General features: G+C 34.1%; 12 protein-coding genes and 2 pseudogenes across 31 annotated transcripts; 8 read left to right on the forward strand and 6 right to left on the reverse strand.

The window, feature by feature from the left end:
• Positions 1–897: 897 nt before the first annotated feature.
• Positions 898–3,938, forward strand: LOC111312491 (E3 ubiquitin-protein ligase WAV3-like). Its single transcript, XM_022912798.2, has 2 exons — positions 898–1,681; positions 1,782–3,938. Exons 1-2 carry the CDS (start codon positions 1,319–1,321, stop codon positions 3,708–3,710), a joined length of 2,292 nt encoding a protein of 763 aa, XP_022768533.1. The 5' UTR covers positions 898–1,318; the 3' UTR covers positions 3,711–3,938.
• Positions 3,939–7,008: 3,070 nt separating this feature from the next.
• LOC111312492 (glutamyl-tRNA reductase 1, chloroplastic-like) lies at positions 7,009–10,322 on the reverse strand. Its single transcript, XM_022912799.2, has 3 exons — positions 9,594–10,322; positions 8,626–8,867; positions 7,009–8,504 (listed from the first exon to the last, which is right to left on the reverse strand). Exons 1-3 carry the CDS (start codon positions 9,874–9,876, stop codon positions 7,374–7,376), a joined length of 1,656 nt encoding a protein of 551 aa, XP_022768534.1. The 5' UTR covers positions 9,877–10,322; the 3' UTR covers positions 7,009–7,373.
• A 4,675-nt stretch (positions 10,323–14,997) lies between these two features.
• On the forward strand, positions 14,998–19,886 carry LOC111312493 (phosphoenolpyruvate carboxykinase (ATP)-like). Of its 2 annotated transcripts, XM_089766473.1 has the most exons (13): positions 14,998–15,128; positions 15,323–15,568; positions 15,668–15,840; positions 16,033–16,186; positions 16,298–16,382; positions 17,466–17,566; positions 17,784–18,082; positions 18,170–18,343; positions 18,425–18,490; positions 18,738–18,916; positions 19,030–19,199; positions 19,301–19,469; positions 19,584–19,886. In XM_089766473.1, exons 2-13 carry the CDS (start codon positions 15,333–15,335, stop codon positions 19,725–19,727), a joined length of 1,950 nt encoding a protein of 649 aa, XP_089622599.1. In that variant the 5' UTR covers positions 14,998–15,128; positions 15,323–15,332; the 3' UTR covers positions 19,728–19,886. The 2 variants fall into 2 exon arrangements, with proteins under 2 accessions (XP_089622599.1, XP_022768535.1); XM_022912800.2 differs by lacking the exon at positions 14,998–15,128 and having other exon boundaries at positions 15,252–15,568.
• Positions 19,887–20,309: 423 nt separating this feature from the next.
• On the forward strand, positions 20,310–30,350 carry LOC111310810 (putative disease resistance protein RGA3; annotated as a pseudogene).
• Positions 30,351–36,884: 6,534 nt separating this feature from the next.
• On the forward strand, positions 36,885–38,047 carry LOC149520566 (uncharacterized). The gene is made up of 4 exons (XM_089747209.1): positions 36,885–37,177; positions 37,222–37,456; positions 37,547–37,639; positions 37,739–38,047. The coding sequence occupies exons 1-4, from the start codon at positions 36,885–36,887 to the stop codon at positions 38,045–38,047; spliced, it is 930 nt and encodes a 309-aa protein (XP_089603335.1).
• Positions 38,048–39,158: 1,111 nt separating this feature from the next.
• On the reverse strand, positions 39,159–46,825 carry LOC111312495 (ubiquitin-fold modifier-conjugating enzyme 1-like). 7 transcript variants are annotated; one of them, XR_016345601.1, is made up of 4 exons: positions 46,057–46,825; positions 45,912–45,973; positions 45,362–45,517; positions 39,159–39,460 (listed from the first exon to the last, which is right to left on the reverse strand). XR_016345601.1 is itself a non-coding variant. In XM_089766494.1 (3 exons), exons 1-3 carry the CDS (start codon positions 46,291–46,293, stop codon positions 45,028–45,030), a joined length of 267 nt encoding a protein of 88 aa, XP_089622620.1. In that variant the 5' UTR covers positions 46,294–46,825; the 3' UTR covers positions 44,730–45,027. The 7 variants fall into 7 exon arrangements, 2 of the variants coding, with proteins under 2 accessions (XP_089622620.1, XP_089622612.1); XR_016345602.1 differs by lacking the exon at positions 39,159–39,460 and adding an exon at positions 44,730–45,044 and having other exon boundaries at positions 45,334–45,517; XR_002692893.2 differs by lacking the exon at positions 39,159–39,460 and adding an exon at positions 44,730–45,044 and having other exon boundaries at positions 45,362–45,759; positions 46,057–46,824.
• Positions 39,914–44,003, forward strand: LOC111312494 (putative disease resistance protein RGA3). Its single transcript, XM_022912801.2, has one exon. It carries the CDS (start codon positions 40,232–40,234, stop codon positions 43,769–43,771), a length of 3,540 nt encoding a protein of 1,179 aa, XP_022768536.2. The 5' UTR covers positions 39,914–40,231; the 3' UTR covers positions 43,772–44,003.
• LOC149520567 (uncharacterized) lies at positions 46,471–48,447 on the reverse strand. Its single transcript, XM_089747284.1, has 7 exons — positions 48,182–48,447; positions 47,997–48,116; positions 47,565–47,934; positions 47,372–47,434; positions 46,922–47,272; positions 46,688–46,820; positions 46,471–46,595 (listed from the first exon to the last, which is right to left on the reverse strand). The coding sequence occupies exons 1-7, from the start codon at positions 48,445–48,447 to the stop codon at positions 46,471–46,473; spliced, it is 1,428 nt and encodes a 475-aa protein (XP_089603410.1).
• A 36,963-nt stretch (positions 48,448–85,410) lies between these two features.
• On the forward strand, positions 85,411–89,820 carry LOC111312498 (disease resistance protein RGA2-like; annotated as a pseudogene).
• Positions 89,821–91,423: 1,603 nt separating this feature from the next.
• LOC111312497 (disease resistance protein RGA2-like) lies at positions 91,424–95,526 on the forward strand. 2 transcript variants are annotated; one of them, XM_089766503.1, is made up of 3 exons: positions 91,440–91,930; positions 92,408–95,126; positions 95,226–95,526. In XM_089766503.1, exons 1-2 carry the CDS (start codon positions 91,634–91,636, stop codon positions 95,123–95,125), a joined length of 3,015 nt encoding a protein of 1,004 aa, XP_089622629.1. In that variant the 5' UTR covers positions 91,440–91,633; the 3' UTR covers position 95,126; positions 95,226–95,526. The 2 variants fall into 2 exon arrangements, with proteins under 2 accessions (XP_022768539.1, XP_089622629.1); XM_022912804.2 differs by having other exon boundaries at positions 91,424–95,126.
• Positions 95,527–96,319: 793 nt separating this feature from the next.
• LOC111312499 (uncharacterized) lies at positions 96,320–114,812 on the forward strand. 11 transcript variants are annotated; one of them, XR_016345622.1, is made up of 27 exons: positions 96,320–96,675; positions 96,998–97,157; positions 97,535–97,627; positions 98,979–99,078; positions 99,270–99,441; positions 104,342–104,516; positions 104,891–105,019; positions 105,149–105,748; positions 105,863–106,477; positions 107,546–107,614; positions 108,290–108,403; positions 108,483–108,728; positions 109,029–109,076; positions 109,194–109,340; positions 109,774–109,935; positions 110,023–110,085; positions 110,776–110,886; positions 110,996–111,079; positions 111,154–111,201; positions 111,416–111,490; positions 112,297–112,392; positions 112,659–112,739; positions 112,826–112,897; positions 113,267–113,369; positions 113,500–113,583; positions 113,702–113,805; positions 114,172–114,600. XR_016345622.1 is itself a non-coding variant. In XM_022912806.2 (27 exons), exons 1-27 carry the CDS (start codon positions 96,470–96,472, stop codon positions 114,281–114,283), a joined length of 4,011 nt encoding a protein of 1,336 aa, XP_022768541.1. In that variant the 5' UTR covers positions 96,320–96,469; the 3' UTR covers positions 114,284–114,812. The 11 variants fall into 11 exon arrangements, 9 of the variants coding, with proteins under 9 accessions (XP_022768541.1, XP_022768543.1, XP_022768544.1 ...); XR_016345627.1 differs by having other exon boundaries at positions 97,544–97,627; positions 112,504–112,739; positions 113,325–113,369; XM_022912806.2 differs by having other exon boundaries at positions 113,325–113,369; positions 114,172–114,812.
• A 6,316-nt stretch (positions 114,813–121,128) lies between these two features.
• LOC111312501 (putative beta-1,4-xylosyltransferase IRX9H) lies at positions 121,129–124,133 on the reverse strand. The gene is made up of 4 exons (XM_022912824.2): positions 123,139–124,133; positions 122,114–122,363; positions 121,787–122,003; positions 121,129–121,504 (listed from the first exon to the last, which is right to left on the reverse strand). The coding sequence occupies exons 1-3, from the start codon at positions 123,900–123,902 to the stop codon at positions 121,833–121,835; spliced, it is 1,185 nt and encodes a 394-aa protein (XP_022768559.1). The 5' UTR covers positions 123,903–124,133; the 3' UTR covers positions 121,129–121,504; positions 121,787–121,832.
• Positions 124,134–124,405: 272 nt separating this feature from the next.
• Positions 124,406–127,644, reverse strand: LOC111311322 (soluble inorganic pyrophosphatase 6, chloroplastic-like). 2 transcript variants are annotated; one of them, XM_089766233.1, is made up of 5 exons: positions 127,472–127,644; positions 127,154–127,283; positions 126,787–126,887; positions 126,050–126,148; positions 124,406–125,624 (listed from the first exon to the last, which is right to left on the reverse strand). In XM_089766233.1, exons 2-5 carry the CDS (start codon positions 127,194–127,196, stop codon positions 125,532–125,534), a joined length of 336 nt encoding a protein of 111 aa, XP_089622359.1. In that variant the 5' UTR covers positions 127,197–127,283; positions 127,472–127,644; the 3' UTR covers positions 124,406–125,531. The 2 variants fall into 2 exon arrangements, with proteins under 2 accessions (XP_089622359.1, XP_089622362.1); XM_089766236.1 differs by lacking the exon at positions 127,472–127,644 and adding an exon at positions 126,537–126,684 and having other exon boundaries at positions 127,154–127,191.
• A 10,819-nt stretch (positions 127,645–138,463) lies between these two features.
• On the reverse strand, positions 138,464–140,563 carry LOC111279089 (protein DETOXIFICATION 48-like). The gene is made up of 2 exons (XM_022865984.2): positions 140,269–140,563; positions 138,464–140,166 (listed from the first exon to the last, which is right to left on the reverse strand). Exons 1-2 carry the CDS (start codon positions 140,398–140,400, stop codon positions 138,613–138,615), a joined length of 1,686 nt encoding a protein of 561 aa, XP_022721719.1. The 5' UTR covers positions 140,401–140,563; the 3' UTR covers positions 138,464–138,612.
• Positions 140,564–142,449: the final 1,886 nt, after the last annotated feature.

The following is a 142,449-nucleotide window of genomic DNA, read 5'->3' on the forward strand; positions in this document are numbered from 1 at the left end:
AATTGGGAAGTGAATCGGTGAATCCCATATGGTCGAGACACCCAAGCTCCCAGTAGGCCAAGGTCGTGGTCTCCAAACTACTGACACCCACCGCTTCCCTACAAAATGACCACACATGTGGGTGTCTATGTGGGTGTCTGAGCCACCCACGGCCCCTACCCTCCCCCTCCCCTCTTTTCTGACTCCTCTTTCATTTGCTATTTAATTGTTTCATTTTCCACAGTGATACGGTAATTAATATTCAAAGATTTGCCATTGGCATAAAGGCTGCTTTTTGACATCGAAGTCCATAATTTTTACTACCAAGATTTATGCAGTCTAGCCTGACATTCTAGGTTCCTACTAAAAGACATCGACATTTAAAAAAACCCTTTGTTCAACGACGATGTGGTAGTGGGTTGATATCATCATCATCATCATAACTCAATGACTCAACCTGATCAACGGCTAAGATTAGTAGAATAAAAGGCCTAATCAAAAGTATGATGAGATGCATAACATGCAGATAGGATAAAATATATCACCTAACACCTACCGTATAAGAATCATGCATGTCTGACAGAGAACAACCATTTTCAACTCACTCGTGAGAGACGAGAGTGAAAGCAAGTACTCTACAAACACACTGTGATCCGAGATGCACGCATCGAACCGGCGCGTGAAGATAGGGATACACAAGGTGCATGGAGCATGAAACGCATGGACGGATGATTCAGGTTTTTTATCAGGTCGGTGGGGATAACTTCGTGGAGACAGGACAGTAGGAGAGGAGAGGCCGATCGTTGACCTGTAAAGTAAAAACTTCAACCAACACGTGCCGGTTAAACAGGTTAAAATTTCAATTAAATTCGCATTTCCAATGAATATAAATGTTCAGTGGAAGTAAAGCTTCCCTCTGGATTTCGCAAGTAGAAAAAAAGGGCAAAGAAAGAGAGAGAGAAAGAGAAAAACAGCAGTAGATCTCAAGCCTTTTTAGTTGCAGAGATCTTTTTGGGGTTATCGGTATAGAAATTAGAAAAAAAAAAAAAAAGGGGAAGAGGAGGTAGCGAAATCCCACTAGTTTGTCTCTTTTCTTTTCTTTTTTTTTTTTCGCATTTGATCCCATGCTCGTATCGTTAAGCTTTGATCTTAACCTTTTGTCTTCTGTCGAAACCTTAGATCGATCAAAACAAAAACCCTCTTTTTCTTTTTCTTTTTCTTCATCTCATCGAAAAAGATAAACAAAGGTGGATTTAGATAGAGAGTGTGTTTGTTACTTGCGTTGTTGGTTCTTTGAAGCTTAAAGTCTTTATTTTTTCTTTTGGGGTGACACTGAAAAATGGGTACTGGTTGGAGAAGAGCTTTTTGCACTACAATCCCCAGAGAACCTGAAACCACTGTTTTAGACAAGCAACATCAGCAAAGTCCAAGTCCCAGCCCCAGAAGTTGTGCCAAGTTAAGCTTCTTTTCTAGTGGAAGTAACCCTTCTACTCCTCGTTTTCAATCTCAACCAGTTTCTAGCCCCAGCATCCGTTGCCGCACTACTGTTGAACTATCTTCCACAAACGAAAGCCCCCCTCTCCAATGCAAAACAACCCCTAAAACAGCCACTAAAATTCCTAAACCAATTCTCTCCTCAAATCCTTCCTCTCCTCGTTCTCCTCTCAAGCTCTCACTTTTCCGCAACAGCTTCAAGTTCAGAGTAAGTAATAACACAATTCTGAATTCTAACATTCAAAATGTAGCTAAATTTGGAATCTTTTGTTGGCTTTTAGACTAAAGATATTTTTTTTATTTGGCAGAGTAGTTGTGGAATCTGTTTGAACAGCGTGAAGACAGGTCAAGGAACAGCTATTTACACAGCAGAATGTGCACATGCCTTTCATTTTCCATGCATAGTTGATCATGTTCGTAAACATGATTCCCTCGTTTGCCCTGTTTGTAATAGCACCTGGAAAGATGTCCCTCTTCTCTCCATTCACAAGAACCCAACTCCTCCTGAAAATGACACTGTTCTAATAGAAAACACCACCCCCAGAATTGAAGAGAAAAAAATCATTGAATCTTATTCACCCAGAATTGTTAACCAGCAAGAACCCAAACCCAAACCCAAATCCAAATCCAAACCGTCTGATTTAAGATCCTACGATGATGATGAGCCATTGCTATCCCCAACCGCCGGTGGCCGTTTCAATCCCATTCCAGAAGCTGATGAAAACATTGAAGAAGAAGATGAAGTCGAGGAGTTCCAAGGATTCTTCGTTAATCCGAACCATTCATCAGCCGTCAAATCCGTTGAAGTACTCCCATTCAATAGCCCTGATTGGGGGAATGTCCAGGTCAGGCTATCAACCGAAACGGCGGTCGTTTCAGTGGGCCGTGGATACGAAACTTACGCCGTGGCTTTAAAAATCAAGGCCCCACCACCTCCCCCTGCAAAAATACAAGCTGCTTCGAGGAATAGCAATACGGCAACGCATTGGGACCCTTCCCATCGTGCGCCTATCGATTTGGTTACTGTTCTTGATGTGAGCGGAAGCATGACCGGTTGTAAACTCCAGATGTTGAAACGCGCCATGCGTTTAGTCATTTCCTCGCTCGGCTCTACTGATAGGCTTTCTATCGTGGCCTTCTCGGCTTGTCCAAAACGGTTATTGCCTTTGCGGAGAATGACGGCTCAGGGACAAAGAGCTGCTAGGCGCATTATTGACCGGCTCGTCTGCGGTCATGGGACAAGCGTTGGCGATGCGTTGAGGAAAGCTACGAAAGTGCTTGAGGATCGAAGGGAGAGAAATCCGGTAGCTAGCATTATGTTGTTATCCGACGGCCAGAACGAGAGAGTCCAGTCTAATGCTACAATTCAACGGCATCATTCAAGCCATGTGTCGTCTACTCGTTTTGCTCACATTGAAATTCCGGTTCACGCGTTCGGGTTTGGGCAAAGTGGCGGTTACAGTCATGAGCCGGCTGAGGATGCGTTTACTAAATGTGTTGGTGGGTTGTTAAGCGTTGTGGTCCAAGATTTGAGGATCCAGCTCAGCTTCGCATCTGGCTCAGCTCCAGCTGAAATCACAGCTGTTTATTCATGTAATGGAAAGCCTACTGTTTTAACTTCCGGTTCGGTGCGGCTTGGCGACTTGTACGCCGAGGAAGAAAGGGAATTACTCGTGGAGCTGAAAGTGCCGACATGGGCGGTTGGGTCCCACCACGTGATGTGTGTTCGCTGCCTTTACAAGGACCCCGCTTCGCAAGAAGTTGTATACGGCAGAGATCAGGCGCTTCTCATGCCTCCTCCTCACGCCGTTCGATCATCAGCTCCCAGAATCGAACGGTTGAGATTCTTTTTCATCACGACTCGAGCCGTCGCTGAGGCCAGGAGGTTGATCGAGTGCGGTAACGACTTGACAAGCGCGCACAATTTGTTGGCCTCAGCGCGAGCTTTGTTGATGCAGTCGAATTCGTTATCAGCTGAGGAGTACGTGAGAGAGTTAGAAGCTGAGTTGGCTGAATTGCATTGGAGGAAACAGAAGATGATGGAAATCCAACGGCGGAGGGTGAACGAAAGGGAGAGAGAAAGGGAGGCGATGATGGTGGCGATCGATGAGAATGGGGAGCCACTTACGCCGTCATCGGCTTGGAGAGCTGCTGAGAAATTGGCTAAAGTAGCCATCATGAAGAAGTCGTTGAATCGTGTCAGCAATTTACACGGTTTCGAAAATGCTAGGTTTTAGTGTTTTTGTTTTTTTTTTAATTTTACTTTTTATATAAAAATGGAGAAAAATGAAGGGACCAGTATTGTTATGTTGAATTAAAATCCCCATTTTCTACTGTGCAGGAAAGAAAAGGAAAAGTTTGTATTTTAATTTTAGGGATTTCACATGTTTCGTCATCTTCATCATCCTACAATATTGTAAATGCTAGTGTAATTGGGTTTTTTACAACTTTTTTATCGCTTTTTATATTTGGCAAGTGGGATTTTAATGCTTTTATTTTTTTTATTCACGTTAAACATTATAATGTTATCCTTTTGGTGGGTTTCAGAGATGTTAAAGGTCAAGTTAAAAAAAAAAAAAAACAACAAGATGGTGCGGAATGATTGGGGTAGCTAGGCCTAGGACTCGTAAATGATAATGATGAATGAATCATTTTCGTGTTATTATATTCTCTTTGTTTATTGCTATTATTTTGCTTTTGAATTCTTGAATTATAATAACAACTAGACCTTTTTCTTTTTATAGACTTATGACATAGAAGATGCGTTTCTCCTTCAGCCCCACATTTCTGTATCAAACTATATAGCACATTGAAATGAAAATTTGTGTGAAAAAATGAAACATGTGAGCAAATTATATGAATTTTCCACCAGTGAGTATCCTTCTGAATAAACTCAAGACATCTATTGATGATTTAGACTAGAGCAATCGTTTGATAGGGTATTATATTCCTAATTTCCTGTGTAAAAAAAAAAATCCAATACCAACCAAGTTTAATTTATGAAAATATTTGCCTGAATACTGAAGGAAGGGTGGGATCAGGGATGGTTATGGCAGTAAGTTAGCTACAGTCCAATCAGTCACAATCTCCCGCCGTGGGTTCTTCTGTCCTTGATTGTGGCATTGAGGCATGGTGATTTTGAGTTCTTCTTCTCTCTCGTAGTAAGATGTTTACAGCTCTCTTATCCGTACTTGAAACAGGCTACCCTCTGTCTGGTTCACGGCCCAGTGCATGGCCCCCACGGATGATAGATCTGAAACTCCAACAAAACTCTTATAAGAAGCCGACGGTGGGGATTTGGCTGCCAACAGACCAGACACAGCAACGGCACAGATGTATATCATAATCTGACACTTACTGGGGTCCACTCCTCAAGCTTTTCCTTCCCTTGGTTGGCTTTAGTAAAATAGCAGTACTCAGTTCAGATAACTCTACAGTTAAAAAGAGTTTTTACCAGTTATCCAGACGCGGGCAACCGAGGGAAGGGATTTGGCTTTTGCTTTGGGATTATGGTTGTCACTTGTAATTCTAAAAAGTACATTTGGTGTGTTTCAAGAGAATTGTGATTTTGTTGAATTCTAGAACTAAGAAAAATGGGTTGGTTTTTCATTTTTTTCCGTGAGGATGTTAGGGACTGAGAAAAAGCTTATTTGAAGGCAAACTAATGTTTAAGATGCAGCTTTGGGTGCTTAGCTGTGAATGGAGACCCCTTGAAAGAATTGTAGTGTACTTTGCAAGTAGTGTTGTTCAATGGGAGCTGACTCTTTCAAACATTTTGGGGAATTTTGGAGAGGGGGAAAGAGTAGGGACCCAAAAGGATTTTCTTGTTTTTGTCGGGGCCCCTTTGCAACTCTCCAATTTCCTAAAGATTCTTGCAAGAAAGATCCAAACTCCTAATTTGATAGATTTAACAGCGCAAGGACCTTTTTTTTCTGAAACTGGCCATCTATTTTCCAAATCAAAAGCTTGTGTCAAGGATTTACATTTTACAACCTAGCATGAATTTTGAACTGAAGTTGGCATTATATAAGTTTCAAACTGATCTATGGCATTCATTGAATATTTTAAATCCCAATGCCATATCAATCACAATTTGCCATAGCTTGCAAGTATCTTTAGCTGCGCAATTAGTGTTATTAGCCAACTAATGACATAATATAATTCTAATCTTGTTCAAAGGCATAAAAACATCATGGACCCAAGTTGCAGTTTATAATGACGGACAGGGCAACCAGTGGTTACGAAAACCTGCACGTCTTCTCATTTTCACTCGGTTGTCCTTGGATTCCTAGACATAGCCAAAAAAAAAAAAACATGGCCCTTTTGTAACACCTCTATCATCATTATTGTTGGATAATGAAGAACGCTGCTAGGGAATTTTAACCACAATTGTGTAATCTCTTACCTGATATTTATTGAGCCATTTGGTTTTCATGGTCCGTAGTGTGTTTGGGTTAATGTACATTATACAGTCGGGATTCCTATGGAGTCTTACTGTTGTCAATGTGGCTCCTAATGCTAACAATTGCAGCCATGATCAGACAACTTAGCTAACAAGGGACAACCTTACTTTTACGTGTCTTCTTCCCTTTGGTTTTTAAAGAAAAAAGAAGTTTGGAGGGTAGGGAAGTCACAGCAAATTAGATTTGTTACGTTGGAACTAATAGTACAATCTGTAGGAAATTCCTTGGTCACGAAATTGTCTGCCACGGAGGCACCTGTTTGCACCTGACCCTCCTTACAATGTTCATTTGTCCTGTGGTGCATTCATGTAGTAACCGAGCACTCGACTTTTCTCAAAGTGGTTGAATACTCTCGGTCTTGGACTGCTCCTCTAGCAGGTACTCTTATGTCTATCCTCCATAACAAAGACAGGCCTTCAACAGTTCAATAAAAACTATTTCAGCAGAATCTCCGATAAAGTCCTAAACAAGAAATTAGAGCTGGATGCTGTTCAATCCTCCATGCTGGCTAGTTTTTCGTCTCATCTATTACTCTTGAGAAAAAGCAGTTCGATATAGGCTTCACGGAACTCAATATTTTTACCCGATACCACCATAAATAGATTTCTTTGCTAGAAATGAGAACTTGAAAATCACTAATTTATTTTTTCGTTCACTTGTACTTTTGTTGCATAGTTGATCTGTAATCCCATTTTTTTAGCGAGTTCTTACTTTGAATGAATAAAACACACCACATTTATCCAAAAAGAAAAAGACTAATGAGCCTTTTTTCGATAACACATGGTAGAGTTTGAGGTAGCTTTCCAAAAAGCCCATAGGCAGAAATTCTTTGTATACAATATGCATTAAGCCTTTTCTCATTTGGGTTTTTAATATTTCACCAATTTGGCTATTATTCCCTGGCAATCACACTTGTACTTTTGGCATTGACGACTGTGATACTTAAATCTCCACAAACAACAGCCAACTTGTGAAGCCATTTATGCCAGAACCAAAGTGAACAATTATCCAACAAAAATTTGATATTGCCAGTTTTCACTTAACAAAAATAATGAAAATCCCAATACATACATTTACGAAAAATTCCAGCTCTATATTAAAATAAGCGGCAAATTAATTACAGTGATTAATATTGTTCCCATAGATATCATAAATTCTACCGATGAATCGATATACAAATCAAGCTTGCCTCATACTGCACGCTACAAAGCCGAAAAACCACTAACAAACAAGCTGTAGGAACGTGAAGCCAAATGAGAATCAAGCAAAGTTGTCTTACACCAATTAATGAATTGAAAGATGCCCCATAAGGACCTCAAATTGATCAGTTACTCGATTACAGCAGACCAACACCAGTGACAATGTGAGGAAGGTTTCCTCTTATTTGATTGTGAGGAAGTGTAATTGATTGTAATGTGAGATATTCCTTATTGATGATTACTTTTGGCTTTGTTCTACCTTGGCTCGAATTTTCTGTTCAAAAAGAGATATATCTGACTCAAGGCCGAACATTCTGTTAAGCGCATGCATATTCTCAAGGGTCTCGTTCAGAGTTCGACTATCACTACCATCACATCTCAGGTGCTGCATTGGACCATGTAGAAGTTTATTCACAATACCACGGCTGAGATCATCCACAGCCCTCCTTGTTTTCTTTGGGATATCATCACCCATCTTTGATAAGCATTTCTCTAACTCTGCAACTCTAATTCTCTCTGCGTAGGCTCTCAGCTTCTTGATGGTAGGAACAGTTTCCAGTGAATCCCTCCATGCTTCAAACTGTTTTGATTCCTCAGCAATAATGGCCTGAGCTTCCATTGCTTTTCGTAGTCGGTCCTCTTTATTAGCAGCTACAACCTCCTTCAGGTCATCAACATTGTAAACCCGTGTACCTTCAACATCTCTGACACATGATCCCACATTCCGTGGAACAGAGATATCAATGAAGAGCCTCAAACTGCCAACTTCAGAACTGACAAGAGGGAGATCCTTGACATGCTCTTTCAAAAACAATGGGGTTTCTGATGCTGTACTAGTAAAGACCACATCAGCTTCAGCTGCACAAGCCAGCATTTCTGTAAGGGGTTTGTAAATAATCTCAACACCTTTCATCTCCTCATGGATTGCAGCAACTTTCTCCTCACTTCTGTTAACAACCACCATCTTGGTGCAACCTTTCGCTACCAAGTGCTTGATCACAAGCTTTCCCATCTTCCCTGCTCCAATAACCAACATTCGAGCAGTAGCATGCGAGGACTCAGGAAGCTTCATCAAAGCCAGTTCAACAGCAGCAGAGCTAACAGAAACAGCCCCAGCAGCAATGTTAGTCTCTGTTCTAACCCGCTTCCCAACAGTAATTGCATGCTTGAATAGCCCACCAATATTCCTTCCAAAGCCAACAACACCTTGCCCAACTTTGACAGCCTGTTTAACTTGTGCAAGAATTTGGCCTTCTCCAAGAACAAGAGAGTCAAGACCAGCAGATACTTCAAAGAGATGCTTTGTAGCATCCTTGTTGTACAACAAAAATCGGTGCTCGCAAATCTCTGAAACTGGGATGCCACTAGTCTGCAACAAAATTGTTGTTAGTTAAACAATTACTGCCAGATTTAAAGTTATCATATAAAATTGAGAAGCTAATTTTATAGAGGTAAATATCACAAACTATAGAGCCCAAAGAGTAATGTACCTTTGACATCCATTCAGTTACTTCTTTGACTCCACGATGCTGGGATAGAGCCACAACATATATTTCCATCCTGTTGCAGGTGCTAAGAACAGCAGCCTCTTCTATATGATTCAAACCACATAACTCGCCAATGACTCGTGGCCATTCTGCTTCTGGAATGGCAAGTTTCTCACGCATCTCCACAGGTGCAGTGTGAACACTAAGCCCTATGACCACAATGCTGCTCCTTTCCTTTGTATATCCTGGCATGGACCAATCACAAGATTTTCAGTAAAACAATTGTACAGGAAAATTAACATGCATATTATGCTAAAAGGGTATCATATCTAAATATTTGATGCTTAAAATTTAGAAGTTTCCAGGTATTAAAGGCATGAAATTATGCCGATTTAACCGAGCTCACAATGTAGGGAACCATATGCAAGCTACAATCATTTTTAGGAGTCCGGTCATGGAAACACTTTCCTTCGTCTTCAAAACTTCAGGAACTAGCTATTATTTACACAGTAAGATAATAAAATTCCAAGATACATATTAAGGAATAGTTTCTACATTGAAGGCATAGCTCAAAGTTTGATTTCCCATTCAATCAGCAAACAAAAGCAAAAGTAAGCAATTGTATGCATCGAGGTAGAAAATACACCCACAATTCTTTTGCAATAATATTTTTATTCATCTCATACAGAATAAACCTATACAAACAGACCAAACACAAGAATCTAATACTTTATTCTGTGGGTTTCTTGATCTCAATTAACATTCCTAGTCAATTGTTGCTCTAAAGATTATGAACTAGTCAAATAGTTATGCTTCAAAAATTGAAACTTTTCAGTCAAATCACATTATGGAGCGCATTAATCAAATAACAATTTACAATCAAACCCAAAACTGAAAAACAAAAAATTCAGCCAAAGCAATTGAAGGAGAAAAAAAGAGAAAAATTTAGCAGAAATTAAAGATAAACGTACTGTCAGCTGCGGATGTCTTGAGCTGTTCAAGAGCAGAGAGTGCAGAAGCCTTAGATGGATCGATTTTTTCACTTTCCAAAGCGACGTTGGATTGAGCAACATCACATCTAACTCCTCCACTCCTCTGAACCATACCCTTCCTTCCACGATTAGGCTTGGAAAAGGCCTTCATTTGCTGCTGACAAGGAAAATAAACCCGTAAAGAAGAACCCGAAGACGATGAACAAGATTTGACCAACAAACTCTCCAATTTAGCACCAGAAAAAATCGAAGAAACCGCCATGGTTTTTGAAAAAATAAAAAGTTTGAAAAAATAAAAAGCTCACGATCTAAAACTCCCCCCAAAAAATAACAACCCAAAAACCCAACTTAAAGGGAGAAATAGAGCGTGAGCTTCAATGGGTATTTTTTTTTTCCTAGAAAAAGAAGGGAAAGGCGTGTGGTTTGCTTAAGTATTGTTTTTGGTTTTAAAAAAAAGAGGCGGAGGAGAGGAAAAGGAAAGAGTCCGGGCCTCAGAGTCGGGTGGATTTTGTTTACTGGCATGAAATAATTGACCGATCAAATCAACTTCTGCGTTTGGGAAAGAAAGATAAGAAAATGTGGGAAATATGAGTTACTACCAATAAATTGGGGGATTGGGGAAGGGCCTAGGAGAGAAACAGAGAGGATTTGTGATTTTGTTTTCTCGAGTCTGATTGGCTGATGGAACACACGTTTTATCCAGACTCCTTTTGCTTTTGCCTTCATGCTTTTATAGGTTCCCTCACTGGCTGGCCTAAGGCTACTACTTGTTTGGACAGCAAGAATTTAATTTCCATTTTGAATTTTCATTTTTTTTTGAAGAGAGAGGTTTAGGGATTGCAATCTGTTGAGCCATGGGTTTTAGATTGACTGTTTATCAAGCAATAATATAGTTTAATATACCATATTCATTTGAGGGAATAAATCACATTTTAACATTGGAATGTAAATGTATATGATATGTTTCAATAGGGCATGAATACATGTATACTTAAATAATGTATTTATTACTTTTGCTTTATCTCAAGATTTTCATTAATTAATGTTTGTAACAAAGTATGTCAATAATTATATAATTTATTGATAGAATGTTAAATTTTTAATTTTAATTATTATATACAAATTAAATTAAATGGGTTTTGATGCTGTAAACAAACTATTTAAGCATACTTCCTAAATTTTTTTAGCTTGGACAGGCTTGTGAATTTTCATGTATCGGTCTGATGAAGACAAAAGTTTATTAATGACATGAAATTCCTGTACTAAAATCAAAGGTGAGTATCAAAGCATTATTGTTCATTTTGATTCTTCTACTCTGTCTACATTTATATTCTTATGATCTGTCTAATGCTAACTATAGATTGGCAGCGTCACATCGTAGGCCGCTCGTGGCCATTGGATGATAAGTAGGGAAATAAGGGCCTGCTCTTTTCCTTTTTTCTTTTACAGAAGTGTAGATGAGATAGATACGATGAGAAATTAAGAGATAAGATGTGGGAAGTTGGGTTGCGGCCATGTGTGATGGAGATTGGGTTTCTAAGATTTCAGGTTCACTGGTCGCCACAACTTTTCTTACAATTCCTGGTCTGCACAACTATGCTTACTTTTCAAGATGTGGAGCAGCTTTGCTTGGTTCTGTAATAACAATAATTACTGTTAAACTGTCTTGCTTTGCGTACCGTTGAGCAACTTGATGATAAGTCCTCCCATGACAAAGAGGGATGGCTAATTAAGGAGGACAAAAATTATCACTTTCAATAAATTTTATTGAATTAGTACAACGATATATATTTCAAAAGTAATTAAAAAAATTAAAACATATATATGATAATATTAATCTCATTGTGAATTTAAAAAATTATATTATTTGTGTAAAAACAATTTTTTAAAATACTTATATCACATAATAATTATAATTTTTATCAATACGATATTTATGAGATATATATGTATTTCAATAAATTAATATATATTTTAAAATATTATACGAAAAGTTTCACATTATATTAATAAATTTAGATAAATTTTTTTAAAAATGTATAACATTCGTTTCGACTGTTTCTTTGATTTTAAGTTACTTTTAAGTTAAGATGAAATATTAAAATGCTTTCGAATATTTCATTTCGTAATTTGATAGAAACAATAAGAATTACGTTAAAAAAAAATAAAGAAAAAAATTTGGCATTTGGGCAAGTTGCACAATTCTCCAACCGACTTGGGGCAAATTGTTTCACAGCTCTAGCCTCTAGGAGTGATAGAGTTGTCTATCTAATTTCATTATCTTCTAGCATATCTAAATGATCTAATCCGACAATCTTGCCTTGTTGCCAAAGGAAATGCCTACATATAATATAATTAATTAACTTTAATTTGCAAATATTTTCAAAATTTCTCTTAAATCCATGGGACAAGTACCTGCAATATTGTGTTTTACAAAAGCAATAACAGATGTCCAATTAATAGTCAGACTCGTGCTTAATGGTCTTAGAAATAATTTGCTTAGTGTGAAGATTAGGGTTTTCCAACTAGCTAGGGAAGCTTTAGCTTGAAATGTTTCTTTGTTTTCATTTTAGTACATGATTGTAGTGCATTCCAAGAATCCTGCACAAGTTGTCGCTCATAGATTTTTGAGCTGTGGCTTGGCAACACCGTTCAAGAAATTACTCTGATTTGTTAAAACAAATTAACCATCTTTTCGTCCTGAATCATATACTAATCTTTTAAGAACTTTTCCAAAAGCTTGGAGCACTGCAACCAACAAAACTAGGAGACATATTTACTAGGAAAATGTGTAAAAATTTCAATGAAGTTAGTAAGAACAGGTTAAACTTGGCACTAATGAGTTTCCACCTGGAGGCAGTAGGATCTTTGTATCTGATTCTTCCCCCAGCAAGCTGGCCAGTTCGTGGAATGATCAAATTCTTTAATATTATCAGTACTTTATCAGCATTCAGCTGCATACTTGAACCAAAAGCAAAAATGATCAATGATATATATATATATATGTATATATATATATATATATATGTGGAACTAGCTAGCTAGGAGGGAGGCTGCTGTTATAAATAACTGGTTAGATTACGTTTGCATGATCCTGAACGAGTGTCAAACAATTATATCGATGAAAACTAATGTACTCAATCAGTTACTACGTTTACTTTGCTGGTTTAAGATTTTCCAAGTGGTTTTGGTCTTATATAAGATACAGAAGAAAATATCTTTCATATCAAAGAAACCTGAGTGGGGGCAAGGCGAGTTGGAACAGTACATTAATCACCAAACCAGGAGAAATTAGACCAATTATTAATCAAATTCAACAATCTTGACGTGATGTCAAAGCTACTGGGCACGGCCTATATGTGATTATAAATAAGGTGCTCGTGCTGCTTTTGCTTTATTATGAAAAAAGATGCAAAAATCTGTGTAAAAGAGATCAATCCAAAGCAGCTGTTTTTAATCCCTGGGTTAGTGAGAGTCTAAGTCATATAATAAAATTGGGTGCGCTTGGCTGGGTGTTCAAGCAAACTATGTTATCTACCAATTACACCCAACCTAAGTTAGGATTAGACAGGGTAGAAGCCTAAGTTCAGCTGTGTCCAACAAGAAATATAGAACAACAGCTGGCCCATGCGAGCCCCCAATTCTTTTCGGTTTCTTACTGTTTTTTCCACAATAAAAAGGGAACAAAATGAACTGTTCGGATTTCATACGGTTAAGCGGCGCATGATAAAAAAATAACAATAATAATTTAAAATTAAAAATTTTTATATATAAATTTAATAAAAATAAAAATTTCATATTTCATATTTGACATATTTATAAAATTTATTATATGAATATTGTTATATTTTATACGTATTTAATAAAAATAATAAAAAATATAAATTACCATATCTAAACAATAATATCTTTGACTGTAACCGGTTGATAAAATTAGCATCATGATCATGATCATAATTGTTGTTGTTATTATTATTATTATTATTATTATATAAAATGTTTACGCTACTAAGTTGAAAAGGGAACAACAATTGTGTGTATCCAACGTGGTGTTGCTTAGGCTATCCCCATATTTTAATATGGTCTATCTTTGAAAGGAGAAAAGAAAAATCAGAAAACCACAAAGACAAGGTAGATTATTACATATAAGATTATTATAGAAATTAATAAATCATTGAAGAGTTCATTGTAGACAATTACCTTCTATTTTTTGTGATTTCGTTTCTTTATACCTACAAATCAATAGGTAATCGTTTCTTTTACTATAGTGAAAATCAAATATATAATTATTAATTTACTTTGTAATGAGTTGAGAGTATAATATATTTATTTCATAGGATTATTATTATTTTTTTTTGGAAGAGCCAACAGATAAAAATTATCAAATGTAAAATTGCATATGGTTTGATTGCTTACCTATAAAACTTCCCACTAATAATTTGTTTTTTTTAATATTTAAAATTATCAAAATTTAAATTTTAATCACCGTAATTAAAAATTTAACATTTCATAAATAAATAATGCAACTGTGGACAGCAACTTATCAATTGCATAAGCATGACAAACTTAATTTCATTTGAGAATGACAGTACTAATTTTATAAAACGGTTAGAATGGGAAAAACTTGGTTTTCAATGGGTAATTAGTAAACTAACTTTATATGTGAAAGTGAAATAATGCAGAAAAAAATAACCTCAGAATCGGTCAAAAAAACTCATTTCAGATTCATAAGATCCCCTTATTCACGCATGGCTTGTGATTAAATTAAATCAGTCACATGTGATGACATTGAAAAATAAATATATACTAAAGGTTTTATAACTTTTTTAGACCTCAACTAATCCAAATTTGCTACAATTTCAGTAAAACGAGAATTTAGCAATGAAAATTTAAGAAATTTTGATGAAATAACATGTTATGTAGGATAGGGTTTCAAAAAATAAATAAAACCCGAAACAAAATTGCAGGTATCAATAAAACTTTATATTATTCGTGCCTGCTGATACAGCAATATGCTCGGGCAAACCGAAAACGTGTGCTGGTTTCATGGCAGAATAAAATCCAAAACAAAATTGCCTAACAGTCGCGTGAAATGTTGATTAAATGTTGATTCTTAATTTTAATGTTAATGGTTTAAATTCTAAAAAATTTAAATAAAAAAGTCTTCATATTATTTTTGTATGCTGAGACTAGTTATATGCTCTGGCGAACCGAAAACGTGTGCCGGTTGCGTGACAGATTCAATCAATAATCTAATACCGTTTTGTCTTGGATGAGATTTTTGGAAATTTCCTCTTCCAACCATGGTTAAATCAACCAAGCTTTCAAATTTCCTGCTCTGCTGAAGCCTTTATATATGGAAGTTGTCCATTGCCTTTGAACTAACATCTTCCAAGCTTTCTTAGGTGGCACTAATTGGATGGTCGATTCCAACACTTCTTAATCATTTCTCTTTGATATCCTCTCTTTTCTTCGTCGTCCTTATCCTGATTTCGAGCTGAAATTAAGGATCTGGTTCGTTCTCTTTCTTGATTTGTATACGTAATTCTTTTTCTCATTTTGCATAAATGGTTATCATCTTTGCATGGTTCGTTTGGAAGGGTCTTAATAAATGCGCGCTGTCACTTAGTTTCCCTTGTTAAAGTTTTAAAGATTGATATATGATAATTCCTGATCATCCGGCTTGTTGTTTATCATATGTACTGTAGAGAACATATTATGGCCAACAATAGAGTTGGACAAAACGGGCTTGCCAAAATCCAAACGCAAAAGAAGGAAGCTGATGTTTGCCACGATGACAGTGCAGCTCCTGTTAAAGCTCAGACGATCGACGAGCTTCATTCTCTTCAGAAGAAGAAATCTGCTCCCAATACACCCCTTAAAGATACTCAGGGTGTTTTTGCTAACAACATCACTGAAATAGAACGCCAAAAGCAGCAGCTACAATCGATCAGGTACAAAGAAATGAATCGTTCTAAGCCTCTAATTTTGGTTGAATAGGCGCACTAATATGATTTGTTTTGGCTTAATTTTGCTGGAAAATCATGGAACAGTGCTTCATTGGCATCCCTGACGCGAGAGACTGGTCCAAAGGTGGTGAAAGGTGATCCTGCGAGGAAGCTTGAGACTCCCAAGGAGGCCCATGTTCACCATTTTAGTCCGACGATCGGTGTTAGTGATAGCGCCCTCAAGTTTATTCACGTCCTTTATAATCTTTCTCCTGCTGGTATACATATTTTTCTTTCCTTAATTGGTTTTTTTGTTATATTTTCAAGTTTCAACTATGCCTTTAGGGGCTTTATCCATCCAGAAAAGTCCCAAAATGTGCCAATATCATTTTCTGTTTTAGAAATCAGTGATCTGAATTTTACGAAAGATTGGGATATCTTAACCGGATCTTTTCTTGAATATGGCACAGAACTTTACGAGCAAGCTATTAAATATGAGAAAGGGTCATTCATAACTGCAACCGGTGCTTTAGCCACACTTTCTGGGGCAAAGACAGGTCGATCACCCAGAGACAAACGTGTAGTCAAGGACGAAACCACAGAGGATGAACTTTGGTGGGGAAAGTAAGTTGGTTAATCGGCCACTGCCAATCTCAGTATCTGATCACCTTCTCAACGATAAACCCTTTATCATTTTCTTAATTTAGTTTCACAGTAATCTATATTCCTTGACAGGGGCTCGCCCAACATCGAAATGGACGAGCATACCTTTATGGTGAACAGAGAAAGAGCTGTCGATTACTTGAATTCCTTGGACAAGGTATTGGTAGTTATGTACACTTACACGTAATATCCGGCTTTAATTATAGGAATCTGATTCAAGACTTATTCTATATTTGATCAAGTTGTCGGTTGCTTACTGCTTTAACTAGTCCTACTTGCACTTCATTCTCCAACATGCCAAAGCAACTGGATTTCATTGAATAATATAATCCGTTCATGGGGAAGACGTGTTAACGGCTGGCAAAGAGCCCAGTCAAGCATATAGTATAATGATTAACCCATTCACTTATTCAATGCTACTTTTTTGACCCAAAAATATTCCCCTAATTTAATTATAAACCAGGTGGGATTCTTATCCATTCCCAAATCGAAGGATTTGAATCTCATTTTATGTACCTATTTTGATGATGATGGTTGTTTGCCTAATGCCACTTTGACTAATTCCAGCAAGGAGGCTAATGTAACTTTGTCCTAAGTGGACTTAGTAACCAGTCCTTATCTTTTCATGGACACGAGACAACCGCGTTTCATATTTTTTTTCCTTTTTCTTGTCCTGATATGAGTTGAATCTGTCCTGTCTTAAACCCTCCAATACTTGGTATGATTTTGTATGGTTCCTTTACCTCTCTGTTGTGAACTTTCCATGGTTTCTGAGTCCCTTATTGGAACTAGAATGCCATATTCGACATCAATAGTTTATTTGGAACGATTAATATAGGATCCATCTCTCTCCATGTTCTGTTAGGGGAGAAAACATTTTAGAGAGTTGACAATACAGCCTAACAGAAGCCAAAGATTGAACAGGGAACTCTGTTTTATTTGTTACCCCAAGATAGATGAGAGCTTTAATTTTCTAGTGGATTTTACCCAACAGAAGACATGACCAGACACAATTACCTTGGATAATCCTTTTGTTTGATTCATAGGCAGTTTTGGGTATTATGTTCAAAAATATTGTTTTGCTGAGAACCTATTAAATACTAGGCGAAAATGATCACAGAACTTCCATAATCTCATGATTATTTGTCATTGAAATTCTAATAATTTTTATGTTCCATAAAGTATATCAATGAGAATATACACTGAAGAAAAGCAGTGATGCTGGTAATCTGTATTACAGGTCTTTGTGAATGATCAGTTCCTCAATTGGGACCCAAAACACAGAATCAAAGTTCGTATCATATCTGCCAGAGCTTATCATTCCTTGTTCATGCACAACATGTAAGTAATGAATAAAAAAATACTTACCACGAAATTTTTGTTCATTCCACAACTAGATATAATATATAGCTGATTTTATCTGCTTGAAAATTTTCAACTTAAACTAAATTTAGTAGGAAAAAAAGGGAAATTGTAAGTTTAATAGTATAAAGCAATAAACAAAAGGCGCAATGATATTGTTCAAGTAGCGAACATATGATAATTGGGTGGGTTGCAGGTGCATCCGCCCCACTCCAGAAGAGCTGGAGGATTTTGGTACTCCAGATTTCACCATATACAATGCTGGGCAGTTCCCATGTAACCGTTACACCCATTACATGACTTCTTCTACTAGCATAGACCTCAACCTTGCTAGAAGAGAGATGGTCATTCTTGGCACACAGTACGCTGGGGAAATGAAGAAAGGTTTATTCAGTGTAATGCACTATCTCATGCCAAAGCGTCAAATCCTCTCCCTTCACTCCGGATGCAACATGGGGAAGGATGGCGATGTAGCCCTTTTCTTCGGATTATCAGGTATAGTGTTGTTGAGCCATCACTGGAAATTGGAGAATGTATTTCTGTTCTGTATGTCCTAAATGATTTTCCTACCTTTTGATATAGGTACAGGGAAGACAACTCTGTCCACTGATCATAACAGGTATTTAATTGGAGATGATGAGCATTGCTGGAGTGAGAATGGTGTCTCAAATATAGAAGGCGGTTGCTATGCTAAGTGCATTGATTTGTCAAAAGTGAAGGAGCCTGATATTTGGAATGCCATCAAGTTTGGGACTGGTAAAAGTCTGATTCATCTTCATTTCCTACTAGAAATCTCTATCTATTGAAATATTTAACTTGACTGCTTGTGTTCCCCAGTGTTAGAGAATGTGGTGTTTGAGGAGCATACTCGAGAAGTGGATCACTCAGATAAATCTGTCACAGGTAAAGCAGAATCAGTGAATTTGAGTGATTACTGTTCAAATTTTAGGAGGATAATGTCCTGATAAATCCCTTGAAACTGATGGCATGAAGGAATGAATTTTTCTGTCATTTGTATACCTTCAATTTTCATATGATACATCATTCGATGAGTTTTTTCAAGTGTCTAAACTCTAAAAGAAAATTATATAAATATAGATTTGAAATTGTCTGGTGCCACTTACTGATCTGATGAGGCAATTGGTTGCAGAGAACACTAGGGCAGCCTATCCTATTGAGTATATCCCCAATGCTAAGATACCATGTGTTGGTCCTCATCCAAAGAATGTCATCCTTCTGGCTTGTGATGCATTTGGTGTGCTTCCTCCCGTGAGCAAGCTGAGCCTGGCACAAACCATGTATCACTTCATCAGTGGCTACACAGCTCTGGTACTTTAAGAAATCTTCGGCATTTTTTTTTTCAGATATACCCAATAGATATGCATCGTTGTAAACTCAACTTAGCATTAATCATTGCAACAAATTTCTTTATCATAAAACAGGTTGCTGGGACAGAGGAAGGTGTGAAGGAGCCACAGGCCACATTTTCAGCCTGCTTTGGTGCGGCATTTATAATGCTGCACCCGACCAAGTATGCTGCAATGTTAGCAGAAAAGATGCAAAAGCATGGGGCTACAGGGTGGCTTGTTAACACTGGCTGGTCAGGAGGAAGGTATACATGTAACTATACTGTAAAACATGAAATCTAGTTCGTGCATTTAAATTTGAGTGATATTAATTTTTGGTTTATTATGTTCTTTCCTTTCTGGGCAGCTATGGGTCAGGCGGTCGTATTAAGTTAGCATACACAAGAAGGATCATCGATGCCATTCACTCAGGAAGCCTTTTGGAGGCAAACTACAAAAAGACTGACGTATTTGGTCTAGAAATTCCAACTGAGATCGACGGTGTCCCTTCTGAAATCCTGGACCCTGTGAACACCGTAAGTTGGCTTTCTCTTCTTCGTTTCGCCACTGTTCTTGACTTGCATCTTTTTAATCTTTCTAGTCTTTAGTTTACAGTAGTCTGAAGTTTTATTTATTCAATTGAATTGCAGTGGCCAAACAAGATGGCCTACAAGGATACCCTACTGAAGTTGGCTGGTTTGTTCAAGAAAAACTTCGAGGGATTCATGAATTATAAGATAGGAAAAGACAGCAAGCTGACGGAAGAGATCCTCGCAGCTGGTCCTATCTTTTGAGCAGCCATCTGCTTTGAGATTGGTGGAGAGATGGTTTAATGTAAAAGAAATAATTGAGACAAGTAGGATATGCTTGTCAATCCAATGTATTTCTATTTCCTTGTTGTCATGGACTTTTCTCCTACGTTAAAAATTTTCTTATGAATTGGAGTTTTAAGATTTGGTTTTGGGTTTGGTTAGATAATTTTGTATCTCTGAGATTTATTAAGTTTTGAATGAGATAAAGTCATTCAAGTTAAGACTTTCCAAATTATAAATATTTAGATATATGTAATAAATTTTTAGGTCTCATGTTTGTTGTTTGGTAAATTAAATAAATTTAATATTGAAAAATTAAAAATTAAAAATTTAATTTTAAAAAATTTCAATATTAAATTTATAATTAAAAATTATTTGGTATGCTATTTAAACAATATTTAATAAAATTTTTTATAATTTTTTATGAAAAAATAGATATGATTTTGTAATTATTTTACAAAAATTATTAAAAAGTAAATAATAAAATTTTTTAATTTCATAAATAATATTAACAGATAAAATATATCTCTTAAAATATACTTAAAAATAAAAAAATTAATTAAAAAAATAAAACAAATGCCATCTTAATAACCTTATTTTTACAAATAAAATTTCAATGTCATATTAAATAATGACTCTTGTTTTAACATGATAAAAATTAAAAAAGTAAAATAAATTTATTTTTTTATATTTTTCGGGTAAAAAACTGTTTTTTTAAGGGTTTAGTGAAGCCGACAGATGTCAAAGAGCACTTATCCTAAACAATTGTATATTGCCTTGACTCATCGGCCATCTCCCTCCCATACATTAACTGGATAGCCCATTCTTCTGTTCTGTCTGCACTGGCTTCTGCTCTTGTCCTGGACAATCAGCTTGACCGATAGCTAACAGTTCGAAATCTGAGGGCAGCCCTTGAATTTGCAGCAACTTTGGTTACTGAACCCCACGTTAGCAATGGAAGTGGCTTCCTTAATTGTGTCTCCTCTTTTACAGGTGATCTATGAGAAATTGGCTTCTTATCTCAGCACTGTGGAAACTCCCAAAGACCAGAAGAGGAATATAAAGAAGTTACAAGACAAGTTGCTAATCATTCAAGCTGTAATCGAAGATGCAGAAGAGAGACAACTGAAGGATAAGAAGGTGAAGATTTGGCTTTCAAAGCTTAGGGATGCTGCTTATGATGCAGATGATCTATTGGATAAAATCACCACTCAAGTTTTGCGGAAACAGTTGGTGAAAAAAAGGTTGGTGATGGACGATGGATTCTACAGCAGGCTCAGAAGAATTCCGGCATCGATATATGAAGAAACGAAAAGGCTGGTTCGGATCACTTCTTTCACTCTTCAATCAATCTTAATTAGCTTTGAAAAGTCACGAAAGCTGGCAGGGATTCTTGAAAGATTGGACGATATAGCAACTGAGATGTCTACCTTCCAATTCAAGGAAGTTGTAACTTATAAAAGATCAGATACTAGAGAGAAAAGGGAGACTGGACCTTACCGTTGCGCTTGAAACAATAATCATAACAATACAGAAGTAATAGACAATAATCAATAATAAAAAATATAGAAAAAATAAAGCACACTAAAATTTAAGTGAAAAACCTTTCAGTGTAGAAAAAAAAATCACGGATCACCAAAAAAATCTTCACTATCAAATAATAGGTATATAAAGTTCTTCTCTAGTTAAAACTAGAGTTAATCAACAACTAGAAAAACAATTAGAGAAATCTCACCAAATAAGTGACTCAATAAACACACCATGGATTTATTCATAGAAAGCTTCAAACCCGATCTTCACCGTTCAGAATGTATAACTTTGAATTATAAACCTCCTGATAAGGTTTCAACTCAATCGAACCACGGATCGACTTTCGTTCAACCAACTCTCTCTTCTTCTTTTTCTCTTTATTTTTTTTTGGCTTTTCTTCTTTCTCTACTTGGTTTTCGACACCCACTTAAAACAACCCCACCTCTTTTTTATTAAGTGGCTAGGGTTCTGTGTTAAATGAAAGATCAAGGCCCATGACCTTTACTTGGTCCAAAATCACTTACATGAGGTTGGACCCCATTTTTCTAACAATCTCTCCCTTTAGCCCCATTAGGAGGAGATTCATCACTATAACAGTTTCATTTAGAACTTACCTTGGCCAGGGAACTGCAAAGCTTAAGCTTTTTCCTGGAAAGTATCTTAGTCAACATATCTGTTACATTTTTATCAGTATGGATTTTTTTCAATAGCATCTGCTGTTCTTCAATCACTGAACGTAATCAATGATATCTAACATTAATGTGCTTTGTTCTAACATGATACATGGTATTCTTACTCAAATCTAAAGCACTTTTGCTATCATAAAATATCACATACTCTTTCTGTTTCAACCCTAATTCAAGAATAAAACGTTTTATCCAAAATATTTTTTTACATGCTTCGGTTGCTGCAATATACTCAGCCTCTGTAGTTGACAAAGCAACACACTTCTATAACTTAGATTGTCAAGATACAGCTTCTCCTACAAAAGTGAACAATATCCTGAAGTAGATTTTTTACCATCAAGATCGCTTGCCATGTCAGCATCTGTAAACCCTTCTAGAACTGATTGTGAAACTTCATAAGTCAAGCACATTTTTGAGGTACCCCTTAAATATCTAAAAATCCATTTCACTGCTTCTCAGTGAACCTTTCCCGAATTAGAAAGAAATCTGCTAACTAAACCAACTGCATGAGCAATGTCAGGCCTTGTACAAACCATAAGATACATTAAAGAATCGACTGCAGAAGAATAAGGAATACTAGACATAGCTAGTTGCTCTTCCTTAGACACTGGACAAGATTTCTTACTTAGATGAAAATGGTTGGCAAGTGGACTGCTAACTAATTTAACATGTTGCATGTTGAATCTACTAAGCACTTGTTCAACATACTTTCTCTATGACAACCATAGCTTTTCAGCTCTCCTATCACATATAATGTCCATACCAAGAATCTGCTTTACTAGACCTAAATCTTTCATATCAAAGAACTTAGACAATTATTCTTTCAACCTGCAAACCATACTAGCATATTGTCCTACAATCAACATATCATCAACATATAATAATAGGATAATGAAGTTACCATTAGGGAATTGTTTAACATATACACAAGAATCCGTTGCTATTCTTTTATAGCTATAACTCACCATAAAAAAATCAAACTTTTTATACCATTATCGCAGAGCTTGTTTCAAGCTATACAAGCTTTTTTTCAATTTGTAAACTAAGTGCTCTTTCCCTTTCACTTCAAAACCCTCTGGCTGATTCATATAAATGTCTTCCTGTAAATCACCATGCAAAAATACAGTTTTAACATCAAGTTGCTCAAGCTTAAGATTCAAACTAGCTGTTAATCCCAGTACCACTCGAATAGAACTCATCTTTACAACTGGAGTAAAAATTTTATCAAAATCGATACCTGATTTCTGAGAAAATTTTTTTACTATCAATCGAGCTTTGTACCTCACTAGTTTGTCATCATCATTTTTCAACTTGAACACCCATTTATTTTTTAATAGCCTCTTCCTTGTTGAAAGTTTAATAAGATCATAAGTACCATTCTTTCGCAATGACTCCATCTCTTCTTTCATTACTTTTAACTAGTGCTCTCTATCCGGAGTAGTCTATACATCTTGGAAGCTTTTTGGCTCCCCTTCACTAGTAACTAAAATAAAATCTGAAGTTGGATACCTAGTAGATGGCTTACGCTCTCTAGTAGATCTCTTGGGCTGAGACTCTACATCACTTGATGTCGAAGGTAGCTCCCCCTACTCAACACTCTCAGGTAGAGAGGATTGCTCCCCCTGTTCAAAACTAATTGCATCTGGCTCATTACCAACTGTGGTTGGCTCATTCATATCCTCAAGTTCTGTTTCTTGCTCATTTTCATCATCTATGGCTCTTTCCTGTGAAATTTTTATCGGTGTTGAAAATCACACTTAACAGTAACCCATGTAGTCTTCTCATTTTTTTCAAGGTCTGCTATGATTTTTTTTTCATCAAAGATCACATCTCTGCTTCTGACTGTCTTTCTCTTTGCTAGATCTCATACCCTGTAGCCAAATTTCTCATCACTATATCCTACAAACACACAATGTGTGGCTTTACTATCAAGCTTTAATCTCTACTCTTTTGACACATGCTTGAATGCTTTACACCAAAAAATTTTCAAGTGAGAGTATGAAGTATCTTTCTCTGTCCACACTCTTTTTGGAATGTCAAAGCCCAAAAAAATTGATGGTGATCTGTTAAATAAATAACAAGCCGTGTTAACTGTTTCACCCCATAATGGCTTTGGTAATTTTGCCATCCTCAACATACATCTGACTTTTTTTACAATGGTACGATTCATTCTTTAAGCTATACCATTATGCTGTGGTGTTTCAGGTTCTGTCATCTCATGCCTGATCCCATGCTTTTAACAATACTCTTCAAAGCCTTTAGATGTGTATTCCCCACTATTATCAGTTTGAATACACTTCAAGGGTAATCTTGTCATCCTTTCAACTATGGTATGAAATTTTTAAAAATACTACAGTACCTGACTTTTGTATTTCAACATATACGCCCAAGTCTTACGTGAAGTATCATCAATAAAATATCTGCTACCACCTAATAACTCAACCTTAATGGGATCACATACGTCAAAATAAATTGATTCCAATCTTTTTTTTTCTTTGAGAACTTTTATGAAAAGAAACTTTATGATGCTTACCAAACAAACAATAATCATATGAATCGAGAGACATACCTTTGGTCAAGGGAATAAAAGACTGCCTTGCCAAAACCTGTAACCCCTTTTCACTCATGTGTGCCAGCCTCCTGTGCCACAAGTTTGCTGAAGCATCATTTTTAACGATATTTACTTGGTTACCGTTCAATTACATCCATGTCTTATACATTGTGCAGCATAGTTTTCTCCTTGCAACTATCATAGATCCTTTGAGAAGCTTCCACTATCCATTCTTTTATCTGCTTTCATATCCCTCCTTATCAAAGATATTAATAGTAAGCAAGTTCATTCTCATATCTGAAATGTGTTTGACATCCTTCAAAGTCAACATGCAGCTTGTACTAGTTTGTATAATAATATCACAAATCCCAAAAATCTGTGACACACTCTTGTTTCTCATCTTGGTACAACCAAAGTCTCCTGCTTTGTAAGTTGTAAACAACTCTTTCTTAGGAATACAATGACATGCCGTTCCTGTGTCAACTATCCACTTAATGTCGGGATCACTAACATGATTACAATCACTATGTGTACAAATTAAAGTAACTGAATCACTATCTGAATTCACTGCTGTAACATTGCCATTATCTGAACTCTTACATTTATCATCTTTTCACTTTTGCTTCAAGATTTTATAGTTTCGTTTTATATGACCTGCTTTACCACAATAAAAACACTTCACTTTACCTCTAGACTTGGATCTATGTTTAGACTTACCATGATTTTTTGAGTCATGATCTCTGTCGATGTTTCTACCCCTGTTCTCTGTGACCAGAGCTAATTCTCAGGGTCTACATTTTTTCGCCTTGCTTCTTCATTAAGCATACTATCTTTTACCATCTCCAATATCACCTAATCAGGAGATGAATTAAGAACAATCACAACTAGAGTATTTCAGCTGCCTGATAATGAACCTAAAAGAAATAACGCATTCATTTCATCATCCATCTTAAGCTCCATAATAGTCATCCGATTAAATATATCTTAAAAATCACTCAAGTGCTCTGTAACAGATCATCCATCCATGTACTGTAAAGTTGCAAGTTTTTTAACAAGCATAACTTTATTCATACATGTTTTTCTCTCATACAATGCTGCCAATTTTTCTCAAATAATATGAGCATCTGACTTCTGTGCTACATGATGGAACACGCTGATATCAACATATTTTTTTATTATAGCCAGCGTCTTTCTACCTAGCTTCTTCTAGCTTTCATCTTTCATCTTTCATATCTGCTGGTTTAGTCGAATCACCCAATATTGGCTCATACAAATTATTACAGTATAGATGATCCTCCATCATAGGCTTCCAAATTAAATAATTCGATGCTGTCAATTTTATCATGAAACCTGTATCACCCTTCATTATCTTAAATAAAATTTACTTTTATCTTGGGTTACTTTTGTGTCGATGTCTCAAAATAACCCTCGCTCTGATACCACTTGTTGCGCTTGAAGTAATAATCACAATAATACAGAAGCAATAGACAACAATCAATAATAAAAAACTCAAAAAAAATAAAGCACATCAAGATTTACGTGAAAACCCTCAAGTGTAGAGGAAAAAAACTACGGACCACCAGAAAAATCTTCACTATCAAATAATAGGTATATAAAGTTCTTCTCTAGGTAAAACTATAGCTAATCAACAACTAGAGAAACAATTAGAGAAATCTCACCAAATAAGTGACTCAACAAATACACCATAGATTTGTTCTTAGAGAGCTTCAAAGTCGATCTTCACCATTCAGAATATAGAACTCTGAATCATAAACCTCTTGACAAGGTTTCAACTCAATCGGACCATGAATCGACTTTTGTTCAACAAATTCTCTCTTCTCCTTTTTCTCTCTGTTTTTTTTTAACTTTTCTTCTTTCTCTACTTAGTTTTCTACACCCACTTAAAACAACCCCACCTATTTTTTATTAAGTAGTTGGGGTTTCGTGTAAAATGAAAGATCAAGGCCCATGATCTTTACTTGGTCTAAAACCACTTACATAAGGCTGGACCCATTTTCTTAACACTTACGTGGTTGAATCAGAAGTTTATGGTCGAAAAGAAGACGTGAAGAAGATTGTTGATTTGTTATAATCGTCTGATGCTGCTACTTGGGTGATTCCAATAGTTGGTATTGAGGGAATTGGGAAGACGACGCTTGCTCAGTTAGTTTACAATGATCAGAGTCTAGATGGACATTTTGATATGAAGATTTGGGTTTCTTTATATGGCAATTTCAGCACGAAGAAGCTTCTTGGTGAAATTTTGGAGTGTGTGACTAAGCATAGGTGTGAATCCTCCCAGATGGGTGTTTTGCAATCCCAACTCCGAGACTCATTATGCGGAAAGAGATATCTACTTGTACTGGATGATGTGTGGAATGATGATCATGAAGAGTGGGATAAAGTGCGGAGCGTGTTAAGATGTGGAGCAGAAGGAAGCAAAATTAGAGTCACCACCAGGAGTGAAAAAGTTGCTTCTGTAACGAGTACTGCTCCTCCGCACCATTTGGAAGCCCTAACCAAAGATGATTGTTGGACCTTGTTCAAGCAGCAAGCCTTTGCATATGGTGAAGAAGATGCCTTCTCAAACCTATTGCCTATTGGTCAGCAGATTATAGACAAGTGCCACGGTGTGCCTTTAGCAGCTAAAGTTCTTGGTGGCTTGTTACGGTCCAAAAGAGAGGAAGATGAATGGTTACGTGTGCAAGAAAGTGATCTGTGGAACCTTGATGCTGGTGAGAACAGAATATTATCTGTCCTGAGGTTGAGTTTCAATGACTTGCCATCACATTTAAAGCGATGCTTTGCATATTGTGCCATATTTCCTAGAAATTATCATTTAAGTAAGGAAAAGTTAATCCAACAGTGGATTGCAGGCGGCTTAGTTCAATTATCTGCAGGTGACGACCTTAACATGCTTGAGCAAATTGGCAATGAGTGCTTTAACAATTTACTGAAGGTCTTTTTTCCAACTCGCAAGCAGTAGCAGTGTGGTAGAATTTAAAGTTCCTAATTTGATTTATGATCTTGCAAAAATATGTAGCTGGGAATGAGTTCTTGACAATATCAAACAGTTATCAAGCACAAGTAGTTGCTGATGGTGATCTTGCACAAACTCGACATGCATTGGTTGACAGTAATAACAGGTCCAATCTGCTGCCAGGAGCCTTGTACAAAGCACATAAATTGTGTACCCTCAGCCTCTTGGCTTCTGTAGATACATCAATGGAAGCTCTAAGAAACCTAGTTTTGAGTTTTAGGCACCTTAAAATTTTGAATTTGAGCGGAAGTGGCATCAAAAGGATGCACAGATCCATCGGTGATTTGATATATTTGAGATATCTTGACCCCTTAAATACTCCTCTCGAAACATTACCAGAGACAATTGGTCATCTGTGCAATTTGCAAACGCTTGACCTCTCAAACACTCATCTCCAAACATTACCGGGGACAATTGGTCGTCTGTGCAATTTGCAAACACTTGACCTTTCAGGATGCACTTATCTGCCATGTTTACCCACAGAAATAACAGAGTTAGTAAAGCAGATACATTTAAACATAAAGGATTGTGCAAGGCTTACTTGGCTCCCTTATCGTATTTTCCATCTATAGAGGCTTCAGACTTTACCATATTTATTGCTTGGCCAGATATTGGTAATCTCTGTAAACTAAATCTTCGAGGTGAGTTGAAAATTAAGCACCTTGAGAATGTTACTTATGTCCCTAGAGGATCGGAGGGGTATTTCAGGGACCAAAGTTTTTCAGGCTATCTGGAACATATGCAACTTCACACATTGGGACTATTTTGGGGGGATGGTGATGCAGGTAAGTTCAATCAAAACACATCAAGACAAACCAGACAAAGTGCAGCTGTATCTGAGCGTTTGATGGAAAGCCTTCAGCCAAACCATAATATAAGAAGTTTGTCAATAAATGGATATTCACGACGCCAATTCCCTCTCTGGATGAGTTCGGATGCAATCAGCAATTTGACAGAGCTCAAGTTAGTCAATTGCAAAAGTTGTCAAACTCTCCCTAAGCTTGGCCAACTTCCATTCCTTAAGTGTCTCAACATCCAAGGGATGGACAATGTGGTGAAAATCGATGATGAGTTCTCTGGTGGAGGAATGAGGCCGTTTCCATCATTGAATGAACTAACCTTTCGAGACTTTCCTGAACTAAGAACTTGGGAAAGCATGGGTTCAACAGAAGCTTTCCCTTGCATCAAGAGACTATCCATCATTAAATGTCCGTTCTTAAAAACGATGCCATGGTTTCCAACTCTTCAACGCTTAATGGTGCAAAACTGTGATCCATTGCTACTTAGATCAGCAGCAGAGCTAAGAACACTTGTGACTCTTGTTATTGACTCCTTTCGGGAGTTATCTTTCATACCGAAAGTACTGCCAGCAAACTGTTTGCTTCTTACGTCTTTGACAGTTATCTCTTGTCCCAACCTTCAAACATTGCCTGCTAATTTGGGGAAAATCACTGCTCTGAAGTCATTGAAAATTGGTTGGTGTGAGATGCTGGCCAGTTTGCCTCATGGATTAGAAAATCTCATCTCTCTAGAGAATTTGGATATTATTGAATGTCCTAGTCTAATTACACTGCCAGAGCAAAGCTTAGAAAAATTGAGCTCGCTCCGATCACTCTCTATTGAAAACTGTCATGGCTTGACTTGTTTGCCAACGGGAATGCAACATGCCATGGCCCTTGAGCGCCTAACAATTATGTATTGTTCGAATCTGGCTTCTCTACCGGATGGTCTGCAAAATCTCTTGGCACTTAAGAGCTTGACCATTTTAAGTTGCCCAGAATTAGCATCCCTGCCAGAAGGGGTTCAGCATATGAAGATGCTACAAAATCTGGAAATTCGTAGCTGTCCAAAACTCATGGCTCTGCCAAAGGTAAACAACCTTGTTTCATTACGATCTTTGGCAATTTCAGACTCTCAAAATATAAAGTCTCTACCGGAAGGCATCCAGCAGCTCGGTGAACTTCAACACCTTTCCATTCAAGACTGTCCTGAACTTGAAAAACGATGCAAGAGAGGGGAAGGTGAGGATTGGCAGAAGATATCTCACATCCCATATGTTTATATAGGAACATCAATACTTCAAAACAGACTGGACACTGCAGCCAGCTCCTCAAGTTCATAGGTATGACTCTTTCTCGTTAGTTCTTTTGATTTTAGCTATAAACAAATCCCTGATGGTTAGAAGTTTAATTAGATTTGGATTTTGGATTTAGTTCATTCACTTTATTCATTTTATGGTTCTCCATAATTGATTTTTGGTTGTGCTTGTATCCTCCTCCTGTTATTGATTCACCTGATTTTGGTAAATTAAGGATCCCGGTGAAATTAACTATTCTAAATTGTATCATTTAAGCCAAAGGCAGTGGTAACTGGTGGAATTGGGTTATTTGTAAAATTTTTCATAATGCAAAATCAGAACCATAAAATTGCTCCTCGCAAGTAACTCCTTGCCCTGTTCTTATTGCAGGTAACACTAGGGTGGCAAAAAGATATAGTAGTATCTATTTCGCATGTCAAACATTTCCATCTGATCTGCTTCTGTGATTTACTTCAAAATGAACATACAAAGGAGCAGGCTAAATTTAATAGTCTCACCGATTTCGGTTCCATCAGGTTTCCTAGTTTGCTTGGCATTCTATTGCTTTAAGGTCAGCTGCATCTAATTTGTGGGAACAAGTTCTAGTTGCTGTATTGCATAAGGAGATATCTCACATCCCATGTCTTATTACAATGATCTGTTTGCGGAGACCAGGTTTGCTAGTTTGCTGGCCATTCATGTGCTTCAAGGTCAACTTTAATCTAGGTCTATGTGCGGGTTCTTATTGCAACACTGTTAATAGTCTGTGAGCGGAAACAATTTCCAATTCTTATAATTGTATAAGTAATTTATTGAAATAAAAATGACTGTTAACAGTTGTTTTTTTAAATGTGTGACAATGAATTATTGATGTAAAGCTTGTAAAGTTCTCCCTTTTTTTTTATTCAGCCTGGTGCAAATTTTGAGTAGTTTTTAACTGACGAAGGTTTAGCACCATGCATTATAAATGACCAAATCTGTGTTTGTGCCTCTTTGAAAACAACTAAGTTACTGCATTTTTCTTGTACTAAGGAATGCTTATAGCATTAACAAAATTTAGCCACGGAGCCAAAAGGCCACTAGAAAAGAGAGAGCATTTAAAATTCTGGTCTCATGTACATCTGCTGCGGTAATTGCAATAGGACCATAATCCCCCAGGAGATGGTGGACCTGGGATTTGATCCAAGGAGTTAAACTTAGACACAAGACTTTGCATGCAATCTTAACAAATGTACTAAAAAGTAATATTAGATCCTATTTGCATTTCAAAAGTAAGAAGTCAAGAAGTTTCAACAATATCTATCTTTTACCATAGGACATAAAAATTTGACACTTCCAAGAGAAATCCTGTAAATTGTATAATTATGCCCAAGTTTATTTCTGAAACTCAGGATACACCTTTAACATCAGAAAATACTAGAACTCATTTTATGAGGCTGCGTCATCCTTATGCTTGATCATACCAGAATCCACAAGAATGGGAATCTCTGCAGCAAGCCATGGAGCAAGACCCAAACAAAGTGCATGTGCTATACCAGACCTAGGACTGCACGACAAGATCAGAGAAGAAAGAACTATTGAGCAACAATTAAGTAGAAACAATAAGAAAAAGTGCGGAAGTCAAAAGGATTATGACACCAACTATCCTTGGACTGTGGCTGAATTCTAGTTAATCCAAAAGGTTGAGCAATGAAATCCTTGAATTTCCATTTCTCATTCCACATACACTGGAATTTTTTAAAATGGCTGCCTGACATCAATGTTGCATAATACTAACCCATTAAAATCTCTCCTTCAACACTTACTGGTCATGGCTCGATCAGCATTGCCTTCTATGTCTTCCTCTAGCTTTCCATCTAAGTTCAGCTACTATTTCCTCCACCATTTTAATCCAACTCAACCTAGTTTGCTGCTATCCATTAGGTTGCATTACCAAGAACTATTACTGTTAAGAGTGCATTTGTCCCGAAATTTGGTGGGTATTTATTTCTCAAGTTTTGATTAAAGGTAATTCGATTTTGGAGGAAAATACCAAATTTCTAACAATATCTAAAATTTTGAAATAAAAAATCCATCTCTCTTTGTAATATTCAAGATCTCAGAGAAAAATTACTTTATTTTTAAATTTAACTTAAATAAAAAATTTATCATATATCCATTGCCTTTTTGAAAAATAAGTTTAAAACTCAATTTTATTTTATTTTTTTTGGTTTTAAATATGCCTTATTTTTAATTCAATTTTAATATATAATAATTAAAATATTTCTTCTTTAAAATGCCTTAATTGATATCAATTAATGTGTTTTCTTTGAACAAATACCTTGTTTGATATTTTTTTCAAAATCTTTACAGAAATATCAAATAAGATATCTTTTCTTTAAAACACTTTAATTGGTTATTGATATTATTTTTTGAATCTTTATAAAAGTACCAAATGAAACATTTTTTTAAAATTTTTTTTAATTGATATCAATTAAAACATTTTTTTTCACGCCTTGATTAATATCAATTAAGACAGTTTTCTGAACAAACGTTTATTGACCATTCAAATGAACGTTTTCTTTTCACAAATGTCTTGTTTGATAAACTATATTTTAAAATCTTTACAAATTCAAATACATTATTTCCTTTGAATAAATGTTTTATTTGATTTTTTTTCAACATATTTATAAAAGCAAATAAAATGTTCATCTTTTTCAAACGTCATAATTGATTTTATTTTTTATATTTTAACACAATAATTATGACTTTATGTTTAGTTAAAACGTTGTAATTGGATATATTAAATAAAAATTAAATCAAGCCTTTATTTTATTTTGCTGCTAAATGCATCATTTATGGTTTGAATTTTTTTTGGTTAAAATAAAATAAAAGGTTGCCTCAAAAAGATTATGATAATCATACATTAATTAATAAATCAAAATTTCTTCTAATTAAACGAGTGAATTTAATTACGAAATATTTTAAAAATCAAATAAAACTTCATATGTATGAGTATCATACTTTTATTTGAAATTTAAAATTTTACAACTAAATATCCTTTAATTATTTACCAGCATTGGGCAAACGTTGAAGGAGGAGAACCAAACTTTTGACAAGACTAATGATTTGTTCATTCAACAATGTAAATTGAAATGATGATTATTATACTTCAAATGGAATTTTTCCATTTTGAGAGAATCATCTAGAGATGGAAACCAGCACTGCGCTCTCTAGAGAGGAGGCTGAAGAACTGCAACGCAGCATCAAGAGAATCAAGGATTCTCAGGGAAAGGAAATTAATAGCAAAGCCTACAGAAGGACCGCCCAAAAGTAAGTTCATTTCTTACAGGGACTCTTTACTTGGAGCTTCATATGAAGGGTATGAACAACTTCTATCTTCACAGGAAGAGGAAAGTATGGAAACTAACACTAAAACAGAGGATGAAATCCCAAACTAGGAAGGGATGAAGACCAGAATGTAGTTAATGTCACTCACACTAAGGAAGAAAAGGCTAGAATTAGAGAAAAATGGGAAATATCGCTGATTGTTAAAAGTGTTTGGAAGAAAGGTAGGATACCAGTTCCTGGTCTTCAAATTGAACCAACTCTGGAAAACTCAAGGTAAGTTCCTCACTATTGATCTTGGTAACAACTACTTCCTGATAAAATTTTATAAGTCCAAGTGATTACATTATGTCATTAAAAAAGGCCCTTGGTTTGTGGGTGGACATTTTTTGGCAATCCGAAAATGGACACCTAACTTCAGAGCATTTCAAGCTTCCTTTTCCTCAGTTGCTGTCTGGACTAGACTCCCTGCGCTCCCCATTGAATACTATGACACAAGTATTCTAACCAAAATAGGGAGAAGTATTGGGGGTTTACTTAGAGTTGACAGCCATACTCTAGCAAAAGAAATAGGCAAGTTTTGCTAGACCATGCATATAGGTGAATCTTGACAAGCATCAAAAAAATTCATCAATGTGGAAAGAAAAAAGCAGGCCATCATTTATGAAGGTATTGGTCTGCTATGTTTTAATTGCGAGAATATAGGACACAGTAAAGGCTTTTGCCCAAAAATTCCATCAATCCCAGCTCCAATTACTGATCACCATGGTGAAGCTATGGAGGATGCCAAAGCATCTAGGAAAGAAACTTCACAAAATCCACAAAACGACAAAGAGAATAACCAAGATGGCTATGGAACTTGGACGCTGAATTGCTGATCAAAAGGAGAAAAGCAAAACAAAAACAACTATTTTTAAATGCAACACCCTCAGAAAGGCAGGAGAGGGAACAAGGTTTCACAAGAAAGGAAAAAGGCTATAATGGACACTTGGGACAAGACAGCGATAAAGGACGAAAGCCTGAATGAGAAACAGAAGGGCAAGCTGCCAATGTCAGTTTCACAACGGGGAATGAAAGCAAAATAAGAAAGACCGAATTAAATATGGCCCAAAAAGGAGAAAATTCAAAATGCATGGTCTTTCCCATGCTAGATGTTGCTACGGGCACATCAAAAAATAACCCAGAAAACAGTGGCTCCATTTCCATGCAAGTTATGTACCCGCATTTAAGTCCCATGCAGGTTGAAAGGACCTCACATGAACAGAAGAGCAGGGGTCTTGATAATAGGAAATAACTGGGTCTTCGTTCCTCAGCACAGTCTATACCAGTTGAGAACCTTCTTACAGAACCTAAGGAAAAGCATAATGATTTCATCGTGGAACTAGAGTCGCGTCCAAAAATCGAAATTCAGGGGACTCAACGTAAGTTAAAGAATGAAGATTTCCATGAACAGGATGTTGAGAAGGGAAAGAATGCAACATGCCAAATGAAGAGCGTCCCCCCAGGTTTCCTCAACATCTCCTTTGGCCTATTTGGGAGAGAACCACGACCCTTTAAGACAAGTCCTAAGCGAGATAGGGGTGAGGAAAGATTTCGACGGTCTATTTCTCCCACAGAAAGGAGGTTCAATGCAAGGAATGAAAGAAGTGGAGGAACACACTCCCAAAAGGTTGTGGATCACCTCTTCACTGTTGATCACCCTACCTCTAGTGATACCTGCTCTATATTCCAACCTTTCCTATGCCGAATGGAACCAACCCGCACCCACCCTGAGGACTTTAAACCCCCATCAAGCCATATAATGGATTTTGGAAATGCCAGTGACCCCACTAGCAGAGAAAAACTTAGAGATTCACATTAAAAACATGCAGCTCACGGCTTTGAAACCTCTAGTGGATCAGAACACATATCAGTTCAAGATATATGTGATCTCATTGATGGTACAAGGAGTGGAAACCCTACTCCACAAAATGAAAGTCATACCGAAAGTGGGGCAGAGTGTTGGAGCAGAATGGAACAGTGAATTGTTCGAGGTTCGAGAGATAGCCCAAGACTCCCTCTCTCTTTGATCCTATGTCTTTAGTTGTGTGGAACTGTTGCGGGTAATCATGATAATCATGGAGACAAGGGTAAAAGAAGGAGATGTTCGTCACATCATTGATAGGCTCCTGTTTGATGCGTAGAAGGACACCGAAACCATTGGGTACCATGGTGGCTTTTGGATGTTGTGGCGCTCGAATCTAGTTACGATTTAAGAGATTTGCCATATTAAGCAGGAAATCCACGTTCCTGTCGAGGTGCACCCTACAAATCATCTTTGATTTTTATCAGCAATTTATACTAGTCCTACGTATAAAGAAATAAAGATTTTATGGGAAACCCTTAAAACTGTTGCGACCAAGCATGATCTTCCATGGCTTGTTGTGAGGGACTTTAACGGGGCAGACTAGTAAACTGCAATAGGCTACAAAAGTTGCATGATTGTTTAAATGCTTGTAATCTCGCAGCTTGGGCTATAAAGGTGCAAAATTCACCAGGTCAAACTTGAGGAATATTAGACACTTGATTCAAGAAAGAATCGATTACGCTTTTACAAACCCTGCTTGGAGGCTGTTGTACCCTGAAGTGGACGTCCTACACCTCGAAAGAATTCGATTTGATCACGCCCCAATTCTTATCTCCTTAAAGGGGAGAAGGCCAACAATTGAAAACTAGCCTTCTAAATTTCAGAGGATGTGGATTGATCATCCAGACTTTAATAACGTTGTGACGACTCACTGGGGTCTAAACAATTTATCTCTTGCTTAAATTGTCCAAGCCTTCACTAACAAGCTCGAGTTATTGAATAAGAAAACTTTCGGCCATATCTTGAAGAAGAAAAGGAGACCTAAGGCAAGCTTAAGGGGGATCGAGAGAACACTGGAGGACAGACCAAATGATTTTTTGCTTGCACTCCAGAAAACACTAATGAGAGAATACCAGGAAATCCTCAAGCATAAGAAACTGCTTTAGGCCATGAAATCAAGGGTTGAATGGTTGGTGGATGGGGAAAGGAACATGAACTTTTGAACGACGACACAGAAATGGAATAGGGGGCTATTTGACTCCAACGAGACGTGGATTACAAAGAAAGAGGACCTCAACCAGCTTATTATGGACCATTTCGGGACTCTTTTCTCAACCGTTAAGGTGTGCGAAAACTTATCCATAAATCTTGATGATTTAAATGGAATGCATTGACAAAACAAAAAAGGCAAAGTTTGCAGGCCCAAGGTACTGAAGTTGACGTGAAAATGGCTCTCTGGTCCTTAAAACCTTTTAAGGCACCAGGGCCTAATGGGATACACCGCTTTTTCTACCAAAAGTTTTGAGAAGACGTTAAAGCGAAGATCAACACATCATGCATGGAGGCTTTCGATAATGGAAAGTTGTAGAAACATCTGAATGATACTATAATTACCTTAATTCTGAAGAATCAAGCTCCTAATACTGTAAATCACTTTCGGCCTATGAGCTTGCTCAACACCATGTACAAAATAATGATGAAATTAGGGTTCAAAGGTTGAGACCCTTACTGGACAAACTGATCTAGTTGCTCTAAGGCAGCTTTATACGGGGGAGATAGGCCATTGACAATGTGATCATTATGCAGGAAACAATCCATTCTCTGAAAACAAAGAAAGGGAAACAGGAAAATATGATTCTTAAACTCTATTTGGAGAAGGCTTATGACCGATTAGAGTGGGGTTTTATAAAAAAAGTTCTGACCTACTTCATATTCCCAGAGAAATGGATATCTCTGATCATGGACTGCATTACATCTTCCAGCATAGCCATTGTGGTTAATGTGGAGAAACTCTTATAATTCAAACCCTCTAGAGGCATTCGACAAGGGGATCCTTTATCCCTTTCAATTTTTATTTTATGCATGGAATACCCCAGTTTGATGATTCAAGAAGTGTGCGAGGACAAGAAGTGGCATCCGATAAAGGTCTCAACGCAAGGACGCATATTATTTGTGGATGATGTTATTCTATTCGCAAGAGCAGATAAAAAGTCAACAGGCACAATCAAAAGGGTGTTGGACAAATTTAGTGAGGAATCTGGACAAAAAGTGAACACTAGGAAGTTCTGTATACTCTTTTCCAAGAACACCAAAACTAAGACGAAGGGCTGGATCACCGTCACCTTGGATATTGAAAGCATAGAGGAGCTTGACAAGTATTTGCGTTTCCCCATGCATAATTAAAAAAGGCCAAAAGCAGGACTTCAACTTTATTCTTGAGAAGGTCAAAAGTAAGCTTATGGGTTGGAAACCAAGTTGTTATCCCCAGCTGGCTGTACGGTACTCATACAGTCCACTACATCAGCTGTCCCTACTTCATGAAATGTAGAGCCCTTCCTAGTTACACTTGTCGTGAGTTGGATAAGATCAGTCAAAATTTTCTATGGGGAAGGGGAGAAGATAGCAGAAAACTTCACAAACTAAAATGGAGTGAAGTGACTAAGCCTAAGAAGGAGGGTGGTGGTCTTGGATTAAAAAGGAGCAAACCTTGAAACCAGACATAACTCACCTAAACTTTGTTGGAGGATGATACATTAGCAAGAAAATCTCTCGGTGAAAGTCCTGGCGAACAAATATCTTTTCAAGAAAAACCCCCAAACAACTCCAACTCTTCAATTGTATGAAAATCCATGAAGAAAAGTCATGCTTTCATTGAAAAAAGGATAATGTGGGTGATCAATGATGAAGCCAAGACAAATTTTTTGTTCGACAATTAGACGGGAAAGGGAGGCATGAGATCTCTCATTGAAAGACCACTTGAGCGAGAAAAAGAAAACATCTTGGTTAGGGACGTGTGGATCAATTGGGAAAATCATGGCTGTTTTAAGATTTCTTTTCAATTGCTTGAGAAGGTTCTCAACTTTATCTTGAGCATCCCTTTCTCCCTATGCCAGAATGGGGAGGATACTGTATGTTGGAAATACTCAAGAACGGGAGAATTTTCTCTTAGTAGTGCCTACAAGCTTGTGGTAGATGAGGACTTCCAAATCCTAACTGAAGAAAAAGAGAAGTGGACATGGATATGAAGGCTAAATTTATATCCCAAACTTCATTTCTTTTTGTGGGAGTGCATGCATCGTATATTGCCTACTAAGGTGTTCCTTAGAGCTAGAGGAGTGGAGATCCAAGTGAGTTGCCCCTTCTGTCAAAAAGGGGACGAAACTCTTAGCCATCTTTTTACCAAATGCCCTATAGTTGTACCCTGTTGGACCTTTGTCAATGCCCCCCAGGGAAGCTACTCCAACTTTAACTCTTGGAGCAATTGGGTTAAAGCCAATGCTACATCAAAATTCATAACTATGAAGCATAATATCCCATGGAAGGTCATGTTCGCTTTTTTTCTGTGGGAAATTTGGAAAGCTAGAAACAAGCTTGTCTTTAAAGGTAATTTTGAACCAACAAGGGTTGTGGCTAAGGCCATTTGAACGTGCCTATGAATTCCAAGCTTTGACGGGCAAAACGAAAAGAATTCCACTTCTTTCCTTTACTGAGGTCCAATGGAAACCCCCCTCTCCAAAGCTGGCACAAGCTTAACACAGATGGATCATCCCTTGAAAATCCTGGCAAGATAGGAGCTGGATCAGTCCTTCGTAACCACTCAGGGCAGTTGCTTGCTGGATCTTCACGACATATACCAAGGGCCACCAGCGTGGAAGCAGAATTGTGGGCCCTTAGGGATGCCCTCAAAATGGCCAGTGAAGCGGGTGTTCAGAAACTTGTGGTTGAATTGGATGATATAGTGGTGATAAACCTGATTAATAATCTTGACCACACCAAGATGTTTCTGAATACTCTTATTTGTGATTGCAGGATAATATTGAAGAGTTTCCAACAGACAGTGTTGATGCATACCTTCCATGAAGGAAACAAAAGTGCCGATGGTCTTGCTAGGAGGGGAAGCGAGGCCTTGCAGGAATCTTCCTCCTATGTTTCCAATGTTTCTAGTCCTTTTCTTTTTGAGTTCTTCCCTACCCCCTGCTTGTATTATCCTTTTTTATTAGCTGAGATTGATGAGATAATGATGTATCGTACTTTATTTTCATGATCTATGAATGTTTCCTTTCTCGACCAAAAAAAATTGGAAATTTTCCAACAGAGATTATGAATACTTTCAAGGCAATGCCATGTAAACCTCCTCTACTTGATCAAACGTCACATTTTGCTCATAAAGACATCCCATAACTCTTAATTCAAGTGGCTTCCAATGCCATTTACAAGCTACAAGCAAATGAAAAACCAAGTTAAATTAAAATTCCTCTACACTTTCTATATCCCTAATTTCCTCTGTACAGAAATAGATCAATAGAAAATAAAATTCAAAATGCAATGGATAAAAACCATTAACATTCACAAAAGAAACCCTAAAATTTAGCATACTAATTTTTTGGCCAAAGTGGCTTGAAATGCACGGTCAAACAATTCTTCCCTCCTTTATAAATCTGTCAAAAGAAAAATCAAATAAATAATCACCGGGCAATTAACAAAAGGGAAAATCAAAACCAATTAATTATTAATTCATAAATATAAAATGAAAGATTCAAATTACATCAAAAAATTTTCATAATTTTTTTAATTATTAATTTTAATAAATTTAAAATTTAAAATTTTTAATTTATCTCTCTTATCTGTTAAATTTATTAAAAAAAATAATAAAAAAATTAACACCTTTTAATTTTGTATTAATACAAATTAATCCCTCATATAAAAAAAACATATTAAAAATTTATATTATATATAAATTTTAATTTAATATTTTTAATAATTATTTTTCATTTCAGTATAAATTTTCCCTACTGATCTTAAATTCAATCATGTACTCTTTTCACTATTTTTTTTAATGTCATTAAAATTAATCTCACAATTGTCATTATCAATATCGTGTAAACGAAGCCTTAAACTTCAACGTTGCACCGTTCAAAGTCAAAGGGCTGTCCTGTCAATTTAACGTGTTTTAAACTTAAAAATGGATTTTCAATAATGTTTTGACACGTAGAGAACCTATGAAAAGGATTGACCGGGATTCCAGCTGAAGTGACCGAGATGTTTTTTTCTTTTTGATAATGAGAATCTGGGAGAAAATTCAGCTTCCTTAGTCAGAGGAAAGCAAATTACGACCATTATACCACTAGGAACTTGAAACCTGGCTTGACCAGCGGTGTGAAGGGCAAGAAGGAAGGAGCTGTGGTTCTTGACTTCTTTGAGGCAGCAGTATGGCTGAGATAGTTTTGAGCCCTCTGTTGCAGGTGGTGTTTGAAAAGCTAGCCTCTCGGGTTTTGAGAGAGGTTGCTGATCGTTGTGGATTCAAGGATGAGATCCAGAAGCTCCAACGTGCGTTGCGGATGATCCAAGCTGTACTTGAAGACGCAAAAGAGCGGCAAGCTACTGATAAAGCTTTGAATTTGTGGTTATCTGAGCTTAAAGAGGTAGCTTATGATGCTGATGACTTGCTTGAAGAGTTTAGCCTAGAGGCTATGCTGCAAGAAATTGACAATAGTTTTACTGAGCAGATGAGCAACATCGTCCCCTCTTTGAAACCTTTTATAACATACCTCAGAAAATTGCCTGAATTAACACAAATAAGGGAGAGACTAGACGTGTTATTGGAAGAAAGGTCCTTTTTCAACCTCAAGCAAAAAGTTGGTGATAAAGATATGAAACGTGGACAGAAAAGAGAGACTGGGTCTTTTGTGATTGAATCTGAAGTCATCGGAAGGGAGGAAGATAAAGAAAAGATAATAGAGATGTTACTGTTAAATACTGAGAGAAGTTCTAACAGTACTACCAGAGTTGTCTCAATTATTCCAATGGTTGGTTTAGGGGGCATTGGTAAAACCACTCTTGCTCAAACAGTCTATAATGATGAGAGGGTGATGAGAAATTTTGAGCTGAGGATGTGGGTATGTGTTAATGATGATTTCAGTGTAAGAAAGATTGTTAACTTGATGATAGAATCTGCAACTAGGGGAAGATGTGATGATCTTTTGGGAATGGATGTTCTTCAGTTTCAACTACGAGATTTATTGTTTGAGAGAAGATATTTGCTTGTATTGGATGATGTATGGAACGAGGATGAGGATGAATGGGATAAGCTTAAAATTTTGCTAAAGTTTGGAGCATACGGAAGCAAGGTCATAGTAACAACAAGAAGTGCAAAGGTTGCAGGAATAATTGGAACAGCGTCTTCTCACCATCTTAAGGGTCTGTCTGATGATGATTGTTGGGCTTTGTTCAAGCAACGTGCCTTTGCTCACGGCCAAGAGGATTATCCGTACTTGGTCCAAATTGGGAAACAAATAGTGAAGAAGTGCGGGGGAGTCCCTCTAGCTGCAAAGACCCTGGGTAGTCTAATGCGCTTCAAAAGGGAGCCAGAGGAGTGGCTATCTGTGCAGGAGAGTGATCTATGGAATGTATGTGAAAAAGAAAATGGGATATTGCCGGTCCTAAGGCTGAGTTATAGTCATTTGCCATCAAATCTGAAAGGATGCTTTATGTATTGCTCTATATTTCCTAAAAATTATGTCATCAAGAGAGATATGTTAATTCATCTTTGGATAGCAGAAGGCCTCATTCAACCGACTGAAGAAAGAAAATCTCTAGATGATATAGGAAACGAATACTTCAATGACTTAATGTGGATGCTTTTCTTTGAAGATGTGAAGAAAAATGATGTCGGTGATGTAACAGAATGCAAAATTCATGATCTTATTCATGATCTTGCAAAATCTGTTGCAGGAGAAGAGTACTTTGTATTCGAACATGGGTGCATGTCAAGAAATTTGGCTAAACTTCGCTACGTGTCTGTGGTCTGCGATTCTGGGTCCTGTACTATTCCAGAAGCCTTGTACGAGGCTAAGAAATTGCGAACTCTCATTTTATTATATCCAAAAGGTGACCTTGGTGAAATCCCAACCAAGTTGTTTTCAAGTTTTAGGTATCTGCGAGCCCTGGATTTGGGTAATTGTGGCATCAAAAGGGTTCAAAGTACAATTTCTTCCTTGAAATATTTGAGGTACCTCAACCTTTCAAACACCTTGATGGAAATATTACCGGAAAGCATATGCAGCCTTCATAACTTGCAGGTGCTGAACCTATTAGGTTGCGCTGATCTCATTGACCTACCAAGGGGGTTGGCACGACTGGGCAAACTGAGACATCTTATAATAAATGGTTGTGAAAGATTAACTCGCTTGCCAGCTGGTATTTTTAAACTTATTCATCTTCAGACATTGCCATTGTTCATTGTTGCACATGAGACTAATAATCTCAGGGAGAATGCTGATCTCGGAGAGCTGAAGCGACTGCAGCTAAAAGGTGAGCTGACAATTAGAAAACTGGAAAATGTGAAGAAATCATTTGTAGCTAATGCAAACTTAAAAGAGAAAAACCTTCATTCTTTGGAGTTGTCATGGGGAGATGATCATGAAGGTTTGAACTTGAACATGAACAATGATTCTCTTTGCAAAATGGGAGAGATTGTGCTCGAGTGTCTTCAACCACCCCCAAAACTCAAAAGTTTGACCTTAAAAGGATATCCAGGAATTTGCTTTCCAAGATGGATGAGTACTCTCAGACTTCCTGGCTTAACAAAATTGGACTTGATCAACTGCAAAAGATGTGAAAATCTCCCTACTCTAGGTAAACTTCCATTCCTAGAGATTATCCACATGCGTGGAATGGATGCTGTGAAGAATATTGGCAGTCAGTTTTATGGGGAAGACAGTAGGATATTGTTTGGATCTTTAAAGGAGCTTACTCTCATAGACTTCCCCAATTTGGAACGCTGGTGGAGTATAAGTGGAGGTGAAGAATTCCCCTCACTTGTCAAATTAACCATCAATAAATGTCCTAAGTTGATGATTATGCCAAAATTTTCATCTCTTAGGCATTTGGAGTTGCATAACTGCCACGAAACGATACTAAGGTCAGCAGTAAATATAACCTCACTTTCTGTCCTCATTATTGATGTTTTCACCGGACAGTTGAGTATATTGGATAACTTGCTTCAAAACAATGTTCATCTCATGTCTCTAACTATCAGCTCTTGTCCCAATCTACGCTGCATCCCTTCTAGTTTGGGGAACCTTGTCTCTCTAAAATCATTGACAATTTGTTGGTGTGAGGAGCTCTTATCTTTGCCACCGCAATTGGAAAACCTCACCTGCCTGCAGTCTCTGGAGATCAGTGAATGTCATAGCCTTTCAGCTTTACCCCAGAGCATAGATGGGCTAATCTCCCTTAAATATTTGTCCATTGAGAACTGCAGTAACATAAGATCATTACCAATAGGACTGCAACATCTTAGTTCTCTTGAACACTTAACGATTATGTACTGTCCAAGTCTGGTGTCTTTGCCAACTGACTGGCATGACCTTTCCATGCTGAGGAGTTTGTGCATTTTATGCTGTCCAGAGCTGTCATCTCTGCCTGAAAGTATTAAACATGTCACGACTCTGCAAAATCTGGAAATCCATGGTTGTACTGGTTTAAATGTGTTGCCAGAGTGGATTGCATACCTTTCACTTCTTAGATCTTTGGCGATATCAGATTGTCCCAATATGACATCACTTCCAGATGGTCTTCAGTGCCTGAGCAACCTCCAACGTCTTTCCATTCAAGAATGTCCAAGGCTTGAAGAGCATTGCAAGAAAAATATAGATAAGGACTGGCCAAAAATAGCTCACATTGCCCATATTTACATCGGATCACCAGAGGTCAGGAAAGAGAATGTTGCCAGCAGCTCATTGCGCTGAAGTAGAATACATATCAGAAAATCTGGTCATGCTCTTGATATGTCCGACTTCATTCTCCTCTTTTAATTGCCTCTCATTCAAGTATCTTTTGACAATGCTCCATAGAATATTCTTGAATATGTTTTTAAATTTTTTTTTTTAAAAAAAGGCCTTTTGAATCTAACAGACCGAGTCTTGAGCAGGGGTTTTGTAAGACCGATCATAGCTATTTATTATCATTTAGTTCTTCTAACCTAATATGAAATATTTTAGATTATTCAACAAAAATATGAAATATTTTCAATAATGGTTAGTTATTTTTATGTCCTATTAATATTTATAGCGAAACATATTTAAAATAATAATTTAAAATTATAATAACATATATGTCCATTTTCATTGATAAAAGAGTTTTACGTTTCTATATAAAATTATAAATAAAAACATATAAAGTTGTTTATTTATTCAAATATAATATAAATAAAAACATATAAGGTTCTAATTAATAGTCTGTGTACGGAAACAATTTCCAATTCTTGTAATAGTATAAGTAATTAATGGAAATAAGGCTGTAAAATGATTGTGAACAGTTTTTTTTGTTTTAATGTGTGAAAATGATTAATTGATGAAGCTCATAGACTTACCACTTTTTTTTTTTTTTTTTGTCTTCAACCTGGTGCAAATTTTTGAGTAGTTTCCAGCCGAGGAAAGTTTAGCGCCACGAATTATCAATTACCAAATCTGCGTTTGTGCCTCCTCGAAAGCAACAAAGTTTCTGCATTTTTCTTGTGCTAAGGAATGCTTACAGCATTGGCAAAATTCAGCCACAGAGCAAAGAGACCATTAGAGAAGATAGAGCACTTAAAACTCGGTCTCATGCACGTTTACTATGTAATTGCAATAGGACCATAATTCCCTAGGATTGGAAAGGTAGAGGGAGGAGCTAGACATAAGCCTTTGCGCACAATCTTGACAAATGTATTTAAAAATAATAATTGATCCTATTTGCATTTCAAAAGTAAGAGGTCAAGAAGTTTCAACATTATCTATCTGATTGTAGGACAGAAATTTTGACACTTTCAAGAGACATCCTGTACACTGTATAATTATGCCTGAGCTTTTATTTCTGAAACTCCGAGTACACAACTTTAACATCAGAAAATACTAGGACTCATTAGATGAGGCCGCATTGTCCTTATGCTCGATCATAACAGAATCCATAAGAATGGGAATCTCTGCAGCAAGCCATGGAGCAAGACCCAAACAAAGTTCATGTGCTATACCAAACCTAGGACTGCACAACAAGATCAGAGAAGAAAGAACCATTGAGCAACAATTACAGTAGAAACAATGAGAATATGCACGGAAGTCAAAAGATACGACACCAATTATCTTTAGTCTATTGTTGAATTCTAGGTAATCTAAAAGGTTGAGCAATGAGATCCTTGAACTTCCATTTCTCATTCCATGATTACCACCTAATAATTTAGTTAAATAAGTATGAAGCATGCCACACCATTACAAAAAACTACACTGGAATTTTTTAAAATGGCTGCCTGACGTAAATGTTGCATAATACTAACCCATTAAAATCCCTCTTTTAACACTTACTCGTCATGGCTTGATCAGCATTGCCTTCTATATCTTCATCTAGCTTTCCATCTAACTTCAGCTACTATTTCCTCAACGGTTTTAATCCAACTCAACCTAGCTTTGCTGCTACCCAGTAGGTTGCATTACCAAGAACTATCACTGTTAATTATTTGCCTGCATCGGACAAATGTTGAAAGTGGCACAAATAATTTGCTCATTCAACAATGTAAATTTAAAGGATGATTGTTATACTTCAAATGGAATTTTTCCTACAAAGATTATGAATACTTTCAAGCCAATGTCATGTAAACCTTCTCTACTTGATCAAAGGTCACATTTTGCTCTTAAGTACATCCATACATCTTAATCGATGCCATTTCCCGTCAAAACCCAGCAGCTAGATTAGTAATTGCAAACTACAAGCAGATAAAATACCAAGTTAAATTAAAATTCCTCCATACCTTCTACAACACTAATTTCCTCGATTCCGAAATAGATCAATAGAAATTAAAATTCAACAGATGAAACCAATCAACAATCACAAAACAAAACCTAAAATTCAGCATACCAATCTTTTGCCCAAAGTGGCTTGAAATGCACGGTCAAACAAATCTTACCTCCTCTATACATCTGTCAAAAGGAAAATCAAACAAATAGTTACCAAACCAAGCAAATAACAAAAAAGAGAAACCAAAACCAAAATCAAATTTCACCTTCTGAGTCTTGCCATCGAGTTGGGGCAACTCAAGTTCGGGAGCAGTGGCCGGATAAGTAACGGGTATATCAAACTGGAGATCGAACTCATACTTGAGGAGGTTATGGACGGACCAGCACTTGCCGGTCCAACATGTCCCTTCGGGATTGGCTGGAATCAATCGTTGTCGTTGCATTTGTTCATTTGGGTGTAGGCGATCAGAGCCCTGTACTATTCTTTCAGCCTCTGAGTCCATACAGCTCCGTCTCTGGGGCCCGCCTTCGTCGTCAGTATCGGGATCTGGGTCAGCGTCGACTTCGTATTCGGGTGTCCCAGCCTTCCATTTCCTGTTTTCCCTCTTTCGCTAACCCTTCCTAAACCCTACATTTGATACTTTTTTTTTTTAATTTTTTGGATAAGTAATTTTTATTCATTATCCAAGAAGCGTTAGAACTACTACCAACCAACAATTACATACTGTAAAACTTTTTACACCACCAAATGAGTCCCTACTTAACTCCCAGCTCTCACATGGTTCTTTGTTAACACGATCATAAGCTATATTTTTTAGGCCAATCAATCGTAATCTAATCACATCTTTGATTTTTTTTAATATTGCTCCCCTGTGAGCTCCACTGACTTGTATATACGTGCATTCTTTTCTGCCCAAATCCAGTATATGTACGCCTCCCACGCCAGTCGTAGTATGACTGAGACCAAAGCTTTCCCTCGTAGTCTACTAACTGCCCTCTCTAGCTTATTTTCCCGTCCCTCAGCTTCTTTCTGTAAATTACACAGGTGCAGTACCTGTTGCATACCCTCTTAGAGTATCTACAATTAAAAAAAATGTGGTCCCTAGTCTCCTTCTCTTGCTTACAGAGTACACAATCCCCATCAGTGTGAATTCCCGGAGAAACTAGTCGATCTTTTGTTGAGAGCCTATCAAGAGTAGCCACCCAAGTAATTACAGCATACTTTAGTATGTGAAATTTACACCAGACAAGCTTATGCCAATTTCCTTTCATTTGCCATTCTCTTATTTCTTCCCACACACTTGCAGTCGAGTAGCTAGAACCTTTATTATTCCAAACTATTCCAGTATCTGCTTGTGTCAGAAATTTGCTTGCAAAACTTCTTATCTGAAGCAACTTCCTCGTACACCAGCTATGACTTTGAGTTTCTGGAATTTCCCAAATGTTTCTTCCCTTTAACACATATGTGTATCCACGCAAAGCCTGCTTGTGTAAAGATAGACTATAGAAGCCTAATCATGCAGGCTTTGTTCCACGCACCAACATCTCTCAATCCCAACCCTCCTTCTGACTTTGGTTTACATATTGCTTATCATCGTACTCGGGCTTCCTTTGCTGTGCTTGATTGGCTTTTCCAGAAAAATGCTGAACAGAGCTAGTTGACCCTTTTGATTACTTTTTTTGAAAGAACAAAATGCTTGCACCAGTAGTTATGAATACTAAAAAAGACAGATTAGATCAATTATAATCTACCTGCCTAAGACAAATGTCTTACTGTCCAGCTATGAATTCTTGCTATGATCCTCTCAATTAGTGGCATACAATCTGTCATAGTAAGCCTTCGCGGCACCAGTGGAATCCCAAGATATCTAACAGGAAGTTTTCCCATCTTGAACCCCGCGACTTTTAGGATTTCTTCAAGCTCAGTTCCTGGAATCCCTGTATACTCACTCTTTGCACTATTTAGTTGTAGTCCAGAATAAGTATAAAACTGCTTTAGTATGACTTGAATTTCCTTAATAGAATCCAACTTCCCTTTTATGAAGATAAGGAGATCATCAGCGAAACACAAGTGTGTCAAGTTCACCTTCTTGCATTTAGGATGGTAAGAAAAAATGCCATAGGATGCAGCACTATCCAGTAACCTGTCCAAAACATTCATAGCAATAACAAATAAGTATGGTGACATAGGATCCCCCTGCCTTACTCCTCTTGCCCCCTTAATATCCCATCAAGCCTCCATTGATTGATAAAGAAAACATTGGTGAAGTGAGACAGCTTTTTATCCGACCAACGAACCTTTTTGGAAATCCTATTGCCTCTAAAACTGAGATTAAAAATTCGCAACTTAAAGAGTCAAATGCTTTCTTTAAATCAATTTTAATGGCACACCTTGGAGACATGGTAGCTCTACTATAACCTCTCACCAATTCCTGCGCCATAAATACATTGTCTATTATGTTTCGCCCCTTTATAAAGCCACTTTGACTGTTACTGATTAGGGTTGGCATAAATTGTTGCATTCTGGTAGCCAGTATCCTTGTTATACTCTTGTAAATAATAGTACAGCAAAATGTTGGTCTATAATCAGAAATGCTAGCTGGAGATGGGCTTTTTAGTACCAAAGTTATTATTGTAGAGTTGAAAGCAGGTAGCATATCGTTAGTTTGAAAGAAATATGATACAGCTACAATGACATCCTCCCCTACTATACTCCATGTAGACTTGAAGAAATGGGCATTGAAACCATCAGAACCCGGCGCTTTATCACTATGTTAAGTAAAAATAGCTTCCTTAATTTCTTCCCTTGTAACATTTTGTGATATTGCTGTCCGTTGCTTGTCCGTCAAGGATACCTGGAGTAAGTCAGTCCACAATTCTTTCTTGCAGCCTTCAACATTAGCATCAGTTGTGCCCATCAACTGCTTAAAAAATCCCACAGCCTCATCTGATATCTGTGAGAAGTATCCAACCTATTTCCATTACTGTCATGCAGTACCTATAATTGCTTCTCCTCTGCCTTGCTGCCACTATTTTGTGAAAGAAACTTGTATTTTGGTCTTCTTCTTGCACCCATCTAATTTTTGACTTCTGTCTCCCTAAGCTTTCCTCTGCTTTCAACAGTTCAAAGAGTTCCAAGGACAGTTTCCTCTCATTCTCTGCATCAGCCTTAGGTGATTGCATTAAAGTTGCAAGTTGTGCTGCTGCTAACTCTTCTTTTTTCATTCTTACCTTCTTTGTTAGATCTCCGTATTGAGTGAAGTTGAAATTCCTTAGCATTGGCTTCGGCCTCTTTAATTTCTTTTGCAATACAACCATAAGTTTACCACTCACTGGTACAGTCCAAGATTCCTCCACTAGCTTTAAGAACTCAGGGTGCTTTACCCAAAAATGGAAGAACATAACTGGTTTTTGTGGTGATTGTCTCAATGTAGTCAACTTTATAAGAGCTGGGCAATGGTCAGATACTTCAGGGAGGAGGAATTCAACTTCTGAATTTGGTATTTGCGTGAGCCATATATCATTGATTAGTCCTCTATCCAATTTCCCTGACAATGTATGATTGCTTCAAGTAAAAAGAGGCCCTGTATAAAGATGATCTAGAACAGTCAGTTTCTACAAGCATTCTTGAAAAGCTTTTGTACTGGAGCTAGATATTTGGACTCTCCGAAGAGTGAGCCACAACATTAACATCTCCAGCCAACATCCATGGAAAGCTTTCTAGAATACTTTTGAGAGAAATCAAGTGCATCCATAGTCTTTTCCTTTCATCCTCACTATTACACATTTATATAGCTGTGAAGTATAGCTTATGAGTGCCATGTAAAATGCTACATGTAATGCTTGGGTCAGTTGTATCGACTAAATCAATTGTTAACTCATCCTTCCATATCATCCATATTCTTCCATTATAAGCAGTGGCATAGTTATGATGAATGGCCCAGCCAACAAAGTTATTGTTCAGAACTTTCTGCATGTTTTGTTGCTTCACTCTTGTTTATAACAAACAAGCCATCTCTACTTTTTCTCTTCTGATCCTACCTACATCCTCTCTTTGTTTCAGAGGATCATTTAGTCCTCTGACATTCCAGCTAAGCACATTCAGGATGAAAAGGGAAAGGATGAATGACCTCCTAGAATAGAGTGTTCCACCCTAACGCGTTAGTTTTTCCCTTTATCAATAGGACCCTTTTTCTTATTCTTCAACTGTTTCATCAAATCTGCAACTCCTGCTGCTGTCGCCTTTACTTTCTTAAGTGAATTAGGAATAATTCCTTCCTCTCTCGTCTTGCTAGCCTTAGGCACAGCCAATTCCAGATTCATATCAGCACTCCCGTCCTTCTCAATTACTGCTTCTAGTATAGCAAATCTATTTATGGATCCTCACTTTGCTAACTGCATTGATTCAACTCGCAGCTTGCCTCTCTCAGAAGTACTCTCTGGCCCTGACTTTGCTACTTGCATCGGTTCAACTTGCAGCTTAACATTCTTAGAATTAGCCTCTGGCACAGCTTCCTTCACTTCCTTAGCTCGTTGCTCCTTAGATTTCTTTGGCTGCCACACCCTAGCTTCTGCTACCATAGGCCTATTCATACATGATTTGTCTGAATGCCCAAAAACTTTGCAGTGCTGGCATTTTGGAGGATGCCATGAGACTTCCGCTTAGATAGAAGCCAGTGTGCCATATTGGAGTACCACATCAATGTACCTAGGTATATCCACATTAACCTCAATTTCCACACAGATTTTTGCATAAGCAAGCCCTTCAAAGTTTGCTGTAATTTTATCCATGTATAGTGGAATGCCTAATGCACTGGCTGTATAGCTTAGCCCTTTCTTAGTATACAGCTCCAATGGAACATTCTTAAGATGTATCCAAGCAGGTATCCTGTTCATCTTAAACTTCAAATTCCTTAACCTCGGCTCCCATTTTCAAACTATAGATTTGATACTTTTTTTTTTTTTTTTATCGTTTGATTGAAAAGAAGTTTTACCTGAAAAATAAATTGTGAATTATTAAAATTGAAAGGAATTTTTAATTAAAAAATCCAATAAAATCGATTTAATTTGTTAAAAGTGTGGACAAAGTAATTTTAGTTTCTTTCACTTAAAAAGCTTGAAAAAAATTTTCAATTTTCTTAATTTTTTAAAAGAAAAAATTCAAAATTTTAATTATATTCATATTTTATATATTTTTATCTTAAATATGATTTTATGTTAATAAAAACTTAAAAAGATATTTACAACACACGACTTTTAATGTTAGTTGCGCTCATAGTCAGATCGTCAGCTTTTGCATTTTTAATAAATACGCAATATTTCTTACTTAAAGAAATTGAATCATTGATTAAACATGTCTCAGGAAAAATTTTTCTTCACTCAACCAAATTCTATCACACTGTAAATGTTACATTTGATCCATGTGTGCAAAAATGTCAATTGATCGATGAGCAAAGATATTAAAATCATGTAATACAGTGACATTTTTATTTAAACATAACATCTATCTAAGTCTTAAATCATAAAATAAGATTTTTTTGAAGTAAAAATTTATTGGATATAAAAGAAATAAAAGTTTATTTGAAAAAATTTGAAAAAACTTACTTATATTTTTACATCACATCAGCAAAAATTTTAATTATTATTTTTACAAGTTTGATGAGTTAATCAATTACATTATCCTCTTTAAAATTTAAAATTAAATAGGACAAATTACGTATCCGTAATTTATCTTGCTTTATTCTTTTAATATACAAAAGGAGTTTAAAAATGTATTTGATATATAAGATTATAATGATAATATATGATAAGATAATATTAAAATTACTATTAAATATAATATATATTATATTTCAGAATACATTAATATCTGATAAGGTATGTCACGTGAATGTTTATATGAATAACTTATATTTTTTACATGTAAGATAATAATTACAAAATACATTAATGTATGATAAGATATGTCACATGAATGCTTACATGAATAACCTATATTTTTGACATGTACAATAATAATTGAATTTAAATTTTTAACTAAATAATCCCATTCAATAATTATTTCATTTTAAAAAATATTTGAAAGTTTAAAAATTAGATTTATTTTAGTATTTTAAGAGTTTTATTTTAATTTAAATCAGATAAAATTTATCCTAAATTCACTTTTTTCAAATATATTTAGAATAAAATCAATAATTTTATTATTTCTTTTTTAAAATGAATTATTAAACCATCTATATATCTTTTTTTAAATTAAAAAAATATAATTTAGATATATCTCTAACAATCTAGATATATGATCCCTTTTTAAAAATATATATAATTTAAATATATCTTTAACAATCTAGATATATCTGTTTTAAATTTAAAAATTTTAAATATAAATTTATTTTTATAAATTTACTAATAAATTTTTAAAGATCAAATATCATTTATTTTACTATTTAATGTGGCACCTCGATAAAATATTTTTATGTTAAATTTCTCCTATTACTCATTTAGTCCATCAATTGCACATTACTGTGGCATTAGTTGTAATTGTATCAAATAAAATATCATCTTCATCTCTTTCATTTATTACCAATTGCATATATTCTTGTTTGATTTTGGGAAACTATCATTTTGATTTTTAGCAGTTGTTTAATGGTTGAAAGGGATGTTAATTACAAAATACCAAACCTAGAGCTTTGAGGGTTTTTGTTGGCAATTGATATTCCTTCTAAAAAAACTAGTGTGACAAAAGTTTTTTTACCAAATTCGTTATACTTGATCAGTAATTATAATTTTGTCATTAATTTGTGGGATTTTTGCGCTATAGTGGCCTTATTCTAGAACTTGCTTTCAGGAATACTAGGTTTTATATTAAGTTGCAGGAATTGAAACTTCAAAATCGATCATCCCATCAAACAGAACAATAGTTTTATCAAGTAAAAATCAATAAAATTTATACTAGTTGTCATAACAAATAAATCCAAAAATCTATAGTTAGATTTAACAAAAAAAGTCACCACTAATCTTTTTTATCTAGGTGTGATTGACCACCTAAGAAATTTATCTTCTTAAGGAGTTCTTAAGCTTGACTAAAGGTTTTTAAAGAATAGGTTCGGTCTACAAACCATAATAGAGTTCGAAAGTTCGGTTACATGTGAAAAATGTTATAACAACTTCACATGCCCATTTAAAAGATAGTACCATATTATTTTAAATTTATCCTAAGGTCTTGAGTCTAATGGTTTTAAATTTTTATGTCAAAATATTAAAAATAATTCATAAGATTCTTTCATCAATCTGATATAATTCTTAAAAATATTTTTTCACCTCAAGAGTATTCAAAAATCTCATTGTTTTCTTGAAGAGGCTCCGTCGTCGAAAAAAGGTTTAATTATTAATTATTTTTATTATAAAAAATATATCTAATTATTCCATCATTTGGACCAAACTAGAAATATTTTTTCTTTTTGAATTTCTAAATTTTTAACCATTTGGACCTATTTAGAAATTCTTTTTATTTCTTTTTTTTGAAAAGAAAATAATATGACAATTATTTTTATTCAAATTTCATCTAAATTATTCCACAATTTGGGACAAATTTAGAGAAAATTTCTCACATAAAGATTTCATAAGAATTTATCATTTGAAATTTTTAAGAATCTCATCATTGGGTAATTATCATATATTTTCAACCAAAATTTTATTTGGAAAAGAATATAATTACTTTTATTAAAATTTCATCCAAATTATTTTACCATTTGGAACAAATTTAGATAAAATTTTTCACCTAGAGATTTTTTAAGAATTTACTATTTGAAATTTCTAAGAATCTCATCCTTGGATGATTTGTATTTATTCCAAAATTTTTATATTTTTTATTTTTTTTGTTTGAAAATAAATATTAATTATTGTTATTGAAACTTTATTTAAATTATTCTACCATTTGGGACAAATTTAGACAAAATTTTTCACCTAAGAATTATATAAAAATTTACCATTTGAAATTTTTATAAATTTCATCATTGGATAATTAATATTTACTCCGAAAAATATTTTATTTTTATTATTTTTTTAAAACTTATTATTATTATTATTTTTTACAAAAACTTAAAAATAATCAAACACATAAATAAAAAATAAAAAATACCAAAAAAATAGAACAGCTCGGCTGAATAGCTTCAGCGCAGCTCAACTTCAGAAATAAAAAGTGGCTCGAAAGTGCAACTCGGGGGGGCTCGGCTCGGCTCAACTAAGGGTGTAATCGATCAAGTTCAAGCTCAAGCTCAATTCGAAATTCAAGGCTTGAAACTCAACTCGAACTCCATCAAGTTTTATTTTTCTTGCTCAAGCTCGACTCAAGTAGAAATCGAGCTACTCGAGCTTGCTCGATTAGGCTTGATTAACATGTAAAAATAAGCTCGATTCTTATATTCAACAAAAGATCGATTATTTATGCTCGAGTTCAAGATATTTTATTAATTAAAATAATAAAAATATATTTAAATATAAAAACTCGATTAGGCTAGCAAGCTATTCAAGCCGGGTATAAGAATAATCAAACTTAGCTTGATCGATGAGTCGAGCTACTCAAACTCAAGCTCAACTCGATAATAATCGAACTGAATTCGAGTTTTATTCGAATCGAACTCAAGTAGCTTGTGAGCTCAAGCTCAACTCGATAATAATCGAACTGAATTCGAGTTTTATTCGAATCGAACTCAAGTAGCTTGTGAGTACTAATATATCATTTACACCTCTAGGCTCAACTGCAGAAACCGACTGGGATACGAGTCGTAGAAGCGAGTTGATACACGGGTTGGGTCACCCACTAGAAAATGCGTGGATCCTAAAATTTATTTAAATGCCAAAACGATGTCATTTTGGGACGATATAAAAGGCAAAAAATTTTATTTTTTCTTTCAAATTTTCCTTCTATTTTTTCTCTTTTTTTTTCTCTCTTATTCTCTCTTCTAACCTAGAAATTTGGTTGAATATCTCATCGAAAATTGGGAAACAGTGCCAAAAATTGGAAAATATTCATTGAAAAAGATGAATCTCATCGAAAAAGTTTGTCGAAATTTAGAAATTCAAAAATTTTCTAGAAAAAAATTACCAAAAATTTTTTAAAAATTTTTAAAAAATTATAGGATTGCTTCTGCTTTTCTAAACAACTTTTTTTTGCTTATGTTTTCTCTGTGTATCTTTTAAAGCTTGGCTAAGGTCTATATTTATAGGATAGAATCCAAAGCCGAATAGAAATCCTAATTCTTTATGAACTTTTAGTCTCATTCAACCTCTTCCAATCCATCCCAAACTTTTCAACCCAAATTTTCACAAATTCAACCACTTTTTTTCATTTTTATTATTTTTATTTTTTAATTACCAGAATTAATCTTGTAGACCCCCAAACAAATTGAGGTATCTATAGCTTCCCCTATTTATGTATTTTTTGTGAAGCATGATTGTATAAATACATAGACAACCTAATCAACTCAACACACTTTTTTATTTTTTTATTTTTTTATTTTTTTATTTTTGAAAAAGTAGACAAAACTCCTCTAAACAAAGACTCAACGACTTTTAAAAATAAAAGGTTCATCTAGACAGAGGCATAACAACTTTGAAAAAATAAAATGCTTCTTTAAACAAAGGCACCGTAACTTTTGAAAGAATAAATTGCTCATTTAAATAAAGGTACCATAACTTTGAAAAATAAATTATTCCTCTAAACAGAAGCACTACAACTTTGAAAAATAAATTGCTCCTCTAAATAGAGATACCACAACTTTGAAAAATAAATTACTTTTCTAAACAGAGGCACCGTAACTTTGAAAAATAAATTATTCATCAACAATCATGTCCAGAGAAGTGATAGATCGTGTCTAAAGGAATTTTAAGAGATTATGCCCGAAGGTCTTACAAATCGATCCTAATATTGAGAGATATCTTTTTTCAATGATTAAAATCTTACCTCACAAGCTTTTTCTCAAACAAAAATTTGAAACTTTTTCATCGAAAAGTCTTCACATCTATCTTCTTCATGTGGGATCTTGGAATATCCCTGCTTTCTAAATTCATGCATTGGATTTTCTCGCATGCAACATATGCTATATGCTAGACATTTAGAAATGTAATGCATGTTATGCAAATACTGGTTAATTAATTCCCATTCAATTGTGGTACTCAAATTTCTTAAGCTCATTTTTTAAGCTTCGAACCCCTCAATCTTCAGGTACTAAGACCAAATTGATGTAATTTTTAATCATCCCTCTCTTTTAACCCTCATCTTCTCTTTTTAAAGAAATCTTTTTTCAAATTCAATGTCCTTATCAAAAACTGAACATTTCATATTTGCCTTCATCACTCTCAACCTTTCCAATGTAATGTAGAAATCTTCATGCCATCATTCATTTATCAATCATTATTTCAATTTCAAAAAGTAAGAACACATTCATACATTTATTCCATTGTAAAGTATTAAAGAGAAAAGAATAAGAATGGTTATGACATAATCAACAAAAAAAGAAACACAAATAATGAAGTGGAATATCTTTTATTAGCAAAAATGATAGCAAACTTTGGCTAGATGGAAAAGAAAGAATTAAAAAATGGGTAGGGGGACAATACCCAAAAATAAACAATCAGACAATCATGATAACATATCTCGAAGTCCTTTCAAAAAATTCAACCACCTGATGCATTAACAACTTAGAACTCCTCATAACATGTTAGCCTTCTCGCCAATGTATTTCTAGATTCAATGTTATATTCTCCTTATCTAAGCTACCTTTTCAGGTTTTCAACTTAGGTAAACCTTTTTTGACTCAAATCACCATATTGGAGTTTTCGATTTGAGTCTTCATTTTTCATCTTTATCATTTTTTTATTTTTTATTTTTTTTATTTTTTATTTTTTTATTTTTTTAAGCATAGTACTTTTTCACAGCATCAGAAGTTCTAGGATAAGGCAGATCATCTTCATCCATATTAATAATATCAATATTTTACCTAAGAAAGCTTATTTCATGACATATGGCATTTCCTAATTTAGAGTCCATTTTTCTATATTATAGTGCTAATTTGAGAGAATTCTTTTCAAGACCAACTCCCATTCTCAAAAGCAATGAGGTAGTACTTTTTTATCATAAGCTCTCATCATTCTTTTTTAATATAGTTGACGATGGTACAGTACTATCAATCTATTTTTTTTAATGAAATTCAATTGCTTATAGTGCTCTCAAATCCATTCAACCTCTTCTAGTTTAGCTTCATTTAAAACCCTCAAAGATAGGATCTTTACTTCTATTGAAAGTATAACTTTCATCCCATAAATAAAAAAAAATAGGGTTGCCCTAGTTGAGGTATGCACCAATGTTCGATGCATGTAACGTAAATGGCAACTTCTTATACCAAATTTATAAGTGTTGATCATCTTTTCAAAGATTTTTTTTATATTTTTATTTGTTGTCTCAATTGCCTCATTCATTTTTGGATGGTATGTCGTTGAATTATGATATTTAATCTTATACTAGACACATATTTTTTACATCATCTTACTATTTATATTTTTAGTATTATCTGAAATGATTCTTTTTAGAAGTCTATATCTGTAAATGACCTCTTTTTTTATGAACTTACAGACTATAGATTGTGTCACACTTTCAAATGATGCTGCTTCTACCCACTTCGTGAAATAATCTATTATCATAAAAATGAACTTATGCCCATTAGAAGCCTTTAGGGTAATAGAACCAATGACATCCATGCCTCATATAAAAAATGACCAAAGTGGTGCCAAAACATATAAAGCATATGGCGAAACATAGATCTTGTCAGCATAGATCTGGTATTTATGACATTTTTGTGCATAGTCAATACAGTCACTTTTTATTATCAACCAGTAGTACCCTACTCTCATGATTTATCTTGCCATTATATGTTCATTCGTATGTGCCCCATATATCTCATCATGTACCTCTTCAATAATTTTTTTAGCCTCGATCTTATCTACCCATCTTAACAATACTTAATCATGATTTTTTTTGTACAAAATATCTCTATCTAAGAAAAAACTCATAGCTAGTTTTTGAATGACCCTTTTATCGTTCTTAGTTGCCTGGACAGGGTATTGTTGATTCTTAATATATTGCAAGACATCATAATACCAGAGTTTTTCATCTTCCTCCTATTCTACATTAGAGTAGTGAGCTGGCACATTCTTAACATCTAGCTTGATGGACTGAATATCGGTGCTATCATTAATTCGAACCATTACTGTTAAAGTAGTCAAAGCATTAGCAATTAGATTCTTCTTTTAAAGTAAATGATCAAATTGAATATCTTTAAACTGCTTGATCAACTCTAAGATATACTTGCGATATATAATGAGTTTCAAATATCTCATTTTTCACTCTTTTTTCAACTAATATAAGACTAGAGCTGAGTCTCTAAACACTTTTAATGCTTAAACTTTTTTGTGTTTAGTAGCTTGCAAACCCATGACATATACCTCATATTCAACGATATTATTTGTGCAACCAAAATTCAACCTCATTGTTGTAGGGTAATATTGTTCTTCTGGAGAAATCAAAATCACCCCAATTTCATATTTTAAGTCATTGGTAGCTCCATCAAAATACATTTTTCAGTGGTTCTCTTGATGCCCTTCCTTTTTCAGTTGGAAAACAGTCATCAAATCTTCATTCAAAAATTTTAATGTCATCGGTTCATAATCTTCAGTAGCATGTTCTGCGAGAAACTCAGCTATGGCACTCCCTTTTATTGCTTTCTGGCTTACATATATGATGTCATACTCTGAGAGTATTACTTGTCATCTAGTAATTTTTTCAAACAAAGAAGGCTTCTCAAAGATATATTTAATTAGATCAAATTTTGCTATAAGTCAAGTGGTGTGATAAAGCATATATTATTTGAGTCTTTTGGTAGTCTAAGTGAATACACAACACATTTTCTCCAAAAAAAAATACTTAGACTTATATTTTATAAATTTTTTACTTAGATAGTAAATAGCTCTCTCTTTTTTACTAGACTTATCTTGCTATCCCGGTATACATCTTATTGAATTCTCGTACATAGTCAGATATAAAATTAAAGGTCTTTCTAGAATAGACGACACCAATACTGGAGAATTTGACAAGTATTACTTAATTTTATCAAACGTCATTTGACATTTCTCATTTCATTCTCTAGGGTTATTCTTACAAAGGAGCTTAAATATGGGATCACACTTATAGGTAAGCTAAGATATGAACCGAGAAATGTAGTTTAATGTACCCAAAAAACTTTAAACTTTTTTAAATGTGCAAAGAGGTGACAAATTTTGAATGACCTGTATTTTGTCTAGATTAACTTCAATCCCTCTTTCAGTGATCATAAAGCCTAGTAATTTTTTTGACATTACCTCGAAAGTACACTTAGCTGGGTTCAACTCGAGTTGAAACTTTTTCAACCTCTTAAATAGCTTTCTGAGGTTGGTGACATGATTTTCATCTTCTTGAGATTTTACAATCATATCATCTACATACACTTTAATCTCTTTGTGCATCATACATAAAAGAATGTCACCATGGCTCTTTGATATGTTGTCCCAGCATTCTTTAAACTAAAGGTCATGACTTTGTAACAAAATATCCTTTACATGGTCATGAAAGTGATCTTTTTCATATCATCTGTAGTCATTTTTATTTGGTTATACCCTGAGAACCCATCCATAAAGGAGAACATTGAATGCTTAACCATGTTATCAACCAATGTGTCAATATGAGGCAAAGAAAAATTATCTTTTAGGCTAGCCTTATTCAAATTGTGATAATCTATGTACATTCACACCTCTCTATCCTTTTTAAAAACTGGTACAATATTGGTTACCCATTCTAGATACGTGACCACTTGTAAAAAACCTGCATCAAACTATTTTTTTATCTCTTCTTTAATCTTTAGCAATATCTCAAGTTTCATTCACCTTAATTTTTGCTGGACTGGTTTACATTATGATTTTAAAGGCAATCTATGCTCTACTATTTCTATATTGCGCCTTGGCATATCCTGATAAAATCAAGCAAACACATCTACAAATTTTCAAAGTAAATTTTTTAGTAATTGCCTATCTATTAATGAGAGTGACGTGCTAATTTTAATATCTTTCTTGTTCTCTTCATCTTCTAAATTCACCAATTTAGTTGTCTCTTGATAAGGCTCAATTGATTTATTTTCTTCTCAATCAATCTCATTAGGTATGGAGGGATAATATACTCTTCAGAGTCATCTTCGTTATCAAGTACATCAGTGTTAATTGATTTTTCAAAATTCACCCTTTGATCATTATCATGATTATCTTCATGTTCATTTAAGGACTAGAAATTGAATGAAATGGGATATGTTGACGAAATGTATGAAAAAATAAAAATAAAGACACTAGAAAAAAATGAATGAAAATGCATCATTTCTAATTTTTATTAAAATAATAATAGATAAATGGCCCAAATAAGAAAAACCACCATAAGGCCTTGGGCATAAGTTATTGGGATGTTCAATTACATTAAATCGGTATAAAAAATAGCAAGCAATTGATAATGTTCCAATTGTTTAGATCATAATTTAGTGGACAAGGATGAACCTATGTTTATTTCTTATATCAACTTTCATCTTCAATTGTATGGATAGACAACTCAGCGAAAGCCTTTTTCATGCTTTGTTCTAAATCTTCCTCTGTAGTTAGGTTCATGAACCTTCTAAGCCTAAAAGTTTGATACAAGTATGGGATGATCATTGTTGTCTTATTGGCTTGTCTTCTTCTAATTTTCTAGTCTTTGGCTTTATAATTGAGACCCAGCCTCTCGCTGTTGTCCATCATTATCGGAGGCTCCTTTATCCCCTGTAAGTTTTTACCAAGTCCTATTCCAGGATACCAACCTTTATTGATGACCTAACATATCATTATCTTTAAAAATTATTGGCTTTTAAGTTCTTCGTCTATAGAGTTGACTAACTCAAAGGATCGATAAGAATATTCCATCATTTTTTCAGCAGCTTTCACATATAAAGCATTCAACGACTGAGTTACTAGCATGTCTTCTTCTTCAAACACTACCACCAACTGACCCTTTACATTGAACTTGATCTTTTAGTACAAGATAAAAGGGATAACCCTTACCATATGAATCTATAGCTTTTCCAACAAACAGCTATAAGATGAGAATATATCCATTACTTAAAAATTTTATTGAAAGTGCATGGCTTAATTTGTAAGGGCATCTCTATATCTTTTAATACTTTTCATTTGGTCTCATTGAATGCTTAGACAACTATTTGGCTATCCTTCATATGTGAGTAATCAATAGATAGCCTTACCAAAGTTGACATAGACATGACGTTAATAGAAGAGTATTATCAATGAAGACATTGGCTATAATATGACTCTTGCACTTGATAGTGATATGTAAAACCTTAGTGCTTCTTTTTTCATCTGAAAAGATTTCATCATTACTAAATGAAATGTAATTTGGCATGACTAGGTTTCCAACTAAGTGGTTCACATATTCAACAGACACATTATATGCCATATATGCCCGGTTCAATATTTTCAGCAAGACATTTCGATGTGATTTTAAATTTAATAGCAATGATAATAATGAGATTTATGTTGACATCTTATTTAACCATTCCACCACTGAGTATTCATTATGTTTTATCAGCTTTAAAAATTCACAAACATTTTTTTTTACACCAACTTCGGACAATCTTCTTCAGGTACCACTTCTGGGTTATTTTATTTTATTTTCTTTGGCTTTATCTCTTTTAGCCCTTTTCAACATTTTTAGAGTGTAACATCTTTTACTTCGAGTGATACCTCTTACACCAGTTATATTAGTGGCATCAAGCTTAGAATCATTCTTCTCTTACCCTTGGATTATTGTGTCACAATCATATTTTCATGACACAGCTTTATTGCTCTTGTAAGGGAATGGAGCAGGGACTTTAAAAGTTACTGGTCTGGAAGCGAACTTGTCTATGGTCGACTTTAGCTTATCCCCAGAGTAAATTGTTATCAACCTTAAAAATAGTTTCGATGGTCGATCAATTATAGATATTTCAGCATCCTTTAAACCTTATCTGTCTTCATAAAATTTAATCTGATAAGAATCTATAAGCATTTATACCTCCTAATAAAACTGCTCATAGGCTTCGATAGAGTGGCCAAATACCCCATTATAATACTTACAGATTTCACCCGCTATATATGTTCCATGATAAGTGTATAAACTCACTGGTTATATCATATCAGCTTTTCATAAAGCATCAAATAGCTGACTGAGAGAAGTCTTGATTTCTGTCACTTTTTTTTTAGTTGATGATCATGTTCCTCACTTAGAGCATTCACATTGTGGTTAGGCAAAAGATTGCCACTAACATTTAGTGTAGTTATTTTTTTGTATCAAAATTGATCATTTTATCCTTGATAATCATTGCATTTTATGCTTTAGGACAGTGCAATTCTTGGTAAAATGGCCTGCAATTTCATAATGATAGTCATAATAGGCTATAAGATCATACTACTTGAGGTAGGGTGACTTGAGTGGCTTTAATCAGCTATGAGCAATCAGGTGATTATTGTAAAGCTCTCGATACAATTATGTGTAAGTCATAAGAATTGTATCGAGTACGGGTTTCTTCCAAGTAGTTCGTTGCTCTCGTGAACCACTCATTGGACTAGTAAAAAAAGTCTGAGGTCTTGGATGAGGTTGAACATTGGGATTATATGTGGTATTTTGAAGTGTAAAAGAGGGTTGATAAGTTGGAGGGTAGGATGGCTGTGGGTTTGGTTGGTCTGGGTACGAAGAAGCATTATTCATAGCATGGTAATATAGAGTATACCCTTGTAGGTAGGATTGATAACCCCTAAACTGTTGCTTATCAAAGCTCACGACTTGAGCTTTAATTTTTTTTTCTTTTGGGCTCTCTTAACGGATGATTTTTTTCTTTTTAACTTACCATTCTTAATGGCATTCTCAATGATTTCATCCGAAATTATCATGTTGATAAAATTTTTTATTGCATTCTCAATCATCTTTTTATAATAAAAAAATTTTAGAGTACTGACAAATAACACTATGGTTTTTTTTAGTTAGAGAGGGTTGCATCTGAGAGCTATATCCCTCCACCTCTAGACGTATTTTTTGAATGACTCGTTTGTATTTTTCTCCATGTTCTGTAAAGATAAATGATCAGGGGTCAAGTTCATGATATGTCGATATTAGCTGATAAAGTTATGGGCCATATCACTTTAGAATCAAATGCGAGTTTTGTCTAACTAAACATACCACCTAGTTACAGAGCCTGTAAGGCTATCTTGAAAAACATGTATTAGCAGCTTTTCGTTATAGGCATGGGCTGTCATTTTTTTATAGTACATGGTAATGTGGGTCTTCGGATATTTTGTACCATCATACTTTTCAAACTTTGAAACCTTAAATTTTAGAGGAATAACTATATCTAGGACTAAACAAAGCCCAGTGACATCCACTGAACCATAAAAATCAATTCTTTTTATAGCCCATAACTTTTCTTCTAACATGCTAATCTTTGAATCTTCCAGAGATTCAACCACTTTTGCCTTCTCCCTCTCATTTTTTTTTAAATCATCCAGATCAAGGACTTGGATTAGTTTTATTGCCTTTTCATTAAAGATAGCATTTACATAGCTATGGTAATGCCTTGGGTTAGAGGCTGATGACATTTCAAGATATGTAAGATATGTGAATTATTGTGGTGGAACCTCTTATATAGATTGGGTCTGAGGTGGACTAAAACCAAGTGGATATAGGGGGTCAACCACTTCTTGTGATGGATGGTCCTATTGACTGGTATTCTCCTCTACATTCTTCCCCTTATTTAACTTATTCAAAGCCTCTAGAATCTTGTTTGATTCTTCTTCAAGCTTTTCTTAGGCTTTTTCTATCATCTCGAGACTGTTGGAATTTTTTTATTCCATTTATCTAGCTTTGGCCTTTGTGTTGTATCAATGAACGAAGTTTTTGCTAGGTAGAGCTATCCTTAAACCTTGGTACCACAATTATATGATTATTATAAATTATGTGTTCTATGTTTGATATGCAAATGCATGCATGAAATATACTAATATTTGCCACATCATCATTATTGATAGAAGAAATCTTCATTTGAAACTTTATTTAATAAAATTTTAAAATTACATCATAATAAAGCCAAAGTAATATTCTAAAGTCCTAAATATCATCATTTATTTATAATGCCTCTTTACAAATTTTTTAGCTTGCTAGTAATAATTTTGTGCCTTATCTAGGAAATCAAGCAATTGTCACCTATGAGCTCCCACTAGTTGCACCACAACCTTCAAATCTTTCACTTTTTCCTCCATTTTTGAAGCTTTATTTGCAGCAATGCATAGTTGATCGAACAAATGACTTAGATGTATTTGTTTTTTCATGAACATATTTTTTCATAGCTCACTTTACTTAGCTTGTCTCCTGCATTCATCAGATAAGGCATCAACTTGTGTTGTGTGTCAATCCATTATCTCTTGTAGCATCTGGTTGTGCCTATGTGCCCTAGCAGTAGCCTTTTATCTTTTTTCCACCCTTGCTCTTAGCAATTCATTTTCTTTTAAAAGTTAAGCAAGTTCAAGTGTGACTAATGAATTTATCATATCTAGATCATTGAATAAAGCTTTTCATTGATCTTTTTGCTTCATAAGGCTTTGGATTTTCAGCTCTTGAAGTTGTAAACTCTCTTTCATTTCTAACTTTAATTGTTTATTTTCTTGTTCCAACTCGTCTTTCTTGGTTTGGAGCTTTCTCTTAGCCATTTTCGTTTTAAGCAAAGGATCTTCAATAATGAACTTTGAGGAGTGGCTAGCTAATTATTTTTTAGGAAGTACAATTTTTTCACCCCTCCTTGCATACCACACACTATATTCTAGGGTGACATCGTAAGTAAGCCTCCATTGGTTAACCCTAATGGTTTGCTTCCATGCCTTTTTGATTTTTTCAATCATTTCATACGCCCATTTTATCAGTGAAAGAGAATTCTCATTGGTTAAGTTCATAGGTTTCTGGAATGAATTGCTCACATATGGATTGTCTTTTTACCAAAGTTGGAGCATAAGTAACAACACCTTATAGGCCTAATAAGAACACCCACAGTTGATCTTCACAACTGTATAACACTGTATCATGATGCATTCAAGGTACTCTTCAAATTATCGCTTGACTATCAAGAGTTTTAAAGTATGAAACCCATTTTTCTTTTGACTTTACTTGAAGCCATGTGCTGCAACAAAACTCCTTGATTGGGACACTAAAACGAAGGTGTGGTTTACGAAATTGATTTTTTTCACACTTAATGTGGCTTTTCATCCATACATAAAAGTAGCTATAGGCACCCATTGAATCGACCTTTACTATTTCGGTGACAAAAATTCAAAGAACAAATGGTTTTTGCTAAAATGGTTGGTGCTGCATTAACTTGGTATGCTAACTGATTGACAAAGTCTATTACTATGACATTAACATACTCGATGACTTTTGGGAAGATCACTAGTCTATATAAAGCTATAGCCATTGCCACTAACCCCTGATCATCATCCAAATGCCTCCGGATAAAGTCTCATAAAAAACTCCATGGGATAACCATACTTTCACCTTTTGTCTTGACACATGCATCAACTTGAGGTAAGCTAAGTTCAAGCATTTGCACCAACTTTTTATGATAGTCCACCTTATTTGACCAGTAAATCTTATCTGAGTTTGGCAAATCGAAATGAAAGAGGATCATATATTCTTTAATTGTGGGTATCATATATGCTTCATTAAAGAAAAAAAATCTATAAAAGGGATTCTAGAACTGAATGATGGCTCTAATCAGATTGTCGTATACATCCTCTTGAAGCAGTGAAGCTATATCTCCATATTTGTTCTCAAATGCCTCATGCTTTGTTCTACTCAAATATCCTCAAACACTACTTGGGTCGGCTAGATCATTTTGTTATAGCACAAGATGAACTTTCTCGAGTAATGATGAGATAAAACCTTCAGGCAAGTAATTTTTTTTCGCTTCTTTTAACTTGATTTTCAATTGATGAGTAGATTTATAATGGACTGATGTGAACTTTAATTACATTTGGCTTTTCATGGATGTAAGTGTGAGATCTAATTTATCAATAACTGATATGTGACAAATATTTCCTATATTAGAATGATGTAAATGATAATGTTAAAGCATGATCATGAAAATGATGCATAGAACGAAATGATATGATAATGTTAAAACATGAAAATGATGCATAAAATGATATGGAAATAATGTAGATGCACAAAATCAAAGAAACAAAATGGTTAGATAAGCAATATACAAGTTGTTCCTTCTTGTGTCCTAGATTCAGGTTACATCTATCAATAGGTAAGAAAGGTTCTAACTTAGGGCTGGCCTCTTAGGAGTGAACTATATACAGGGTTAAGAGATTTTGACCACTAAAAGTTTTCAAATTGTTCCTTACATCATTGTCCATTACAAACTAGTAAGGTAGTCTAATCCTCACCCATTATAGGCTACCAATGGAAATGATTCAATTTAAGTGAAAATATTTCGCTAGCCATTATGAAAATTATAATCTCACAAGAGAGTAGGTACTTTACTCCCTTTTAAGAGGGATGAAACCCGGGTATAGAACTCATGTAATGTAAATACAAGTGATAGTATGTATGTGAAGGAACATATCGGTTACATACCCCAAAAATAAAAAATAAAAAAGATAAAAATGTTAGTAAACAGATAATGACAATGTAAAACTATTAGATTAGATGATAGGATAAATTCAAAATGTTATGGCTTGACTCTATATAGCTTCCCCAATGGAGTCGTCAAACTGTCATAACATATAAATTCAAAAATCTAGAGTTAGACTTAACAAAAAAGGTCACCACCAATCTTTTTTATCTAGGTACGATTGGTCACCTAAGGAATCTATCCTCTTAAAGAGCTCTTAAGCTTGATTAAGGGTCTTTAAAGAATAGGTTCGAGTTTACAAACTAGAACAAGGTTTAGGAGTTCGGTTACATGTAGGAAAGGTTATAATACCCCCACATGCCCATCCGAAGAATAGTACCATATTATTTTAAATTTATCAAAGGGTTTGGGTCTAATGGTTTCAAATTTTTATGTCGAAATATTGAAAATAATTCATAAGATTCTTTCATCAATCTAGTAGAATTCTTAAAAATATTTTTTCACCTCAAGAGTATTCAAGAATAGTATTTGTTTTCATGAAGAGGCTCCATCGTCAAGAAAAAGATTAATTATTAATTATTTTTATTTTTAAAAATATATTTAATTATTCCACTATTTGGGCCAAATTAGAAATATTTTCTCTTTTTGAATTTTTAAATTTTCCACTATTTAGGCTTATTTAGAATTCTTTTTTTTTTATGAAAAGAAAATAATATGACAATTATTTTAATTGAAATGTCATCTAAATTATTCCATAATTTGTCCATAATTTGAGACAAATTTAGAGAAAATTTCTCACCTAGAGATTTCTTAGAAATTTACCATTTGGAATTTCTAAGAATCTTATCCTTGGGTAATTATCACTTACTTTCAACCAAAATTTTATTTGGAAAAGAATACAATTACTTTTATTAAAATTTCATCTAAATTATTATACAATTTAGGATAAATTTAGATAAAATTTCTCACTTAGAGATTTCTTAAAAACTTACCATTTGAAATTTCTAAGAATCCCATCCTTGGATTATTTGTATTTAATTTCAAATTTTTTATATTTTTATGTTTTATATTTTTATACTTTTTTTGTTTGAAAATAAATATTAATAATTGTTATTGAAACTTTATCTAAATTATTCCACCATTTAGGATAAATTTAGACAAAATTCCTCACCTAGGAATTTTATAAAAATTTTTCATTTGAAATTTCTATAAATTTCATCATTGGATAATTAATATTTACTCCAAAAAATATTTTATTTTTTATTGTTTTTTTAATTTTTTTAATTTTCTTTTACAAAAAATCTAAAAATAATCAAACACATAAATAAATAATAAAAAATACCAAAAAAATAGAATGACTTGGCTAAATAGCTTCGACACGACTCGATTTCAGAAATAAAAAGCGGTTCAAAGGCTTAGGGGTGGCTCAATGCTGCTTAATTGCAAAAACCAGCTGGGATGCGGGTCACAGAAGTAGGTTGATGTGTAGGTTGGGTCACCCACTAGAAAATGTGTGAATCTTAAGATTTATTTAAATGCCAAAACGACATCGTTTTGGGACGATATAAAAGGCAAAAATTTTTGTTTTTCCCTTTAGATTTCTCATCCCTTTTCTCTCTCCTCTTTTTTTCTCTCTCTCTCTTTTCTAACTCAGAAATTCAATTGAATATCTCACCCAAAACTGGGAAACAGTGTCAAAAACTGAAAAATATTCTTCATAAAAGATGAATCTCGCTGAAAAAGTTCGTCGAAATCTGAAAATTCTAGAAATTTTTCAAAAAAAAATTACCAAAAATTTTAAGATTGCTTCTGCTCTTCTAAACACCTTTTTTTTTGCTTCTGTTTTCTCTGTGTATCTTTTTAACTTGGTTAGGGTGTATATTTATAGGATAGAATCCAAAGCCAAATAGAAATCCCAATTCCCTCTAGACTTTTAGCCTCATTCAACTTCTTCCAATCCATCTCAAACTCTTCAACCCAAATTTTCACAAATTTAACCATTTTTTCATTTTTTTTATTTTTTTATTTTTATTTTTTAATTACCAGAATTAATCTTGTAGACCTCTAGACAGATTGGGGTGTCTACACTAGTAATATTTAAATATTGCATTTTCTTTAACCAGATTATGTAAGAAGTAAGAATTGAGGTATATTTGCTTTGATATTAAAACTTAAGGCACTTTTGATCTTTACAATGTAATAGTAAAATAATCCTACGTGAGCTTTCTTTGTTTGTTATGTATTGCAAACTGTTGTATACATGAAATGCAAGAGTGGAAAGATTGAGTTGGGGAATTCCATTACGGTACAAGTAAGAAAGTAAACTATGGAAATGATATAATACCAATTGCTTTTATTTATGGAAAATATTAATCTTTATCAGACGATAAGTATATCTATTTTGTTACTAAACTTTATCATCTTTTATTAATAACTTAACATTGAGATGAGATGAAAAGTTTTTTTTTTTTTATAAGACTTTTCAAGACAATTATCTAAAATATCTATAACTTTTTTACTTTTTGAAAAAAAATTATTTTCTTTAATTTTCTAATATAAGAATTTTTTTCATCAAATATGAATATTCAAATACAAACGATAAAATAATTAAAGTGAAAATGAAATTATACATTTTTAATTATGAATGATAATTTAATTAATTTGTACTTCATTATATTTTTAAGCATTATCCAATTTATATCCTTAAGCCTAGGAAAATGTTTACTTTTCAAACTTTTCCATCATTTTGTAAATTTAAATACATTATTTTCAAGTTAAAATTTGATAATTACACAAAATTTGAAAATAGTTTATGAAAAGCCTGATCATCAATTTTCACTTAAAAATTTTAAAAAATAAGGAATTTAATATTTTTGAATAATATCTTTATATTTTGCTCATATATTTGTTTAAAATTCAATATTATTTTATAATTATAATTTTAAAATAAATAAATTAATTGATTAATTTGTGCACCGCATGGGTCATAAGCTAGTTAAAAATATCACACTATCTTATATTTGATGTATGTAAGGATTAAGACATTACATCAAATCTGGTAATTTGTGATGATTTTTTTAAGTGACGCATTATATTTTGTCATGCAAAATATATAAAATGTGACGAATAGTATACTTCGTTACACTTTTATATTGTTTTGATATTTTATATGATGATATATAAAATCATCACATGATAACATCACCAAAATCTTGCCACCAAATTTTACTATTAAATTTATTTGGTGGGAAATATTTTTGTGATGTTTTTTTTTTTAATTTTAGGTGACATTATAATTTTGTCACCAATTTAAAATTTTCTATGACAAATTTTTTCTTATAGATTTTAAGTAACGTTATTAATTTTTGTCACAAATTGAACACTTTAGTCAACTATTATTGACATGGCAATTTTGTTGCATCAATGTATGGTGTTATATGATGAAACCATAAATGTCACAAATTTTTACTGCCAAATTTATTTGGTGAAAATTTTTTTTGTGACTTTTTTTTTTATTTTAGGTAACGTTCTAATTTTACCACCAATTTAAAATTTTATTTGTGATGAATTTTTTCTTGTAAATTTTGGGTGACGTTATTAATTTTTATCACAAATTGAACACTTTTGTTAATTATTAATAATATTGCAATTTTGTCACGTCAATGTATGATGTTATATGATGAAAACATAAATGTCACAAACTTTTATAGCCAAATTTATTTGGTGAAAAAAATTTTTGGGACATTTTTTGTTTTAGGTACCATTATAATTTTATCACCAATTTTAAAATTTATCTTTGACGAATTGTTTTGGATAGATTTTAGGTGATGTTATTAATTTTTGTCACAAATTGAATACTGTTGTTAACTATTAATTTCGTCACATTAATGTATGATGTTATATGATAATAATATAAATGTTACGAACTTTTACCATCAAATTTATTTGGTGAGAAATATTTTTGTGATATTTTTTTATTTTAGGTGATGTTATAATTTTGTCACTAATTTAAAATTTTATCTATGATAAATTTTTCTAATAGATTTTAAGTAATGTTATTAAATTTTGTCATAAATTGAATACTATAGTTAACTATCAATGAAGTTTTTGTCATAAATTTTAACTACACTTGATCGTACTAATAACTTTTAGGTAAAAAATAAATTTTAATAACCATACAAAAATAATTTTAATTGAAGTTGCTCTAAACTACACCTTAAGAAAAATTATACTAATTGATACAAACTTAAGATTGTTTGCCCCTTAAAAGCCTAAAAAGGACCAACACTATTTTGGCACTTTTCCATCCTAATTTCTTAGTAATGAATTATAATATATTCACCTAATTAAATTTAATATGTACAAGAGGAGGGTTGACATCCCCAATTTACAATCCTATCCATAATCTCATTTTATGTTTATCATTTGAGTTAAGTCTAAGTGATTAAATTTAGCACTTCAAAATCTATTATCTCTCCTAATTTTTTAAAAATTAATAAAAAGTGAAATTGTATCTAATTGTATTTTTTTATAAAACAAATTGCAACTTAAAAGTAAAAAGAAAATTACAGTTGTTGATGATATTTAAATTTTAAACCTATAAAGATGATTATATTAACTAAAATAGATAAATTCCAAATTCTAATTGTATTTTTTTTTTTACACTTCAATTTTCAAATTGATGTTTTAAATATGAGTAAAAAAAGAAAGTGGGCATATGTAAGCTAATATTCTATTCAATGTGTTTATCAAACTTTTTAAAATTAAAGTAATTCACTTATTTTATATGTATAATGTGGTTAGGAGTATTTTTTTTAGTTTTGTTCAATCAAATTTTGCTTTCTAGAACTATCTTTAGTGCCACCATTTGATACATTTAAAATTTTAATTTCTAAGTATCTTTATGAGTATGAATTTTAACTGGTAAAAAATAAATTTATTTTATCAATTAAACTAACATTATGGATAAAATAATTCACCATTAATGCCATAAAAGTCTACTATTTTTAAAAAAATGACTATTTATCCTTATAGAAAATAATGTGATTTTAGTTTCAATAATTGTACAATCAATTAATATGACATTTTTAATTAAAAATTTAACCTCTAACCATCAATATCAAATTTAAAAAAATGCAAATTTAGAATTTCTAAGTAAACAAAAAAAGTCATGTTAATTGTCAAATAAATCTAAAGCATAGGAAATTTAGGCGCCTTGACTCTACTTGGCTGTCTAATTTTCTCTCTCTTTTTTTTTTTTCAGAATAACTTAGCATTAGATTTATCCAAAACCCCTAATCCTCTCTTGTTTTCCATCTTTCTTCTCTTTTATAAATAACTTTCAAAACCCAAAAAAGAACTAACACAATCACCATTTGATTAAACTTCTCCAATTTTATCGTGTATTCAATTTTTTATATGGCTTTCAACAATGATCTTTCCATGATCCTCTCTTGTGTTCTCATTGTCTCTAGACGTAGCGTTCGCAAGAATAAGTTTGTAGATTTTGTTGGTAGGTGTTTTTTGTACCTTTGAATTCTAATCTACTTGTTTTTAAATATTGATTATTGTTTTGTGTTTTTTTTTTTTTTTTTTTGTGATGGGATTTTGGTTGAGATTTCAGGTGAATATATTATAATCCATTGCCCATAATCAAATTATGGAATTCATTTCTTTTTATATTACTTTTCCATTTAATATTTTAAATGGTTAGTTTTTGAGTAGGCATTCTTAAGGAATGATGAGTACTAGTTGTTGAGTTTAGACTTAGACTTAAAGACTTTGTTATTTTATTTTGAAATAATTAAAGTTTAGCATTTGTTGGACTTTTGTGGTGATGTTATAACCTTAATTAGGAACATAAAAATTTATATAATTGAAATTAAAGCTAAGTCTTACCTTTTTTACCACTAATGTTGAATCAGGATCATGATAGTCACCCTTGCTGTAAGACCCACACCTTCAAAAAATATTTATCGTGAAGTAAATTTGAAAAGGAAATAAGGGTCTTTTCTAAATCTCTACCTTGTACCATGTCAGAGGTTGATTTTTTGGTGGTTCTAAGGTTGACACCAAATTTACACCATTCAAACTATCTAGCTTGTATATTCCCAAGTGTTCTCCTTTTACTCCAATATGCGTAGGCATAATAAAGATAGAAAAGGCTTTCAAAATTTTTACTGTTAGAATTTTTGTTTGTGTCTTTATACTTAAAGCCTATTATGTGTTCCATAGTGGAATATTTTGATTGTATGGAATTATAACATGATGGATAGTCTGTGTTTGTGAATTGGTCATCATAAGTTATGACAGACTTACAAAAACTATCGTTCTTATAGGATTGCCAATTGTACTATTATTAGTTTATCTAGGTTTTCTAACCATTAATGGAAATATGTTTTTAGATTAATTGAAGTTTGTATTAAATGAATAATTGATTCTTAGTTCTATATTTGTCACAACATTGCATCCATTATCGTTTTGAAAGTTCATATTATTACTGATTTTGGTCTTTTAAATAGATATGGACAAATCCACTTTATGTTAATGAGCTTTGGTGACTTGCTAATAACTAGCTACTAACTTGTTAACGTTCCATCCTACTGTCCACTGTTGTAACCAAAATGCCCATTTCTAAAAGGATAAATAGAATCTTATTGAGTTAACCTAAAAATAGAGCCAATGCAGCCTGAAACTATATCACTCTTCATGCCTCATTCATTTGTCTCAACCTCTCATTCCTTTTATTGCCTCCACTATGTTATTCCTAAAACCACTTTCCTCACCCCTTTCTAATTATAGTTTTGTTGTCTCACTTGGTAAAAAGTTCTTTTTCTTTTCTTCTTTTGCTTGTTCTTCTTGATTCTGTTATCATAACATATAGATCTATAAATCTATAACCATACTTAACAAATGGAGTCATCACCAATCTTTTTTAACTAGGTGTGATTGGCGACCTAAGGAATCTATCATTTTAAGAGGCTCTTAAGCTTGACTAAAGGTCCATAAAAGAATAGATTTGAGTTTATTAACCGAAATAGAATTCGAGAGTTTAGTTACATATAGGAAAAGTTATAACACCCTCACATGCCCATCTAAAGGATGGTACCATTTTATTTTAAATTTATCATAAGATCTTTATTCTAATGGTTTTAAGTTTTTATGTTGAATATTGGAAATAATTCTTAAGACTCTCAAATGATCTGGTAGAACTCTTTACTTCCTCACTTCAAGAGTATTCAAGAATCTCATTTGATTTCTTGAAGAGGCTTCGTCGTTGTAAAAAATATTTAATTATTTTTTATTAAAAATACATCTAATTATTTCACCATTTGGGCCAAATTAAAAATATTTTCTCTTTTTGAATTTCTAAATTTTTCGCCATTTGGGCCTATTTAGAATTTTTTTTTTTATTTCTTTATTTTGGAAGAAAATAATAGGGCAATTATTTTTCTTGAAATTTTATTTAAATTCTTTCCCCATTTGGGACAAATTTAAAGAAATTTCTATCATAGAGATTTCTCAAGAATTCACTATTTGAAATTTTTAAAAATCTCAACCTTGGGTAATTAGTATTTTTTCAAAAAATTTTATTAAAATTTTTTATTTTTTATTTTTTTGAATTGAAAATAAATATTAATTATTGATATTGAAACTTTATCTAAATTATTCCATCATTTGGGATAAATTTAGAAAAAATTTCTCACCTAAAAATTTTTTTAGAAATTTACCATTTAAAATTTCTAAAAATTTCATCATTGGATAATTATTATTTATTCTAAAAAAATATTTTATTTTTAATTTTTAATTTTTTCTAAATTTAATCATGCAAAAACACTTACAAAATAAATATAATAACTAAATAAATAAATAAAATAAAATACCAAAATGGCTCGGTTTGGCGGCTAGAATTCAGCTCGGCTGAAAACAGAAAAGGTGGCTCTAGGGACGCGACTTGGCAGCTTAGCTCACGGTTCGACTCAGCTAGAGTTGAAAGCTGGAAGTAAATCAAACGTGGGTCAAAAGTGGATCAGCACTACAGGTCGAGTTATCCGAATGAAAACGCACGGATTCTAATAGGTTTATTAAGGCCAAAATGATGCCATTTTGGTAAGGGTATAAAAGGCTAATTCCAAGCTTTTTTATTCATATTTCACCTTCTCCCACTCTCTTTTTCCTTTCTCTTTTCTCTCTCTCTTTTTTTCTAAAATGGATGAACTTCGATTGAACCCTCATTGGATTCTGGAAATAGTTATCGAAATTTGGGTTGGTTTGCCAAAAATTCACTAAAAAATTCATGCTTGTCAGAATCTTCAACCAGATTCTAAGATGCTTGCCAAAAAATTCAATCGAAGCTAAAAAGGTTCACCAAAAAATTCAATAGACGTCGAAAAATTCACTGAAATCTGAAAAATTTTGTCAGAATCTGAGAATTTTTTAGATTTTTCCATAAATCTTCAAAATTTTTCCTGATTTTTGCTGATTGCTCTACTTTCTGTCATATATTTTCTGCCTTTCCTGTGTGCTTTCCTTCTATTTTTTATCTTTATTCTCTCTGTGTATTTTTTATTCGTGAGCTATGTTTCTATAGGAGCATCTATTTATAGGATTTTGATCAAGAGAATCCTATACCTGAATCGAATTCAATTCCCTTTTAATTTCAACTTCAGTCTTTAAATCCAATTTAAACTCCTCATACATATAATTTTACACAAATTCAATCTGTTAGATTTTTTTTCATTTTTTTCCATTTTTATTTTTTTATTAATAGAAATAAGATTAAGTAGAACCTCAGATAAATTGGAATATCTACAGTTGTCCCTCTTTGCACATTTTTTACACAACAAAAATTATGTAAAGACGTAGACACCCTTCCTATCCAGATAGTCATCCTAATACTTTCTTTTGTTTTTTTTATTTTTTAATAATCAGACACTCAAACTTGCCAAATGACACAAAATTTCTTAAGCAGAGGCTTACAATTTTGGAAAATAAATAAAGCTCCTCTAAGTAGAGGCTCAACGACTTTGGAAAAATAAATGCTCCTCTAAACAGAAGCTCAATAATTTTGAAAAATAAATGCTCCTCTAAACAAAGGCTCAATAACTTTGGAAAATAAATAAAGCTCCTTTAAACAAAGGTTCAATGACTTTGAAAAATAAATAAAGCTTCTCTAAATAGAGGCTCAACGACTTTGAAAAAATAAATAAAGCTCCTCTAATCAAAGGTTCAACAACTTTGAAAAATAAACAAATTTCTTCTAAGCAGAGGCCCAACAACTTTGAAAAATAAATGCTTATTTAAACAAAGGCTCAACAACTTTAAAAAATAAATAAAGCTCATCTAAACAAAGGCTCAATGACTTTGAAAAATAAATAAAGCTCCTCTAAACAAAAGCTCAACAACTTTGAAAAATAAACAAGGCTCCTCTAATCAGATGCTCAATAATTTCAAAAAATAAAAAAGGCTTATCTAAGCAGATGCTCAATAACTTTGAAAAATAAAGACTCCTCTAATCAAAGACTCAATAACTTCAAAAAAATAAATAAGGCTCCTCAACAATCATGTCTAGAAGAATCATAGATCATGTCTGATGAAATAAAAACTCAAAGATTTATAACTTGAGTTTGAAATTCAAAGGTTCGTGATTCAAATATTCACAAGAATTTTCAAATTTGTAAAAACTGTTTTAGCTTTGCAAGATTTCACCAACATTTGATTCTCAAAATTTTAGTTTCACAAAAATTTAAGATCAGATTCGCAAGATTTTTCAACTTTGCAAAAATTCAAATTCATAAGATTTCAAGATTCGCATTTGTGAGATTTTCACCCAAAATTTTAATTTAAGGATTCATAGGCAAATTACAAGGCTCACATCCAACATTGAAATATTCTCATTCAAATTTTAGAGATTCACATTCAAAAGTTCAAAGTTTCTCATTTGAGTTCAAAAGTTCACATTTGACAAATTTAGGGTTTACATCCAAAAAGTTTAAAGCTTTTTATTCGAATTTTAGAGATTCACATCCAAAAGTTCAAAGCTTCTCATTCAAGTTCAAAGGTTCACATTTGACAAATTTGGGGTTTTCATCTAAAAAGTTTAAAGCTTTTCATTTGAATTTTGAAAATTCACATTCAAAAGTTCAAAGCTTCTTACTCGAGTTTAAAGGTTCACATTCAATAAATCTTAAAATTTCACATCTAAAATCTCAAAGGTTCTCATTTGAGTTCTTTTTAAAGATTCTTATTTGAATTCAAAAATTCTCATTTAAAACTCAAAGATTCTTATTTGAAAACTCAAATATTCCTCATTTGAAATTCAAATATTCTCATCAAAAGATTCATAATTTCTTTTTCAGGTGACTCAAAATTTTGTATGTAATGAATTTCATGATCAATGATGCAAGTGCAACAATAATATAAATGCCATATCCTAAATCATAATTCAAAAGTTTGCTGGCTGATGCATGTCTAAACAAAGTTTTAAATATTCATTAAATTATGTGCATGTACTATTCAAACAATGATGCAAACATAATGTATGTAATGCAGATAAATGTCATAAAATTCTAATTAATTATGGTAATATAGTTCTCAAGACTCTTACATCCTATATTTTTTCCTTTTCAACTATTTAGCACTAGTTATCCTAAAATAAATTTTGTCAACTGATCTATGTCATTTGCATCATTTGATCACAACTCACAGGCTTCTCAGCACTAGTCATTCTAGAATAAATTCTGTTAATTGATTCACATTATGTTCATTACTTGATCACGATTCACAGGCTTCTCAACACTAGCCATTTTAGAATGAATTTCATCCATTGATCCATATTATTTTCATCATTTGACCACATCTCATATGTTATGTCGACCAATCTATCACCATATTCATGTGGTCACACCATGTGTCCTTTCAAATCATCTTTTCAAGTTTCTGCCATCTCTTCATTTTTTTTATCCCCTATCATCTTGGATTTCTTTTTAAATGAATGTAAGAATCTTTTATGTGCATTATCATTCATTCATTATCATTCCAAATCATGACAAATATAATGCATTCATACATTCTCAATTTTATTATGGAAATGCTAAAATAAGAGAGCAAAACGTGAATTGAAAGAAAGGTAATCAATGAGAAGTGAGTATGGTATAAAAATAAATGGGCAAATGAGCAAAGTCAAAGTATATCACTAAGGATGGTATCGAATGGTACAACAATGTCCAAACAATGAATACTTAGATAATTCTTAATATTAATCTAGAATTCTTTCTAAAAAAACTCATTCCATTGACTTTTGAAATCATTTTGAGCTCAATGAATTTTGCCCTAGTTTTAAGGGATCTTCAGATGTTTTTGATCTTTCAATTATTTAAACTATCCATTTAACTCTCAACTCTAGATTTTTTCTATCAAATTGCCCTTTTGGATTTTCAATTTGAGTCTTTTTTTTTTTTATTTCATTTTATTTCATTTTTTCCATTTTTTTATTTTTTATTTTTTTCATTTTGTCTTTTTTTTTTCATTTCTCATTTTTTCTTTTTTTTTTTTTTATCTTTTTCTCATCTTTCATCCATTATTGATATCTCTCACACATCAATATTTAAAACACATTCCATTACCTCATCATAAGCATGCCTTAACTCAATATATAATCATTCAATTCAAGCATTCACACTTAGTTGAAATGGACTTTTAAAGGTTATAACATAGGCTATAGTGAGAGATCATGAAAGAAATGGATAAAATAGGCTCACAATATGTGTTTAAAAGGTTCAAAACAAAATTATCATTTCTCATCATTTGATGGATTTTGGCATTTTGCCCCATTCCACATTATTTCACTACTTTTTCTTTTTCATTCATTTTATTCCTCATAAAAAGATTCTCATTACTTTGCCCCAAATCTTGTGTGACATTTATTTTTTTTATTTTTTATCTTTGAGACTTTTTACGCACTTTTGCCTTTTTTTTTTCAAAAATTATCTCCCAGTGTGGAGGGTGATTTTTTGTCAGAGTTTTTTTTTTAAAAAAATCATAATAGGTTCAAAAGGGTAGCGATGAATGATTTTTCAAATGGTACAAGAAATATGGCCATTTTTTCTCTCAAATGTGAATGCTTTCCTTGAAAATCATCTATTGAACCAAAACAAACTGATGGATCTTTATAAAAAACTACATATCTTTAAGACATATCTATTTACTAGCAGCTTACTTATTTTGCTCAAATAGTTTTTTCAGATAATGTGAATGAGTTTTCAAAATTAAATCTTAAAATTATTGTTATCCTTATCTAAATATTCATCATTTGAAATTTGAGAATGGGAACAAAAGGACATGAAAAAAATAAAACATGGAATAGTGGTTGGATGAAAGAGAAAATGTAATGAAATGCATCATCCTTGCCTTTTATTGAAATGATAAAAAAATGAAATCTTATTACATAAAAAAAATTCCTAACATTACTTTGAAAGAAAACCTAGAATGACAAGCAACATCCAACTAGCCTTAACATCATTTTCTTTTCCAAAATTATGCCCTCATGGAATCAAGTGAAAGATTTTTTTTGACATTTGGCCCCTGATTCATTACAGCTCTTCGAGTCTTTTCAAATTATACTCGTTCTTGATCTTCACTCGAAACATCAACGTTGTGATTGGGCAATGAATTGCCACTAACATTAGACGTTGCTATCCTACTGTATCAAAGTTTATAATTCCATCTTTGATCAAATGTTGCATTTTATGCTTTAAAGTAGTGCATTTTTTAGTGGAATGACTAGTAATTTCATAGTGATAGTCATAGTAAGTTTTAGGATCATACCACTTGAGATAGGGTGGCTTGAACAATTTCAGATAACTGAAAGTAATCAAGTGATTATTATAAAGCTCTTGGTATAACTCTGCATATAAGTCATAAGGCTTGGATTAAATACGAGTTTTCTCGAGTAGTTCGTAGCTTTCATGAATCATTTGTTAGGTTAGCAGGATAAATCTAAGGTCTTATGGAAGGTTGAATGTTAAGGCTGTATATGAGAGCTTTGAGGCTGAAAACAAGCTGGTATGTTAATGGATAAGATGGCAATGGGGTTGGCTAGTATAGGTAGGATGAGGTATTATTCACAACAGGATAATATAGGGAATAACCTTGTGATGGATAAGGTTGATAACCCTTGAACTGTCTATCAGAGCTCACGATTTGAGCTTCAGTCTCTTTTTTCTCTGACACCTTCTTAGTTTTTTCTCCTTTCAACTTATCATTTTTAATGACATTTTCAATGATTTCGCCTAAGAACACCATGTCGATAAAATTTTTTGTTGTATTTTCTATCATCTTTTCATAATAAAGAGATTTTAAAATGCTAACAAATAACATTGTGGTCTCTTTCTCAGTTAGACGAGGTTGCATCTGAGTGGTTATGTCCTTTCACCTTTGAACGTATTTTTTAAAAGATTTAGTCACCTTCTTTTTCATATTTTGTAAAGACAAACGATCAAGGGCTAAGTCTCTAATATGTTGGTACTGATTGATAAAGTTAATGGCTATATCACTCTAGAAATGAATACGGATTCTATCCAACTAAACATACAACCTAACAGTAGAGCCTGTAAGGTTATCTTAAAAAATATACATCAATAGCTTTTTATTATAAGCATGGGTAGTCATCTTTTGACAGTACATGATAATATGAGTTTTTGAACATTTTGTACTATTATATTTTTTAAACTTTGAGACCTTAAACTTTAGAGGAATAATCACATTTGAGACTAAATAAAGCCCTGTAGTATCTACTGAATCATAAAAACCAATGCCCTTTACGGCTCGTAACTTTTCTTTTAACAAGTTTATCTTCTGTTCAGCTTCTAAAGTCTTTTTTTCTTTAAGCTTTAGTTTTTCCTTCTCTTCTAGATCATCTAAGGATTGATACCGATTCCATGACCTTTCAAGTAAAGATAAAATTTACATAACTTTAATACTATCCTGAGTTTGAAGCTGATGACATTCTAAGGTATGTATATGCTATCGGATATGTAAACTACTATGATGGTGGGTTTTATGTGGATTGGGCTTACTGCAGCCCAAAATCAAAAGGTACAAAAGGTTATTCACCTCTTGTGATAGATGATCCTGTTAGCTAGTATTCTTTTTTATTTTTTTCCCTTGTTTAACTTATTTAAGGCATCCAAAATCTTACTCAACTCTTCTTCCAACTTTTTTTAAGCTTTTTCTATCATCTCGAGATGATTAAAATTTTCTTATTCTATTTTTCTGAAACTTTTGTATTATATTGGTGAGTCGGTTATGTGAGATTCTTGGTTGGTGGAATTATTCTTGAACCTTAAGTATCATAATGATGTATTATTAGAAATGCTATGCTTTATGCATGATATGGTGATGCATGAATGACATGGACATTTTCGTGGATGAAATCTAATATAAAAATTATGCAGATACACAAGGTTACATATGACTATGAAAATGATGCATGACATGATAGTGCAAATACACAAAGTCAAACAAATAAAATTATTAGATCATAAATCATTCCTTTTTATGTCCTAACTTCAGGTTACATTTATCAACAGGTAAGAAAGGCGTTATCTTGAAACTGGCCTTTTAAGTGGATGCTATATACAAGGTTAGGTGACTTTGATCACTAACAGTTTTTAAATTGTTCTTTACATTATAGTCCATCACAGACTAGTAAGGCATTTCAATTCTCATCCATCACAAGCTACTAATGAAAAAGATTTAATTTGAGTAGGACTATTTTGCTAGCTATTACAGAGATTATCATCTCATGAGAGCATAGGTACTTTACTCCCTTCTAAAAGAGATAGAGTCCGAGTATAGAGCTCATATAATGCAAATGCATGTAATAGTGTATGTGAAGGAACATATAATTATCAATCCCATAAATCAAGTGAGAGATAAAAAAAAAAAGAAAAACGTTAGTAAACAAATAATACAAGCTTTATACTTTACAATCATTAGATCAAATGATAGGATAAATTCAAAATTTATGGCCTGACTTTCTAGTAGTCCTTAGTGGAGTTGCCAAACTGTCATAACATATAGATCTGTAAATCTATAGCTAGACTTAACAAATAGAGTCACCATCAATTTTTTTTAATTGGGTGTGATTGATCACCTAAAAAATCTATCATTTTAAAAGCTCTTAAGCCTGTCTAAGAGTCCCTAAAAGATTAGGTTTGGATCTATTAACCAGAATAGAGTTTAGGAGTTTAGTTACATATAGGGTAGGTTATAGCACTCCCACATGCCCATCTAAAAGATAGTATAATTTTATTTTAAATTTATCCTAAAGTCTTTATTCTAATGGTTTTAAGTTTTTATGTTAAATATTGAAAATAATTTTTAAGATTCTCCATCGATCTGGTAGAACTTTTAAAAATTTTTCTCACCTTAAGAGTATTCAAGAATCCCATTTGATTTCTTAAAAAGGCTCCATCGTAAAAAAAAAAGGTTTAATTATATTTTATGGAAAATATATCTAATTATTTCACTATTTGAGCCAAATTAAAAATATTTTCTTTTTTTGAATTTCTAAATTTTTCACTATTTGGACCTATTTAGAAATTCTTTTTATTTTATTTTTTTTGAAAGAATATAATATGACAATTATTTTTCTTAAAATTTCATTTAAATTCTTCCACCATTTAGGATAATTTTAAAGAAATTTCTCTCCTAGAGATTTTTTAAAAATTCATCATTTGAAATTTCTAAAAATCTCAACCTTAGGTAATAGTATTTTTCCAAAAATTTTTATTAATTTTTTTACTTTTTTTTAATTGAAAGTAAATATTAATTATTGATATTGAAACTTTATCTAAATTATTTCACCATTTGGGACAAATTTAGACAAACTTTCTCACTTAAGAAATTTTTTAGAAATTTACCATTTGAAGTTTTTAAAAATTTCATTATTAGATAATTATTATTTATTCTTAAAAAATATTTTATTTTTTCTAAATTTAATCATGCAAAAAAACTTACAAAATAAATATAATAACTAAATAAATAAAATACCAAAATGGCTCAGCTTAGTGGTTGGAATTTGGCTCGACTGGAGACAGAAACGACAATTCCAAGGATGCGGCTTGTAGCTCGGCTCGGTTGGAGTTAAAAACTAGAAGTGAGTTAAATGCAGGTCAAAAACGGGTCAACACTATGGGTTGGAAATGGAAACACATGGATTCTGATGGGTTTATTAAGGCTAAAACGAAGCCATTTCGGTGAGGGTATAAAATGTTAGTTCCAAACTTTTTTTTTCAGATTTCGCATTCCTTCTTTCTCTCTTCCCCTTTCTTTTTTCTCTCTCTCTCTTTAAAACAGATGAACTTCGGTTAAACCCTCATCGAATTTTAGAAATAGTCATCAAAATTTGGGTTGATTCATCGAAAGTTCACCAAAAAATTCAAGCTTGCTGAAATCTTCAATTGAATTCTGTGATGCTTGTCAAAAAATTCAACCAACATAAAAAATTCACCAAAAAATTCAATCGACATCGAAAAATTCATCAAAATCTGAAAAATTTTGTCGAAATCTGGGAATTTTCTAAAATTTTTCAATAATCTTCAATTTTTTTTTTTATTTTTGTTGATTGCTCTGCTTTTTGCCTTTCCTACGTGCTTTCCCTCTATTTTCTATCTATGCTCTTTCTATGTTTTTTATCTATGATTTGTGTTTCTATGGGAGCATCTATTTATAAGGTTCTGATCAAAAAAACCTTATACCTGAATAGAATTTAATTTCTTTTTAATTTTAACTTCACTCTTTAAATCCAGTTTAAACTCCTCATACATACAGTTTCACATAAATTCAATTTGCCAAATTTTTTTCATTTTTTTAATTAACAAAAACCAGATTGAGTAGAACCTCGGATAGATTGGAGTGTCTACATCTGTTTCTTTATAAAGTTTCTAATTCTACAAACAAATTTATAAAGTTTTTTTCTTTTCTTCTTCTACTAGATTAATATATTACTTTTATAGATATACCTTTTATCCCTTCTAAAAGGGTACGATGTCTAACTTGAGGGATGAGACTTGAAACACTCATTAAAAGGAAAAACTAGCTAATAATTGACATACTAACAACTAAGGGTAAACTGATTTATGAAGTTTAATCGGCTAAATTATCTTCTGAAATTGGAGTCATTACTCGACAATTCATCCTGATCCTAACAAAATGAAAAGCTTTGAAGGATACAGATAAGTTGCATGCCTTTGAGAGACTTGATGTAAATGCAGAATATTATTTCAAAACTTATTATTGGTTAGTTTTGAATATATGTTATTTGAATATATCAATTAATTTGTTTTTCATTTTAGATAAAGTTTTAGATTAAATTGGATGACGACTATGTTAAGACATTTGTCTTGTCAATTTTATCGATTTCTTGACAAGGCCTATTCTTTAATAGAGGGTAAGACCTGATTTAAAATTTTGATATGCATAAAATGGATTAGTTTAATTTTTATATTTGTTTTTATCTTATTGTGTGTATATTGTGGTTTGTTTTTATATTTGCTATTAATTATTTATTACAGCTCAAGTGATACAAACTCACCATCAACATAATCACTCTCGACACAAGATTTGGACTGAGAGCTTGAAGATAAAATTTCGATGGCTACATATTTCATAATTTTGATACCCTCTTTTTTTTTAAACAATATTATTTCAATATGATTTTAAGATAGACTTGAGAGCATGTACTACATTTAAAAATCAATTCAAATATTTGGTGGCTTTTCAAGAACACTATAAAGGATTATTTTACAAAAATGACTATAACAATTTTATTTTATATATAGGATTTAATGATGTTAATTGTGTCACCAATACTATGACGATTTACCTTTCGTCACTAATATATCAAATTTTATCATTTATTTTGTGATGATTATAGCATTTAATAACATTTATTTTCATATGTAGCTGACAAAATCTAATGTCACAAAAAAAGCATAAGATGGTGTTTAATTTTATTGTCATGTTTGACGTTATCTTACAATCGTTTGTGACGTTAATTGTGCCACTAATGCTTAAATGGTTTATCTTTTGTCACTAATATATAAGATTTTATTATTTATTTTATGATAATTATAGCATTTAATGACATTTTTTTCATAAATAACTTACAAAAATTAACGTCATAAAAAAATCATAAGGTGATGTTTGATTTTATTGTCATATTTGATATTATCTTACAAATATTAGTGATGATAATTATGTCACCAATACTGCAACGATTTATCATTCGTCACTAATTTATCAAATTTTATCATTTATTTTATAAGTTTTTTTCATAAATAGTTGACAAAATTTAATGTCACAAAAAAACGACATAAGATGATGTTTGATTTTATTATTATGGTAGATTCATAACATGTGATGATATTTTGGTATTATTACATTTGATTTTTAACGATGGTGCAAACGTGACGAACGTAATGATGTTTAATTTTTTATCACAAAATATATATGATGATAAAAAATAAATATTTAATTACATTATTCTATGTGTCACTAATAACTAAATTTGTTGTAGTGAGATAAGATAATTTATTTATTAATTAAAATTATTTTTTTAAAATTAATATAATTTAAATTATTGATATAATTTTTAATGATATAATAAGATATATACATTTAATCTCATAAATAAAAAATAAATTTTTTTATTTTTAAAAAGATGTTTAATTTTTTTATGATTTTATTTATTTTTAAATATAAATTAAATATAATATAAAATAATTTTTATTTTATTTTATTTATAATCATACGCATCAAATAGGCATTTTAAAATATTATCTCCGATGCTTTCTAATCTTTCTCTTGGTAACAATCATATACATTGTCATATTAACCTGTAGGAAACTCCACAAATACAAAACCAGAGATGACGTCAATATATTTTAGCCAATAAAAGTTTATTCCAAGCAAAGCTAGAACTCCAACTGCTAAGTCAAGACTTCGCATCAAAATCAAACTAATGAATACGAAATCTCCTAGCTAGCACTGTTAGGCTAGCATAATTCAGCTATCAAAGCCACAAGTCTGAGATAATTAACTCATAATAAATGCACCACCAAATTTCGTCATCTGAAGTCAAGGGATAACGGCGATCCTCCCGATTCTAAAAAACAAAAAAAATCAACATTTTCATCCCTTGACTTTGAAATTTTTGGTGCAGTTGAAATTTGTAAAAATGGACGGTTAGCTGAGGACGTGTGACAACTTGTTACGTTGCCGTAGAGAACAAATGAAGTGGAAGGATTTGACCACGCCTGAAATGCGTGAAAGATGGGTTCACCTTCACAATGTTAAAAGCTGAAAGGAAAATGATAGTTTTGCACTTTTGCTTGGATAAATCAATTTTCTCAAAGTGAGGTAGAAGCCAATTAATCATTTAGTAGGATCTTGAAACCTTGAACTTACCAGCAGCGTGAACGGAAACAAGGGACTCAGCAGGTTCTTTCAAGCAAAGATTATGGCGGAGATAGTTTTGGGTCCCCTGCTACAGGTTGTCTTTGAAAAACTAGCCTCTCGGTTCCTGAAAGAGATTGCTAATCGTTGTGGGCTCAAGGATGAAATCAAGAAGCTTCAACGTGCGTTGCGCACAATCCAGTCCGTGCTTCAAGATACAGAAGAGCGGCAAGCTGCAGATAAAAGTTTGAAGTTGTGGTTAAGTGAGCTTAAAGAGGTAGCTTTTGATGCTGATGACTTGCTTGAAGAGTTTGGCCCGGAGGCTATGATGCAAGAAAACGACAGTAGCTTGACTGAGCAGGAGAGCAGCATTGTTCCCTCTTTGAGACCTTTCATAACATATCTTAAAAGGTTGCCTGAATTAAAGAAGATTAGGGAGAGACTAGATGTGTTATTGGAAGAAAGGTCTAATTTCAAGCTCAAGAAAAAAGATGGTGAGAAAGCGATTAAAAGTGAACAGAGAAGAGAAACTGGTTCTTTTGTGATTGAATCTGAAGTTATAGGGAGGGAAGACGATAAAGAAAAGATAGTAGAGATGTTACTGTTAACCACTGAGAGAAGAGCTATTGAGTTTGTCTCAGTTATACCCATAGTTGGTTTAGGCGGCCTTGGTAAACCCACACTTGCTCAACTAGTCTATAATGATGAAAGGGTGATAAGAAATTTTGAACTGAGGACGTGGGTATGTGTTAATGATGATTTTCATGTGAGAAAGATTGCTAGCTTGATGATAGAATCTGCAACCAGGAGAAGATGTGAAGATCTCATGGGGATGGATGCTGTTCAGTCTCAACTACGAGACTTATTATTCAGGAGAAGATATTTGCTTGTATTAGATGATGTATGGAACGAAGATGTGGATGAATGGGATAGGCTTAAAAGTTTGCTCAAGTTAGGCGCAGAAGGAAGCAAAGTCATAGTCACAACAAGAAGTGCAAAGGTTGCAACAATTATGGGAACCGTCTGTTCTCACCATTTGAAAGGTCTGTCCCATGATGACTGTTGGGCTTTGTTCAAGCAACGCGCCTTTGCAAATGATCAAGAAGACTACCCAAACCTGTTGCCAATTGGGAAACAAATAGTGAAAAAATGTGGGGGTGTTCCTTTAGCAGCAAAGACGCTAGGGAGTCTAATGCGCTTCAAAAGAAAGCCAGAGGAATGGCTATCTGTGCAGGAAAATGATCTTTGGAATGTTTGCGAAACTGAAAATGGGATATCACCAGCCCTACGGTTGAGTTATAGTCATTTGCCATCACATCTGAAAGGATGCTTTATGTACTGCTCAATCTTTCCTAAGAATTATGTTATCAAGAAAGAGAAGTTAATCCATCTTTGGGTTGCGGAAGGCTTAATTCAATCATGTGAATACCCTATGAGAGGAACTCGATCAAGTGAAGAAAGAAAATCTCCTGAGGACGTTGGGAACGATTATTTTAATGACTTGATTTGGATTCATTTCTTTGAAGAGGTGAAGAAAAACAGTGATGGTGATGTAATAGAGTGTAAAATGCATGATCTTATTCATGATCTTGCAAAATCTGTTGCTGGAGAAGAGTTTTTCATATTTGAAGGTGATTGCCTACCAAAAAATCTGCTAGAGTTCGATACTCGTCTGTGGTTTGCCATTCTGAATCATTTACTATTCTAGAAGCCTTATATGAAGCAAAGAAGTTGTGAACTTTTTTTTTTTTTCCAACGGTGACTCTGGTGAAGTCCCAGCCAAACTGTTTTCAAATTTTAGGAAACTACGAGTCCTAGATCTGGGTTATAGTGGCATCAAAAGGCTGCAAAGCTCGGTTTCTTGCTTGAAGTATTTGAGGTACCTCGACCGATCAAACACCTTTATCACAACTTTACCAGAAACTATATGTAGCCTCTGCAACTTGCAGGTTTTAAACCTTTCAGGTTGCTCTGATTTAACCAGCCTGCCAAGGAGCTTAGCTAGACTGTGCATGCTAAGACATCTGATTATAAATGATTGTGAAAGGTTAACTTGCTTGCCAGATTACATTGGTGCACTATTTCAACTTCGGACATTGCCAATCTTTTTTGTATCAAAGGAGAGTGATAACTTTAAGCAGTTGAAGAGACTGCGGCTTAGAGGAGAGCTGACAATCAGGAACTTAGAGAATGTTAAACAAGAACTAAAAGGCATAATCTTGGAAATGAAAAACCTTCATTCGCTGGAGTTGTCATGGGGAGATGATCATGATGGGCAGAACTCGAGTGTTAGAAATGATTCTAATTGCAGACTGGGTGAGAAAGTGCTTAACTGCCTGCAACCACCCCAAAATATAAAAAATTTGTCTATAAAAGGTTACCCAGGAATCCATCTTCCAAGATGGATGAATACTCTTGCACTTCCTTTTTTAACTAAAGTACTGTTGATCAACTCCAAAAGATGTGAACATGTCCCTGCTTTAGGTAACTTTCCAGTCCTAGAGACTATCCACATGCATGGAATGGATGCTGTGAAGAATATTGGCAGTGAGCTCTATGGTGAAGACAGAAAGAAATCGTTTGCATCGTTAAAGGAGCTATCCCTCATTGACTTCCCTAATTTGGAATTCTGGTGGAGTATAAGTGGAGGCGAAGAATTTCCCTCGCTTGTCAAATTAACCATCAATAAATGTCCTAAGTTGATGAATATGCCAATGTTTTCATCTCTTAGGCATTTGGAGTTCCATAACTGCCATGAAACGATACTAGGGTCAGCAGTAAATATAACCTCACTTTCTGTCCTCATTATCAATGTTTTCACTGGACAGTTGATTCTATTAGATAACTTGCTTCAGAACAATGTTCATCTCATGTCTCTAGCTATCAGCTCTTGTCCCAATCTTTGCTGCATCCCTCCTAGTTTGGGGAACCTTGTCTCTCTAAAATCATTGACAATTCGTTGGTGTGAGGAGCTCTTATCTTTGCCACTGCAATTGCAAAACCTCACCTGCCTGCAGTCTCTGGAGATCAGTGAATGTCATAGCCTTTCAGCTTTACCCCAGAGCATAGATGGGCTAATCTCCCTTAAATATTTGTCCATTGAGAACTGCAGTAACATAAGATTGTTACCCATAGGACTGCAACATCTTAGTTCTCTTGAACACTTAACGATTATGTACTGTCCAAGTTTGGTGTCTTTGCCAACTGACTGGCATGACCTTTCCATGCTGAGGAGTTTGTGCATTTTATGCTGTCCAGAGCTGTCATCTCTGCCTGAAAGTATTAAACATGTCACGACTCTGCAAAATCTAGAAATCCACGGTTGTCCTGGTTTAAATGTGTTGCCAGAGTGGCTTGCAAATCTTTCACTTCTTAGATCTTTGGCGATATCAGATTGTCCCAACATGACATCACTTCCAGATGGTCTTCAGTGCCTGAGCAACCTCCAACGTCTTTCCATTCAAGAATGTCCAAGGCTTGAAGAGCATTGCCAGAAAAATATAGGTAAGGACTGGCCAAAAATAGCTCACATTGCCCATATTTACATCGGATCACCGGAGGTCAGGAAAGAGAATGTTGCTAGCAGCTCATTGCGCTGAAGTAGAATACAGATCAGAACCTCTGGTCATGCTCTTGGTATGTCAGACTTCATTCTCCTCTTTTAATTGCCTCTCATTCATGTAACTTTTGACAATGCTCAATAGAATATTCTTGAATATATTTAAAAATATCAATTTTTAAATATTTTTTTAAAAATTCAATCCTTCTGAATCTAATGGGCCAAGTATTGAGCAGGGGTTTTGAAAGACCAACCGAACTATTTATTATTATTTGGTTCTTCTAACTTGATATGAAATATTTTAGATTATTCAAAAAAAAAAAATGAAATATTTTCGATAATTGTTACTTATTTTAATATGTCTTATTAATATTTATAACGAAACATATTTAAAATTATGTCCATTTTCATTTGTAAAAGAGTTTTCCGTTTCTATATAAAATTATAAATATAAAGTTATTTATTTGTTCAAATATAATATATATATATATATATTAATTTTTAATTGTGTCAATCTGATTAGTATAGCTTATTATTTTACAAAAGCGAGAATAGAGAGATGTAATAGAGATCTAACAATTAAACAAACATCCAATAAAGTACATAGAACATGTTGGGAGAGAACTTTGAGAGTATTTCAATATGTTGTACAACATTTGCTTTGAATTTTTGTAGGAACAACTAAGAACTAAGAACCTGGATCTGAATATTGGCTCCTTGAGAGTGAAACTCACAGCAGAGGCCTTGAAAGAAATTTATGATGCTGCAGCCATTAAAGAATAGCAGAGCATGAGGAAAGCATAATGGAAGTTTGCAAACACTCCCCCACCCTCTCAAGTTTTTGGGCTTTAGAATTTGAACCTGTATTATTAGAATTAAGAATTTAATATTCTATCAATGGATTATGCAGTTATTAATTAATACATTTTGTATTTAATTACTGTCCCTTTTGTTTGATATAAGCAAGTGTGACACTTCATGTCAATAATAGTAAAATCTATTTTCATTTTTAACAATATTAGACGGGCAGATTTCTGGTTACTTCTGAAAATTGCATTTCAATTAGAAGCCCAACTTCTCATCACCAAAAGGCGTAATTATAGTCCCCAAGCCTGAAGGTCCTGAACCACCATGGCTACAGGAAGAGGAAACATGAGTGTTCACAGTTTGTCAAATGTGCTTTTGTAAAATTCTACGTTCATGCAGTTTGTTGCGAATCTAATGGCTTTTACTCCATTCTATAGTACTAGTTCAAGTTGTCCAACAAAGGCAGCCTCAACTTTCAACCACTCCTTTCTATACCCTTTGCTCTGACTTTTCTTTGTCATTATAAAAACTAAAAAGGGAAATTAATGGAGAGGATCGCACTTTTGTCTGCTTGCGGGACAAATTTTGTGTGTTTTGTGGTGAGTTGAATCAAGTTTAACAGGAAATAATTGGTGCTGTAAATATTTTTTTATGTTTATTTTGTTTGTATATATACAATAAGGATTTAATTGAAATTTTTTGGCATACAATTAACTTTTGTTTGATAATATTTTATATCTGTAAAATGAAATCACTAAACATCTTTTTAACAAGGGATAAAAGTATTTATATATGGTCAACGGTATCAAATATTTATAATAATATATGAATATTATTATTAAAAATTTTAAAATTTTTAATTTAGTCGTTAATAAAATATAATAATGTGATTCGAGAATAGTATATAGATTCAATATGTTATGGTGAATTGACTAAATATTTACCTTTTCATTTGCGGAAAGATTGAGTATTAACTTCTGATTGGCTTGTGATAAATACGCGGAGGAAATTTAACAGGTCAATTACTTGGAAGTACCCAGGAAACTGGAAAACAATGGCGGCTCATGATGTCTTCCAATTTCAACCACATGAAAATTAAAAATCACTGAAATGTTTTTGTTAAATTTATCCAAATTAACAATTTATTTTCTTGAGAGAAGCAAACATGTGCAATCATCATTAATATTCATCATCTCCATTTATCTTTAACGTTGTAAACTTTCCTCTGTTCCTTTATTGTCCCTGTCAATGGCGGAAATAATTGTATCTCCTCTGCTACAGGTGGTCTTCGACAAGTTGGCCAGTCCTTTACTAGAAGAGATTGCTAACAGACTTGGCCTCAAGAAAGAGGTCAGGAAGCTTCAACGAACCTTGTACGTAATACAAGCAGTGCTTGCAGATGCAGAAGAGCAGCAAATGAGTAATAGAGCTCTGAGAATTTGGCTAACTGAGCTCAAGGAAGTTGCTTACGAGATGGAAGATTTGCTTGATGAGTTTTCTCTTGAAGCTATGCAATCTAGGAATCAGGGTGGCTTTGCTGAACAGGTACGCTCCTTTTTACCTTCTCTGGTACAAGAAGCAGCAGGTTGTTTCGATTTGTTACCTAGATTAAAGCAGATCAAGGAGACATTGGAATTTTTAGCAGAACAGAAGTCTAGTTTCAATTTGAGAGATGCTAATATAGGTAGCAGAAGAAGAGGGAGAAGGCAAACTGGGTCATTAGTCGTTGAATCAGAAGTTTTTGGGAGAGAGGAGGATAAAAGTAGGATAATAGATCAATTGCTTTCAAGCAATAATGCAACTTTGGGGGATATCTCAGTTGTTTCCATTGTTGGTTTAGGTGGTCTTGGTAAGACAACGCTTGCTCAGTTAGTCTACAACAATGACATGGTAGCAACACATTTTGATTTAAAGATCTGGGTCTGTGTCAGTGATGATTTTGATGTAGGAAAAATTATGATCTCAATCATTGAATCTGCCAGCAAAAATAAATGTGACATCTTTGGGATGGATGTATTGCAGTTTCGACTACAAGAACTACTACTGGGGAAGAGATACTTGATTGTGTTGGACGATGTGTGGAATGAAGATGACAGTGAATGGGAAAAGTTAATGATGTCAATGAGAAGTGGTGTGGAGGGAAGTAGTATCATCGTCACTACACGTAGTAAAAAGGTGGCATTGATGATGGGATCAGCTTACATACATCAGTTGGAAGGTCTAACTGATAATGATTGCTGGGCTTTGTTCAAGCAACGAGCTTTTGGCAATAATGAAGAAGATCACCAGAACTTGATTCCAATTGGTAGGCAAATTGTGAGGAAGTGTGGAGGTGTCCCTTTAGCTGCAAAGACTCTAGGAAGCCTAATGCGCTTCAAAAGGGAAGAAAGAGATTGGTTGGTTGTCCAGGAGAGTGACCTTTGGGAAGTATCTCATAGTGAAAATGGAATTTTACCTGCCCTAAGATTGAGTTACAGTCATATGCCATCACATCTGAAAGCCTGCTTTGCTTATTGCTCGATACTTCCGAAGAACTACATAATCAAGAAGGAGAAATTGATCCAGCTCTGGATTGCAGGAGGTTTAATTCAATCGCGAGAAGGAAGAAAGTCACTGGAATTTATTGGAAATGAATATTTTGATGATTTAGTGTGGATGTTTTTCTTTCAAGATATTCATAAGAGTGACAATGGCAATATAATTGAGTGTAAAATCCATGATCTCATTCACGATCTTGCACGATCAATAGTGGGAAATGAATTCAGTATGCTGGAGCATGATAATGTAACAGAAGATTTATTCCAAACTCGCCATTCATCAGTGGTTTGTAATTTCAGCTTCTATACAATTCCAGAACTTTTGTATGAAGCAACAAAATTGCGAACCCTCATCTTATTGCTCCCGAAAGGTGACCTTGGCGAACTCCCTTCTAGGATCTTTTCAAGTTTTAGGTATTTGCGGGTCCTTGATTTAAGCGGCAGCGGGATAAAAAAGCTGCAGGATTCAATTTCCTCCTTCATATTTTTGAGATATCTTGACATCTCTAACACCCATATAGAATATTTGCCTGAAAATGTTTGCGGTCTTTGCAATTTACAGGTGTTGAACCTTTCTGGTTGCTATAATCTCATCGAATTACCCGGTGGCATGGCCAAAATGTATAGACTGAGACATTTGATACTAAATGGCTGTGAGAGATTAACCAAAATGCCAGCTTGGATAGGAAAACTTCAGCATCTTCAGACGTTGTCGATGTTTATTGTGGGAAGGGAAGTAGGTCAACACCTTAACCAACTGCAAAATCTAAACCTGGGTGGAGAACTTTACATCAGACAATTAGAGAATGTGAGAGATGCAGCATATGCAATGGAAGCTGACTTGGCAGCAAAGCGCAACATTCAGTCATTGACTCTATGTTGGGAAAACGATATTAATGGTCTAAATGGGAATGTTGCCAATAATGATATGCTAGAAGAAGTGCTCAATCACCTCCAACCGCATAAATATCTGAAAAAGTTAACCATAAAAGGGTACCAAGGAATCCGTTTGCCTAGATGGATGAGTGTTCACAAACTTCCAAATATAAGTGAACTCAGCTTGATAAACTGCCGGAGATGTGAATATCTCCCTATTTTGGGTCAACTTATCTTCCTTAAGGTCCTGTACTTACAAGGGATGGATGCAGTGAAGAACATCGGAAGAGAATTCTATGGTGATGTCACTGGAACACTGTTTCCGTCATTGACAGAGCTAACACTCGTAGATTTTCCTACTTTAGAATCTTGGTGGAGTTTCAACAGGAAAGAAGAATTCCCTTCTTTGGTCAAGTTGACACTCATCAAATGTTTCAGGTTGCAAAATCTGCCATGCTTCCCATCTCTTCATCACCTGGAGTTACGCAGCTGCAATGAGATGGTGTTGCGGTCAGCATCCAACCTAACTTCCCTAAACATCCTTATCATTGATGATTTTGCAGGGCAGTTGGTCTTCTTGGAAAATTTGCTCAAAAACAATGCTCTTCTCATGTGTCTTGGGATTAGCTCTTGCCCAAAGCTTCAATCAATCCCTCCAAGTTTGGGAAAACTCATCAAACTTAAATCATTAGCTATACGCTGGTGTGAAGAGCTACATTCATTACCTCAAGGATTGCAAAACCTCTCTTCCTTGGAGTCTCTGGAGATAATTGAATGCCCTAGTCTTATTTCCTTGCCGGAGGATATACAAGGCCTGCGCTCTCTTCGATCATTATCAATTGAGAACTGCAGTAATCTTAAGTCCTTACCAATAGAGTTGCAATTTCTGACAGCCCTTGAGCACTTAACGATAATGTACTGTTCAAATTTGGCTTCTCTACCTGAGAGTTTCCAGCATCTGTCCAATCTCAAGAGTTTATCAATTTTGAACTGTCCAGAGCTGAAATGTCTTCCGGAGGGGTTACAATATGTCACCTCACTGCAGAATCTAGAAATTCGTAGCTGCCACGGTCTGGTGGCTTTGCCAGCATGGGTAGCAGAGCTTACCTCACTCAGATCTTTAGCATTATCAGACTGTCCTAATCTAACTTCCCTCCCTATTGGTCTTCAATCTCTTAGTTCCCTTCAGCATTTGTCTATTCTAGAATGTACAACTCTGGAAGAGAGGTGCAAGAAGGATATGGGTGAAGATTGGCCTAAAATAAGCCATGTCTTACATGTCTATATAGGAGGATCACGAGATCTAGCGAGCAGCTCATCTCATTGAGGTATAAAATTTCCTTGATTGCTTTTGCTACCTGTTATGTCAGTTGTTTATTTTCTAGAGTGTTACTAAGAGTTGTTTTCTTATCTTGAACAAACTGCAGATCGAGAGCTGCAATTGCTTACTAATGCAGTTCTATCAAGATCAATGACTTCAGCATGTGATGATTGGTGTTTATGAAGATGATTCTGCACATCTCCATCATGCTCAAGAATCACCTCCCCCCCCCCCCCCTTTCTCCATTTCTGTAAATTATGGTATGAAAAATCTGTTTACAGTTAGCCGTAGGCCCCATAATGCAGCTTTCTCACCGTAGAAAATCATGGCTGACAGAATATGATGATGCTTTCATAGAAGCTGTTGCAATCAATAACAAGGATACAAACAGCAGTTAACTGGTTTCAATTCCTAGAATTCAAACTTTGGCAGGAAAAATCACTGTGGAAAAAATTATGTTGCACTATTTTGAGTTTTCTGCAGATGATGTTTAAAGAAAAAAGAAAAAAATAAAAATAATACATCAATTAATACTGTAAAAAAGAGTTTTTGCCAGCTAGTCATTTAAAAACATCAAAACATAATAACAAAATCTTTTAAACTTTGAATTCCTTTATTTTTTTGAAAATTAACTTCGATTTAATTTAATTTATTAGGTGTGGATGTTTTAATTTTCTTTTCCCATATATTCTTATGAAAGGGGAATATATCTGCTCATAAAATAGGCTAAAATATTAATAAAATCTTTAAATTATTCCACTTTTTTAAATAAATATTTATATTTTTATTGTCTTTAAATAATTTTTTTTGTTATTTATATTTAAATGAACTATTATTTAAAAAAATTTATGTTAAAAATTAATTAGGAACAAACTAAAAAATAAAAATTTATTTTGATATAAATTAGTTATTAAAAATTTATTTGGGTGTAAATTTAAAATTTAGTTGAATACAAAAAATTATAAGAATTTATTTAAAAAAAGTGATAAATTTTGATTTTTTTTTATAAATTTTAACCTGTAAAAAACAATATAAAAGTCGCAATTTACCAAGGGGCGCATGTTAGCAAAAACGCAATGCAAGAAGCCTGCGTTGACCCCATGTCCTTAAGGCGACTTCAAACCCTATGTTCCCCACGAGCCACGACACCCATTTACAAAAAAAAAAAAATCATAATTTTCTAAAATTTTATTTTCTTCTATCTCTGTGGCGTCTAAAAATTTTTGATATACTCCACCCTCCCCTCCAAACCCCTTACCCCTCAAAACCCTAACCCTATGCCCTTCCAACAATTCCCACCCAAAATCGATCAAAATTTTTCAGGGGGAGGCCGAGGCGGAAGTCGAAGCAATGGTCATTGTGGATTCTAGAGACCAAGCCCTTTCTCTCCTCACCGCCGCGAATAACCACGCCGATTTGGCGGTGAAGCTGTCGTCTCTTAAACAGGCCAAGGATATTCTTTCCTCTCTCGATTCATCTTTTGCTGCCGACCTCTTCCCTTACCTCGCTGACCTCCAGCGTTCTCCTTACAGTCTCGTTAGAAAATTTCTTATCGAGTGAGTTTCAAACCCTAATTCTGCTCGTTCTTTATGTTTGTATTAATGTTTTACAATTTTTTATTCTTTTTTTAAATCCTGCCACTACATGCTTAACTGTTTCGATTCTTTGTTTTGACATTAGGCTGATTAATAACCTGCATTTTTCAGTCTGTCGTGTTTTTTGACTTTGTGAAAAATTGGAAATTTTTGTGTTAAATTTATGAATTACTCATCTAATTGCTTAGAAAAGATCGCTTTACTTTGTCCTCTGATAAAGTGTTGCTAGGTTCCCAATATTGTACCTGGAATTTTGTTTTACGTTTTTGTCTATGGTTGGCAGGATAATTGAAGATATTGCATTAAAAGCGATAGATCATTGTTCTATACTAGTACCTGTGTTAGTAGCATTTTTGAGGGATGCTGACTCCGATGTTGTGCGTCAATCTATTGCTTGTGGCAGAAATTTCTTCTGTAACGTTTTGGAAGAAATGGTGTTACAGGTTACTTTCTACCTTTATAAGTAAACATGTAGTCCTAACTTGGATTCTTTTAATGATTTTTTTCCTTTTGCAATAATGTTTTTTGTCTCCTTGCAGAATTTGAGTGCAATGCTTTTAGATTTTGGACACGTTTTTTGAACTATTAAAGATTTCTGCTGGTTTTTGGTTATTGTTTTTCAAGTTATTTTGAGTGTATGGTAGTATGTTTAATCACTTAGTGAATGTGTGCTTTCATTATTAATTTAAATTAACTCCAAAGAAATGATGATAGGATCCCTTTATCTCACATTTTGTATTTTCTTATTCAATTCATCTGTCAAACTATCTGGTTTTCTTATCTACACGTAAAATTGTTCACTTTTTCCTAAAAATTATAGTTTCAGCAGCATGGCAAAGTTGACCGGTGGCTTGAAGAACTATGGACGTGGATGGTTAGGTTCAAGGAAGGCGTGTTTTCCATTGCATTGGAGGTATGTTATATTTACTTTAGCTTTCCAAATTCTAAACTTGTTTGCTAATTTTCAGTGGTTGACGGCATTGTAATATTTTGACCAGGTTAGATACTGTTTGATAAATTGAAATATTAGATGCTGAATTTTTAGTACTGAATTAATTCTATGAAAACTGTTTGGTTTGTTGTTGAAAATTTAAATACTATATAGATTTTGCTTGAGTTTATTGAAAAAAAAATAGTTTAATAGAGATTTTAAATCTACAAGAGTTACAAAAAATGGCATAAAAGAAAATTTAATTAAAACATATGGGCAATATAATGAAATGATAGTTTTTTAAAATATTATTGATAGAATGCATTAAGGTTTTAACTACTTAAAACATTTGGCAGGTTTCAAGTAGAATTTTCAATTAAGTGGTGCCCATAATGAGTAGCCAAACACGGTTGAAACCTTAAATCACTGCAAACTAAAATCAAACAACACTTTTGTTCTGACGGGCTTCATTCATTTAATAAAATATTGGATAAGTCCATTCTTTTTATTTCTGTCTTCCTTTCACTTGGGGAAAGCAGTTGGGTGGCTGGACTTGCAGAAAGGAAGCTTTTATATGAGTAGCTTCTTAAGGTTAGCAATAAGAAACAGTTACTGGAAATTAGTTCTTTTTTAATGTCAATGTTTACAATATAGAGAACCTGTATGTTAGAAAGGTATTTTATTACTATGAGATGTGTGATCAAAATGACAAACCATAAGTTTTTGGGAATTTCTTTCTTAACACTTATTAGGTGAGAGTTGGGCAAATAATTAAATGTTTATTCATGAGGTGGTGATGGATCCATGAGAAAAGTTTTGTGTGCTAAAATTCATATCCTGAGGCATTCCTTATTCGTCTAACTGTCAGCTAGCATCTATAATGCGCATAACTTGGAGCCTTGATGTGAGCAATTGGCTCTTTAAAATTGGTGAAGGAGATTGTGCTTTTGGGATGCAGTTAAAAGGCGAAAAGATTGCTATTCTTGATGTTTTATTATTTGAAGGTTCTGAAAAGCAGGATGAGAAGTCAATTTTGGTCCTTCTAAGAAGGGAAAATATGTTTTGCTGTCTTTTCTTATTTGTTCTCTCCCTTTATTTATTTTCTTTTTCTCGGGGGGTGGGTTGGGGGGGGGGGGCTCTAGTTGTTGGCTTGACTAGTAGTATTTGATGGTTTTTGTATACTCATGTTCATTTCTTTTCCCTCATTTCTGTAACTCTTCTGTAAATTTATTTAGTTGTGTATTGAGAATTACTTAATTTTATAGTTAAAGCACTTGGTATTTACAACTTACTAACCATTTGCAATCCATGTTTCTTTTATTTAAATTTGTAGCCTGGTCCGGTTGGGACAAAGTTGCTGGCGCTGAAATTTTTGGAGACATATGTCTTACTTTTTACAGCTGACAACGTTGATTCTGAAAAATTTGTTGAAGGTATTGCATTCCCATTGTTAAGGCTTCAAAGTTCTCTAGGACATGATTTGGTTTAAGGCCCATACTGCCGTGTTTGACTTTTTGGGTTATTTGTAGGACTTTCAATTTTTTATGTCATTCATGGAACTTCCATATTGATATATTCTAGTGGCTGGTTTCTCTGGAAACTTATTCTTTTAATGTTTCTCTAGTTACCAGAGGAAGTGGATGGACTTTTAATGTATCATGGCTAAGTGGTGGTCATCCTATTTTGGATCCAGTTGCGCTAACAACAGATGCAAACAGGACTCTTTTCGTTTTACTGGACATGTTGCAATCAGCCAATAGTCTCCCTGGCTGTGTAACAATCACTGTTGTCTATTGGTGAGTTTGCTGTCACCATTAGTCAATTGTTTTTATTTATTCTACAGTTTGAGTCTTTTTCTTCTGAATTTATGGTTTTCTTTGTTTTCTTTCTCATTGCAGCATTATTGTGAATACTTCTCACTGCCTAGTTTTTGAAAAAATCTGGAAATGTGGAGTTTAAAATCGTGAGAGGGTCATGAAACTGTACATGATATTGCTAACTATTTTTGATTATTTAGCTTCTTAGATTAGGACATATGATGGTTTGAATGGAATTGCAAAAAAAATTGTTTGTTTGTTTTGGAATTGATAAGCGTCGGTATCAAATCTCAGTTGGTCAATAATGCTGTACAAACTGCCCTTTGTTTTTCCCATTAATGTTAGTGCTGGGAGCTTTATTTGCAGCTTCATTGTGCTTTCCTTTTTATTTTATCTTTTGAGTCCAAAGAGATGTCATTCCCTGTCATATCTGAAGAGCACTTTCAAGCTAGGAAGTGACAGTGTCTTTTAATGCTACTTTTCCATATGCAGACTTATTGATACCATTTACTATCCATACCTGATCAAATAATATTAAATTTTATAATATGGGGACTGCACTGCATTTAGCATTTGCCCTATATTTTACCATCTTTAAAAGTTTTGGAGGGATTGCTGAAGCTTGGAAACAGGTTGTAGTACAAGTTCGACTGCTTGTTTGTGATACCATCGCAGTATGCTGTCCATCTCTCTTTTGTGGAGTTAATGGCCTTGGATACTGCTGCATTGCTGGTTCAGATATTCAGAGTTACAGGGCTAGACAATGTTCACATTTATGCGTACTATGAAGCACTATTGGCCAATGATAGGAATGGTTAAGCGATGGATATAATGGTCAGTCAACTCATGCTGAGAAACTTGGTGATCAGGCAACGCAGTAAACTATTATTAGGGAGACAGTATTATTATTTGGGTTTCTGCTGTATATTTGTACAGCTTAAAATGTGCAAGCTACTTTAAAATGTATTGGTTATTTTACAACAGTTGATGCACATTAAATACTTTAATAATCAAAATTCTTTTTTAACTGGGGATTATCCCGCTAAATCTGCCATGTTTCCAATTTTTGGTTTCAGATTTTGTTATACTTATTGTTGTGATGCTGCATTCTTTTCATGGAGCTAAGTTTGTTGGTTTTATGGTCAACAGTAAGACTTAAGACTACGTTCTCTGCAAGCTCTTCAGCTGTTAGGATATTGGTTTAAATGCCTTTTTCTTGTAATTACTTATCTTGGTAGGTAAGTGATTGACCCTCTTTTGACATGGGTCTTTGGAATGCACTGCACTGTATGGGCACAACTTGTTGCTGTCAAGGAAATCTTTGAGTATAACCAGTGACACTTACCATCATGTCTCAACCTGTTTCTCTCTGCATTTTGGTTACGTGTAAGGGTTTTTCTTTAGGGCAAGTGGTCCTAAGTTATTATCCATGGAGTGGCATTTTTAAGCATTTAAAAAAAATGTTAACAAATAACTCAGAATTTTTGCTTTTTGTTTTCAAATGTACACTTTTTATAGGTTGTCATTGTAAAGGAGGTTTTTTATTTTTCAAAAGGGAGAGTGCATCATAATCATTTTTGTACCATTATTGTCAAAACTACCGAATTTCCTCTTAGCTTTAATCTTAGCAATTTTTTCTTTCTTCATATCACTTTAATCTCCAACCTTTTATCATATAGATGAAAAATGTATTATGTTTATTCACAACTTAACAATATAATAGGTTTTTTTTTGCCAGAAACAAAGAGAATTAGAAGAGATTTCAGAATTTGAAAGATAACCCTCAATCTTGTTACTTGCAAGCTTGTTTTAAAATTGTTCAAAATTTTTGTTGGATGAGATGGTGTGTACTTCCGGCTTGTTCATAGGTCCATTGCTACTAATATCCAGTTTATTTGTTTGGGCATGTAAATACTTGTATTGCTAGATCCAAGTGCAGTGAAGTTTTCAGGTTGCACCATCTTTTGTATGTTGAGCAGGTTTGCATGCATGTTTGGTGGCTATGTGATAAGTGCATTCACTATTTTGTTTTCTTAAAGGATAGCATCTTTAAATTGAGATCCTAATTGTTTACATTATGGGATACATAGCAGGTGGGAAAGATGGGTGATATTGTGTTATATATTGAATAGCTGGTGGACCTAACTGTCCAGAATGATCAAGAATAAACAGGCTTTGAAATGGTCAAAGAAACTTTTTTGCACTTTTAAAGCCTTTATTAGAATAAATATTTTGTTTATAAGTAGCAAATACTAAGCTTTACTTCAAATGTTAGAAAATATTATATGCCAAAAAGATAAAATACCTTGAACTGTCTGTCAAATCTGTTGGATTGTAATTTATTGACAATATTGAGCATGGTATGTACTTAGGTTCTATGATATACTTAGACATGAACTTGAAAATTCTTGAAAATTCTTGAAGGCATCTTATTGCAGTTTCAACATGGAAATAATTTAGATTTTTTTATGATGGTTGGAACCATAAGGAACTTTGAGTGATACATTTGAAAGAAGGTTTATAAAAGATACTTATTTATGTGATGTTGCATCTGTTGGTTGGTCTTTGTTTGTGCTGAAGTCTTCTGTGTATTGATTGGCTACATAGAACAGGTTTTGTTGGTAGATATGCGTAGGGGCTATATGGGAAACTTTTTTAGTAAGTTAAAGGTTATTTCGTCAGGGTTTCAGTGGTTGCATCCACTGAGGCACCTTCTTTCTGGGAAATCAGAGTAAAACCTAACATTTTATGATTTCTTGGTATACTTTTTTGTGTGACGCCCTTGAGGCTGTAGATGCAAGGGTTGGCTGCATGCCTGCTGATATTGTGATGCATGACCAAATACCTCCTTTAGTTGCATTGCAGGTTAATTTCCTCTAGTTATCAGTAAAACTGGAGGCTAATATGCCATGAAAAAATTTTGCTTCCAATGTTGCCAGTAGAATGTATTATTTTCCTTTTTTTTTTTTTTCTCTCCAATACTTTTACTGGATTGTAATTCTTGTCATCTGTTGGATTTGGGGTAATAATAACATTTTATTTTCCATAATATGTTATGTGTGTATGTTTCAACAATGCTGACCTGAACTCCTTTGGTTGACTTCTATTTTAGTTGATGTCTCTGTATATTAACTTGAATGTATGTTTTATGTAGCTTAAAATAACCATGAAGTTATAGTGTTCAAGTCTGAAGTTGCTTGAGTTTAATGATGTTTTAAAGGGCATTCCATTTGAGTATTTCTGTGGGGAAATGATTTTAACAGTTGGCAACAAAGTGACTGCTTTATGTGCCATCAAGATCATGAGTTAAAAGAGTGATGAATATGCTTTTAGACATAACTTGACCTCTTTGATATCTTAACTGTGTTCTTGAAATGCAAGGCTTGTTGAATACGGGAACTAATCTCAATAGCATGTTATTGGGAGTCAATCATTTCATAATTAGGGGAGATTTATATTTTATTATTTTTACTTCTGATTAGGGTTGAGTTGTTCAAGGATTTACTCTTTTGATTCACCACGTGTGGCCATTCTTTATTGGTTTGTTAACAAATATAAAGGAGTAAAGAAAGCATAAGGAAGAAGGCCTCTCTCTGTCCTTTTCCCTGGTTATGCATATGATGTTCCTTTTGGGCATTTATGAGGCAGATTTCATTAATAAAATTGTATCTTAACCTGCCTAGTCAGAGCATGTTCAATTTGGACTATTGGTTGACATCTCTGGTTGAGAATCTAGAAATATATACTGAAAAAACCTAAAATGGCTTAATTCTTTTAAATCCATCGTTCTTGGAGTTTATTATTAAAAAGGGTGTTTTGTGTGGAAGCACTTAGAGTAACAGTGATCAAATGGATGATGGAGGTTGCTATGATAACAGTGATATTGACAATCGACCGTAAGAGATGTTGGGAGGGCAATGGTGTTTGGTTGGTACATGTTCTTTGCTGGTGGTGTTGGTTGGTACACTCCACGGTCAAGTATTTGCTGTCACAGGCTTTCTATGCTTTATTTCTGTCTATTATCGATGACAGTTCAAATACAATTCTAAAGAAATGTTTGCTCTGCTGATGTAATGTGGATGAATGCGGGGAATTAGCTTGATCTATAGAGAGCTTTATTGGAAAGTATTGGAAACAGTCAGTAGAAAGCTTGGTTTTGCTGCAGTGGTTTATCAGAGCAAATTATAAAATGTGGGAGACAGGGAGCTTTGAAATAAATAGTTGATTTCAGGGAAACGTTATTTATCTCTTGCACGAAAGCTAGTGATTAAAACAGATATTTATGTCAATAATGGATGGTTAACCTAGGGTTTTTTCTCTTCTTTGTTGCGAAGGTCTCTGTATACTTATTGTAGTCCTTTCTTAGTTATCTTGTTCTGGAGTTACAATGTGTTGCTTTATTTTTCTGCCGTTCTTACTGTGTGCAATTGCTTTTCTGGTTTCCTTTGGGCTTGGGTACGTCTGATTACATTCTTCTTAAAAGCTCTGTGAGCGATAGAGAAAAGGAGGGGGGGGGGGGGGGGAGAGGAGAGGGGTTATTAGCTAAATTATGGTTCTACCAAAGTGGGGCTTCTAAGATTAGTGAATTGGAAATGATCTTCCTCTTAATTGTTCTATGGTGCTACTCTTACCCTCGATATTGGTATTAGAAGCTAACCTTGACCTGGACTTGTGACCAGTTGCCACATTTAACAAGATGTCTCAAATATTAACTCTATGTTTTTTTTCTTTTTTTATTGTCTAGAAATAGCTATAGATCTCACCTATTACATTTTTCATTCTTTTATTTGTTTGGTTGAGGAATTTGAATTCTTTTTCCACTGCTAGAGCTACTATTATTATTGTTTTTCTACAACTAATCCCCTTTTTTGTTTGACAGTCTAGCTGCCATAGCAAGGAAGAGACCCCTCCACTATGGTACTGTTCTGTCTTCACTGCTCGATTTTAATGCAAACTTTGAGACAATGAGGGGATTGCATAATGCCAATATTCAGTATTCCTTGAGAACTGCATTTTTGGGATTCCTGAGATGTACTTATCCAGCTATTGTAGAGGTAATTTTTTTAGAAACTTTGGACAATGCAGATACCAATTACATGAGCAAATTATATTTTTAGTAATTAATTTTTTATTTATATTATACAAATCACTAAGAATTTGGCAGCTGAATTTCAATGTTTTCTAATACTTTAGGTTTTTTAATTATCTTTACTATCCTCTCACTAAATGACTGATTGCTTTATTGGTGGAATTATTATTCAAAGGCCAAAAGGCCAATGGAAATATGTATTACAAAGGTTTTGTTGACAACTCCTGGCTTGTTGAATGTAAAAATGAAACTTATGCATGTAAGGCCAGTAATTATGAACTTTAGCGGTTGTTCAGTGCTCTTGTACCTGACAAGTTGGGCATTATTTTTTATGATCAGTCAAGAGACAGATTGCTTAGAGTTCTACGAGCAATGAATGCTGGGGATGCTGCTGATCAGGTCATCAGACAGGTTGAAAAGATGATAAAAAATAGTGAGCGTTCTTCACGGGAAACTCAGTCAGGCAGGGTAATGATCTTTTTGAAAAACTGTTTAGTACATTATAGTAGTAATAAGTTTCTGTGAGTGGTAAGAAGTACATGATAGTACTTGGTAGCTTTTACCAGTTTCTCATGTCAAATAAAATGTGTTTGACAGGATGATCAATCGTCAAGCCAAGCATATGTTTTAGGGGACTTGTCAAAGAAAAGATCTATGCCTCAGGATAATGAAGAACTAACAAATAGTTTCGAGATTGTGTCCAAGCGAATTCGCTCTGGTCCCAATTCCCACTCAATGTCACCCACTCAAATAAATGATTCTGGGCAGGATATTGCTTCTGTTAATGGCCTGTCTCCTAATCTGCCTCTTTCGGATGGTAATTTAACTCCTGTTGAGCAAATGATTGCAATGATTGGTGCTTTACTTGCTGAAGGAGAAAGAGGTGCTGAATCTCTTGAAATTCTTATTTCAAAAATTCATCCTGATCTACTGGCTGATATTGTCATCACAAATATGAGGCACTTGCCTAAAAGTCCTCCTTCATTAACAAGGCTTGGGGCATTGCCTATAACTCAACAAGCCATTTATGTAAATAGTCCAACTCAAGCTGTGCCACCTCCTGCTCCAAATTCTCTGCACCCTCCTGTTTCCACAGCACAATTGCCCTTTAGTTCAGCTGCCACAACCAGCTCATCAATATCGAATACATCCGCTGCCAATAATTCTCCTGCAGATGCCAAACGTGACCCAAGAAGGGTAACCACATTTGTCTGTCATCATTTGTTGCTTTTTAAAATATTAACCTTTCCTAGTTTTAGGATTTTTTATAATTCCACTTAGTGAGATGGAAGTTAACACTAACGTTTTCAGGATCCCCGTCGCCTAGATCCACGACGGGCTGCTGTATCTGTTGGAGTGCCATCTCCACCTGTTCTGGAGGAGGATACTGGCACTGCAATGGCTGAGTTTGATGGTTCTATTTCTAGCAAGCCTCTTTCAGTGCCAGTTGTTGAAAATCCTCCTGTGCATTCAATGTCTAACATCCGAAGTGATGATAAGATGGTAGAAGGTCCAATGGTTTCTGGTGTTCAGCAACCAGCTCCTGAAGGGGATGTTCTGGGTGGTGCGGAAGACATTGTTCCCATGCTAGAGGTCAAGGCTTCTTCCAATCCTGCACTTTCTCCATCTCATATGGTTGATGAAGATTCAGCTGAAATGAAGGCAGATGCTAAGGTGAAATATGAGACTGATGCATCATCTTTTCCAGAGTCTGATCAGAATTTCCCGGCTTCTATAAGCATATCGTCTTTGGATGAAACTGGTCAGGATTTACCTGTGTTACCACTATATGTTGAGCTAACTGAAGAGCAGAAAAGAAATGTGAGAAAATCAGCAGTTCAGCAGATCGCTGAATCATACCTGCATCTTCATTGGTCAGACGGTAACCAAATGCACATGGCATTACTTGCTCGGCTGGTTGGTCAGGTAACAGGCTATATATTCTGGTTTGTCTCTCTTCTCTGAATGTTTGCTGCTGCTGCTCTCTCTCTCTCTCTCTCTGTGACTTACCATTGTACTGTTTTTAGTCTTGAAGTTTGTTATTTTGCAAACTGCTAATGCTTTCTTAAAATCAGTATACAGTATACATACTGCATAATGTCTGGATGGCAAATTATCATAATAGATTTAGATTTTTATATAAAGGCAGAAAGTTTGTTCTGTCCACCTGCTTGAGTTGTGTGCCCAAACCCTCTCCCTTCACCATCTAAAATTACTTGAGAAGAGAGACAAGCACCTAGTTTAGAGGGAGTGAGATTCAACTATTAAATAGATAGCGTGCCAAAGGTTCTGTGGATAGCAGTCTGCCTCAAAGGCCAATAGGTTGATGGCAGCTTTTATAGTATAAACTTTTCCATTTTTTTAATGTACTGTAGTTGAAGTGCTTCATGAATATGCTGTTCACTTTGCACTGTTTATTGACCACTATTAACATAGGACAGGTTTGAGGTAGATCTACCTGTATTACTTTTTTTCTGGAATAAACTACTAGTGTGTTTTCATATGAATAGATTCAAGAAAATAAGGGATTCTTAGGCTTATGGTTATGGATAACATGGGTTTGATTTGATCAAGTTATAACGGGAAAAGAATGACAGATCTGTGTCTCAGTAACCTGAAATAAATTAATTTCATGGATCAAAAGCCTTCTAAAGATGTGCACCTTTGTCCCAAAGTGAAACTATTAGTTTCCTTTCAGGGATATCCTGAAGTAATGTCCTCCGTTTCTGGATGTGCTAACATTCTTCTTTTTTTTCCCATATCCCAAATTGATATTCCCATGCCCTAGACTTGACTATTTACTAAAATGCTCCTACATTGAAAGTTGTGCTCTTGAAAACTCACTACATTGCATAACTATGAATAACATCTACAATTATGTTGGATGATTTGACAAATTTCAGATCTGTAGACTAATAGCATTCAGTGCTATGTTTTATTAAGTGCCTATGCCAAATGACATATACAAAATCACGTGGTTATGTTTCCTTTCAGATTGATGCTGATGATGACATTGTTGTCATGTTGGGAAAACAAATTGTTGTGGATTATCAACAACAAAAGGTATTCAAGTTGTTATTTGTTACTTCTTTTGTGCTTTTGGTTTTGTCCTTTATCTTCCTTTTGTTTTGTTCTACATTTTTTAAATTTACTAGAGGGTGGTATAATAGCTTGAAAAGTATCTCTCTGTCACACACACACATAATCAGCTGTGTAGTTCTGTTTATCACATGATTTACATTTTGTTTGATCAATTTTGGTGTTATGCTTCTTTGGTGTCTGGGACCCGGTATTTTGTTTGGCCAGATAGTTTGCTTTGTATTAATTTTACAGTGTGCTAATCCTACTAATCTATTCTGGTTTGATGGCTGTTGCTTGTTTCTTGTTTGATTGTCTGTGTAGTCTTTGTGCCTCTGGTCTTCATTACCTCCACTTGATTTTTTTTCTTGTTTATTTGTTGGTCTAGAAGGAAAGTGTGAAACCAATCTTCTTGTTTATTCAATTTATTTTCTTGATGGATCTCAATACCTACTATAGTGGATGTTATCCATGTTTAGTACTAATTTCAAGGATTGTTGTTTTGACATTCAAATATAGTGGTTCTAGGCTGTTTGTCTTGGTCCAATGAGCTTATGGGGCTCAATAGATCCTGAAATTATATTACATATCTGTTTTTTACATATTGATTCTTCCTTTTCAAACTTTTGTAACATAATGTTATATTGTGATGTTTGTCAGGGTCACGAGATTGTATTGCAAGTTCTCTACCATCTATATTCTCTCACCGTTTCAAATTCCATTGATAACTCTTCATATTCTGCTGTGCTTTATGAAAAATTTCTCCTGGCAGTGGTAAGCTCTTATTTAAGTGACCCAACCTTGTAATCATTTTTTCCTGAGTAATGGATTTATCTAATATACTTTGCTTCAGGTCAAATCTTTGCTGGAAGCTTTTCCAGCCTCAGACAAGTCAGTTAGCAGACTTCTTGGTGAAGTTCCATTTCTGCCTGACTCTGCGTTGAAACTGTTAGATGATCTCTGCTATTCTGATGTGTTTGATGTTACTGGGAAAGAGATTCGTGATGCTGAGCGTGTGACACAGGGCCTTGGTGTGGTGTGGAGTTTAATTTTGGGACGTCCAAATAATCGTCAAGTCTGCTTAGGTATAGCATTGAAGGTAAGTTGGCCAAGACAAAAGTTTAGTAACAAAATGTTCATTGGTTATATGCTTTAATCTACATTTGTTGAATGCCTGTCTTATTCTCCCTTATTATTGTTGAAGTTTACCTGTGGGACAGTAGGAGGGTCCACACTTGCATGACAAATATCATTCCAGATTTTCTAGGCTATAATTTTCCACATGGAGTGGTGAAGCATCATAGAATGCATTTAGTCCCACTTCAGTTGTGTTTCTGTTCATGATTTATATTTTCTTTTTGTTGCTTTCTTATATTTGTTACTCATACCCTGATGGCAGTGTGCCGTTCATTCTCAAGATGACATTCGAGGCAAAGCTATCCGGCTGGTAAGAGAACTTCCTTGATAATAACATCCTGTGTTGCTGCTATCAAGCCTTTCAAGATTTTGGCTTTCTATTGCTAAGATGAGTCCTTTCTCAGTTTTCTAAGTTTGTATTGCTCAGGTAGCAAACAAACTTTATCAGCTGAGCTACATATCCGGGGAAATTGAGCAATTTGCAACAAATATGTTGCTGTCTGCTGTGGATCAACATGCTGCAGGTGCAGTGCTTTTAAAGTCTGGATCCATTGATGAAAGAGACGAAAGGGAGGTTAGGGATATGTTCTAAAAGCCCCTTCTTGTTTACTTTTCCAAGTGTGCCAAACTTCAATATTTAGCTGGTGCCTGATAAGGATATTATGACCATTATGTAGTATTTGTGAGATAAAAGTTGGATTAGTATATTAGGGCTTTTGATGGTGTTTGGTGCATAAGTTATTAGCAATTTTTGTTGTTTATTTTCAAGGTTTAAAAACTGCATGGACTGTATTGTGCTTTTGCTGCCAAGTTCTATTTTATGAGTTCTCTTGCGTGCCTCGTCCTGAGAATCTGAGCCATCTTTTAGCATATATCATCTTTGTTAGTCTAGTACAAGGACCTGCTCAACCTACATTTCTGCATGTCCTGGTTCATAAAAATGTGTACTTTTGGCCAGTCTTAAATTTGTTATCTCTACTTAATTTTTCTTGCTGAAAATTCCTTAGGTTGGAAGCAGGGACACATCTACTAGTGGCTCCCAACTTTTAGAGCCCAGAGCTTCTGAAATTGACTCCATGAATACAGAATCAACAAGTAATAGTGCTTCAGTAGTGTCTTTTCCTGAAGCTCAGAGACTCATTTCTCTGTTTTTTGCTTTATGCACAAAGGTTTGCTTCTGTTGACTGTTTCTTTCTGTCTTTTTACATCTGTTTGTGGTGTGTGTCTGTGTAATGTTAATGTATTTTTTTTTTCAGAAGCCTAGTCTTCTTCAACTTTCATTTGATATTTATGGGCGAGCACCAAAAATTGTAAAGCAGGTATCTCTCGTCTGTTTCCACATTGTTCATCATTTAATTATTAGGAACTGATTAGATTAGGCTGCTTGTCCATGTAATCTGTTCTCCGGTGGATGGGAGGTTTATTTAGCTTCACTGAAAATATTGCATGATTTTGTAACTTCTCACCTGATCCTGTGATAGTAATATAGTAACAGCATTTGTTACCCGCATAAGTTGTAGTGTGACTTGGTCTTTGGTTGTTAATCAAGACTGAGTTTAATTTAGGTCAAGTTATCATGAAGTTCAATCTTTTTGTTTTTGGTCCTTGGTTGGTGCCAGTTTTACCTTACCTCCTTGTTGAATGTAAGCCCAGCTGAGTGAAATTGTAGGGTTCAATGTGAAATTCTCTTTTCTTTCAATACATAACTGTGAAATTTTGTGAGAATCAATGACTGCCTTTAAACCTTCATATGGGAAGTGTAAACCATAAATACTTGCCAATCCATATGTCTAGTTATATAAGAAACTTGGGAGATTCTGCCAGATTCTGTCTAGATTGGTCACTTGCTCCATTAAACCTTCATGGATATAGGATACTTTCTTTACAGAGAAACAATGTTCTGGTTGAATAATTGAACTTTCTTTTCAGCAATGTTGTTACTTTATTTCATCATAAATATAACCGTTAGTGATACCTTCATTTGTTCTCGTTATTTGTTAATGGTGCAGGCTTTTCATCGCCATATCCCTATTGTAATAAGAGCCTTAGGTCAGTCTTATTCCCAGTTGCTCCTAATAATATCTGACCCGCCACAAGGAAGTGAAAATCTTTTGACACTGGTAGGCCCTCTATCTCCATTTCCATTGTGAAAATCTATTTCAGCTTTGGAACTCTGTTTCTTTTGTTTATTCTTGAATGACACTGATAGTGGTTTTGTTTTCTGGCAAGGTGCTGCAAATACTGACTCAAGAGACAACTCCTTCTCCTGATTTAGTAGCTACTGTGAAGCATTTATATGAAACTAAGCTGAAGGTTTCTATCCTACTGTCTTTCCTATTATTATATTTCTGCCACATGAACCCTTGCTTATGACTGTTTACTTGCAGGATGCTACCATCCTTATTCCAATGTTATCATCGCTTTCCAAGAATGAGGTTTGTTCTGAGTTTTCCTCTTTTTCTTTCTTTGTTTAATCACTTAGCATGACTGTGTATGAGCATTTCAAACATAAAGAAAAGATGAATTATTAGTGGTGTTGATCTGATTTCATATTACACTTCCGTGAAATGACTCCTACTTTCAGCTAAATAGCTTAAAATTGAAAAAGTGGCATTGTTCAAGTTGACTATAATCATTAACTTTTCTCAGGTGTTACCTATTTTCCCTCGGCTTGTTGACCTTCCATTGGAAAAGTTCCAGCTTGCACTGGCTCACATATTACAGGTAAATGTGGATGCTCTATTTTTGCAATTATTTTAATTTCTTTTTTGCTTAATTGTGATAATGTTTTTCCTTATTAGTCATTTTCCCCTTGTAGACACAAATTGTTAGGACATGTCAGGTCTGTGTGTTTGTGTACTCTTTCAAGTAACTTCATATTACTATGTCATTTTATAATTCTTAAGGAAGAAACAATGCACTTTTAAAAACAACAAATCTTGAAGATAGTGATTTTAGCATCTTGAGTTTAATTTCTTCCTTCACCAAGATTTGTTTATAGGACCTTAATTATTATTTGGTTTGTGAAATCATCATCTGAAAATAATCATACTTGTGCATTTTCATTACATGAAGCTGGAGCTTTATGTGCAACTCCAATGTTGGTTTTAGTTTGTTCTCCTTGGGAAAGTGAACTTACTTTCAAAACTTAGGTCCCTTGTGGTTGCACTTTTTCTAAGAGGTTTTATATTTCCCTTTTCATTTCTCAAATTTTACTATAGAAAATTACATTATATTTGGTTAAGAACAAGTAAACAAATGACAATACTGAAACATGATAGATGTGCCTTAAAGGGAACCTATCCGCAAAAGTTAGTTTTTAAGTTCAAAATTTTCAGCAATATTTGTTGCATCTGAATCCAGACATTACTTTTTCCTTTCTTTTTCTATCCGAAGCAAAAGAGCTGGTAAAAGTATCCATCAAGTTGAGTCCTAATTTATGTTTATTTTTTAAGTCTTAAGAGTTAAAATGTTGATTTGTAGAAAGACATTGTAATTCAAGGTTTTTCTTTGGTTCTTGGTTCTTACAGGGTTCAGCTCATACTGGACCTGCCTTGACCCCTGCCGAAGTGTTGGTTGCCATCCATGACATCATTCCTGAAAAAGGTGGCCCTCCACTCAAAAAGGTATGTTGTTTCTCCAACTGGATCTGAGGTTTTTCTAATCAAATAGACTTATTCCCTCCTGATTGACTGGCTCTATTAATGATATTTTGTACCCCACGTGTGCATAAACAGATTAATTTCATACTTAACCAAATAGATGGAATACAACTTTGGACCACTACACTCTGCAAAGCATTGTTCATTTTGAGGATTCATGGATGCTTGTATTTTTTTCTACACTGTTCCCGTAGTTAATATTTCTGTATGGTTCTTTAAAAATTTTCCAGATAACAGATGCTTGCTCAGCTTGTTTTGAACAGCGCACGGTTTTCACACAGCAGGTCTTAGCAAAGGCCTTGAATCAGATGGTATGTATATGCACTTTGTTATCTGGGGTTCATACCTTTCTTTTATATATTTGTAGTAATGTTTTCCTTTCCTTGATAAAACTCAGGTTGATCAGATCCCCCTTCCTCTACTTTTCATGAGAACAGTTATTCAGGCAATTGATGCTTTTCCTACCCTGGTAAGTCTTAATATTATTCAGTTCATTCTCATTTTGGTTCTAAATCATGTCCACTTCCTAGTAAAAAGTTGTCTGGCAGTTTCAATCTGCTTTTGAATGTTTGTGCAAGTTCAACCTTCTTGACCTGATAAAAAAAAAAAATACCATATTTTAACGTTGTTATCTGTTATTGAATCATTTGCTACAAACTTCTGGCTGAGCCTCTTTGAGATTCACAATTCCAAAACTGAGCATGACTGCATGATCAAGTTTTTTGTGTTGATTTTGTTAGCTTTTCTTTTCATTGTGTGAATAAGGGTTTATTGAATAGAATTTTTTATTTTTTTACGCTGAAAAGCCATTGCTAATGCATGTCATCCATGAAATCAGAGAATGATACAAAGATTGACCCAATGATTTTCTGAGCCCTATTACGTGTTGTATCCAGGTTGATTTTGTCATGGAAATCCTATCCAAACTTGTGAGTAAACAGGTCAGTAACGAAACCTATCATTTGCCTTGTAAGGTTTAGAAACCAGAACTGCACAATCACGCTGGTTTAGTTTATTAATAGGATTGCCAGAGGGGGGGCAACTGATATTCTGTCTGTTTGTTGAGTGTAGGTCTGGAGAATGCCAAAGTTGTGGGTTGGGTTCTTGAAGTGTGTGGCTCAGACACAACCACATTCTTTTCCTGTATTGTTACAGGTAACGCAGGATCTACTACATATAAGCTCCCCTTTTCCCAAGTGCATAAGGATATCCTGTGGCTCTGTGGTCATTATGTTTAGGTTTACACCTCTCTTTTCCTGTTTGGTAATTGCAGTTACCCCCGCCACAGCTTGAAAGTGCACTGAATAAATATGGTAGTCTCAGAAGTTCCCTAGCTGCCTATGCAAGCCAACCGACCACAAAAGGTTCACTGCCTAGGTACAGTTCTGTAGATTCTAATTGGGAACCTTCGCTGTGTCAAAAACTGGAAAAGAAAATGAAAGAAAATACTGGTTTCTACTCTTTTTCTTCTTTTTGGTTCAACTAGTAATTTCATAGATCTTTCTGAATGCTTATATTTTGCGTTAGTGCAATTACTATTAACAAGGCATTGTGAACAAATAATTGGATCATAAGATGCTTTCACCTAAATACTATTGGGAGAATTCATGATGTATCGTGTTCCTGAACCAATTTGCATTTAGTTCAAGCTTTCATTAGATTTGTTGGTATTTAGTTCAAGTTTTTCGTATTTATTTGATTTTTTGTGGTACTCGTTAACCATTTGCTTATACATTTTGGCAGGTCAACACTTGCTGTTCTTGGTCTTGCAAATGATTCACATATGCAGCAACCACATCTGTCAACCTTGCATCCTACAGACAATTCTTCAGTTCAGGGAGCAACTCTGACATGATAATTCAAAGCTGTTCAGATTTTAAAAATTGACCAGCTGCACCTCAAGCACTTAACGTGGATTTGATCACCAAGTCAGTCCCCATGCAAGGGTTTGATTCACCAAGGAATGTAAGAATGGGTGTATCATATGACCGTGGTTCAATCCGTTTATGACAACTCTGATAACTAGTTGCTCATGATACAGCATTTCTAGCAAGGGGAGTCACCATTCAAGAGGATATGTCCCTTCCCTCCACTTGCTTTGAAAATTGTACCATAGCTTCCTTCACATTAGTCCTATTTCTTCTTTGAAAATTTGAGAATACCTTCCCCCAATTTTCTGGCATATGTAATTAACGTGTATTATATTGGGGTTGATAGACCTCCAACGCGCATAGGGTCATAATCGGTGGTTCCCTTGTTTCGGCCTGGGGACCCTGTATTCTCAATAACAATGAATCTTAGGTTGAGCTCGATTTTAAAGGAAAAATGAATGTCAAAACGTCAATTGGCTCAAGCCTAGTAATATAAAGGGATAAGTTGTCATATTCTCCTCGGGGAAGTATTCAAATAATATTTTTTATTTGAGACGGTAAGAGACTGGGAAACAGAAATCCAATTTTTCACTAACAAACTAGTCGGCAGAAGTGTTCATAATTTTATTTTGACAGGTAAACCTGTCCTCATGTTAGCTTCTCTGTCTTTTCCGTTGTGTATGAATGAAACTTTGTTCAGTCAATGGCAGTAAATTTGGTAGGCCATAAAATTTTATCCGATCACATCTCTCCTCTTCATCAAATGAGGAAAATATCGATGAAATAATTCTGTTTTACGGGACAATACTCCAAAATTTCGAGGAAACTGCAACTTGATTATGTTCTTTACAACCATGTGCCGTACAAGCCATCTGAACCCTGAAATATTTGAAATTGAATGGGGAAAATATGCGAATTGGTTTCCAGCAAACAAGCTTATGTATTTTGTAACAAGAACATTTCCGTTCTCCAAGAAAAAATAATTAACAGTGTCGGCAGTGTGAACATAATGGAAATAATAAATCGCTTTCTTTCTCCAATATAGTAGAACAGATGTCAACATGCAAGACCTCTTCAACCATCCCAATTTCTTAAGGATGAGTCCAACTTGCGGAAGAAAACTGTTAAAAAAATGGGTCCAGCCCAATACAATTGATTTTGGATCAAGTAAATGCTGTTATTTGGTCTTTTTTTTTTTTTACACAGAATCTTAATTGCTTAATAAAAAAAAAATGAGATTATTTTAAGGTGATATCGCAAATCAAGAAGAAAAAAAAAGTTAGGAAAAGCAAAAAGAAAAAAGAAAAGAGAGAGTTGGTATAACAAAAGTCGATCCATTATTCGATTGAGCTAAAATTTTATCAACATATTTATGATTTAGAGTTCTACATTTTGAACGGTAAAGATCGGATTTGAAGCTCTCTAAAAATAAATCCATGGTATATTTGTTGAGTTACCTATTTGATAAGATTTTTTCGATTGTCTCTTTAGTTGTTGATTAACTCTAGTTTTAGCTAAAGAAGAACTTTGTATATCCATTATTTGATAGTGAAAATTTTTTTAGTGATCCGTAATTTTTTCGTCTACACTGGAAGGTTTTTCACGTAAATTTTGGTTTGCTTTATTTTTTCTGTATTTTTTATTATTGATTATTGTCTATTGCTATGGGTTTATTACGATATATTACTTCTGTATTATTGTAATTATTGCTTCAGGTGCAACAATTGGTATCAGAGCAATGATTATTTTGAGACATCGATACAGAAACAACCCAAGACAGAAGTAAATTTTATTTGAGATCATGAAGGGTGATACAGGTTTCATGATAAAATTGACAGCATCGAATTATTCAATTTGGAAGCATATGATGAAAATTTTTTTGGTGATCCGTGATTTTTTTCTCTACACTTAAGCGTTTTTCACGTAAATCTTAGTGTGCTTTATTTTTTTTATATTTTTTATTATTGATTGTTGTCTATTGCTATGAGTTTATTGCGATATATTGCTTCTGTATTGTTATGATTATTGCTTCAGGCTCAATAATTGGTATCAGAGCGAGAGTTATTTTAAGATATTGATACAGAAGTAACCCAAGACAGAAGTAAATTCTGTTTGAGATCGTGAAAGGTGATACAGGTTTCACGATAAAATTGACAGTATCGAATTATTCAATTTGAAAGCTTATGATGGAGGATCATCTATACTACAAAGATTTGTATAAACTAGTATTGGGTGATTCGATTAAACCAACAGATATGAAAGATAAAGCTAAAAGAAGCTAGGCAGAAAGATGCTGGCTACAATAAAAAAATGGGTTGATATCAGCATGTTCCATCATGTAGCCAGGAGTCAGATGCTCACATTGTTTGAAAAAAATTGGCAGCATTGTATGAGAGAAAAATAGTTATGAATAAAGTTATGCTTGTTAAAAAACTTGTAACTTTACAGTACAGGGATAAACGATCTGTTACAGAGCACTTGAATGATTTTCAAGATATATTTAATCGGATGACTACTATAAAGCTTAAGATAGATGATGAAATAAAAACGTTGTTTCTTTTAAGTTTATTATCAGACAGTTGGAATACTCTAGTTGTGATTGTTTTTAATTTAGCTCCTGATTATAATGTGATATTGGAGATAGTAAAAGACAATATGCTTAATGAAGAAGTAAGGCACAAAAATGTAGACCCTAAGAATCAAGCTCTGGTCACGGAGAACAGAGGTAGAAACATCGACAGAGATCAAAACTCAAAAAGTCGTAGTAAGTTTAAACATATATCCAAGTTCAGATATAAAATGAAGTGTTTTCATTATGATAAGGTAGGTCATATAAAACGACACTGTAAAATCTTGAAGCAAGAGCGAAAAAATGAGAAAAGTAAGAGTTCAGATGATGATAATATTACAACAGTGAATTCAAATAGTGATTCAATTACTTTGATTTGTACACATAGTGATTGTAATCATGTTAGTAATCCTGGCATTGAGTGAATAGTTGACACAGGAGTGGCATATCATTGTGTTCTTAAAATAGAGTTGTTTACAACTTACAAAGTAGGAAACTTTGGTTATACCAAGATGAAAAATAAGAGTGTATCATAAATTGTTGAGATTAATGATATTATTATACAAACTAGTACAGGCTGCATGTTGACTTTGAGGGATGTCAGACATATTTCAGATATGAGAATGAACTTGCTTGCTATTAATGTCTTTGATAATGAGGGATATGAAAGTTGATAAAAGAATAGGTAATGGAAGCTTCTCAAAAGATCTATGATAGTTGCAAGAGAAAAATTATGCTGCACAATGTATAAGACATGGTTGCAATTGAATGATAATCAGGTAAATGTCGTTGAAGATGATGCTTCAATAAACTTATGGCATAAAAAGCTGGCACACATGAGTGATAAAGGGTTACAGATTTTGGCAAGATAGTTTCTCATTCTCTTAACCAAAGGTATGTCTCTCGATTCATGTAATTATTGTTTGTTTGGTAAGCATAATAGGGTTTCTTTTCGTAAGAGTTTTTAGAGAAAAAATAGATTAAAATTAATTTATTCTGACATATGTGGTCCCATTGAGGTTGAGTCATTAGGTGGTAGTAGATATTTTGTTACTTTTATTGATGATACTTCACGTAAGACTTGAGTGTATATGTTAAAAAATAAAAGCTAAGTATTATAGTATTTTTAAAAATTTTATGCCATAGTTGAAAGGATGATAGGGTTACCCTTGAAGTATTTTTGAATTGATAATGGTAGGGAATACACATCCAAAGACTTTGAAGAATATTATTCAAAGCATTGGATCAGGCATGAGATGACAGAACCTAAAACACCACAGCATAATGGTGTAGCTGAAAGAATGAATCAGACCATTGTAAAAAAAGTCAAATGTATGTTAAGGATGATAAAATTACTAAAGCCATTCTGGGGTGAAACAGTCAACACAGTCAGTTATTTGCTTAGTAGGTCACCATCAATTTTTTTAGACTTTGACATTCCAGAAAGAGTGTGGACAGGGAAAGATCATACTCTCACTTAAAAGTTTTTGGGTGTAAAGCATTCATGCATGTGTCGAAAGAGTAAAGGTCAAAGCTTGACAGTAAAGCCACACAGTGTGTGTTTGTAAGATATGGTGATAAAAAATTTGGCTACAGGATATATGATCCAATGAAGAGAAAGACAGTCAGAAGCAGAGATATGATCTTTCATGAAAAAAAAACTATGACAGATTTTGAGAAAAATAAGAAGACTACATGGGTTACTGTTGAGTGTGATATTTTAACACTAATAGAGATTCCATAGAAAAGAGCCACAGATGGTGAAAATGAGCAAGAAATAAAACTTGGAGATATGAATAAGCCAGCCATAGTTAGTGATGAGCCAGATGTAATTAATTTTGAGCAGGATGAGCAATCTTTTTTACTTAAAAGTGTTGAACAGGAAGAGTTACCTTTAGTATTAGGTGATGTAAAGTCTCAGCCTAGAAGATCTACTAGAGAGCACAGGCCATCTACCAGGTATTCAAGTTTAAATTTTATTTTAGTTACTAGTGAGAGAGAGCAAAAAAACTTCTAAGATGTGTAGACTACTCCGGATAGAGAGCATTGATTAAAAGCAATGAAAGAAGAGATGAAGTCATTACAAAAAAATTGATACTTATGATCTTGTTAAACTTTCAAAAGAGAAAAGGTCGTTAAAAAATAAATGGGTGTTCAAGTTGAAAAAAGATGGTAATAAACTAGTGAGGTACAAAGCCCGATTTATGGTAAAAGATTTTTCTCAAAAATCAGGCATCGATTTAAATGAGATCTTTACTCCAGTTGTAAAAATGAGTTCCATTCGAGTGGTACTAGGATTAGTAGCTAGTTTAAATCTTAAGCTTGAGCAACTTGATGTTAAAACTGCATTCTTACATGGTGACTTGCAGGAGAACATTTATATGAATAAGTATGAGGGTTTTGAAGTGAAAGGGAAAGAACACTTAGTTTGCAAATTGAAGAAAAGCTTGTATGGCTTGAAACAAGCTCCGCGACAGTGGTACAAGAAGTTTGATTCTTTTATGGTGAGTCATAGCTATAAAAGAACTGTAGTGGATTCTTGTGTGTATATTAAAAAAATTTTTTGATGGTAACTTCATTATTCTCTTATTATATGTTGATGATATATTGATTGTGAGACAAGATACTAGTATGGTTTACAAGTTAAAAGAACAATTGTCTAAGTCTTTTGATATGAAAGATTTAGGTCTAGTAAAATAGATTTTCAGTATAGACATTATCCGAGATAAGAGAGCTGAAAAGTTGTGGCTATCATAAAAAAAATATGTTGAACGAGTATTTAGTAGATTCAACATGCAATATGCTAAATCAGTTAGCAGTCCACTTGCCAAGCATTTTTATTTTAATAAAAAATCTTATCCAGTGTCTAAAGAAGAGCAACTAGCTATGTCTAGTATTCCTTATTCTTCTGCAGTCGATTCTTTAATATATCTTATAGTTTGTATACGACCTGACATTGCTCATGCAATTGATGTAGTGAGCAGATTTCTTTCTAATCCAGGAAAGGTTACTGGGAAGCAGTGAAATGAATTTTTAGATATTTGAGGGGTACCTCAAAAATGTGCTTGATTTATGAAGTTTTACAACCAGTTTTAGAAGAATTTACTGATGTTGACATGACAGGCGATCTTGATTATAGGATATCTACTTTAGGGTATTTGTTCACTTTTACAGGAGGAGCTGTGTCATGGTAATCTAAGTTACAGAAGTGTGTTACTTTGTCAATTACAGAGGTTGAGTATATTGTAGCAATCGAAGCAGATAAAGAAATGCTTTGGATGAAATATTTTCTTCTTGAATTGGGATTGAATCAGAAAGAGTATGTGATATTTTGTGATAACCAAAGTGCTTTAGATTTGAGTAAGAATGTCAAGTACCATGCTGAACAAAGCACATTGATGTTATATATCATTGGTTACATTCAATGATTGAAGAACAGTAAATGTTATTAAAGAAAGTTCATACTAATGAGAATGTAGCAGATATGTTGACTAAGACATTTTTCAAAAAAAAACTTGAGCTTTATAATAACTTGGCTAGAATGAGTTCTCTGGCCAATGTAAGTTTCAAATGAAACTGCTATGGTGATGAATCTCTTCCTAATGGGGCTGGATGGAGAGATTGTTAGAAAAATGAGATCCCGCCCCATGTAATTAGTTTTGGACCAAGTAAAGGCCATGGGCCTTGGTTTTTCTTTTTACATAGAGCTTTAACTGTTTAAAAAAAAAAAGTGAGGTTATTTAAGGTGGTATCGCAAACCAAGAAGAAAAAGAAGAAAAGTCAAGAAAAGTAGAGAGAAAAAAGAGAATGGAGAGTTGGTTGAATGGAAGTCGATCCGTAGTCCGATTGAGCTAAAACTTTGTCAACAAGTTTATGATTCAAAATTCTACATTCTGAATGATGAAGAATGAATTTGAAGCTCTTTAAGAACAAATCCAGAATGTATTTGTTGATTACCTATTTGATAATATTTCTCAAATTGTCTCTCTAGTTATTGATTAACTCTAGTTTTAGCTAGAGAAGAGCTGTGTATATCCATTATTTGATAGTGAAAATTTTCTAGCGATCCATAATTTTTTCTTTTACATTAGAAGATTTTTCACATAAATCTTAATGTGCTTTATTTTTCTTATATTTTTTATTATTGATTATTTTCTATTGTTGTGAATTTATTACGATATATTACTTATGTATTATTGTGATTATTGCTTCATCCCAATAAAAACAAAAAAAACGTCAACTAGGTAAACGAAAATACTCTTTGGACAAGTAACAAATGGCCTTTGATTTCGATACAATACCTAAGTACATGGTATAGACAATTTGATCCACAACAAACCCCCCATATACACCACCTATTTTGTGGAGCAGGGGAGAGGGGGGAATGTAAGGGTACTTGAAAATTAACAAATTAAATCCCCTAAAACACTCAAAACACCCAAAATCTACAAGAATTTTTTTCTGTAAGAATATTCACGCTACAAAATTCTAGAAACAAAATAAAAAATCACAAATCTTCTGTTTCTTTGTCACTGCTTGATGGATATCTGCAGGCCCTGCTATATGATGACGATTGCAACAAATCTGCTCAGAAAAGTTGAACGAATGTGCCACCAGCACAAAAATATGGGCAGAACTGTGACAGGAAAATAGCTACAATCAGGAACTCTTCAGCATAAGACTATTTACATATATATACTAAAATCAAAGGTAAAAAATATGATAACATAAACTTCAAAACAAATCAACAGCTCGAGAGATAACTGATCTCCACTTGTTTTCATTAATTCTATCTTTGACACCTGTGCATGTGTATTTCTGTTTTCCCCCGTTTTCAGGGGGTAAATCTCTCTGATAACAAAAGTCAAGATTACAAAAAAGAGAGAGTTTAAATTAAATGCAGAATTAAATCTCATACCCGTTTATGCCCTCAGCATCAAAAAAATTGTAGAGATGAGCTTCCGTCACTTAATAGGCAGAGTAACCTCTAGATTCTTCTCAAGTAGCCAGCCTTTGGGATAAACAAGATTAACAGTATCTAAATGGAGATGCCAGTTCATAATCCTCGAACAACCAGGTGGTATACCTTCCATTTGACCTTCATCTTCCACCACTTGCTTTATAAATGTAGTTTCCTGCATAGAAGAAACAGTAAGCAAAGCCAAGAATCATGATGTGGCATTTCTAGAGAAATTACACAATAGCTTCAACGCCATCATATAAAATGCAACAGTATGATTCATACTTGGAAACCCTCCTTCACTGTGTCCAACTGTCGAATTGGGTTTGAGAAGGGGCGTCCCCATCTCTTTGGATCCCACAAGATGGTGCTGTTGAAAGCAAATCCGGACATATCAACATGAAACCTACGAAGTATTTTACTTTTCTCATTTGTGTGCCATCCAATTACTTGACTTGCATTGCATACTGGACCTTCCAGAATTGCCTTGTTTTTGCTTTGTGCAAGCATGGCAACAGGCCAAGTTCCAAAACGGCTACAACACAAGGAGATACATATTATGAATTTGTGTATAATAACAAGATTAGGAGAAGATGAAGCAATTCATAGTAATCACTTTACAGTTATGCCATTGAAGAGCTCTCTGAAGTCTGTAACATACTGATGAACAAGACAAACTCGGAATTCAATGTATAGCAATCGAGAATTGACAAGTTATAAATAATATATAGCAATCGAGAATTGACAAGTTATAAATACCAAGCTAAGAAAATCAATATAAACAGTTATGGACATCTTCATCAACCTTTTGAAAAGGGAAAACTTTTAGTGAGCTAACAGTTTTAAGTTAATTCATCATTCAAAAATCTCATGATAAACTGGTAAAATGACATTACATGATCAACCAAGACTACAATAAACAGACGATGAAGGAAAGGCTTAAAACATGGGACGACTCAAGCTATATGACTCGGATGTCATATGAAAATGAAACTGGATCTAGTTAATCAAATAACAAAGAGGTAACAAGCTGATTTGATCCACAAACAAAAGGTACTAATGCATTAGGTAATGGCAATAATTTTCAGATAGTGAATCACCAACTACAAAACCAAAATCATTTCCATTTTCCATTAATACATCCACTGCCCACCAAAACAAAAAGTTAATAAAATCAATTAAACAATTATTAACATCCCAACACATTCATTACAAAAACCCACTTTTACCCAAATTTGTAATCCTCATTAATTATCTTAAAAACAACATTCCCCAAAAACAAATAAAATTCAAATTAGAATTCAAATTACCTAATAGTTCTCAAGCTTTCAAACAACTCCAGCGTGTAGACATTGTCGTCGTCGGCGAAAAACACGATCCCATCAAGCTTATGCCGTTCAATATGTTCCAAAGCGGCGTTTCTTTGATGAACCCCTCGGTCCTTCACGTTACTAGAATTGCGGGTGGACACCACGTGCCGATACATAACCCCGGTTTTTCTCAAAATCTCCGCAGTCTCAAACGACGCCACTTTTTCCTCCACCACTATCCAAACCAACGGCGGCTTCACTAACCTCAAAACTTGACCTAACCTGTTCAAGAAATAGGCTTGGAATCCCCGATTGTAAGTCGGCGTAACGACGATTAACTGCTTTAACGGCTCAATTAAATCAGTAACTTCCTTTTGTTCTTCCAATCTCGTATTAACGCCCAATGAAACAGAAGCAACAATCTGGTCGTTCAATTGGAGGTTGACATGTGGCGGTTTCAGTTCGGGAAAAGCGAAATTCTTGGCTTGGATATCAGAATCAACGTGTCCAAACAGAGAAATTCCGCAAACAAATCCTATCAGGAAAAAGAAGAGACACCTGCAAAAAGATCGCCTCCATCCTCTACAGTAAACTAAATTCACGGCGGTGAATAACAACGGTAAATGCGTTGACGAGGAAGAGGAGGAGAAATGTTTACTGTTTCCATTGGGTAAAAGCTTGTTGGACGGAGAGGAGAAACCAGCGCCGTTCTGGTAAGAACGGTCGTGATACGCGGGTGAGAGAGTTCGACGGATCGAAGCCATTAGATTAGTTGACAAAAATTAAAAAAATAATAATAAAAATACATAATCGGATCTTTAAGAAAGAGGAAGGGCCGAGATCTAGTGAAGTAAAGGGCAGAACTGGAACTTTATTTTTGTTTTTGAGCGCGGAGGCGGAGGAACTCTTCGTCTTCCAGGGAGGGTTTTAATTTTTCTCAAGTTACGCCGCGTAGTGCGGCAAATGGGAAAGAACACGTGGCGATATTGTGGAATGGAAATGAATTGCCGCCGGCATTCTGTAGTTATTATTGTCGGGGGTGATGTGGCATACGTAATCTTTCCAAATTAATCAAAAATGTAATTATTTGAGTTTAATTGTACTTACGAAATATAACAACCACCTACTCTTTTTGCTCTTGTATTTTTATTCGAAAATACTATATAATGTTTTTTTATCTAAAAAATATATAAAAATAAACCCTACAAATATTGGTTAAGATTTATTCAATTATTATTTTAGAAAAAATTTTATTTTAATGCACCACTTTTGTTAAATTCAAGAATAAAAATTTTATTAATTATAGTTTTTTCTTTAAATATCACTTTAACTAATGTCATGATGTATCTATCAACATTTAACAAAAATTAAAATTGGTTAAATATTGGTTTGAGATTGATGATAGAAAATGAAAGATGACATGAAAATAGAATTTAAATAAATATTAGGGTTGACCAAATAATCTCACCAACAAAGTAGTTCACTTCAACTTGTCTAACATTTACATCAATTAACTTCTTTTGGTTTTTTTGAGAGAAAAAAAAAACAAATAGTAATAAGTTTTTCTGCAAATGGCAAAGATTTATCATATATAAATGTCTTCTAATTTTGATTTTTAGGGTGTAAATCTGGGCCCATAATGCTGAGCAACAAAGGAATATGCTTCTTTTGAAGAATAGGGAAACATTGGAAAACATTTTCTCTTTAAATTGGGATCTTATTGAACCTAAAAATGGCACCTAGTGACATACCAAGAGCCACCAATGTAGATGATAGGATTGAATTGAACTGATCAGTTTCTTGCACATTTGAACAAAGTACATAGCTTGGCACATGGCAATATAAAAGAAAAATGTGGTTTTTAATAACAAGACTTGCTTGTTTCTTGGGACCTTTCCCATTGAGTTTCTTCATGGGGTGATGGCTCATGTTACCAATTCCAATGTGGGTTGGTAATCCATACCATGATTTTTTCTTTTTCTCCCCCTCAATCCAAACATATGCTTAGAACAATTAGTTAAGTATTAAAGATCAGGCCAAGTAAAAATCATCTAATTAATTTCTGTTCCATCAATAAACACTGTTAAATTCAAACCAAATATCAATAACATCGACTTTAAATTCAAACCATATGTAAAATCTAGCCTTGCTGTAAGAACATGAAATAAATTTTTAGAACAAGTAACTATAAAAGTTTCTTTTTTTTCTTGGGAAGAACATTTAATCAAAAAGATGCTATGCAAGGTAGGCATAATTGGACAATATGAAGCATAATAACTCAATTAGCAAAAATTGAGTCCCACAATCCCCCAAATATAAAAAAAAAAAGTGAAATTATTTCTTCATGCATTATCTTCTATAACAAAATATACAATCAGATTAACTGCATTAGTTTAGAGGAGAGAAAGATTCCCAGCAGGTATAGATCTCTTCATTAGCTTTTGCCATGACTCATTAGTTTCTTTGATAACCTTCAAAGCATAATCCTGTTTGTCATATTAGGTTTAAAATCCAGAAGTTAAAAACTAACCAATTTGAAATGTATCTGAACTTTCTAGTTTCGAAGGGGGGGAAAACCAGCATAATATTAAACCAATTTAAAAAGGCTATCAAGAATCGTTGAGCACATAAGCTACACGGTAAGAAGTTATGTGAGGCAAAGAAGTATGTTCACACTAAAGAGGAAATAGTTAATAAGCCATAGCACCAAGTGAACATACAGACATTGTTTCCCCTCCTAGAGGGCAAAAGTTATATGATCATTTTTTAAATTTTTGAGAGGAAAATTTTGTTGTTAACTTCAGCTAGTAGAGGAACAAAAACAGTATGGTGAAATGAAAAGCCCTTTTTTTTCCCAATAAAATTAGACCCTTAAGAAACAAAATAACAATATAAACAAAATTGAATCTACCTTGTTTGCCGCCTTGTTGCCAAGAGCAAACCTGTTAGGAGGTTTCCCATCTGGGATTTTGTAATCTCTGAACCAATCCCTAATTGCAACAAGAGTACCCTGTATAGATGGTGAGGTCAAGTGCTATGTTAACTAAAAACAGAAAACATGGCCAGGTTGTTACAGGAGAAAGTGTCCTGACAACCTTCCAAACACACAGCAGAAAGAAAACAAGCGTAAACAAGGTAAAAAGGAAAGATATTAGTTTTAAAGTAAAAATAGATAAGAGCCAACACAATGTCACCAGTGTGGCACAGATGCTATTGACCTACTGCAGATTATTTCTTGATTGAACAATGAAATAATTAGTAATTTTGGATAAGTGGCACAGACATGCTGTATTAATATTTAACTTGGAATCATATTCATGAAATGATAAGCTCCATTTTCTCTAACTAAAGCATATGTTGATAAATTTGTAGGTGCAGCTTGACATAACAGGACATACGGGAAAATGTTTATCAACATCATCAACATCATTCACCAGTGAAGCTCTTGGATCATCCAATGATATTGCAACTATTTTCCAATCAAGCTCCCCCTTATCAATCATAGCTAAAGCAGCTAGGGGCTTAAACTTTAGGATCTGACCAATCCTTCAATTAAAAGTTTGGAAAACAATTAAAGACAAACAAAATCTGTTTCGCATTAAGAAGAGGCAAGGTTACACGAACAGAACAAAGTGAGAGCTAATATACCTGGGTCATTATCTCCAAATGCTCCTTCAACTTCCGGGTTTGAAAATGATGGGTCCTCCCAAGTCTGAGGGAGCAATCCATAGTTCCAATTGATGTTGAAACTGAAAAATAACATTGAGAAAGAATTCAAATTTATAACGAAAACAAAACAAAAATTTTTCACTTGAGCATTACAGAATTTTTTGTTTGACAATGAACCATGATCTAAGTGATGTATGATTACTTCATAAATTCTACTCATATCCATATCTCAGTAGCAAACAACTTATCTCTACTTCCCAAAAATTCTCACCCACATCATAAATTCAATTAAAAAAATGAAAGAGCAAAACGCACGGATAGTATCTAATTCTTCCCTTCTTTGTACCTTGCTTTATTGGAGTGTATAGCTCATCAGTAGCAAGCTCCATTTTGGTACTAGTATCTTTGGGTATCTCAACAACAAAATTAAACACTCCATCACCCAAATGCAATGGAATATCATGCCAAGGAGATATCTGCACAAAATTAATCAATCAGCTCAGAACCCTAATCTTCATGTCAGTTTCCAATGCTAGACAAGGAAGAAAAGCACACAAATTTAAAGAATAACCATAAAAACCCAAAGAAACAGTCAAAACCCAAATAAGAAAAAAAAAACCATTTTGAAATAGAATGTTGAGATACGAACGAAAAAACAAGTGACCTTTTTGCCAGAGTGATCAAGTAATGAAGGGTCTGAGGCAGGCCTTCCTCTTTGATTTGGACCTCTGGTTTATAGATAGCCCTGCAAGAATGGTAAAGTCTCCTCGGTGATCCACAGGTGATGTGGGAATAGCGGTGAAATATCCCTGCTAAGGCCATAACTTTGGCCATTGTAGCCATTTCTATAACTAAAATCTAGCCGTTGCCATCGGGTTTTGACCGTTGGGCTTTTCATTGTACCGGGTTTAACAGTCCGAGGGATATTACAAACATCTCCTTTAGTTTTTAATTATTTGTCATGGCCTTCTTTTTAAATGTCATAATTTGAAATTTGAAACGATGATACGAAATATAAATAATATGGATAAAAAATATAAAAATTATATAATTTAAAATTAAAAATAATTAAAAATAAATTTAATAAAATAAAAAAATTATTTTTTATATTTTTATATACGTGATATTTAATTTGTTTGTAAAATATAATATGAATATAATATTTTATACAATATAATAATCCAGATTACAAGGTTTACAATTTCTGAAATATCATAAAAATTACTCAAACACTATTTTTTTTTTCAAAGAAAACAATTGTTGTTAAACAAAGTTTATAAAAATTAAAATATGACTTCCATCAATTAAGTCAATGAAGGAGGAGGTTAAAGAAATCCCAATAAAAAGGTTATTTTGGCTTTCTTCATGGAATATATGTTACTTAGTAATTTCTTTGAATTTATCTTTGAATTTTTCATCATTAGAGTTAAACAATCTATGTGACAAGTAACAACATGGATTTATGTTTAATTTTTCATTGATAATAATGCTTATTCTCCAAAACTTGAGATATCCTAACCACACCATTTATATTTTTTACTAAAAAATAGTTACCCCTAGCATTCCCCTAATTGGTACTATAATTTTTTTTTTATTTTATCTTTTTTCTGTACAACACAAAATCTTACAAATTGTAAGTTTCAGGGGGTTTTGAATAAATATATCACTGTTAAAAATTGCTAGAAGCCCAAAGTCCAACCCAACATGGATAAACTAAGATATGTAAAGGGAAAGTGCCAACGGTTGTTTCCTGCGGCTTATCAAAGCTTCTCACTTCTCTGGTAAATTCTCAAACTTTAGCTTTCTTGTTTCTTTATATTTTTTTAATATTCAAATTTTGAAAATTTTTAAAAACTGCCTGTTAATCTGGCAAAATTCTATTCTAAAGGATCTAATCGGTTGCATTATTGCACAATTTTAGTTGTTAAATCGAATATGAATCAGCTGTTAATTCGTTGAGTTTCTGACCTTTAATGTCACCTTTAATGTCTGTTTCTTGCTTGCAACCAAATTTATGAGTGAATTACATGAATTACATGCTAATTTATTCAATTTTTATTTTTTACTTTCATTTTTGGTGCAATGAAATATTGGAGAAAATGGGTTAGTAGTTCTGGTTCTATTTAGTATCCACCAATGCCTACCCTTCTGCTTTATTTAGTCTTCAATTCTTACTATATTCTAATAGAAAACCATTTCTGGCCAGGCATGTTTTATGGCATTCATTTAATTCATAATGCTTCAAGGAGAAGACTTGGTTGATTTGTGGGAGGCAGCTGCATATGCTACAAAATGGGTCATGGTCAATTGTCAGATTGTGAGCTTGATTTTGGGCCTACTTAAATCTATCAGACAGGATAGATTCATTAGAAACTTTTCTTTCTAGAGGAAAAGAAATGAAGAATATCACTGATTATGACACTGATATAAGAAAATTGATGTACTAAATACAGTGCTATGTGTTATATTCCATTCAACAAGGACCAAGTTCTGAATGAATTGAAAATCATGGGCCATAAGACTAGCTGTTAATCTAAAGAACAAAGGAAGCTACTTTAAATTAAACTGCCGTTGATAACAGAAAATTTTCAGAAGCCAACCAACTTTCAAATTCCTTCTGCTACCATTGGGACTAAAAGACTAAAAAGTGACAGATGTACGTTGTGCTCGGATTTCTGTGAATAGAATGAAAATTGTGGTGAATAATTAGTTGTATGGACTGTGTTTTTTACTTCTGTACATGGGGCATAAGTGCTTCTACTTCTTTACATGACTTTCATGGGTTGCATGACTTTTAGCGGAAGATTTTGGTCTAGGGGATAGGAAATGTAAGTATTTAGATTTCAACACGGAGGTTCTTTGAATGTTGATAATAGAAACACTGAGCCTATGTTGATCCAAATAAATCGGAACACTTGAAATGGTTACCAAGGTGGAATAGAGGTGAAAAATATGAAGAAAGAGTGATGTTTTTCTTAACTATACATTCTTCTCTGATATATTTTGACATTGATGGATCAGCTTGTCAATATTATTTTGAACCAGCTCTCTGTGGGCTCAAGTCGGTGCTCCTTTATAGTCCAAATATGTCAACAGAATAGCTGATGTCCACTTCGTTTTCTGGTCTCAAAGACAATATATTGAGGTAGATTTCCTTGGAACCTTTCGTGTTATTTTGGTTAAGAAATTTATAGTAACTGGACCGGGCTTGTTCCTGCTAGACTGTCTTTGAAATTTAAAAGGGTTAATTGATGACTGATAAATACTGTATTCCAAGTGTGGAAGGAGAGAAACAACAGGTTATATAGAAACTTGTAAGAGTCTCCTACGCAAGTCCTAGGTCATTTTAAAGAGGTTGTCAGTTAGAGATTAACAGGATTCAAGTGTGTTCCGGTAGACCGTGTTAACAAATCTCTGTATAGCTTGGCGCCTACAGGATTCTATTTTTTATTTATGATTGTATCCTAGCCACATTGACTAGCACAATCTTGATGTAGCAGTATTTCTGCTTTCCTTATATAAATAAAACCTTTTTATTTGACAAAAAAAAAATTGCATTCCAGATTCTATAGACAGTATGTAAATTGCTGTAAATAAGTGACTTTTACTCGTGTGTGTGTGTGTGTGTGTGTGTTTTTTTCTGTACATTGCAGGCGTGTTTTTTTCCTCTGACACTTGTCTTGTACCTCCCCTTGTTCCTCTTATTTTCTCATCTCTCTGGGACCTGGTGTCACATTTACTGCAATTATTCATGGCATTGCATGCTCTCTACCGTGAGTTTTCTGAGTTGGGCCTAAAAAAGGTGTTTATCATTCAGCTCCTAGGTCTTAGGTTCTTTGAATGGTGATAGTAAAGACAATTCTAGTGGTAATGTGAATGAATCTAAAATGCTTGCAGCGATTACTAGGGTAGGAATCTGAGTGAAAACCTGAACTCTGAGTAAGCATAGTGGCTTTTCTCTGAAAATTTCCCCCTTATCTTAGCTAGGGACTTGATGCTAGGTTTATTATTGTTTCTAGTCAGAGTGTTGATTGATTTAGCTGTGGAATTCCAATACGTCTTTGTAGATGTATCGATCTGGGATTTGTCCGTTTACCTGGACATCCGAAAGTCTGTCTTGACTATTCTAGATGAGCATGCATTTGCAACCTTTTCCCTTCCCCCACGACCACCAGATCAGGTCCCCCTTTTATCCTCTTGCTTTCTGCCAAGTTTGTTCATTTCCAGAACTAGCTTTTTCAAATTGTGACTTGCAAGGACAAGAGTTCCAGTCAAATGTTGGATGCCAAGGTGCAGTAGGAAAAGCCTTCTATGACATTTTTCTCTTAAATTCGTCCTCTAATGACAATTACATTTTAGATTTATTGGCTAGACGTAAGAATCACTCTTTCAACATTTACTCTCGACTTTTGTGTAATATTCAATGGTATATTTATATATGTCATTCTCTGTCATATCTAAACAACAGCGAGATCGAGATCGAATTCTGTTTGCACCAATGGAAAGAAAGAAAGTGATACTTATTTTTTGAACTTAGAAATTGGTATTACTCTTATTCTTTGGCTTAATTATAAATGATCCAGTCAATTAGACTCTCTTGATGTTCTAGAAAAATGTTCTTTGGCTTCAAAATTGTTATGCCTACCTCACCTAAGCATTTTCATATGAAACAAACATGTCAGTGTGCATTTCAGACATTTTGCACCACTCAATTTACACTGAACAGGTATAAGTGGGAAAGAATATCCTGCTTTCCCTGCAATTTATGAAATACGTCATTCTGGTTATCCTGGAAAGATTTGCTGAGTTTTGGGGTGAAAATATGCAACCATCTTCAGAGTCCTGACAGAAGAAATCCATCAGTGATTTATTAGCAAAATTTCATTGTTTTAACTAAATGTAACTATGATTGTTATAACACCAGAGATCTAAATGTAAATGCAATCATCTCAAGCAGATTCTGGTAATCTTAATATATTTAGAAAATCCACTTTTATCCTGCTCAATTATAGATATACTACATGTTTCTTAACTTCTAATCTACAAACTTGGACTATGTGTTGCCGCCTATAATTTGTTTGATAATAATTGGATTGTATGGATATTTTCCTGTAACTCATTGCCAACACCATCTAAGAGTCTAAAGACCAAACCCCAAGTCATAGTACTTTACTTGAAGGAAGTTCTTGTCTTTAGTACAACAACATATGAAGTTGAACCGGAAGCACTTCCAATTAAGGATTGGTATTGATCGGAATGGGCATGCTTTCGTATTACACATTGTTAAGACTCGTGCCCAAAGGCCCAAATCATTGCCATGTTTTTTTTTTTTTTTATGGGAATTTGACCGAGTCTTGTTGGACTGCCTGTCTGAGTGGTCGTCGGCATAATCATTAGCCATTATGCTCCAGAGTGATGAAAACTTTTGCAAACCCCACCCAAAAAAGGCGGTGTTAACAGGGAAAGTTTAGTATATTTTCCTTCAATTCCAAAGAGTTTATGGCTTGTTGGACTCCATTTTCTCTTATTTGTTGAGTTGTTCAATTAAGAAATATGGAGAAACGAAGTTGAAAACCACCTAAAGCTTACATATAGTCAAACCATAAAACAAATGGAAAAAAAATGGGTCAAAGTGTCAAATACTTTGAATCACAAAAAAACAAACAAAAATGTGAAACCACAAGAGGAAGTGGCATCTGATCTTTCTTTGTTTCCTTTGCTTTCACTTCAAAAGCAACAATACTTTCAAGCACACTTAAAACAATGCTCTCCTATCATCCACGTGTTTTTCAGTCAAGAGTATATACAAATCAAAACGATTGTCCTAAAGCCTTGCACTCTGAATTTGTAGTGGGAAAAGGCGTGGCTTATCTTCGATCATGATGGTTGGCTGGTGATTGCTTTGTAATTGACTTTCATTAACAAAAATATCATGGAAGTGTAAAAATTGACTTTGTTGTGGTGGGAGCTATTAAGACAAAGAGAAAGGGTTTATAGGGTAAGTGAGAAAACACAAACTGTGGGCCAATATACGAAAAACAGTTGTTGGGAGTTCAATTTTTGGGGACATTCCCAAAGTGATCAAAGGTCGGTTCGAATTTAGAGGAACTGAAAACTATAACTCTTTATAGAGAGACAAGAAATACCCTTAATTTGTCAAACCTTTCAAAAAAAAAAATGCCCCAAAACTTAAACACTCCCTGCCCTACAAAGACTATTCTTGTTTCCTCCTAGTGGTACCCATACGAACGTGTAGGTCCCTTAGTGCATGTGCCATACGTAAAAAATATAAGCAAAAAATGAACAAACATTTGCAGCATGCAATACTTCTACAGTAGGAGACGCTTATGGGAAAAGCCATTACCCCAACTGCTTGCTGCTGCTCCTTTCTGCTGTCCTTTGGTGGCCATCCTAATGCCACACAGTTGGCATCTTTGAACGAGTAATAACATGATCCAAAGTATAGCTAGGCTAGCTACCCTTTCTAACTTCATTCATTAGGTAAGCATGGCATACTTTGATTGCTTTCAAGCCTGGTCATTCACTACATAATAGAATCAAACCCCCTATTTGTTAACCTTTTAGCTTTTTACACATTCCTTGTCTTCAAACAATGCTCTGACAACTTCCTCCTTCTTCATCACATCCATTATTCGCAATCTTATACATATATTCTGGATAAGATATGTATGCATTCGTTATTTTTTATACATGTCACATATTTTAGTATTGGATTCGGTTGGCTATGTTTAATTTTCTGTTAAAATAACTCTAATTCTCCTTTTTTTTTTCAAATAAAAAAACCCATGTCACATGAAAAACATATTCATTTTATCAACTTGATTGACTAAATGAAATGCGTTAATCTGTACTGGTTTGCGTTTGTCCATACACATGAAGAAGGAATATCATGGCATCCATAGACCAAAAGGACGATTAGATATAGGCTGCATGCCAATCCCAATGGGTGCAGGGGCAGGGGCATATATAGCTGTGACAATAGGCGAAGGCTTACATAAGTCAATAATGTGGGTCATCATTGAGGAAAAGAATAGTGATTTGAATAAGTCACCCTTTTTTGAAGGCTTTTTTTAGCCCACAAGGGATGGCTTTCGGCCAGTGGACTGGCTTGGCTAGCATAAAAATTTCAGAGTCGTAGGGTTTTAGAGCTTTTGACAGAAACAGTCAAAGGTCCTCAAAACAGTACTTGTTGTGGTTTAAAAGATAATGGCCACCGGCCACAGCGGCATAGCCAGCTTCCTTCCCTTTCATTAACTGAAAAAACAAAGAAGATAAGGGCCGACCACTCACCACACCACAAAGCTCCCGCCCAAAGAGGGAGAGTGAGTTCTTTGAAAAGACCCTTTACAGAGGGAAATATAGGCCAAATAGCACATATACCTTTACCAGTTTTAGGTATTGTCGTGTGACTTATCAATCTTTTTATATACTGATTATGACTTTTTGGGGAGTACGTATGAAACTTCGCTATATATAAAGCATTTTTTTATTCTTTTTTTAAGCTTTCTTTTTTGTCAAATTCTTTGGTGCTTTAACACTCTACACCACTATTTCAAGCAATTGGGGCAGTTTGATTTGTTGGGTTTTTTTTTTAAATTGATGAAATGGGATTCTTGTGGCACACAAAATGATGCCATTGGTGGACTACCAAGTTCAAGCACAGTGGGTTGAGATGCGAAACACGTGTCACTTATTCAATGGCCACTTGTCCAATAAAGCTTGAAAATGATTTGTATGACACGTGGCTTAAAATTATTCGAGTTAAAGTTGAGAATAATGTGCTGGAAAATGATGGCTTGTTGATATGTCCCACAATGGATGGCATTATAAGCAGATTCCCCACACTAAAAAGTTCATCTACTAATAGTATTGATCTTCTTTTCAAGGGTCCATTCACACATAAATAAAATGCAAAATTTAGTTAGCTTATCCATTTCTCTGGCTTTTGTAAAAAGAATTATTCTTTTAATTAAAATTATGAAGGATTAATCAATGATTACTGAAATTAAAATTTTAATATATTTTTTAAAAGATCACGTGACTATTAAAAAAATAAAATTCAAAATGTTCAATCACTTCCAACAAAAACTAAAGTTCGATAATTCCCCATTCAAATAAAAAAAAAAAAAAAACTATTTCATGACTAGTGGGATTAAATAAATTGAAATTGTTTTGAATAAGATTGTGACCGAATAATATGGTTATAAAAGTGTCATAGAAAGATGACATGATTGGCCACCATGCATGAATGAAAGCCCTACTTTGCTTCAAATCCTAAAGTTGGATTTTCTTTTTCAGTTTTGTATATAGTTAATTTGATCATAACTGCTAGCAACTATATATTAAATCAGTTCCATTTGAGCACCTTTTTTTTTATACAACTTATATATAGCACTTTTTTTAACTTTGCTTGAAACAATATTTACCTAAGTTTAGGTGAAACCTAATCAATTAGTTGGGGGATAATTCTTGTTTATTCAAGTAGCTAATGTTTTCCTTGATTTTGGAGTAGAGTGATGGTTTTCCTATATTATGTATTATCTGTAAAACATCTTTAGAATTAAAATCAATAGTATATATATCACCTTCTTCTTACTATATAAGATAGTACATAAACTACAAAAAAAAAATCTTAAAATATTTTAGGGAGGGGAATGCAATGATATCTGGCACATTATTTCAATTTTCATGTCAGGAAATTTGAACATAAGTTTGAGAGAATTGTATGAATAAATCTTTAGAAATCATAGTGGAAAAACCAGAAAATATGTGGCAAAGAGCAGTGAATGAGTAATACATTTGATATAGACAAAAAAAATATCTAGTGAATTCATGATAATTGGAAAAGAGCTAGAAAAGAAGTAGTAGATGAGGTAGGGATATACTTTTGAAGGCTTTAATAAGAGGAAGGGGTCCCAACTCCCAATTCCCGGCCAATTCAACATTATTTTAGGGCAACAACAAGCTAGCCTAACTTGGCAATGACATAACATTTTCAGTACAAATAGTAACATTTTGGAAGTGGATGGGAGGTATTTTGGTTGTCCTGTTGGAGTGGGATTTTTTGATGCGGGACCAGCTTTTTATACTTATATTCAAATTTTTTATCGGGGACTTTGATGGTTGTCCCAACTCCCAACCCTAATTTTGTATGTTACCCATTCTTTTTTATTAATTGATAAGTTGAATATATAGTCAAAACCAAACTTAGGAACCCCCCCCCCCCCATTTTTCATTTGCATTAAAAAAGAACTACATCTAATTCTATTTAATTTGTTGATTAATTGGATACATAGCTACCTATGGTAATTAATCATATAAATGTGATATCACACCATCTTATTTCATATTATTATACGATTTTATATAATATTTTAATGATAGTATGATGCAACTCAATTTGGTCCCTTCAAATAAGAAAAATGTGGGCAATATTGCATGTATATTAATATGAAATAGAATTAAGAATTAAAAAAAATGAAATAGAATTAAGTAAAATGTGGTTCCCCATACTAAAGCTCTTGCATGTATATTTCACATAAAATATTTATATATATGCTCTTAATATATAGTATTTTATTTTTTTTAATAACTAATACTATGTCAAAATCACAAGTTTTTATTAATTTAACGCATAATTTAATTGATATGTAACATAACTAAATTTAAGAATCCAAATTTATTTTGCTAACGTAAACTTCTCAAAGAGGTAGTATCTAGTAGATTTAAATTTTAAATTTTATTATTTGTAACTTTTTTTATCCTTAAATTATAATTTTTTTTTTTGTAAAAAAATATAAATTAAATTATGAAGATGATGAAGACATGGTATATTACTTTATAGGTAATTATTCATAAAAAGAAAGTCCAAAAGCTATAACTTTTGGAGTACCAAGAAGTAATATTAGGATAGATGTAGATAGAGAGATGTATTAAACAGGCAGAAAGATAAGGGAAAAAATAAAAACAAAAAAAGAAAGAAAGAAAGAAAGGTGGTGTAATTAGAGGAGCTATAAATATATATATATATATAATAAATTAAATCAAATATATATTATTATAAGAAAAAAGATTAAAGGAAATGAGATGGGCTAATGTGTACCATTCAAAAGCAGCATTTTCCATGTTATTATCCTCTGTGTTTTTTTTTTTTTTTAATCTCATTATTCTCTAGTGTTGCATGCACACGTTTTATGAATAAAAATAATTTGTTTAAGTACTGAAATTCTTTTAGTTTTTAAAATGGTGTTAGAATTGTAGAAGCAATAGATGGAACAAGTGGAGGAGGAGGTGGTGGGGAAGTGGTAAATGCAGAGGCACTGCTCCAAATTTTGTCATGTGAGAAGTAGACAGGCAATAATAGCTGGATTTTGTTTCATCAGTTGAAGCAGCACCCCCCCCCCCCCCCCCCAAGTCTTCATAAGTGGATACTTCTATCTACTGCTCACTCCTCCCAATTATTACTCCCTCTTTCACTGCCTTCTGTCTCTCTCTTTCTACGGATTTGACTTTTGTTTTTTTTTTAATATGGAATCACTGTTAGAAAATTAAGAGAATTTATTAATAAAAAATTCATTATATAAAAAATTCAATTTCCTCTATGTATTAATTTCCAAAGTGACTTCTTTGTACCTTATTTTATTGGCGATGGCTAATAAAGTACCCAATTTATCCACTTAGAATTAATGCCATGTATATATATATATATATATATATATATATATATATATAGACTAACCCTTTTTTTATATTAAAAACATTACGTTTATTTAGTAAATAATACGTTTATTTTTTAATAATACAAGATATGAGGTGGATGGAATACTATATATTATTAAAAAAGTATATAAAAAATTGAAAATTCTTGATGATTGGTCCAGTTTTAAAGCAAATGAAAGCTTCGAGGATATAAGGGAAAAAGGAGAATAAGAAAAAGATGGGCTTTATTAATTTGTAAATTAAGATAATAAATTCTACTCCATACTAAAAGATCTAAAATTAAAGGGTATTGTTAGTATATATTAAATGTCTATTTGAATTTTACTGTAATTTTTATGTAATACGATTGAATTTATTACATTATCAATTAGATTCGAATATTAATTTTAATTAAATTTATTTAATATAAAATTTTTATTAAAATTTTTTTAATTGTAATTATAATAATATTTGTTATTGATTTTATTTTCACCGTAACTAATCTTTTTGCTTATCTAAATGAAGTCTATGATGATTTTTGGGGAAAAGCTATTATGCTAATTTTCCCTTTTTAGGAATTTGATCAAGCGTTGTTGCCTCAAAAGGAAGGGAATGACAAGAAAGGCAGGCTGAATCGCTTTCCACACGCCTTTAAACAAACGACAGCTTAACCCTTTTTTTTAACATTTTTTGTCCACCCTTTTCTCTCACTTCTCAATTGATCCAAACTATATTTAAATAGAATTAAATTTTTTTACAAGATCATAATTTAAAAATATAAAAAAATTATATATAATGAAATGAAATATCATTTGATTATTGTATAAGTTAATTTAATTAAATTTTAAATTAAAAAGTAGTTTTAGTATGTCTATTTCGTTTTACATTTATTATTAATACAAAATGGGGATTTTAAAAAACAAATAAAAGAAAATTAAGTTAAACAATAAATTAGATAAGCAAAAGGGGCTCTTGTCCGGTAGAAATTGGAGTAGGAAAAGTCCTAAAAACAAATTATATATAATTTTCACATTAAACCGTTTTATGAGGTAGGGGGAAAAAATGGGGGGTAATTACTGAGCTGAATTAATGCTCATCAGCGTGTGAGTTAGAGAGGAGAGGGTCTGTTTCAAGTGAAGTATACTTCACAAGTTCATCATTAATGCACACTATCCCTGCTTCAAGATCAGCCCTCCTGTTGTTGTTGTTGTTAGTTTCCTTGGGCTTAGGATTGGAGTGCTCTTCTTGTTTTGTTGAAATGGGCAATGGAGGAGCTGGTTTATTACCACTACTACAACTTGTTTGTGTAAGCACTCTTGCTCTCTCTACCTGAACCATCCAATCTGTTCTACAAAGAACTAATAACATGAGGAATACACAGGAAGCTTGAGCTGCAAGCAAGCCAAGCCAGAGCCCGGCAAACCCCATTTTGATCACGAACCCCATCAGGATTGCTACCGGCATCCCCACCAGGTAAAATGACCCCAAGTTTATGTTTGCTCCAATGGTTGGCCTGGCGCTACCTCTTAAAACCCCACATCCAGTTGTTTGAGGACAATTTCCAAGCTCACAAAGCCCAGCAATTGGCAATGCAACTGCTGTAAGCTCAAGGATTTCAGCATCACTGGTGAAAAACTTGCCCCATTGGTGTCTCATCGAGGTTGTGAACAACATCGCAGACAGCCCTATAGCTACGGCACAAAAGAGAGAAACGATCATGGAAATGCGAGCTTTTCCTGGCCTGTTTGCGCCAAGTTCGTTCCCAACTCTTGTGGATACTCCAACACTTAAAGCCGAGGGGAAGCAATAGACTAGAGAGGTTGTCTGAATAAGGATCCCCATGGAAGCAATTGTAGCCTTGGGGTTAACAAGTAAGCCAGACATCAATATCATGAATTCATACCACCACCATTCAAGGCAAACTGAGGCGCAAGTTGGCACAGCAAGAGCAAGCAGAGAGGACCATCCCCTTAGACAGTCAGTGCTTGGAGTTACCCAAGAATCTTTATATACACCGGAGAGGTAGACAAATGAAGAGAGCAAGACGAAGACGTTGAGATTAGTCCAAACCATAGCTATAGCCACCCCTGCTACACCAAGCTTGAAATGGGTAACAAGAAGCAAATTCAATGGGACGTGTAGAAGCACAGAGATGGCCGAACAGCAAGTTACGGGTAGTGTAATGCTTTGAGTCCTGAGGTAGATACGGAGTGGGTGAAGAAGTGAAAGGAAAAATAGGTCAGGAATGGAGAAAATAATAAATGTATGAGCCACGGATGATATTTCCTGGTCTTGACCACACCAAAGAAGGATCGCTTTCATGTTGACCCACATGAAAGAGATAGGGATAGAAGCGGAGAGGAGGAGAAGCACCGTTCTTTGTAGGGTTAAACCAAGAAGTTTCCCTTGTTTGGCACCATAAGCTTGTCCACAAATAGGTTCCATTCCCATGGCTAAACCAGAGAGTACAGAGTAGCCAGTAATGTTTGCCACACCAATGGCAAGAGAGCCACCAGCAAGCTCAAGTTGTCCAAGATAGCCAAGAAAGAGCATGGAGATCATGGCTCTTGTATATAGGAGTAAACTACTGATCGCTGTCGGGCCTGAGATCTTCCCTATGGCTTTGATTTCTTCCAGGGCCTGAATGCAAACAAAGCAAGATAATAAGCCATTGGCCGATAAATAAACAAGTACCCTTTTGTAAATGGCTACAGAAACATAACATAGAAGCTGTTTTTATACCTCAGAGGGAGTTGGCAATCTATGTAGTTGTTCTTCATCATCATTGGAAAAATCCACAGTTTTTTTTAAAGGGGTTTTGCCAGAAGGGATCGGAAATGAGGACATAGGAGAAGATGGCTTTGAGTTATACATAGCTAAAGGTTAGCTATCTTAATTTCTGGATAAAAGAAGTTATGGGAAAAAAGAAAAGAAAAGGAAGGGATGGATGAATGGATATTGTTTAAATGGGATTGATTGCAAGGGTACAGAAACCCTGGCTGTGCTTATGCGGCTTTGTTTGTTTTGAGGGTGCTATGGGGTTTGGGGAGCGGAGAAATGCCGATATTTATACAGAGGTGATTGGGGCCTACTGTTTGGGTTCTCAGAAGTGAATGCTAGAAAAGCGTCTGTTCAAAAATGCTTTGGAAGTTGGACGGGGTGGGGGACGCCCAACCTATCCTTTTTTAGCCTTTTTTTTTTTTTCTCTCTTCTTCGCTCTTTTTAATTTTTATCCCCGTCCCTGAATGCCAACGTTAGTCACTTCGAATTTGTTTTCCTTTTGTTCAACAACCGAGGAGGAGACTATATTGAGAGAAGGAGAGCAGAAGTATGAGTGTGAAAGGGAACCAGATGTAGCCAGCCTTGTTCTCATCTTTTCTTTATATAATATATAATATATTATTAGTAAGATGTGTTGAAACCCCACGAAGGTGATTTTGTATGTATAGCATTTTTTTTGCTGTCAATGAAAAATTATTGGGTAAATTGATTAAGTGGTTAATCTTGGAAACCATTCTCTGATCATAATTCTTTAGGTTATTGTATATATTAGAGATAATTAGAGAAGTTTATCTTGAATTTGTCAAGTGGGTGTGGATTGACAAGCAAGTTAATTTGATCCTTTGCTTGACGAAATGACAGGAGCATATTGGGTTTTTTTTTTTTTTTTGACAATATCCGCTAATGCTGTTATATATAACTTTGTTTGAATGTTCTAATTAAGATAGCCATGCATGGTCCATTTTCGCACAACCAATGTGATAAACCCATTCCAAGCACCGCTTTTTTTTTTTCTGCAACAACTGGAAAATCCGATCCCTTGACTACTTACCCAACATGAGAGGTGACAAGCTTTTTCTAATATCTGTGTTTCCGGTCCCATCTGTTATGGCTTTCTCTGTTTACAACTTCATTCCTTTTGAAGGCAATGAGTAAGAGAGTGAAGAAGATATCGGCATGTGATCGAAGCAAATAAAATATACTTAATATTGCTACAAACGTGTGGTGGAGTTTCTTTCTCTAACACATATGGCTAATAAGTTTGTTGTTACTGCATCGGTGATTAAAAAAAAAATAAAGAATTCCTTGCTGCTGCTCCATCACGAGATATGCTAAGATCTTAGCCTGATATAAAACATTACTGCTACTGTTCAGTCTAGTGGGGGTTAATAATATAGTAGTAGTAATAATAATAAGCTGACGAGTTTCGGTTTCCTGATCCTCCAAGTTCCTCATTCCCAGGTGTCGGGATTGCCGGGTTCCAAAGATTGCAAGATTTTGAGAGATGAGATGGGCAAAGAAACTGCCCTGTTTTCCAAATGGGGGAACAAAATCATGATTTGTTTGCGGGAAACTCGAGAGCTTAAGGAAATGAACTAAACAGTTAACATGTGGGGACTTAATTAGGGCTTCAAGTGACCAATAAGTGTCATATCCAGTGGATTTTTTCTTATAATAAAAAAAAAGAAGAAAAATGGGTTCTTCTTCTTGTTTAAAAAGATTATCTTCATGGGTATGTGGAGGTAGGTGTTGTGTCATGAACGGGACCACCAAGAGTGTTAATGGAGATGACAATAGATGGCCGTACGGAAAACCGGCAGATGGAAGAAAGGGAACACCGAGAGACAATTACGTGCTCCAATTACAACCATTTAATTTGTGTCCCTTTTCTCACAACAGATATGGGATTGTCGCTCTACGGGAGAGAGACCCTTGGCTATGGCTGCGACTGCCAACCCTACCATCAACCCCCCCCCCCCCCCCCCACTTCCCAATCAAGCAGAACACCTTAACCCTCTTTTTCTTTTTCTTTTTTGCTTTCTTATTTTGCTCAGCCTGCAGCACTGGGGGGGGGGGGGAAGCTTCAAGAATCAGTTTTGCTGTGTTTCTTATTACTAAAAGATACTATAAGATATTACTTCT

Source organism: Durio zibethinus, chromosome 1 (assembly GCF_047325235.1).
Source record: "Durio zibethinus cultivar Kanyao isolate XHJ-2024 chromosome 1, ASM4732523v1, whole genome shotgun sequence".
Classification (NCBI taxonomy): Eukaryota; Viridiplantae; Streptophyta; class Magnoliopsida; order Malvales; family Malvaceae; genus Durio; species Durio zibethinus.

Excerpts from the sequence above, each read along its gene's own strand:
- LOC111312495 (XM_089766486.1), bottom strand. The coding sequence starts at position 46,293 with ATGGACTCAGAGGCTGAAAGAATAGTACAGGGCTCTGATCGCCTACAC. Across the intron at positions 45,974-46,056 it reads TCGATGGCAAGACTCAGAAG|ATGTATAGAGGAGGTAAGAT; the intron begins GTGAAATTTGAT and ends TCCTTTTGACAG. Across the intron at positions 45,045-45,911 it reads CCACTTTGGGCAAAAGATTG|TCCTAGGTTTGGTATAGCAC; the intron begins GTATGCTGAATT and ends CTTGTTGTGCAG.
- LOC111312501 (XM_022912824.2), bottom strand. The coding sequence starts at position 123,902 with ATGGCTTCGATCCGTCGAACTCTCTCACCCGCGTATCACGACCGTTCT. Across the intron at positions 122,364-123,138 it reads GAAAGCTTGAGAACTATTAG|CCGTTTTGGAACTTGGCCTG; the intron begins GTAATTTGAATT and ends CTTGTGTTGTAG. Across the intron at positions 122,004-122,113 it reads CAGTGAAGGAGGGTTTCCAA|GAAACTACATTTATAAAGCA; the intron begins GTATGAATCATA and ends TCTTCTATGCAG.
- LOC111312497 (XM_022912804.2), top strand. The coding sequence starts at position 91,634 with ATGGCGGAAATAATTGTATCTCCTCTGCTACAGGTGGTCTTCGACAAG.
- LOC149520566 (XM_089747209.1), top strand. The coding sequence starts at position 36,885 with ATGGAATACCCCAGTTTGATGATTCAAGAAGTGTGCGAGGACAAGAAG. Across the intron at positions 37,457-37,546 it reads ACAAACTAAAATGGAGTGAA|GATGATACATTAGCAAGAAA; the intron begins GTGACTAAGCCT and ends ACTTTGTTGGAG. Across the intron at positions 37,640-37,738 it reads ACAACTCCAACTCTTCAATT|ACGGGAAAGGGAGGCATGAG; the intron begins GTATGAAAATCC and ends TTCGACAATTAG.
- LOC111312492 (XM_022912799.2), bottom strand. The coding sequence starts at position 9,876 with ATGGCGGTTTCTTCGATTTTTTCTGGTGCTAAATTGGAGAGTTTGTTG. Across the intron at positions 8,868-9,593 it reads CAAGACATCCGCAGCTGACA|GATATACAAAGGAAAGGAGC; the intron begins GTACGTTTATCT and ends GGTCCATGCCAG. Across the intron at positions 8,505-8,625 it reads TAACTGAATGGATGTCAAAG|ACTAGTGGCATCCCAGTTTC; the intron begins GTACATTACTCT and ends ATTTTGTTGCAG.
- LOC149520567 (XM_089747284.1), bottom strand. The coding sequence starts at position 48,447 with ATGCTACCTGCTTTCAACTCTACAATAATAACTTTGGTACTAAAAAGC. Across the intron at positions 47,935-47,996 it reads ATATTAAGGGGGCAAGAGGA|GTTACTGGATAGTGCTGCAT; the intron begins GTAAGGCAGGGG and ends TGTTTTGGACAG. Across the intron at positions 46,596-46,687 it reads TTGGGCAGAAAAGAATGCAC|CTTATGATCGTGTTAACAAA; the intron begins GTATATACAAGT and ends TAAAAAATATAG.
- LOC111279089 (XM_022865984.2), bottom strand. The coding sequence starts at position 140,400 with ATGTATAACTCAAAGCCATCTTCTCCTATGTCCTCATTTCCGATCCCT. Across the intron at positions 140,167-140,268 it reads GATTGCCAACTCCCTCTGAG|GCCCTGGAAGAAATCAAAGC; the intron begins GTATAAAAACAG and ends GTTTGCATTCAG.
- LOC111312494 (XM_022912801.2), top strand. The coding sequence starts at position 40,232 with ATGGCTGAGATAGTTTTGAGCCCTCTGTTGCAGGTGGTGTTTGAAAAG.
- LOC111311322 (XM_089766233.1), bottom strand. The coding sequence starts at position 127,196 with ATGGAGCTTGCTACTGATGAGCTATACACTCCAATAAAGCAAG. Across the intron at positions 126,888-127,153 it reads ATACACTCCAATAAAGCAAG|TTTCAACATCAATTGGAACT; the intron begins GTACAAAGAAGG and ends GTTATTTTTCAG. Across the intron at positions 125,625-126,049 it reads GCAACAAGGCGGCAAACAAG|GATTATGCTTTGAAGGTTAT; the intron begins GTAGATTCAATT and ends TATGACAAACAG.
- LOC111312491 (XM_022912798.2), top strand. The coding sequence starts at position 1,319 with ATGGGTACTGGTTGGAGAAGAGCTTTTTGCACTACAATCCCCAGAGAA. Across the intron at positions 1,682-1,781 it reads GCAACAGCTTCAAGTTCAGA|AGTAGTTGTGGAATCTGTTT; the intron begins GTAAGTAATAAC and ends TTTATTTGGCAG.
- LOC111312499 (XM_022912806.2), top strand. The coding sequence starts at position 96,470 with ATGGTCATTGTGGATTCTAGAGACCAAGCCCTTTCTCTCCTCACCGCC. Across the intron at positions 97,628-98,978 it reads TGTTTTCCATTGCATTGGAG|CCTGGTCCGGTTGGGACAAA; the intron begins GTATGTTATATT and ends TTAAATTTGTAG. Across the intron at positions 110,887-110,995 it reads GTGAAAATCTTTTGACACTG|GTGCTGCAAATACTGACTCA; the intron begins GTAGGCCCTCTA and ends TTTTCTGGCAAG.
- LOC111312493 (XM_022912800.2), top strand. The coding sequence starts at position 15,312 with ATGTACTGTAGAGAACATATTATGGCCAACAATAGAGTTGGACAAAAC. Across the intron at positions 17,567-17,783 it reads TCCTTGTTCATGCACAACAT|GTGCATCCGCCCCACTCCAG; the intron begins GTAAGTAATGAA and ends GGTGGGTTGCAG. Across the intron at positions 18,083-18,169 it reads CCTTTTCTTCGGATTATCAG|GTACAGGGAAGACAACTCTG; the intron begins GTATAGTGTTGT and ends CTTTTGATATAG.